At 42.7% G+C, this 144,179-nt stretch overlaps 2 protein-coding genes, 2 non-coding genes and 2 pseudogenes across 14 annotated transcripts; 2 read left to right on the top strand and 4 right to left on the bottom strand.

The window, feature by feature from the left end:
- The first annotated feature begins 10,565 nt into the window (after positions 1 to 10,565).
- LOC128573211 (uncharacterized) lies at positions 10,566 to 10,660 on the top strand (annotated as a pseudogene).
- A 14,920-nt stretch (positions 10,661 to 25,580) lies between these two features.
- On the bottom strand, positions 25,581 to 32,477 carry LOC128572592 (reticulocalbin-1-like; annotated as a pseudogene).
- Positions 32,478 to 37,403: 4,926 nt separating this feature from the next.
- Positions 37,404 to 70,038, top strand: LOC128572853 (zinc finger protein 722-like). Of its 5 annotated transcripts, XM_053572970.1 has the most exons (6): positions 37,404 to 37,555; positions 44,608 to 44,825; positions 46,490 to 46,616; positions 48,310 to 48,399; positions 59,815 to 59,989; positions 66,082 to 66,141. In XM_053572970.1, the coding sequence occupies exons 2-5, from the start codon at positions 44,811 to 44,813 to the stop codon at positions 59,979 to 59,981; spliced, it is 399 nt and encodes a 132-aa protein (XP_053428945.1). In that variant the 5' UTR covers positions 37,404 to 37,555; positions 44,608 to 44,810; the 3' UTR covers positions 59,982 to 59,989; positions 66,082 to 66,141. The 5 variants fall into 5 exon arrangements, with proteins under 5 accessions (XP_053428945.1, XP_053428943.1, XP_053428944.1 ...); XM_053572968.1 differs by lacking the exon at positions 59,815 to 59,989 and having other exon boundaries at positions 44,645 to 44,825; positions 66,082 to 70,038; XM_053572969.1 differs by lacking the exon at positions 59,815 to 59,989 and having other exon boundaries at positions 44,640 to 44,825; positions 66,082 to 70,038.
- Positions 70,039 to 79,035: 8,997 nt separating this feature from the next.
- On the bottom strand, positions 79,036 to 79,142 carry LOC128573152 (U6 spliceosomal RNA). The gene has a single exon (XR_008376322.1). It is a non-coding gene; the product is annotated as a U6 spliceosomal RNA (small nuclear RNA).
- A 14,025-nt stretch (positions 79,143 to 93,167) lies between these two features.
- Positions 93,168 to 128,119, bottom strand: LOC128572855 (zinc finger protein 883-like). Of its 7 annotated transcripts, none has more exons than XM_053572975.1 (6): positions 127,964 to 128,119; positions 125,387 to 125,465; positions 119,998 to 120,209; positions 116,615 to 116,741; positions 115,229 to 115,324; positions 93,168 to 95,645 (listed from the first exon to the last, which is right to left on the bottom strand). In XM_053572975.1, exons 3-6 carry the CDS (start codon positions 120,010 to 120,012, stop codon positions 93,829 to 93,831), a joined length of 2,055 nt encoding a protein of 684 aa, XP_053428950.1. In that variant the 5' UTR covers positions 120,013 to 120,209; positions 125,387 to 125,465; positions 127,964 to 128,119; the 3' UTR covers positions 93,168 to 93,828. The 7 variants fall into 7 exon arrangements, with proteins under 7 accessions (XP_053428950.1, XP_053428948.1, XP_053428949.1 ...); XM_053572973.1 differs by having other exon boundaries at positions 125,387 to 125,449; XM_053572974.1 differs by having other exon boundaries at positions 119,998 to 120,146; positions 125,387 to 125,449.
- Positions 128,120 to 143,780: 15,661 nt separating this feature from the next.
- Positions 143,781 to 143,889, bottom strand: LOC128573166 (U6 spliceosomal RNA). Its single transcript, XR_008376335.1, has one exon. It is a non-coding gene; the product is annotated as a U6 spliceosomal RNA (small nuclear RNA).
- Positions 143,890 to 144,179: the final 290 nt, after the last annotated feature.

Below are 144,179 nucleotides of genomic sequence, written 5' to 3'. Positions count from 1 at the left end.
CTGCGGAGTTATCAGTGACTGGGTGTGACAGAGGTGCAAGGTGGGGAAGGAAGCATCAACCTTCCCAGACTAATCTATTTGCTGGGTGGGTCCTCCTGACCTCACGGAGCACCGAAGCAAGTCACATTTGAGTTGTCAGCAGACTCCTGCAATCTAGTTGCCAGAGAACTTTTAAACTCTTCCACCTGAGATAGGTGCTGACTGGGACAATTAATTTGGACCTTTTGAACTGCGCCAGTTGCCTGAGGACTATCCAAGTGGTGCCCTGAGTGTGTGGTTGTAGGAAGATTTGATTTTCCTTTTCCAATTGTTGCCTGTGGGGGGGCGGGGTGACTTAATTGCTAGTATTTCTCCACAGCTGAGACTTCAACCCAGAGTAACTGTTTCACTAGGGTCAGACAGAGACCAGCTGAAAACAAGACAGAGCCACATAGCCCCACCACACCAAGCAGGTCCCCAGTTTCTCAGGCCATAGCACTGTACTAGTCCTCAACAAAGCTCCAGGGGAAAAGTCAGATGGTGTAAATTAATCATGGGGTCGAATCAGCAGAAAAACTCTGGTATGAATAACCAGAGTAGATCATGAATAACCAGAGTAGATCAACCCCCCCCCCAAGGAAAGATATGGCAGAGGTAACTGAAGATCCCATTCATAAACAGATGGCCAAAATGTCAGAAATCGAATTCAGAATTTGGATTGCAAATAAGATCAATAGAACGGAGGAAAAGTTGGAATTAGAAATTCGAGGAGCAATTCAAAAGTTGGAATTAGAAATTCAAGAAGAAATTCAAAAGTTGTCTCAAGAATTTAAGGAATTTAAAGACAAAACCACCAAAGATTTTGATAAACTGAAGCAAGAATTTGCAGCCCTCAAAGATCTGAAAAATACAGTAGAATCCCCAGTAACAAAGTGGAGGCCAGCAGAAGAAAGGATTTCTGACACTGAAGACAAAGCTTTTGAATGCTCCCAAACTCTCAAAGAGGAAAAGAAATGGAGAGCAAAAACAGACCATTCTCTCAGAGAGCTCTGGGATAATTCAGAGAAGGCTAATATCTGCCTCATTGGAATCCCTGAGAGCAATTAAGTGGCTTCCCAAGGCACAGAGGCCCTTCACCATGAAATTATGAAAGAGAGTTTTCCAGACATGCCAAGAGATTCTGAAATTCAGATAGCAGACAGTTTCAGAACCCCAGCATGACTCAACCCGAATAAGACATCCCCCAGGCAAATCATAACTAACTTCACTGAAGTTAATACAAAGGAGAAAATTCTGTAAGCAGCCAGACATAAGAAAAACATTACCTACAAAGGGAAGAATATTAGAATGACTGCAGATCTCTCTGCTGAAACTTTTCAAGCCAGAAGAGGGTGGTCATCAACTTTTCATCTCCTAAAACAAAATAACTTTAAACCCCGGATCCTGTATCCAGCTAAACTGAGTTTCATTTATGATGGAGAAATTAAATACTTTAATGGCATTAACATGTTGAAGAAATTTGCCATAACCAAACCAGCTCTTCAGGATATTCTCAGACCTATCCTCCATAATGACCAGCCCAATCCTCTACCACAAAAGTAAACTCACTCAGAAACTTTTGATCAAACTCCATCTTCCACCATGGTGAAAGGATTAAAAATGTCCACTGGACTTTTGAAAAACTCGATACCCAAAATTTTACCAGACTTATCAATATTCTCTATTAATGTGAATGGCTTAAACTGTCCTCTAAAGAGGCACAGGTTGGCTGACTGGATATAAAAACTCAGGCCAGATATTTGCTGCATACAAGAATCTCATCTTACCTTAAAAGATAAATATAGACTCAGGGTGAAAGGATGGTCTCCATATTTCAGGCAAATGGAAATCAGAAAAAAGCAGGTGTTGCAATTCTATTTCCAGATACAATAGGCTTTAAACCAACAAGAGTAAGGAAGGATAAGAATGGTCACTTTAGATTTGTTAAGGGTAATACTCAATATGATGAGATTTCAATTATTAATATTTATGCACCCAACCAGAATGTGGCTCAATTTATAAGAGAAATCTAACAGACATGAGCAACTTGATTTCCTCCAGCTACATAAAAGTCAGAGATTTTAACACTTCTTTGGCAGTGTTGGATAGATACTCAAATAAGAAGCTGAGCAAAGAAATTTTAGATTTAAATCTAACCATCCAACAATTGGATTTAACAGACATCTACAGAACATTTCGTCCCAACAAAACTGAATACACATACTTCTCATCAGCCCATGGAACATACTCCAAAATCAATCACATCTTAGGTACAAGTCTAAACTCAGTAACTTTAAAGGAATAGAAATTTTTCCTTGCATCTTCTTGGAACACCTTGGAATAAAAGTCAAACTCAGTAACAACAGGAATCTGCATACTCATACAAAAACATAGAAGTTAAATAACCTTATGCTGAATGATAGCTGGGTCATAGATGAGATTAAGAAGGAAATTGTCAAATTTTTGGAACAAAATGACAATGAAGACATGAATTATCACAACCTCTGGGATACCACAAAGGCAGTCCTAAGAGGGAAATTTATAGCACTGCAAGCCTTCCTCAAGAGAACAGAAAGAGAGGAAGTTAACAACTTAATGGGACATCTCAAGCAACTGGAAAAGGAAGAACATTCCAATCCCAAACCCAGTAGAAGAAAATAAATGACCAAAATTAGAGCATAATTAAATGAAATTAAAAACAAAAAGAATTATACAACAGATCAATAAATCAAAAAGTTGGTTTTTTGAAAAGGTCAATAAAATAGATAAACCTTTGGCTAACCTAACCAGGAAAAAAAGAGTAAAATCTCTAATTTCATCAATCAGAAATGACCAGGAAAAAATAACAACAGACTCCTCAGAAACTCAAAAAATCTTTAATGAATATTACAAGAAACTTTATTCTCAGAAATAGGAAAATCTGAAGGAAATTGACCAGTACTTAGAAGCACATCACCTTCCAAGACTTAGCCAGAATCAAGTGGAAATGTTGAACAGGCCTATATCAAGTTATGAAATAGCATCAATCATACAAAATCTCCCTAAAAAGAAAAGCCTGGGACCAGATGGCTTCACGTCAGAATTCTACCAAACCTTTCAAGAGGAACTAGTACCTATATTACTCAACCTGTTCCAAAATATAGAAAAAGAAAAAAGACTACCCAACATGTTCTATGAAGCAGACATCACCCTGATCCCCAAACCAGGAAAACACCCAACAAGAAAAGAAAATTATAGACCAATATCACTAATGAATATAGATGCAAAAATATTCAATAAGATCCTAACAAACAGAATGCAGGAACACACCAAACAAATTATATATCATGACCAAGTTGGGTTTATCTCAGGGTCTCAAGGCTGGTTCAATATACGTAAATCTATGAATACAATTCAGCACATAAACAAATTAAAAAACAAAGACCATATGACTCTCTCAATTGATGCAGAAAAAGCTTTTGATAATATCCAGCATCCCTTCATGATCAGAACACTTAAGAAAATTGTTATAGAAGGGACATTTCTTAAACTGATAGAGGCCATCTACAGCAAACCCACAGCCAATATCATATTGAATGGAGTTAAATTGAAATCATTTCCACTCAGATGAGGAACAGACAAGTTGCCCATTGTCTCCACTCTCTTTAACATTGTAATGAAAGTTTTAGCCATCACAATTAGGGAAGAAAAGGCTATCAAGGGTATCCATATAGGGTCAGAAGAGATCAAACTTTCGCTCTCTGCAGATGATATAATTGTATATCTGGAAAACACCAGGGATTCTACTAGAAAACTCTTAGAAGTGATCAAGGAATACAGCAGCATCTCAGGTTATAAAATCAACATTCATAAATTAATAGCCTTTATATATACCAACAGTAGTCAAGGTGAAAAAACAGTTAAGGACTCTATTCCATTCACAGTAGTGCCAAAGAAGATGAAATACTTGGGAGTTTATCGTGAAAGATCTCTAGAAAGAGAGATCTCTAAGAAAAGAAATAGCTGAAAATGTGAACAAATGGAAAAACATACCATGCTCATGGCTGGGAAAAATCAACATTGTTGAAATGTCCATACTAACCAAAGCAATATACAATTTTAATGCAATCCCTATTAAAGCTCCACTGTCATATTTTAAAGATCTTAAAAAAAAATAACACTTCATTTTATATGGAATCAGAAAAAACTCAAATAGCCAAGACATTACTCAGAAATAAAAACAAAGCAGGAGGAATCACGCTGCTGGACCTCAGACTATACTGTAAATCAATAGTGATCGAAACAGCATGGTACTGGCACAAAAACAGAAAGGTAGATGTCTGGAACAGAACAGAGAACCAAGAGATGAACCCAGCTACTTACCGTTATTTAATCTTTGACAAGCCAATAAAAACTTTCAGTGGGAAAAAGATTCCCTATTTAACAAACAGTGCTGGGTGAACTGGCTGGCAACCTGTAGAAGACTGAAACTGGACCCACACCTCTCACCGTTAACTAAGATAGACTCTCATGGATTAAAGATTTAAACTGAAGACATGAAACTATAAAAATACTAGAAGAAAGTGCAGGGAAAACTCTTGAAGAAATCAGTCTGGGCGAGTATTTTATGAGGAGAAGCCCTGGGGCAATTGACGCAGCTTCCAAAATACACTACTGGGACCTGATCAAACTAAAAAGCTTCTGCACAGCCAAGAACACAGTAAGTAAAGCAAGCAAACAGCCCTCAGAATTGGAGAAGATATTTGCAGGTTATATCTCTGACAAAGGTTTAATGACCAGAATTCACAGAGAACTCAAACGTATAAGCAAGAAAAGAACAAGTGATCCCATCGCAGGCTGGGCAAGGGACTTGAAGAGAATCTTCTCTGAAGAAGACAGGCGTGTGGCCTATAGACACATGAAAAAAAGCTCATCATCCTTAATCATCAGAGAAATGCAAATCAAAACTACTTTGAGATATCATCTAACCCCAGTAAGATTAGCCCACATCACAAAATCCCAAAACCAGCGATGTTGGCGTGGATATGGAGAAAAGGGAACACTTCTACACTGCTGGTGGGAATGCAAACTAATACATTCCTTTTGGAAAGATGTTTGGAGAACACTTAGAGATCTAATAATAGACCTTCCATTTGATCCTATAATTCCTCTACTAGGTATATACCCAGAAGATCAAAAATCACATTATAACAAAGATATATGTACCAGAATGTTTATTGCAGCCAAATTCATAATTGCTAAGTCATGGAAAAAGCCCAAGTGCCCATCGATCCATAAATGTATTAATAAATTGTGTTATATGTACACCATGGAATGTTATGCAGCCTTAAAGAAAGATGAAGACTTTACCTCTATCATGTTTACATGGATTGAGCTGGAACATATTCTTCTTAGTAAAGTATCTCAAGAATGGAAGAAAAGGTATTCAATGTACTCAGCCCTACTAGAAACTAATTTATGGCTTTCATATGAAAGCTATAACCCAGTTATAACGTAAGAATATGGGAAGGGGGAGAGGGAGGGGAATGAGGGGGGAGGGTGGGTGGAAGGAGGGTGATTGGTGGGATTACACCTATGGTGCATCTTACAAGGGTACATGTGAAACTTAGTAAATGTAGGATATAAATGTCTTAACATAATAACTAAGAAAATGCCAGGAAGGCTATGTTAAAAAAAAAAAAAAAAAGTCTCATTATGTCACTCGGTAGAGTGCTATGGCATCACAGGTCACAGCAACCTCAAACTCTTGGGCTTAAGCAATTCTCTTGCCTCAGCCTCCCAAGTACTGACTACAGGCACCTGTCACAACACCTGGCTATTTATTTATTTATTGGTTGTAGTTGTCATTTTTGTTTGGCGGGCCCAGGCTGAATTTGAACCCACCAGGTCTGGTGTGTGTGGCTGACGCCCTAGCCACTGAGCTATAGGCACCAAGCCAAGAAAAGTATCATCTTTAATTTCTACATTACTGGTGTCCTTTGAAGAGTCACTTTCTTCATCCAAGTAAATTTCATCATCCTCAGTTTTATCCATAGTAGCTGATGCCACTTTTTTTTTTTTTTTTTTTTTTGACAGAGTCTCACTTTGTCACCCTTGGTAGAGTGCTATGGCATCATGGCTCACAGCAACCTCAAACTCTTGGGTTCAAGTGATTCTCTTGCCTCAGCCTCCCGAGTAGCTGGGACTACAAGCATCCAGCACATCACCCACCACCCACCTATTTTTAGAGATGGGATCTCGCTCTGGCTCACATTGGTCTCAAACTCCTGAGCTCAGGCAATCCACCCACCTTGGCCTTCCAGAGTTCTAGGATTATAGGTATGCACCTCTGTGCCCAGCCAGATGCCACATTTTAAAAATGATTTCATAACCATTTTCTTCCTGACACCCTCTTCATACCACTCCACAATCTTAGGATCCAAGAACAGACATAGATAATGAATGCTTTCTTGATCATGACTGTGGGTGTTAAATCATTACCAGCTGACTACATTCATGAAGTACACTCTTCATTAAGGCCTTAAATGGGCTTGTTTACTGATATATCAGTAAAAAGTCCATTTGAAGGTTGCAGCCAACCAGGTATCACACAGCACGTTGGGTTTTCAAGCCCACTGTGATTGCTTTTGTACTTTGTGTGACATGAGCTTTCATTGCAAGTTCATCATTAGTGTAACAAAACTGATTACCATATTCCAGGGTATTATGTTGCATATGGCTATTGTTATTACTTTATGGAATTACACTTTTAATGCATAAGCATAAGTAAAAGAATTTAAAACATTCATATAGACACAGAATCAGTAATGCCATATAAACATAATGTGCATCCTTATTTTTTCCTCAAAAATCTGGGCAAAAGAGTGCACATTATACGAGTGCACATTATACATGGCAAAATATGATCTCTAGGCACATAATAGTCAAACTGCTAAAATCTGATGATAAGAAGCAGATAATCTTGGAAGCAGCCAGAATGGGAAAATATACATCACATCCAGGGGGAAATTTTATGAATGAGGGATATATCATTCACCATAGAGGTGAATCAGCAATAAAATTGCAGGCTCAGCGCCTTTGGCTCAAGCGGCTAAGGCGCCAGCCACATACACCTGAGCTGGCGGGTTTGAATCCAGCCAGGGCCTGCCAAACAACAATGATGGCTACAACAACAACAACAACAAAATAGCCAGGCATTGTTGGCAGGCGCCTATAGTCCCAGCTACTTGGGAGGCGGAGGCAGGAGAATCGCTTGAGCTCAGGAGTTGGAGGTTGCTGTAAGCTGTAATGCCACAGCACTCTAGCCAGGGGGACAGCTTGAGGCTCTGTCTCATAAAAGAAAAATAAATAAATAAAATTGCATGTTTCAAGTGCAGAGAGGAAAATCTAATGTCAACACAGAATTCTATATGCAGAAGCACTCTTTTTTAAAAATGTGGCAAAACCCACAATAAGATATTACACACATGTAGGAATGGCAATAGTGCAAAATAAAATTGCAAATACCAAGTACTACTGAGGATTTTGAGGAAGGAGAACTAGGAACACAATGTTATACTAATTTGGGAAAACAGTTATGAACACATGCTTATTATATTGATTTGTATATCCCAGTCTTGAGTTTCTGCCCAAGCAAATTAAAAGCGTTTTTTTTAATAATCCTGTTTGTGAATGATTATAGTCACTGTATTTATACACACATTTTCTTTTCTTCTTCTTCTTTTTTTTTTTTTTTTGAGACAGGGTCTCAAGCTGTTGCCTTGGGTAGAGTGCTGTGGTGTTACAGCTCACAGCGACCTCAAATTTTTGGGCTCAAGTGATTCTCTTGCCTCAGCCTCCCAGGTAGCTGGGAGTACAGGTGCCTACCACAGTGGCTGGCTATTTTTAGAGATGCGGTTCTCACTCTGGCTCAGGCTGGTCTCGAACTCTTGTTCTCAGGCAATCCACCTGCCTGGGCCTTCCAGAGTGCTAGGATTACTTATGTCAGCCCCCATGCCCAGATATACATACTTTTTTTTTTTTTTTTTTTGAGACAGAGCCTCAGGCTGTCACCCTGGGTAGACTGCCATGGCATCACAGCTCACAGCAACCTCCAACTCCTGGGCTCAAGAGATTCTCTTGCCTCAGCCTCCCAAGTAGCTGGGACTACAGGCACCCACCACAACGCCCAGCTAATTTTTCTATTTTGGGGGGTAAAGATAGGGTCTTGCTATTGCTCTGGCTGGTCGTGAACACCTAAGGTCAGGCAATCCTCCTGCCTCCACCTTCTAGAGTGTTACCTTATTCTCTTAATTTCTTTCTTTTTTCTTTTTTTTTTTTTCAGACAGAGTCTCAGTCACCCTGGGGTTGAGTGCTGTGGCATCATAGCTCACAGCTACTTCAAACTCTTGAGTTCAAATGATTCTCTTGCCTCAGCCTCCCCAGTAGCTGGGACTACAGGCGCCTGCCACTAATCCTGGCTGATTTTTTTTTTCTTTTAGAGACCAGGTCTCATACTTGCTCAGGCTGGTCTTGAACCTGTGAGCTCAGGCACTCGGCACACCTCAGCGTCCCAGAGAGCTAGGATTATAGGCCACTGTGCCTGGTCTTTTTTTTTTTTTTTTTTTTTTTTTTGAGACACAGTCTCATTCTGTTAGCCTGGGTAGAGTGCTGTGGTGTCATCATAGCTCACAGAAACTCAAATTCTTGGGCTCAAGCAATCCCCTTGCTTCAGTTTGTCTATTTTTAGTAGAGTCGGGGATCTTGCTCTTGCTCAGGCTGATCTCACTGGTCTCCTGAGCTCAGGTGATCCACCCCCTTGGCCTCCCAGTGTGTTAGGACTATAGTGTGACCCACCACACCCATCCTCTCTTAATTTCTTAAATAGACCTGTATCTATGTAAAGAAAAAAAATTAGATTGGGGATCATGGGACTTATACCATGCAGTTGTAAAATTTATAATAGCACAAAAAATAGAAGGATATAGTTAAAACTGTTCTGTAGCAAAAAAACTCAACTGTATTTTTCATTTATTAAAATAACATTAAGTCAATATGGGTTATGTTAAAGATTCCCATTTTAATTCCCCACAACCAGTAAACAATGTGAAGTGCAAAAAAGTAACTTATATGCTAATAATAGAATTGAATCAAATATAAAAGTGCATTTGTATAAGAATGTCCATAAATCTTTCAGTAAAAATAGCACAAAGCATTACATTAAAAAGTTTTTTTTTTTTTTATTAAATCATAGCTGTGTACATTAGTGCAATCAAGGGGTACAATGTGCTGGTTTCATATACAATCTGAAATATTCTCATCAAACTGTTCAACGTAGCCTTCATGGCATTAAAGAGTTTTTGAGACAGAGTTAAAAGAGAGAATGGCTTAAAGTTCTCACTGCTTCTTTTAAAAGTAAGCTCACAGTTCTTTATTTTTTTATTTTTATTTTTTAGAGATGGAGTTCACTTTGTCACCCTCGGTAGAGTGCCCTGGCGTCACAGCTCACAGCAACCTCCAGCTCTTGGGCTTAGGTGATTCTCTTGCCTCAGCTCCCGAGTAGCTGGAACTACAGGCACCTCCACAAGGCCCGGCTATTTTTGTTGTTGTTGCAGTTTGGTCAGGGCTGGGTTTGAACCCACCACCCTCGATATATGAGGCCACCACCCTACTCACTGAGCCACAGGCACCGCCCAAGGCTTACAGTTCTTAACCTAGAACAGGGGTTTTAAAATTCATATAGGCTAGTATTGATTGAATTTAAATTCACCCAGCACATTCAGGGTACAGTTTCCCAGATGATGTATTGGTGTGCCATTTTGCAATGTATTTTTGAGATGTTTCTATGTTTACATTGTCTTGAAAGCATACTAAACATAGTATTTAAACATATCAGACAGGAGGAGAATGTTGTCTTTGGTGAACACTAAAGAATATAATGTATGCTGTTAAATTTATCATTTCATGAGTTAGTGATTAGCAAATGGTGTACTATCAGGAAGTCTAACAACTATAAAAAACATATATATTGTTCAATTGTCAGTTCTTTATCAGTAATATAATACTAACAATAATTACTCACTAAAAGGAACACGGCTTGAAAGAGCTCTTATAACTTCCCAAAGTACATTAACTCTGTGTATTCATAAATACATAGATTGTGATATTTTTCAATAAAAATTTTTCTTGATTCTTTTCTACTGAGAAAAAAAATAGCTCAAAGTAGAAAACAACCCATACATCCATCATCAGGAACATGAATTATTAATAGGAAATTGTATGGCATTCATACAACAGAATGCCACTCTGCAAAACAAAGAAACAAACTATTCAATCCCACAATTTGGATGAATCTCATAAACCTAGTAAATAAGAATAACTTGGGCATAAAATTATATGTATTGTTATTATTTCATTCAAAATAAATATTTGGTGGGAAAAATCAGCACAGAGATGGCCTCTGGTTGAGAAAAAAAATGCCTGAAAAAAAACAACGCAAGAAAATTTTTTGAGAATGATAAAAACATATTTTTCTTGAAGGGGGTGAAGGTTATAAGGGTTTATTTATTCATCAGCAATGTGGAATCTGCAAACAGCAGCCTCATGGGTAGTGTATGCAGCCTGTTGCTTGTATAGCTTGTTCTAAGGGACCTTGGAGACATTCCTTTCCAATACATGTTCATGTGTTAGACCTTGTGTGGTCCCCAATGTAGGCTCCAGACAAGTATGTGGTGCATTTGGAAAGCCCCAGGGCACTGTGGCCAGGGTTCACATTGGCCAAGTCATCATGTCCATCCACACCAAAGGAGCATGTGATTGAGTCCCTTCACAGGGCCAAGTTCAAGTTCCCTGCCCACCAGAAGATTCACATCTCCAAGAAATGGGGTTTTACCAAGTTTAACTCAGTTGAATTTGAAGACATGGTGGCTGAGAAGCAGCTCATCCCAGATGGCTGTGGGGTCACATACATCCCCATTTGAGGCCCCTGGACAAGTGGTGGGCCCTGCACTCATGAGGACCTACGCTATGTTGCCCATCATTTGTGCCTGCCAATAATAAATCCTACTTCCTGTCCCCCCAAAAAAATAATGTGGAATCACCTAAAATGTGTACCTTTCAAGATTTGTATATCTTATCTTACAATAAAAAAGTAGATGGCACCGGTGGCTCAAGCGGCTAAGGCGCCAGCCACATACACATGAGCTGATGGGTTCAAATCCAGCCTGGGCCCGCCAAACAACAATGATGGCTCCAACCAAAAAATAGCCAGGGGTTGTGGCGGGCACTTGTAGTCCCAGCTACTTGGGAGGCAGAGGCAAGAGACTCACTTGAGCCCAGGAGTTGGAGGTTGCTGTTAGTTGTGATGCCATGGCACTGTACCCAGGGTGATAGCTTGAGGCTCTATCTCAAAAAAAAAAAAAAAAAAGTAAAGGCCGGACGTGGTGGCTTACACCTGTAAATCCTAGGGCTCTGGGAGGCCAAGGCAGGTGGATTGCCTGAGCTCACAGGTTCGACACCAGCCAGAGCGAGAACTCATCTCTAAAAATAGCTAGGCGTTGTGGTCCTGTAGTCCCAGCTACTTGGGAGGCTGAGGCAAGAGAATGGCTTAAGCCTAAGAGTTTGAGGTTGCTGTGAGCTGTGATGCCACAGCACTCTAGCAAGGGTGACAAAATGAGACTCTGTCTCAAAAAAAAAAAAAAATAGGCTCCACACCTGTAGCTCAGTGGTTTGGGTGCCAGCCACATCCACCAGTGGTTTGAATGCCAGCCACATCCAACCCAGCCAAGGCCTGCTAAACAACAATGACAACTACAGCAACAATAATAAAATAGCTGAGCATTGTGGTGGGTGCCTGTAGTCCCAGCTACTTGGGAGGCTGAGGCAAGAGAATCGCTTAAGCCCAAGAGTTGGAGGTTGCTGTGAGCTGTGACACCACAGCACTCTACCAAGGGTGACAAAGTGAGACTCTGTCTCAAAAAACAAAAACAAGAAACAAGAAAAACATGATTGGTAATACTGGGTGATGCATCTTTTATACTACTTTATTTATTTTGTATGTGTTTAAAATGTTACATACGGCATGCTCTCACCTTATGGGCACAATGTGAGGGTATATGGCACATCTCTTGGGTGAGGGGCACAAATACAATGCAGACCTTACCTAACAAATACAAACATCGTAACCTAATTGTTTGTGCCCTCATGTTAATCTGAAAATAAAACAAAATAAATGTTCCATAATAAATTACTTGTGTAAAAAGAAAAAGTTGACCTACAGTGTTAGATCCTAAAATCTTGGTAATCTTTGGGGAGAAAAAAGGGAGAAAGTGGTTGTAGGGGACATGAGTGAAGCTGGTTTGACTTCTGGTTTATACAATAGTGTTCTCTTACAGCTCATCAAGCCTTCCATGAATGTTTGTATGCATATTATAAATCAATAAATACTTAAATATTATATATCAATAAATCTTTAAATCAATTGGCCAGCTAACCAATAATGACAAAAAATTCTACTTCCGTGTCTCCAGATAGTGGCAGTGTGTTGTTTAAAAATGAAATTTAGGGCAACACCTGCGGCTCAAAGGAGTAGGTGCCGCCCCATATACTAGAGGTGGCTAGTTCAAACTCGGCCCTGGCCAAAAAAAAAAAAAAAGAAAGAAAACTGAAAAACTTAAAATGAAATTGAACTTGGCACCTGTTGCTCAATGAGTAGGGCGCAGTCCACATACACTGAGGCTGGCGGGTTCGAGCCTGGCCCAGGCCTGCTAAACAACGATGACACTGCCATAACAACAACAACAACAACAACAACAACAAAAAGCTGGGCGATATGGAGGGCACCTACTAGGGAGGCTGAGGCAAGAGAATCGCTTAAGCCCAAGAACTTGAGGTTTCTGTGAGCTATGATGCCTCAGCTCTCTACCAAGGGCGACATAGTAAGATTCCTTCTCAAAAAATAAATAAATAAAAATAAATAAAAATGAAATATGATTGAGGCCAGGCATGGTGGCTCACACCTATAATCTTAGCATTCTGGGAGGCCCAGGTGGGTGGATTGCCTGAGCTCACAGGTTCAAGACCAGCCTGAGCTAGAGTGAGACCCCATCACTAAAAATAGCCAGGCGTTGTGGCAGGTGCCTGTAGTCCCAGCTACTTGGGAGACTGAGGCAAGAGAATCGCTTAAGCCCAGAGTCTGAGGTTGCTGTTAGCTATGATGCCACAGCACTCTATCAAGGGCAACATAGTGAGGCTCTGTCTCAAAAAACCAAAAAACAAAAAAACCCCAAACAAACAATAATTTGACCTTGTATATGTTGAAGAAATAGCCCGCAACTCCCAAAAATTAAATAAATAAATAAATGGAATTTACAAACCAGTGGAGTACATTATATATTTTCAAATTTTCCTGTAAAGAGAATTGAATAATATAATGTGTCTTGGTTTTCTAAACTCAGCCCTCAGCTATTTCCCTGAATTATTCCAAGTCTCTCCAAGGTAATTCAGAAGCATTTACCGGGAAGATTATTTCCAGTGGTAAAGAATAGTGTATGGATGAAAATTTCAAATAAATCCTGGTTCCTTTGCAGAAGTGTTACTCTTTAGAACAGCGTTTCTTGGCTTGGCATCCATAGCACAATGGCTATGGTGCCAGCCACATGCACCAAAGCTGGCAGGTTTACAGCCTCGAGCCTGGCCGGGGCCAGCTAACCAATAATGACAACAGCCAGAACAACAACCAAATAGCCAGGCATTGTGGTGGGTGCCTGTAGTCCCAACTACTTGGAAAGCTGAGGCAAAAGAATCACTTAAGCCCAAGAGTTTGAGGTTGCTGTGAGGTATGACGCCATAGCACTCTACCAAGGACGACATAGTGAGACTCTGCCTCAAAAAAACAAAACAAAACAAAACACTGTTTTTCAACCTTTTTTTTTTTTAATCTTATGGCACACTTGAACCTATAGTTAAATTGCCACGGCACACTTAAATTAGTTGATCAAGGAAAAGAGGGCGGTGCCTGTGACTCAGTCAGTAGGGTGCTGGCCCCATATACCGAGGGTGGCGGGTTCGAACCTGACCCCGGGCAAACTGCAATAAAAAAATAGCCAGGCATTGTGGCAGGCGCCTGTAGTCCCAGCTACTTGGGAGGCTGAGGCAAGAGAATTGCCTAAGCCCAGGAGTTGGAGGTTGCTGTGAGCCATGACGCTGCTGTACTCTACTGAGGGCAATAAAGTGAGACTCCTGTCTCTTTAAAAAAAAAAAGAGTTAAAAAAGAATACACGTACTGTACTTTTGATAATAATTTAATTAATCTTTAAAAATTTTCGTGGCACACATTAGATCCTCTCACTGCACAGTGTGCTGTGGCACACTGGTTGAAAATCACTGCTCTAGTAACCTTGAAGGTTTACAAAAGCTACATAAGCAGTGTGGTCCTTGGAGGTGCATAAGCTTTGGAGTTAGGCAGACTTGATCCTGAATCCTTCCCCAGCCACTTAGTAGCTGTGAGGCTGTGAACAAATTCCTTTTCTTGGAAAAATTACATAAACTTCATCTGTAAGAAAAGGCGTAACGGTACTGATTGCAATAGTGGTTGGTGGTAATTCTTTATTTCTCTCTGTATGCATGCCCTTGGCAATGTGCTATAGCCCTTTCTGTAGAGAGGCAGAATCTGCTTTCCCAAACCTTACATCTGGCTGGGCTTATTTGCTCTTATAATAGAATATAGCCTGAAAAAAAATGGCAAAAAATGTTTTCTGCCTCTTTAAAACTTCCCCCCACTGTTTTACGGAACTGAGACCTGTATTCCTGCGTTGAGTCGTTGGGTTGGTGGTCAGGGGCGCTTGTGGCTCAGTCGGTAGAGCGCCGGCCCCATATACCGAGGGTGTCGGGTTCAAACTCGGCCCCAGCCGAACTGCAACAGAAAAATAGCCGGGTGTTGTGGCAGGCGCCTGTAGTCCCAGCTGCTCAGGAGGCTGAGGCAAAAGAATCGCTTAAGCCCAGGAGTTGGAGGTTGCTGTGAGCCGTGTGACGCTACGGCACCACGGCACTCTACCGAGGGCATAAAGTGAGACTCTGTCTCTACAAAAAAAAAAAAAAAGAGGGGCAGAGGAATGCCTTTTGCTCTGGGCCCTGCAGGAGATGGCTCAGCTGAACTGTCAGGTTGGAAGCCTCGCGTCTCACCAGTGGCAATCCAGGTGGCCGGAGGTCATGGCTTTGTCTTCCGTGGAAATGGGGACAGTTAGAATCAGTAATAAGAATTGAACAATAGCTCCAAACTGAGGGCCGGCCCTCCTTTTCAATGTTCTGTATTTCTGTTTATGTACAGAATGATGGAATTATAGACACTAATCTCCATCTTGCCCATTTGTGGACTAATTAATAAAGTCCTCTTTTATTCTCCTCAATCATTTGTCCTTGTTCTGATGTAGCCTCGTGGATAAGTGGCCACAATATGGTAACATATCTTGTGTTCTTTGATTGGACTACTGGTTCCCTAGAGAAACAGCTCCTGAAAGTGCTGGAAGAGACAGGGATTTTCCTGAAGCAGGGAGCAGCCCTGGGAAAGTTATGGGTCTTTTCTGGTAGAAGCAGCTTCTTTTTAAGATGTGAGAATATAGGATGGTCCCAGCAGCTGCTGGAGTGTATTTAAGCTCTGGGGAACTCCTATTGCTCCCTTTCAAAATAGAGGCAGTGCCCTACAACGTGAGCTATGTTAAGGGGAAGGAAATGATTTGAGAAATATCTGGATGCCATGGCAATTTGGTAAGTTCCCTGGTGTACAAGACCCCAATTTCACCCATTTGGGGAGGTTTTCACACCTCTTTTTGGTTGTTTGTTTGGAGGTGTTCCATTTGGGAGGTAAAATCAGGAGATTGAATGGAACTACAGAATCCTTTTTGGATTTGGAGCTCATTTGTGGTTCCCAGGTAATGGGGGGAATAGGCCACCATTTGGAGAGGCTTTTGAACCTTCCAGCCCTGTGGTGGGGCAGTTGTTTGGAGCCCCATAGCAGGGCATTTGTGGGTGGTATCTGTCCCCTTTGGATTCATATTCATTTAATAGGCCTGGCATTTTGTTTTGAGAATCCTGTGTATTTTCTGTGTTTGTTATTTGTGAGTTTTCTTGCAACATAGGAAGTTCCACTTAAAAGTTTCTTGGAAAGAATTTTGGCTGAGTGGTCAACTTGTAGCTGTGAACCTGTCTAAGGAGAATAGTTTTATTGTAATCTAATACATGTGCTGAATGTGAGAAGTGGTTGTTAAATGAAACCTTGAATTATTATACTGTCTTACAACTGGAATTCTTTTGTTAAAGGTGAGGTAAATGGGAAGAGAACCCATATGTAGTGGGTTATTAGGTAGGAAATGTCTAATTATTTGAAGTCCGATATTTAATAACCTAGTATTGCCTTAAAGCAGTGGTTCTGAACCTTCCTAATGCCACAATGCATTTTTATTGTTAAAAAGGGGTCGCACCCCACAGGTTGAGAACTGCTGCCTTAAAGTGCCTGGGATAAAGTTAATGGAAGAGAGAGAGAGACTTCTGTTGGCAGTGAGTGGGATACTCACGATACGTTTTAAACAGTTCGTGCTAGTTCTGAGTCTGATGCTGGGCTCCTCCATCTGGGACAAATCACCATGTGAGACCACAGCCACCATAGCAGACTCAGTTGGGGGAGACCAATAAGCGTGGCCTACCAATGTGTGGCAAGGGGGAATGCTGGGGATGTGCACAGGCCCCTGGGGGGTGGCTGCAGAGCCCACCATAGTTGGGGTGTTAAGGGGCCCTATCAGAGGCTTGCATCTAGCCCCCAAAGTGGAGCCTGGCTCTGGGCAACTGTCACATGCTACTGTTGCTGCTGCCATGAGAGGGTCAGGCAAGGGCATGAATGGACCCACACCCACTAGGTTGTAACTCAGCTTGAAATGGCTTTTCTGGCAGAAGCTCAATATGGCCACAGGATACTCATAAATGGGGGAGAATTTATGTACAACTAGTGTATTTTTTGTAAAAAGGAAAGTTATTGGAAAGAACATTGCCCACAAGTTACAAAAACTTCCAGGTAGCAGAAGCCCTTCAGGAAATAATTTTTGTTTTTAAGTCTAGGAGTCAGCTGGTGGAGAGGGGCTAGAGCTCCCTGCCTCTAAATATCCCCAGAGGAACACTGGGCAAAATTGATTAGAGGGATTCAACTGGTGCTGATCCTCATGGACAGAAACAGGATAGGCTCCTTCTCCTGGCTGCAGCCCAACCCTGGCACCAGCCATGCCTGGAGTTCTGGGAACCAAACAGTAGTGAGACAGCCACTGGCAAGCAAGCAGAGGGAATTGAACAGTATCCGGTTACATTTAAACGGCAGAATCATGGGATGGGGTGGCCTTGTGGTACTGTGTGTTATTATGTCGCCACTCGGTAGAGTGCCCATGGCATCACAGTTCACAGGAATCTCAAACTCTTAGACTTAAGCCATTCTCTTGCCTCAGTCTCCCAAATAGCTGGGGCTACAGGCGCCTGCCACAATGCCTGGCTATTTTGTTGTTGTTGTAATTGTCATTGTTGTTTAGCAGGCCCAGCCCAGGTTCAAACCCACTAGCCTCAGTGTATGTGGCTGGCACCCTAACCACTGAGCTACAAGTGCTGAGCCTATTAAGAGGTTTTGAAAGGGCTCTCCTGCCCTGGATCCTAGACTTCGAACTGATAATTCCCTTACATGGGGCCCTTAAAGGGACAGTTTATGACTGCCTCTACTTTGTATTTGAAATATATTTTTAGGATAGTGCATTCTCATAGTGTATTTTGAAAAGAGGAGGGGGGTCTTCCAATGACAGGAGAAATAATGGCCTTGATACAGGCTGTGACTAAGCACAAATAGGTGGCCAGCAATAAAAAAAAAAAAAAAAAAGACAGGCCATTGGCAGAGGTGTCACTTGAGGTGATCTGCTCTCTGGAGATTTGACCCCGTGGCTAGATTTATTTATTCATTCATTCATTCACTCACTCATTCATTTATTCATTTATTTATTTATTCGTTTATTTTTGAGACAAAGTCTCACTTTGTTCCCCAGGCTAGAGTACCATGGTGTCAGCCTAGCTCACAGCAATATCAAACTCCTGGATTCAAACAGACAAAAAGGAATCATTAGTGTTTCTATTCACTTCTTCACCCTATATCTAAATGATATGATTTATACATAAGTGTTTATTTTATTATTTGTTTGTTTATTTTTGAGACAGAATCTCATTCTGTTGCCCAGGGAGTTCAGAGCAATTTCAAACTTTTAGGCTTGAATAATCCTCTTGGCTCAGCCTCTCAAGTAGCTGGGACTACAGGCCCCTGCCACTACTCTGGGCTATTTTTTAGAGAAGGGGGTCTTGCTCTTCCTCAGGCTGGTCTTGAACTCGTGAACTCAAGCAATTTTCCCACTTCAGCCTCCCAGAATTCTAAAATTATAGGCATGAACCACTGAGCCTGGCCCTTACATGTTCATATTTTTTTTTAAATCAGTGACTCACCATATTTAACAAAATTTGTATTTTTCCTTTACCCAGAGATTTATTTATTTATTTATTTATTTATTTTGTGGTTTTTGGCTGGGGCTAGGCCTCCACCTCTGGCATATGGGGCCAGTGCCCTACTCCTTTGATCCACAGGTGCCACCCTATCCAGAGATTTATTTAGGTTTTTCTCTCCCTCTGAAGGCTGGATCATAACTTTTTTATCTTGTGTAGAAATAGTATCAATATATTAACATAATAAAACATTATTTTGAGTGCCTTTAAAGTGCTTTTGCATAAAAATATTCTCATTAGAGGTTTTTATTATGATTGCAGTATGTTTTCTGTAAAATTATATTTTCAAACACTGCATGCCAATAATTTTTTAAAATTTTATTTTTTATTTTTTTTATTAAATCATAGCTGTGTACATTAATGCAATCATGGGGTACAATGTGCTGGTTTTATATACAATTTGAAATGTTTTCATCAAACTGGTTAACATAGCCTTCCCGGCATTTTCTTAGTTATTGTGTTAAAACATTTATATTCTATAGCCGGGCGTTGTGGCGGGTGCCTGTAGTCCCAGCTACTCGGGAGGCTGAGGCAAGAGAATCGCTTAAACCCAGGAGTTGGAGGTTGCTGTGAGCTGTGTGATGCCATGGCACTCTACTGAGGGCCATAAAGTGAGACTCTGTCTCTACAAAAAAAATAAAAAAAATAAAAACATTTATATTCTACACCTAGTAAATTTCACATGTACCCTTATAAGATGCACCATAGGTGTGGTCCCACCAATTACCCTCCCTTCACCCATCCACTCCCTCCCCTCCCCTCTCTCTCATTTCCCCTTCTTATTGGGCTATAATTGGGTTATAGTAAGTCTTCATAGTAAGACTGAGTACATTGGATACTTTTTCTTCCATTCTTGAGATACTTTGCTAAGAAGAATATGTTCCAGCTCCATCCATGTAAACATGTAAGAGGTAAAGTCTCCATTTTTTCTTTAAGGCTGCATAATATTCCATTGTGTACATATACCACAATTTATTGATCCATTCATGGGTTGATGGGCACTTCGGCTTCTTCCATGACTTAGCAATTGTGAATTGGGCTGCAATAAACATTCTGGTACATATATCTTTGTTATAATGTGATTTTTGGTCTTCTGGATATATACCTAGTAGAGGAATTGTAGGCTCGAATGGCAGGTCTATTTTTAGATCTCTAAGTGTTCTCCAAACATCTTTCCAAAAGGAACATATTAGTTTGCATTCCCACCAGCAGTGTAGAAGTGTTCCCTTTTCTCCACATCCACGCCAGCATCTCTGGTTTGGGGATTTTGTGATGTGGGCTAATCTTACTGGAGTTAGATGATATCTCAAAGTAGTTTTGATTTGCATTTCTCTGATGATTAAGGATGATGAGCTTTTTTTCATGTGTCTATAGGCCACATGCCTGTCTTCTTCAGAGAAGTTTCTCTTTAAGTCCCTTGCCCAGCCTGCGATGGGATCACTTGTTTTTTTCTTGCTAATACTTTTGAGTTCTCTGTAGATTCTGGTTATTAAACCTTTGTCAGAAACATAACCTGCAAATATCTTCTCCAATTCTGAGGGCTGTCTGCTTGCTTTACTTACTGTGTTCTTGGCTGTGCAGAAGCTTTTTAGTTTGATCAGGTCCCAGTAGTGTATTTTTGAAGTTGCTTCAATTGCCCGGGGGGTCCTCCTCATAAAATATTCGCCCAGGCCGATTTCTTCAAGAGTTTTCCCTGTACTTTCTTCTAGTATTTTTATAGTTTCATGTCTTCAGTTTAAATCTTTAATCTAGTGAGAGTCTATCTTAGTTAATGGTGAGAGGTGTGGGTCCAGTTCCAGTCTTCTACAGGTCGCCAGTCAGTTCACCCAGCAACATTTGTTAAATAGGGAATCTTTTCCCCACTGAATGTTTTTAATTGGCTTGTCAAAGATCAAATAATGTAAGTACTTAGGTTCATCTCTTGGTTCTCTATTCTGTTCCATACATCTACCTCTCTGTTTTTGTGCCAGTACCATGCTTTTTTGATCACTATTGATTTATAGTATAGTCTGAGGTCTGGTAGCATAATTCCTCCTGCTTTGTTTTTATTTCTAAGTACTGTCTTGGCTATTCAAGTTTTTTTCTGATTCCATATAAAACGAAGTATTATTTTTTAAATATCTTTAAAGTATGACAGTGGAGCTTTAATAGAATTTGCATTAAAATTGTATATTGCTTTGAGTAGTATGGACATTTTAACAATGTTGATTCTTCCCAGCCATGAGCATGGCATGTTTTTCCATTTGTTAACATCTTCAACTATTTCTTTTCTTAGAGTTTCATAGTTCTCTTTATAGAGATCTTTCACATCCTTTGTTAGGTAAACTGCCAAATATTTCATCTTTTTTGGCACTACTGTGAACGGAATAGAGTCCGTGACTATTTTTTCAGCTTGACTATTATTGGTATATATAAAGCACATGCCAACAATTTAAAATATTTTCTCTTCGTGGATATGTAGTGTAGTTCAGGATTTTATGGGTAAAAGTCCCTATTCTTGGCTCTGTGCCTGTAGCTCAGCAGTTAGGACACCAGCCATATACACGGGAGGTGGGCAGGTGTGAACCCAGCCTGGGCCAGCCAAACAACAATGACAACTACAACCAAAAAATAGCCAGGCGTTGTGGCAGGTGCCTGAAGTCCCAGCTACTTGGGGGGCTGAGGCAAGAGAATCGCTTAAGCCCAGGAGTTTGAGGTTGCTGTGAGCTGTGATGCCACAGCACTCTACCGAAGGTGACACAGTGAGACTCTGCCGCAAAACAAACAAAAAAGTCCCTATTATTCTTGTTCTAAAATGCATATTGCTGTGTCTCTTGTTCCTTAACATCAGTTTATCGTCTGTTTAGTTTTACTTACATGTTATAATATTGTATCATGATTTGTATCCCTATATACACTTTAACTTAATGTGGGATTTAATTAAAATCTTAATGAGATATATATGTATCACAATTAAATTATATTTGTGTGTCTTTGTAATTATGACCCAATCTTTGTATATGGTTAATCTTGTAAATTTTTTTTCTTGGCTAGTTATCTTTCTTTTGTTTTTGGTTTTGGGGGGGGTTTGGTTTTTTTGAGACAGAATCTTACAGCAACCTAAAACTCTCGGGCTTAATACATCCTCTTCCCTCAACCTCCTGAGTAGCTGGGACTACAGGTGCCTGCCACAATACGCAGCTAGTTTTTCTATTTTTAGTAGAGGCAGGGTATCACTCTTGCTCAGTCTGGTCTCCAACTCCTGAGCTCAAGCAATCCACCCGCCTCGTCTTCCAGAGTTCTGGGATTACAGGCCTAAGCTACCCTGCTTGGCCTTTTTCTTGGCTAGTCTTCAATGATTGGGGTTTTATGCTATCTAATTGAATAGTCTTATGAATCTATGTTTTCTTTATGTGAGAGAAACTCTTATAATTTGAAGGTAATTTTTGGAAAGGTTTATAATGTGTATCTCCTTTAGTTAACTTCTAAAAAATTCTCCATTGCTCTCACCTTTTCTCTTGGGAGGTGCTTTAAACTTTCTCTTTGTTCTTCCTAAATAAAATCTCTCTTGGTTATCCTGAAAAAAAAATTTTGTTTCATTATTAAAAAACAAAAATTGGGCCAACGCAGTGACTCATGCCTGTAATCCCAGAACTTGGGGAGGCAGAGGTAGATGCATCATCTGAGCTCAGAAGTTCCAGATCAGCCTGAGCGAAAAGCAAGACCCTGTCTCTACCAAAAATATATTAATTAGCTGCCTGTTGTGGTGCTAACAACAAAACAAAAACAAAAAGTTGACCATTTAAATTTTTTTTTTTTTTTTTAGAGACAGAGTCTCAGTTTGTTGCCCTCGGTAGAGTGCTGTGGCATCACAGCTCACAACAATGTCCAGCTCTTGGGCTTAGGCAATTCTCTTGCCTCAGCCTCCCTGGTAGCTGGGACTACAGGTGCCTGCCACAACGCCTGGCTATTTTTTGGTTGCAGTTTGGCAAGGGCTGGGTTTGAACCCGCCACCCTCGATATATGAGGAGCCACAGGCGCCACCCAATTTTTATTTATTTTATTTATTTATTTTTTGGGGGGACAGAGTCTCACTTTGTCACCCTTGGCAGTGTGCCATGGTGTCACAGCTCACAGCAACCTCAGACTCTTGGGCTTAGGCGATTCTCTTGCCTCAGCCTCCCAAGCTGGGACTACAGGTGCCAGACATAAAGCCCGGGAAATTTTAGAAACAAGGTCTCGCTTTGGCTCAGGCTGGTCTGGAACTTGTGTTCTCAGGCAATCCACCCACCTAGGCTTCCCAGAGTGCGAGGATTACAGGCATGAACCACGGTGCCACTGCCCAGCCCATTTAAAAATTTTTAAGTATACATTTCAGTTGTATTAAGTATATTCACTACTTATTGTTATGCAAAAGATCTCTAGAACTTTTACGTTATTTAAAGGGAAAACTCAGTACCCATTAAGTAATAACTCTCCATTTTCCCTGTCTCCAGCCCTTGATAAACACCATTCGGCTTTCTTTTTTTGAGTTTGATGCTCGAGATAGCTTAGGTAAGTGGAATTATACACTATCCATCACTATTATCAGTTATTTCAGTTAGCATAATATTCTCAAGGTTTATCTGCATTATACAATGAGACAAAATTTGCTTCTTAAGTCAGAATACTAATTCTTTGTAGTATGCATATGTCACGTTTTATTTAACTATTTCTCACTCAATAAATACCTAGACTGACTTTATCTTTTACCTTTTTTTTGAGACACAGTCTCAGGCTGTCACCCTGGGTAGAGTGCTGTGGCATCACAGCTCACAGCAACCTCAAACTCTTGGGATTAACTGATTCTCTTGCTTCAGCCTCCCAAGTAGCTGGGGCTACAGGTGCCCGCCACAAAGCCCAGCTATTTTTTGGTCGTAGTTGTCATTGTTGCTTGGAGGGCTCAGGCTGGATTAGAACCCGCCAGCTCCAGTGTATGTGGCTGGCATCCTAGCTGCTTGAGGTACAGGCTCTGAGACAAGCTATTTAATTTTTATTGTTGAGTTTCAGGAATTGTTTATATATTGTGGATTGTGCTATCAAATATATAATTTGCTAATATTATCCCCCATTTTATCGGTGGCATTTACTCCATTACATGTTTCTCTTGATGTACAGAAAATTTGAAGTTTGATGTCGTGTTCTTTTTCTGTTCTTTTCTTCGCTGCTTATGTATCTTCTTCCCACTTGTAAATTTTGTATTATTATGGATACGTAGTAGTTTCATATCTTTATAGGGTACATGTGATATTTTGATACAGGTATACAATGTTAGTTAATCAAATCAGGGTAATTGAGGGATCTAACACCTTAAGCATCTATGTTGCTTATACATTTGATATCATATCCAAGAAGAGAAGTCCATGATAATTCTATTCCCATTAAGCAGAACTATCCTAAAAGGCAGAGTAACAGTCTTTAGCTTTTTTAAATTTTATTTTATTTTATTTTATTTATTCTGAGACAGAGTCTTGAGCTGTTGCCCTGGGTAGAGTGCTGTGGCATCACAGCTTACAGCAACCTCAAACTCTTGGGCTTAAGCGATTCTCTTGCCTTAGCCTCCCTAGTAGCTGGGATTACAGGCGCCCACCACAACGCCTGGCTATTTTTTTGTTGTTGTTGTTGTTTCAGTTGTCACTGTTTCTTGTTTTTTTTTTTTTTAGCTGGCCCAGGCTGTATTTGAACCTGCCAGCCTCAGTGTATGTGACTGATGTCCTACTCACTGAGCTATGGGTGCCACCCCAGTCTTTAGCTTGAAAGGGTATCTAAATCTAGCCAGGGGTCAGGCATGGTGGTTCCTGCATGTAATACTAGCATGCTGGGAGCCTGAGGTGGGTGGATTGCTTGAGCTCAGGAGTTGGATACCAGCCTGAGCATGACCGAGACCCTTCTCCACTAAAAATAGAAAAAACAGCCATTGTGGTGGGTACCTGCAGTCCCGGTTACTGAGAAGGCTGAGGCAAGAGAATCACTTGAGCCAAAGAATTTGAAATTGCTGTGAGCTATTATGCCATGGCACTCAACCCCAGGGTTACTGAGTGAGACTCTACCAAGAAAGAAAGAAAGAGAGAGAAGAAGTGGAAGGGGAAGGAGGGAGGGAGGGAGAGAGGAAGGAAAGGAGGAAGGAAAGAAAGAAAGAGAGAGAAAAGAAAAGAAAAAGAAAAACCAGCCAGGCATTACAGTGGATATCTGTAGTCTACTCAGGACACTGAGGCAGGAGGATTGCTTGAACCCAGGAATTTGAGGTTGCTGTGACCTAGGCTGACACTATGGCACTCTAGTGTAAGCAATAGAGTGAGACTCTGTCTCCAAAAAATAAAAAAAAAAATTCAAAAAATAAAATAAAATGAACAGGACCGAGTGCAGTGGCTCATAGCAGGTGCGGTAATCCCAGCACTTGGGAGGCCAAGGCAGGTGGATTGTGTGAACTCATAGGTTCGAAACCAGCCTGAGCAAGAGCAAGACCCCACCTCTAAAAATAACTGGGTGGTGTGGCAGGCGCCTGTAGTCCCAGCTACTTGGGAGGCTGAGGCAAGAGAATCCAAGAGTTTGAGGTTGCTGTGAGCTGCGATGCTAGGGCACTCTACCCAGGGCAATGGCTTGAGACTCTGTCTCAAAAAAATAAAAAAAACATAGCAGTCACTCATATACTCCCCCACCAACTTCTGAACAACAGAGCTTTTTCAAGTTTTGTTCTCCTTTAGTTTAAATTTAAGGACAAAAACAAAATTTAAAAAGTCATGTTGTAGCAATGTATCCCCATAGAGAACTCCCATCTACCAGGATTTTAATGTGTTTTGAAAGAAATCTTACTGAAAAAATAGTGATGACCATTTCTCAGTAAATATCGAGCTAAAAATAATTTTATACTCCCAATCTGAGGCATAAACTTGCTTTGGGGGGAACACAACTGCTGTGAATTAGACAACTTCAGTAACCATCCAAGACAATAAAAGAAAGCCTATGACAATCTGCCATGTTATGGTGAGTGTTTATCAAAGTTCATCATGGTTTTTTTGTGAGATCTCCCTCATAACTGGTGGCTTGGCCTCCAACAAACATGTTCCCGTTCTCCAATATCTCCTGTTTAGTTAGTTTCTCATCTTTGTTTTATCTGACTCGTTTCCCAGATGCCTGGCCTCAGCCTGTGCATGGTCATAATCTTGAGGGAGGATCCAGTGGCGAATCTCATTTTTGTTCAACTTCCCATCCTTGTTCAGATCCCGGAATTCATTAAACTGTTCCCATTCTGACATGACCCAGTCTGGCTCAGGACCACTCTCCTCGTGGGAAAACATATCCACAGGATACTCATCCTGATCCACAAACCCATCTCCATTCTTGTCAATGTCCTCTGGAGTTTCCAAAACCACAATTTCCTTTGTATGCTCAAACTCCTCAGGGTGCAGAAAGGCAGTGAACTCCTCCCGAGTGTCTGTCCGGTCACTATCGAGGTTCTCAGCCTTGAACCTTCTCTCATCACGTGGCATCATCTTTTTAAAGGTGTGCTCAGCGGCTAGGGCACCAGCCGCATACACCGGGAGCTGGCAGGTTCAAATGCAGCCCCGGCCTGCCAAACAACAATGATAACTGCAACAAAAAAATAGCCAGGCGTTGTGGCGGGCGCCTGTAGTCCCAGCTACTTGGGAGGCTGAGGCAAGAGAATCGCTTAAGCCCAAGAGTTTGAGTTTGCTGTGAGCTGTGATGCCATGGCACTCTACCCAGGGTGACAAAGTGAGACTCTGTCTCAAAAAATAAATAATAAAATTAAAAATAAAGGTGTGATGATCTGAAGAATCGTGAAACTCTGAGGGATTTCCTAGGTAGTAACCACAGGTGACCTGTTTGTATTCTTTCCAGGAAATTTTATCATCTTTGTCCCTGTCATAATCCTTCCAGACTTTAGCGACATTATCGTGGATGTATCTTTTCTGCACCCGTTTGATCCAAGTTTTTAGCTCCTTAGTGGTAACAAAGCCATCCCTATCATTGTCAATCGATCAACGATCTCCCCCAGCCTCTCCTTGCTCTCCTCTGGGGTGAGCTGATGGAAGGTCTTGGAGTCCTCCTTGCCCGGGAAGGCCTCGTGGTCGTATTGGAAGCTCTGGTTGTCCTCAGGCGGCCGCGCGCCCAGCTCTGAGTCCGGCTGCACCACGCGCTCCTTGCGCTCGGTGGGCTTGGTCCCCAGCGCCTGCGGCGCCAGCTCCAGCAGCACCTCACCGCGCGCCTTGATCCGGAGGAGAGGGCAGCAAGAGTCGCGGCTTGGGAACTGGGGCTCGGAGCAACGCCGCTGGAGCCGACGAGGGGGAGGGGACCGGCCGGCGCCTCCCACTGTGCCCGCCCGGTGCCGGACCACAGGGGCGTGCCCGGGCCTTGGGCTGAGGAGCTCTGGTTGGCTTCACCTCGTGAGTCCATTGGCCGCAGTGCTGCCCCTAATCTTTTTTTTTTTAATTACCACTAATAAAGAAAGCACATAACCTCGAGAAATGGAAAGATAAAAACATCTTGAACATTTTTTTCTATATCTAAAAATCCCAAAGCTTTCATTGAAGGGAAAGATAAGAAACTTGTTTGTGCACAGGTAAAGCAAAAATTCCCACAGAACATTCCATAAAGGAAATAAATAAAATCCTTAGTGGGGACAGGGAATTGTGTATTGAAGTTATATTCACCCAGAGAGACCAGCTTGTTCGAACTAGCTACGAGTTCTCTAACATCGTATCCTATATAAACTCCTCTGAATAGGGTCTTGGTCTGCCCATTGCCCTGGAGAGAATTCTAAGGCCACATTGCTGAATGTCAGTAGTTCTGGATTTAAAATATATATATGTATTTAACCAAGTGGATGTGGACAGCATTCTTACTCAGGCGAAAATACAGAGTGAAGAGAACGGGTTCTGACTAGAATAATTGACTGGAATTATGCAATAAGGTAATTCTGAACACATTAAAATCCTCTAAAGGGTTCTCTAACTTTGAGAAAGAACATGGAATAAGATCTACAAATGCAGTATAAATAGTCTCAAAACACAGCAAACAAACAGAAGTTGTTAAAGAAACAACCAAAAGGTAACCTCAAGGAACTGGAAAAGGAAGAACAGGGCGGCGCCTGTGGCTCACTAGGTAGGGCGCCGGCCCCATATACCGAGGGGGGTGGGTTCAAATCCAGCCCTGGCCAAACTGCAACAAAAAAATAGCTGGGCGTGTGGTGGGCGCCTGTAGTCCCAGCTGCTCGGGAGGCTGAGGCAAGAGAATCGCTTAAGCCCAGGTTGCTGTGAGCTGTGCTCTACCGAGGGTAATAAAGTGAAACTCTGTCTCTACCAAAAAAAAAAAAAAAAAAAAAAGAAGAGGAAGAAGAAAAAGAAAGAAAGAAAAGGAAGAACAAGAACAAACTCAGCCCAAAATTACCAGAAAGAAAGAAAGAAAGAACAAAAATCGGAGAAGGCTCGGCTTCCTTAGCACAGCGGTTACAGAGCCAGCCACATGCACCGAGGCAGGCGGGAACCCGGCCCCCGCCAGCTAAAACAACTGCAATAAAAAAAAAACCAGCTGGGCGTTGTGGGAGGCGCCTGTAGTTCCAGCTACTGGGGAGGCTGAGGCAAAAGAATCACCTAAGCCCAAGAGCTGGAGGTTGCTGTGAGCTGTGACGCCACGGGTGAAGCCACAACACTCTATCCAGGGCAATAGCTTGAGACTTTGTCTCAAAAAAAAAAAAAAAATCTTCAAAGGGTGTTGGTAGGTCTGTCTCCTAGCAGCTAAGAGTGCAATGATGAATGTATTGCTTCTCCCCAGAGCAAAGAAATGCATTTAAAAATGATAGAACTGATACGCCATAAAATTTTAAAGCATAGCTTCGAGTTGAAATATGAGAATATTTAAGAATTCTAAAGATGTAGTGTATCGTGGCTGCACCAGAATTAATTTCTTCCCTTTTTTTTTTGCAGGTTTTTTTTTTTTTTTGCAGTTTTTGGCCGGGGCTGGGTTTGAACCCGCCACCTCCGGCATGTGGGGCCAGCGCCTTACTCCTTTGAGCCACAGGTGCCGCACCAGAATTTCTTTAAACATTTCGACAACTATAGGGAAATCTTACCAGACTTTATGTTACCGAAACTGACATTAAACAAAATAATTAACTTATAACAAGTCGGAGTGGAGGGCAGAGTTACCGAAACCGAAATTAAACAAAATAATTAACTTATAACAAGTCGGACTGGAGGGCAGCCTGCCTGAGCTACCGCCTGCGTACGTCGCGGCCCCTCTTGAGCACCCGGGCCTGCGCCCGAGCTCTCTGCGTGGTGGTGGTTGTGTGCAGCACGGTCTTGGTGCTCCCTGGCACTGAAGGCTTGTCCAGAGAAGAGCAGCAAATTAGGAAGGACTCTGCGGCACAAAGGAGGAGTTGAGGCGCTGAAGGCAGAGGCATTAGAAACGCAATCAGGTGCTTGGTGGGGATGGGTCTCGGGGTGTGGGTGGCACCACGCGGCCAGTGCCACTGTTCCCACTCTCCGAAGATTGCGGCCACAGATGGTGTAGAGATTTGTGTGGCACCTGGAACCACGAGGACACTACCCAAATGCGAGGTCACGGCTGAGAACCAGCGTGCGCTGCTCCTGCCCCTGCTCCGGTTCCAGGTGGTCTTTAGAAGGTGGGTGTGAGTGTCCACAGAAGCCGAAACCTGGCTCTGTTCCCAGAGCCCGGCAAGACGAGATGACGCTCTCTGCTGCCACCGTTGTCCCCTCTCTACTTTCAGCACCTAGTGGGCTTAGGTGTTCTGGCCTTGGTGGTGCGAGGGCAACGCTAGGGCAAGGTTTCAGAGTTGATGTCCCAGGCCGGGCGCGGTGGCTCACGCCTGTAATCCTAGAATTCTGGGAGCCTGAGGAGGGCAGATTGCCTGAGAACACGAGTTTGAGACCAGCCTGAGCCAGAAGGAGACCTCTTCACTAAAAATAAAGTGTTATGGCTGGGCACTGTAGTCCCAGCTACTCAGGAGGCTGAGGCAAGAGCACCGCTTAAGCCCAAGAGTTTGAGGTCGCTGTGAGCTGTAGCATGACTGCACTCTACCGAGGGCAACATAGTGAGACTCTGTCTCCTCCTCCACCACCACCACCACCACCACCACCACCACCCCAAACACACACAAAAGAGAGAGAGAGTTGATCTCCCAGAGATGTGGAGCTGCTGGTGTTCAAGGTCTGGCAAGAAGTGAAGGGTCTAGGAGGGACCACGAGGTCAGACCTACCCCACAGGCCCCACGGTCCTGAAGTGCTGTTCCCATGTTTCCCAGCCAAACCAGGCCAGTACTTTGGGTGTCGCTTGCTGGGCACCTGTGCTGCCAATCTCCCAGTCGCAGATCACAGAGGGTTGACCAGGCAGGTGGCTGCTAAGAGCCTGCCCCCTGTGGACAGCCAGCTTCCAGCCTGGGAGAGGGGGCTTCAGGCATGGAAGCAGTGTGCAGGGAGGCCCTGGCCTTGTGAGCAAGGGGCAGGGGAAGGCCGCCCTGCAGACCTGAGAGGTTTAGGAGAGAGCAAGCGGGGAGTGAGGTGGCCTCTGGTGGGGCTTGGGGGATCTGCCCCATATTCAGGTCTCCAAGCTCTGGGTGTCCTCCCAGAACCTCAGCTTCCTCACCTGAGATGGCCATAATGGCAGTGTTGTTGCCATGATTAGACTGATAATCCTGGTAAGCCCTCAGCCTGCCTGGACTCGGACCTCTCCATCTACATCTCTCTCATTTTTCTGGGGGGTAGGACAAGCAGCTGGGCTTTCCCTGTGCTTCAAGGGTCCTTTCTGGTGTCCCCCTTCCCCTTAAGATCTTCGAAATCTCATATCTGGCACCATGTCTTGGACCCCAGAGGGCTGGGAAGAACTTCATGCTTGTGGAAAACGAAGAGTACAGTTTGTTCTCTGCCCCTGATCTCACCCCAATCACAAATCCCTTATAATAGTGTCTTCAGACAGGAATCTGAATTTGCTTCTTATTCTCTGGGTTGGCCTCAGACTCTCATTACTCCTCCATCCTATTCCTCTGCCTCAACTCTAGTGACTGGAACTGGGAGCAAAGTTCCCCAGGCAGGGGATGTGGGCCTCCCCCGCACTCTGGCCTGACCACGTCCTAATGGACATCAATCTCCAGGCAACAGACCCAAGGAGAGAGTTTCTTTCACTCCACTTTCACATGCTGCACCCATTTAATCTGGTGTGGTGGGCTCTCTGGGTCCCCTGGCTTTCAGGGTGGGATTTGTAACCTGTGCCACTGTGGGGGAGACTGAGGCACAGGGCCAGTAAGTGTCAAAGTCAGAAAGACCCTGTCATTAGGGAATGCCCCCTCCCCAAGGCCTGGTAAGGCCTTTCTAGAACTCTGCACCCTTTCTGCTACACCCGTGGGATGTTCTTGGCATAAGACGCCTGGATGAGGTCAGCACCTTATGGGGAGAGGGGGTGGCGAGGTTCTGGCAGTAGCAGAAGCTTTGGGGAACAAAGGTGGAAAAGGGACATTTTCCACCCCTTTGTACCCTCTCCTGCACTGCAGATGCTCCATCAGGAGGTGAGGAAAAAGGGATAACAGGGCTAAAGAAGCAGGTGAGACCAGGTTCCAGGCATCTGGGGCTTGCCTTGGGTAAGGTCTACTTCCCACCCACCAGACTCTGCCCTCAGTGTCTCTCTGAGGATCAGGGTCCTTTCAGGGTGGAGGAGGAGCTGTGCCATTGAGATGGCTCTGGATGTCTGGGCCTGGAAGCTGGGGCTAGGATGGGGACAATCATACTGCAGATGGGGAGACTGAGGCATATGGCTCTGGGAGTCCCAGAAACATGGAGAAGGACAGGCCTGACCTCTGGGGGCTTTGGTTTTGATCCTGGATGAGATGGCCACTATAGGTGTGAGTACAACAAGGCACAGGGTTCAGGTGGATTCAGTGGGTGAGTGGATGGACTGAAGAGTTAAGGGCACCAGCAGGTGACTGCCCCAGCCCAGTAGAAGGGGAGGTAACTGTGGGGGCTCTAAAGGGGGAGCTGGTAGCACATTTTCTGGCAGATGGGCTATAAGAGTGTGAGAGAGCAGACAGAAGACAATGCCTAGGGGGTTGGCCTGGGACACTGGGAGGTGGACTTTCCCCTGATGTGGGTGTGCCAATCAGGGATGTGTGGCTTCTGGCTTTGGAATAGCTGAACAATTTGTACATGCAGATGAAGGACATTATGGGATGTACTGGAGGGACAGGTACAACTTGGGGGCTGATGGTGTAATGACTGAGGCCCTGTGCCCTCTGGGATGAGCCAGCAAGGAGGTTGGGGAGGGAACCAGACAGGAAGATGGAGCTGGAGGAACCAAGGGGAGCAGATCCCAGGGGAGGATGGATATGCTCCAGCTCAGCTGCCCCACTGAGGATAGCCCCAATGCTATCCTCACGTCCTTGCCTTCAACACTGTCCCTGAGTCCCTGCTTGTCCCTGACTTTCTGGCTGGTCCCTGGCAAAGGTTCGCTATTCCTATGCTGTGTGGGCTTGGGCTGTGAGGGTCACTGGGGCCACTTCTCAGAAGGCACCATCTGGCAGTGGGCAGCTTGAAGTCATAGTGGTGACTAGGAAACAGCCCCTGCTACAGCTGTTTGGCTCTCTCAGTCTCTATCACCCCTGGGTCTCCAACCTACCCCTACCCTAGGAGGCCTGGGAGGGCAGGTCAGAGCGCCAGGAGGTGGCTCTTCCCGGTTTTTGTCCACATCCCTCTCACCTGTACCTCAGTGTCCTCCTCTGAGAGATGAACATTTTCCTGTTGTAGGCTGTCAGGGAGGTCATTGTGGAGTGGGGGCAGCCTCCCTCCTCTCTCCTGGACTTCTGGTGCCTTCCTCCTAGGGGTGGCAGTCCATCCTCCCCAAAAGTCCAGCAGGAACACAGTTCCCATGGCAGTACCCAGGAAGGAGAAAACCAGTTGAGTTGTAAGGGTGGTAGCATCCCAGGAAACATGGATGGGAAGGGAGGGGCCTCCAGAATGCTATCCTCACGGTGTCCACCAGGCTCCGGAGCTCTGCGGAGGCACTAGGTCTCAGACTTTGCCACTGTGTCTCCAGGCTCTGCAGGCAGCTGGGTTCCTCCTCCTATCAAAGTGTTCCCTAGGTCTGTCTGTCCTGACTTGTCTACCTAGCTGGGCTGCCCACTGGATCCTAAGCTTCCCCACTTTTAGGATTTGCCCCAGTGTGCGTCCCTGGGTAGGTGTGGGCACCCTGGTAGACACCTGTATGCCCTGAAGGCCACCAGGCCATGGTAGAGTACCCTGGACCTCTCAGCAGGAGCAGAAGGAAGGGGACATATGGCCCAGCTCTGAGGATGCCTGAGGTGGGGATGTGGGATATGGTGTTGAGGCATCTGTGAGCCTCATCCGGCACAGGGAGGGATCCTAGAAGGGTCATATCTCCCCACACTGAATGGAAAAGGGTCTGGAGTTGGGTGGGAGCCACTTTGGAAAGGTGGTTTGGGGCAGATGGGCATCTACTCCCACCTCTGTCATCACCTTAATGTGTGTCTCAGCGTTTATTGGGCTTTGCCCCTTCTGATAAGAAGCTGCTGGGCATGCTGGTCACCCTCACCATTTGCCCAGTCACCAGCAACCTCTCTTCCTCCATCTCCTGGCTGAAGAACTACTAGGAGTTCCATGGAGGGAATCTCATCCCCTGATGAGATGATCAAGGGTGATCTGTGCAGGGGCCAGGCCTTACAGGGGCTATGCCCTTTTGTAATATTCACCTTATCTTTTTTTTTCTGAGACAGAGTCTTACTGTGTCACCCTCAGTGAGTGCTGTGCTGTCACAGCTCACAGCAACCTCAAACTCTTGAGCTTAAGCGATTCTCTTGACTCAGCCTCCCCAGTAGCTGGGACTACAGGCACCCGCCACAATGCCCTGCTATTTTGTTGTTGTTGTCGTCATTGTTGTTTAGCAGGCCCGTACTGGGTTCAAACCTACCAGCCTCTGGTGTATGTGGCTGGTGCCCTAACCAATGAGCTATGGGCTCCAAGCCATATTCACCTTATTTTACATAAGTATTTTTCTGGGACATTACTAGAATGTAACTATCTTACCTTACTGCCCACCCTCCTTCTCATTTTTTTTTTTTCTTTCTTTCCATATGCCTTATTCTCCTGAAATACTGAAACTCCTCAATTCCACACCAGAAAATGAGCCACAGATTTGTTTGTGGCTTGTGTTTTTCCTGAGTACATTCTTCAACTTGGCTTAATAAACTTCCATTGATTGAGACATTTGCCTTAGTCAGTTACTTTGTGTTGTCAAACTTAACCGGTCTTTTTCAGATCGAAGACGATGTTGGCCATCAATTCCTAGACTATAACATTCTGCTTCTTTCTAACATTTTCAAATTTAAGGCTATTCTTTCTAAAAGGGTCTCACTCCATAAGTGCTTTCTCACTCTCTATCTCCGTTTTTGTTTTTACTCAAATGTCACGTCAAATGGAGCCAAATTTTTTGTTAGATACTGCATTCTCTTCCTCTTCCTCTGAGAACTAAGCGAAATTTTTCCCCCTTCTTTATATACATTATTTTCAACTCTATATCTTTTTTCTATGTTGTGGTTGCCTTTAAAATAAAGGCTTTGGAATATCTGTCCATTCATTTAATATTTTAACCAGTAATCATATTCTATGGCCTTTTATTTATAACGAAGATATTAAATTTTGTCATTTAAAGTAACTAGTTTAAATGTTGTATGTAAAGCATTAAGGTGGGTCATACAATAATCTCTGATGGTAGGCTGGGCAAGGTGGCTCATGCCTATAATCCTAGCACTCTGGGAGCCCAAGGCAGGTGGACTGCCTGAGCTCACAGGTTTGAGACCAGCCTGAGCAAAAGTGAGATCTTGTCTCTAAAAATAGCCAGGTGTTGTGGTGGGGGCCTAGTCCCAGCTACTTGGGAGGCTGAGGCAAGAGAATCACTTGAACCCAAGAGTTTGAGATTGCTGTGAGCTCACGCCACAGCACTCTACTGAGGGCAACAAACTGAGACTCTGTTTCAAAAAAAAAAATCTCAGGTGGTTTTAGACCTCTAGAATGTCAATAGCAAAGATTACTGAAAAGGAGTTTTTATTTGATTTGAAGAAAATATTTGTATTTAGTAGGTATGATAGCAGTATTTGCATTAGATTTTTTCCAGATTAATATGAGGGTATAAATAAACATTGTTTTCGTTTCTACATTAGATTTTTTGATTCCCTAGAAATAGATATTGAAATACTTACGAACTAAATAGTGTGGTCAGTTATACTTGCTTTAACATGCCACCAGGTTCTAATTTATATAGGGGCCAAGGAATAAAAATTAAAAACTATGCCACTAGGACAGCTGGAGTTGGTCACTGAAAATGATGGCAAAATAATGAAAATTACTGAAGCATTTTGGTTGGTACTATTCATGATGGGTTTTATTATGTAATCATCTCTACTATTGTGCAAGCTGTTTCCATTTCTATCACAATATTTAAATAACATATAACTGCCTTACTAAAAATGTCTAACACGGGGCGGCGCCTGTGGCTCAGTGAGTGGGGCGCCGGCCCCATATGCAGAGGGTGGCGGGTTCAAACCCAGCCCTGGCCAAACTGCAACAACAAAAAAAAAAATAGCCGGGCATTGTGGCGGGCGCCTGTAGTCCCAGCTGCTCGGGAGGCTGAGGCAAGAGAATCGCGTAAGCCCAAGAGTTAGAGGTTGCTGTGAGCCGTGTGAGGCCACGGCACTCTACCCGAGGGCGGTACAGTGAGACTCTGTCTTTACAAAAAAAAAAAAAAAAAATGTCTAACACACTGTACATCAACCTCATTCTATAAAGGAAAAAGGCCATCATTTTCCTGCATATTGTAGTGATGGACTTTGAGATTCATCATTGGATCTGAATGTGGTAAATTCAGGTGAATGAACAGAGAACAGTGCAGCATTATAATTGTGAAGAGGCTCTGCACCCGTACTTCAGTGGTTAGGGTGCCGGCCACATACACCCAGGCTGGCAGGTTTGAACCCAGTCCAGGCCTGCTAAACAACAATGACAACAACAACAACAACAAAATGGCCGGGCATTGTGGCAGGCACCTGTAGTTCCAGCTACTTGAGAGGCTAAGGGAAGAGAATTGCTTAAACCCAAGAGTTTAAGGTGGCTGTGATGTCATAGCACTCTACCGAGGGCAATATAGTAAGACTCTGTCTCCAAAAAAAAAAATAGAATTGGGAAGAGAGCACTCTAAATGTCCCTCCAAATAGGGAGAGTGGGGCTACCCAAAATCTTTGTGCAAAATTGTCCCTGTGGGTGTTTCTGAATAGTGTCATTCTTTTCTGATGATGCCTTTACATTTTCCTAACAATCCGTGAGTTAGAGAAGTGTGTTGTCTATAAGTAAATGAGAGCACGCACTCTACAGCCACTGGAACGTCATGTCGTTCCCTGTGTTATATGCCGTGCTAAAGTGCTACTCAGGCTGAGGGCAGAGACCAGCCTGGCCCTTACCGGCTGCTGTTTATTGGCTCCATGTCACTTTCCCCCCAGGCCATCCCTAAGCTCTCTGCTGCTTCATACAAGCCACAGGAGAGAAAATCTTGGTGCTGTGCCCGCCAGTGTCCTTGCAGAGGCTCAAGACCTTGCCATTGGATTGGTAGTGTGGCTGCTGCTAATCCCTGGAAGCTCTGGATACACATCAGATTTCAGGTACCTCTCAGAAGCCTAGCTTCTCACACCCAACCTACCAAGTAACAGAAATCACGTGTTTTAAGAGTATATTCCAAGCTTCATAGTGTATTTGCAGAGTTGTGTAACTACAACATCTGGGGGTTTTCTTCTCCTGAGGCCCCATCCTTTGTTTAGTGTATGATTGCTGGAAGGGGATGGGTCCCCACCAAGCAGCAGGTGTAAATGGTGGTCTACCTATGGACACTTTCTGTTTATATGTCTCTCTTTTTTCTTGAGGCACCATCTCTTTCATCCTTGGGCCTGAGGATGGATAATGGTAGTGAGGGGATTTACCTTGGCTCTGGCAAAAAAAGCATGGTTCAGGCCTGTCACCTCTCTGAGGACAGGGGAGGAAGATCCTTTTGAGCTGCACCTTAATGTGGCAGCCATTGGCCATGAGGGGATACTAAGTCTGTGAATTTGGCTGATCTAAACTGAGATGTGCTACACACTTACAAAATAGAATGAGTTTCAAAGGCATAGTACCAAAAAAATTATATACTTCATTAATACTTTTATATAGATCAAATATAAAAAATTATATTTTAATTCTATTGGTTAAATAAACTATTGCGATCAATTTTGTTTCTTTTTCTTTACGTGGCAACTTAAATATTTTAAATGACACATGTGCCTCACATTTTATTTCTATTGCATTTAGCTGCCTTAGAGAGATGCCTCCATTTTCAAAGCTCTGGCTGCCTGCTCAAAAGACTGGAGACCAGAAAAGTTACAAAATCTCAAACTTCAAGTGCTATTATGTTATTTCCAATTGTGAATAACATATATTTACCATATGTGTGTATGCATATAATACATATATAAGGTCATTAAAATATAATTTATATTCAAGGTTAATACCTATGTAAACCAGGGAGAGCCAGGTCCCATAGCAGGGGCAAAACCTTGTGTAAAAAGAGCTACAGCGAAAACCCTGTTTTTCTGGTTTCATTCAGTCCGATCTCTGATCTCATCTCCTGGCGCTCCTGGCCATAGGAGGAGGGGATTAGAACCTTATCCAATCACGGACGCTGAGGTGAAGCCTGTCCAATCAGGTCCGCAGCCATAAAGAAGTAAGCGGCTTCCGGGTTCTGGAGCGGCCTTTGTCTCTTGGGCTGGGCGTTGAACAGGGTTATTTCTCTCCAGTTCTACCTCGAGGAGGCCCCTGGTGTTTTTGCCGCAGCCTCTGTCACTCTGTGACTTGTAGGTACTGGGAAATCCATAGGGAGGACGCTGGGACACCCCGGAAGCAGGGAAATGGTGAGTTTGCAGGTTGTATGTCCAGAGGGGAGGACGAGAGGACTGGTCAGAGCCGCCAGAAGCGGCTGCGGCGGGACCCGGGCCCCCTAGCGTCAGCTCAGCTCCGAGGTCTTGAGACTGAAGTTCGCCACCGGCACACTTTAGCTCTTAGTTACCTCCGGACACGGAGTCGAGCTGGGCAGGCAGCTGGAACTGTGGGCATCTGAAACTGTCCTGTGTCTTTGGTCGCAGCCGAGAGGCCTCTCTGTGCAGCTCTGTGTTCGCAGCTGCACATTTCCCCCAAATTTTAGGGGAAGAATGAGGTTCCTCAGGGGAGAACCTCCATTCTGTGTGCTGGATTCATGTATGGGAGGAATTGAGGTCTATGAGTTCCCTTACCTCGTTTCTCCTATTAAACATTAACCCGAAGAACTGTGAAAATAATAAGAGTTTATTTGAGCAGATAGTAATTTGTGAATCTGGAAGCCCCCCAAAATGGTTTGTGGTCTTGGTGCCACTGGAAGGGCTTGAAGGAAAGACTTTTATAAGGTAGATGAGGAAGCAAACTCATTCAATAATTGATTGGGCACAGTTAAGTATCCAGGTGACTGTTTTCTGGGTATGTAATTAGAACTTTATTGGCAGTTTGTGGTTGGTTAAGCCTAAGTTTTCTTTTATGTTATAATTTACAGGGAATGCCTCTTGAGTAGCTAGGACTAAGTTGCTTGCAGGCACTCCTGGCTATTTTATTACTTTTATTTTTGTTGTTGTTGTTGAGACAGGGTTCTCACCCTATGCCCCTGAGCAGAGTGCAGTGGGCGTGGTAGCTCACGCATCCTCAAACTCGGGAAGCCGCTGGGATTACAGGCGCTCACCGTGGCTCCCGGCTGGGTTTTTCCATTTTTTTCCTGACTCGGGGTCTCACTGTCGCTCAGGCGAGTGTCGAACTGCTGAGCTCAAGCAATTCTCCCTCCTCAGCCTCCCACAGTGCTACCGCGCCCGGCTATTACAGGCCACCGCGCCCGGCTATTACTTTTATTTTTTTGTAGAGACAAGAGTCTTGCCATGTTGCAAACGCTGGCATCAAACTCCTGGGCTCAACCAATCCTGCCTTGGCCTCTAAAATGCTAGGTTTACAGGTGTGAGCCACTGACCTGGTTAAAATAAGCAATTCTGTTTGTTTATTTATTTATTTATTTATTTATAGACAGTGTCAGTCACCCTGGGGTTGAGTGCTGTGGTGTCATGGTTCACAGCAACCTGAGACTCTTTTGCTCAAGCAATTCCCCTGTTTCAGCCTCCCAAGTGGTTGTGACTACAGGGGCCTCCCACAATGCCCAGCTTTTTTTTTTTTTTTAAATGGTGGGAACAGGAGAAGTAAAGCCATGAAAGACAGGAGACAAAACATAGGATGGCATCGGGAGGACTGACATAGCTTATGGCTGCAGTCAGCCATACCCAGCTATTTTTGTTAGAGATGGGGTCTCCCTCTTGCTCAGGCTGGTCTTGAGCTCCTGAGCTCAGGCAGTCCACCCGCCTTAGCCTCCCAGAGTGCTAGGATTATACGTATGAGGCACCACGCTGAGCAAAATAGGCAATTTTAAATGTTAGTCACGTGGTAACACACTGTTTGTAACACAATTTATGTATGTATGTATTTATTTATGAGACCAGGTCTTGCTCTGTCACCTAGGTTAGAGTGCAGTGGGTACAATTACAGTTCACTACAACCTCAAATATCTGGGCCCAAGCAATTTTCCCATCTCAGCCACTGAAGTAGTCATGACGGCAGGTGCATACTCTAAGGTAGCTAGATGTTTCTGTAGAGACAGGGTGTCACTGTGTTGCTCAGGTTGGTCTTGAACTCCTGGCCTCAAGCTATACTCCTGCCTCAGCATCCCTAAGCGCTGGCATTATAGATGAGAGCCACTGCACCCAGCCAACATTTATAATTTTTTTTAAGAGAGAGGCTTGCTGGGGCGGCACCTGTGGCTCAAGGAGTAGGGCGCCGGTCCCATATGCCAGAGGTGGCGGGTTCAAACCCAGCCCCGGCCAAAAAAAAAAAAAAAGAATATTACTTTGGGTGGTGCCTGTGGCTCAGTCGGTAGGGCGCCAGCCCCATATACCGAGGGTGGCGGGTTCAAGCCCGGCCCCGGCCAAACTGCAACCAAAATATAGCCGGGCGCTGTGGCGGGCACCTGTAGTCCCAGCTACTTGGGAGGCTGAGGCAAGAGAATCGCTTAAGCCCAGGAGTTGGAGGTTGCTGTGAGCTGTGTGAGGCCACGGCACTCTACCGAGGGCCATAAAGTGAGACTCTGTCTCTACAAAAAAAAAAAAAAAAAAGAGAGAGAGAGGCTTGCTGGCCTCTTTTTATAATGTACACTCCCTTCTAGCACACAGTTAGACCAGATTCCTAGAGACCAAATTCCTGCAGATTGTCCCACAGAGTGACAATCAGCAGTTCCAGCCCCATCTTTCAGTGTTTTGTTTTTTTGTATCTTCAGACCTGAAACTGATTCAGAGATTGTAGGGCTCTGCCACCCACCCAGATGGGCATGTGCACACCAAGTCAGCCCAAGAACCTCCAGGTCTGCTGCATCCTTTTGCCCAAATGCCAGGGAATATTCAGCAAGTTCTGCTGCTTCCCTACCTCTCTGGGTCCCTAAATTTGTAGCATCATTCTGAATTCAAGGCCTAGTGTTCCTCAGAATGCCCTAGAGCAGGCTGCAGGAGGGGAACCTCTTTCCCCAGTTTCTCTTCCCCTCTCTGTAAAACCCCAAAATACAAAGCAAGTGCAGTTTGTTCTTGAATATACACTCAAGACATGGCCTCCACCTGGGATTCACAGCACAGGGCCTGAGTTTAGACTGAGGATGTACAAAAATATCCCTAGAGAATACACTTTTTGCTGCGTAAGAGACCAGTGTGGACTTTATGAACCTGAAATGCCTCTCTAGATGGAGTTCATGGAATTTTCCAGATCTGGTCCAGTGACCTGCTTTAGCTCTGCAAGTAGCTCCCGGTGGTCATTGTATAACGTGTAAGTGAAAACAATCATCAGCATTGAATCCAACACTGGCAGGGACACAGACCCTACCTGAATTCAACATGAGAATAAAATCAATACACATCGAAAGGTCAGGACCACAAAATGTCTCTGACTACAAGTAGCCCTGCCTGTAGACTGTGTTACTGGAGTGTGGTGTTCTTCCTCCATCCTCTAACCCACAGTTAGCTGATCGTGGAGCGGTGCTGTCACACCTGGATCCATGGTTGGCTGCTGTATCGGGGCAGGTTCATTCTGTGTCCCACAGAGTCAGCCTGGGTCTTGCCTGCCTGCATCACCATGCAAACCTCAGTGCAGGCTCCATGGGACGCTCTCACCAGCATCTGGGATTCTTTGGAACTTTGGGGATGTCCTGTGCAGCCTGGGGTTGGGCTGACATAGGGTCTAAATCTCCTTCCATCTCAGAGGGAGAGGAATGTGTCATCCGGGTTTTTTCTTCCCACAGAGAATAAATCTCCTTGGCTGGTCTTTACATGGAAGATGCTCCAATTCTCTGGTACTTGAGTGAAGAACAAGGAAGAGGCTTAGAGATTCAAACTGATAAATAAACCAACTGCTTCCATGATGTCAAATATCCTTGAGAAAAACAGTGATGATGCAGGCATGGATAGTACTGTCTTAGGAACTTTCAGTCTAGAGCAAAGGGTTAAATGATTGAGTTCAGCATCATGTAGTTAGTACTAAGAAGAGCTGTACGGGGACTTGGGCTCCATTTGAGCCACTACCCTACGTCGTTGTGAGTTCCAATGTCACCCTACTTGGAAAGAATCATCATTTCTATTGTTTTATCATGTTTGGATGTGTGCTAAATTGGTTGTATATTACGAAATAGACAAAAAAGTACCTTAAATAATTAAAAGCATACAAACTCTGGAAGTAGAATTTATTTTGGCTGGGTGTGGTGGCTCACACCTGTAATCCTAGCACTTTGGGATGGGGAGGCAGGTGGATTGCTTGAGCGCACAAGTTCGAGACCAGCCTGAGCAAAACATGAGACCCTGTCTCTACTAAAAACAGAAAAACTGAGGCAAGAGGATCACTTGAGCCCAAAATTTGGAAGTTGCTGTGAGCTATGACACCATAACACTCTACCCATGGGGACAGCTTGAGACTCTGTCTAAAAAAAAAAAAAAGGTAGAATTTATGTTGAGCAAGCTTAGAAAAGATAAAAAAAATAGGGTGGGGTGTGGTGGCTCATGCCTGTAATCCTAGCATTGTGGGAGGCCTAGGCAGGTGGATTGTCTGAGCTCAGGAGTTGGTGACTAGCCTGAGCAAGACCAAGACCCTGTCTCTACAAACAGAAGAAAAAAAGAACTAGCCAAGCCATGGCTAGGATTACAGGCATGAGCCACCACACCCCAGTGATCCTCTTGCCTAAAGCCAAGAGTAGATTTATATGGGTTCAAAGAATTCTACATTCTGGTGCCTTAATTTCCATCTTTTTAAATTAAAACCCTGTGCTTCTAGAAACATTTAATCATATAACTCACCGATCTGTTTTCTATTCCTTCTGATCTAGTAGGTTCTACAAGATATAAGAAAATAAATATAAACACAATGAAAAATCCCCCTGTATTTACTCCTCCATCCTTCCTTTCCATATCTCTCCCATCCATGTGTATCATCCTATGCAATCTTTCCTTCCTTCCTTCCTTTTTTTTTTGAGACAGAGTGTCACTCTGTCTCCCTCAGTGAGTGCTGTGGCATCACAGCTCACAGCAACCTCAAACTCTTGGGCTTAAGCTATTCTCTTGCCTCAGCCTCCCAAGTAGCTGGGACTATAGGTGCCTGCCACAGTGCCTGGCTATTTTTTTTTTTTTTTTTGGTCGAGACAGAGTTCTACCCTATGCCCTGAGCAGAGTGAAATGGCATAGCTCACTGCAACCTCAGACTCCAGCTGTGGGCATCCTGCTGCCTCAATTTCCAGGCTGGGATTACAGGCCCTCACCTTGGCACCCGGCTGGGTTTTTCAATTTTTTTCATTGAGTTGGGGGTCTCATATTTGCTCAGACAAGCCTCGAAGTCCTGAGCTTAAAATTAAGCAATCTTTCTGCCTCAGCCTCCCACAGTGCTAGGATTACAGGTGTGAGCCACCACGCTTGGCTGGCCATTTTTTTTGTTGTTGTTATAGCAGCCTGGGCTAGGTTCAAACCTGCCAGCCCTGGTGTATGAGCCGCAGGTGCTGAGCTTACAATTTTTATTTCATCACTGACAAAGAAATAGAAGAAAAATTACAATTCTGGGCTCAACATAACAGATCTTGTTATGAACTCTGGGACACTTAGTAACTAACTTTGAGAATTCGCACAGTGTGAGGTTTCCAGCACAGTGCACTGTAACTTATGAGCACACAGTGCCTGGTCAGTGAACATTGCATTAATATGTGTGCGCATGGTTTTTCTTTTTTTCTTTTCTTTTTTGTAGTTTTTGGCCAGGGCTGGGTTTGAACCCGCCACCTCTGGCATATGGGGATGGTGCCCTACTCCTTTGAGCCACAGGCACCACCCTGCATGTTTTTTGCCAAATGACTTCCTCAGATATGTTGCCTTCCCAGCCTCTGTAAACTTTAGAGGACCAGCAGATGATGTTGTTTCAGGGTGGTGATTTTGGTCTTCATTTGGACCAGAGGTATTTATGTTGTGATAGAAGTGTCAAGTGAAAGGGGCTCTGTGCTGTGCCTGTTGTCTCTAGCTGGGTGCTACTGATAATGAGTCTGAGGAAGCAGCACCAGCAATAACAAAGAACTTTTTAATAAAGAATCCATGGTTCAGCACTCGTAGCACAGTAATTAACGGCTCCAGCCACATACAACAAGGCTGGTGGGTTCGAATCCACCTGGGCTAGCTAAACAACAATGACACCTGCAATAAAAAAAAAAAAAGCCGGGCATTGTGGTGGGCGCCTGTAGTCCCAGCTACTTGGGAGTCTGAAGCAAGAGAATCACTTACGCCCAAGAGTTTGAGGTTGCTGTGAGCTGTGAAACCACAGCACTCTACCGAGGGCGACATAATGAGACTGTCTCAAAAAAAAAGTCCATGGACCTCTTCCACACCTGCGGGAGTCACATTACTTAGATGGGGCCTGGATACCAAATAGGCACACTGAAGCTTTTAAAGCTTGAGAGGTGATGCTCAACTAAGTGGCTTTTCCAATTAGGATCACATGATCAGTGAAGAAATGCTATCACCTGTGCCCTCCCCACAGCGTGTCAGGCTGGGTGGGAACATCATATGATTTTATTTTTTATTTATTTATTTTTTTTATTAAATCATAGCTGTGTACATTGATATGATCATGGGGCATCATTCACTAGCTTCGCAGACCGTTTACCAAGTTTCACATATACCCTTGTCATCATGTGATTTTAATTAAGTGCCCCACATGATTCTAAGGTGAGGCCACTTTCAAGAATGTGGGCTCTTAGACCTGTTCATGAGAGTTAAGGCCAGCCTTTTTTTCAAAAGGAGGCCAAAAGTGTAGCAACCTATGTAACAGAATATGTAGCAGTTTATGTAACAGAATATGTAACAATGTATGTAGTGGTCTATGTGGAAACCTATGCAGCAAGATGTGTAGGAAGCGGGATAGCAGGCTTGCAAAGACAAAGTGGTGATTGACTGGGACAGCAGACTTGCAGAGACAGTGACAGTTTTTTGAAACATACAAGCAATCACTAGACTTTAAGGGCAGACGTTGGCAGCTGTGGAATTCCAGTGTGGGGGTCGGGCTGGGGGAGGGGAGCTTATTCTCAATAAACAGCAACTGCAGAGGTTGCTTGGGCCCTTTTCCCCCACACATATGGGGAGGCCCACCTCCTGCAAGCTTCTGTTTCCAGCCTGCTTCCTTGGTGACGGCACCAAACAAAAGGCATGCTCTGCTTGGGTTTAGTGGGTATGGGCTAGTGTACCCCACATTCCCATTGTTGCAGCAGAATTGCTGGTTCCTGTGGCAGCAGAGGGCACCTGAGGGCAAAAAAGAGAAAAATCACATTTTCTTCTTCGTATAGCTCATTGTGCCTTAATCTCTACTGTGACAAAGTACAGATGAGTGTGGCTTCTTCTGCACTTCATGGTTCTTCTGCCTGTGCGTGTGATGGTGGAAGACAAAAGGGTTGTGCTGATGCCTTGAAATGCATATTCTCAAGATGCAGCTGTGATTTGCCTGGAAGGATTTGTCTACTTCCTAGAGAAGCAGGAAAAAGAGGAAGAAATGGCTGGTTCTCAGGTAAGCATCTCCCAGGTTGTTATGAGGCAAGATAAGGACCACGGACTCAAATCAGAATTTCAAAAAGGAGTCTTTTATTAACCACGGGGCTGTCTCATCAAAGTCTAAAGCAGACTAAGTGAGAGAGCATTGAAGGGTCTGAAGTTGGGGGTTTTCCAGTCTGAAAGTTGGCAGAGGGCCAAACAGGTGGGCTGAAAGTTAGCAATTAGAAGCAAAAAGAAAGCACAGGATCACAATGACCTCTTTTACAGAAGCGAACTTTGCAATTTTGCGGTTTAACCAATAGGTGACATAAAGGGCAGTTAGATAACAATAAAGTAACATAATGCAGATCTAGTAACTAATGGATAAGTAAAACAATTTGTCACAGCACTCAGCTCATTAACTCTCGTGATGACAGTTCTTGGCCCATCCGTTCTTATCTTGTCCTGTTCCAGCCTGATCTGGACCGATTTAAGAGTAATGGTACTTAGCATCAGTTCATTTACCTCTTTTTCCCCTTCCTCCTACCCAGGGGTAGGGGTGTCAGGCAGCTGGCACCCATGAGGCTGCTGGGTTGACCCATCTCAAGGTCAGAGGCTGTCTCCTACTTTTACTTCTAGAAGTTTATGTATCAGCATCTCATGCCAATTTTTCCTCAGACAGTGAATGTTTATTTACTTGGTCAAAGTGGTTTTTTTTTTTTTTTTTTTTTTTTTGAGACAGTCTCCCTTCTGGGTAGAGTGCTGTGGTGTCACAGCTCACAGACACTTCAAACTCTTGGACTCAAGTGATCCTCTTGCCTCAGCCTCCCGAGTAGCTGACCACAATGCCTCGCTATTTTTAGAGCTGAGGTCACACTGTGGCTCAGCCTGGTCTCGAACTCGAGCTCAAGCAATATGCCTGCCTGGGCCTCCGAGGGTGCTAGGATTATAGGTGTGAGCCACCACACTCAGCCTGACAAAATATTATTTTTAGGCTAGAAGGGTTGGCAGTGCTAAGATGTTTGTTAGAAATGCAGACACTCATCTTCCACTCCATATCTTATGAATCAAAATCTGGATTTTAGTAAGATCTTTGGTTCACTGTAGTAAATATGTATTAAAATGTTAGTAGTACCTTTCTAACTCAACATGCTTACTATGACTTTTCCATATTAGAAACACATACAGCTTATTGTATACAATGTATATATGTATACCACTCAAAAGCATATATACGTGTGTTGATACTTTTAGTTTTATACATCATCATCTCCAGGGGGCCTCAAACTTTTTAAACAGGGGGCTAGTTCACTGTCCCTCAGACCGTTGGAGGGCTGGACTATAGTTAAAAAAAAAAAAAAAAAAAAACTATGAACAAATTCCTATGCACACTGCACATACCTTATTTTGAAGTAAAAAAAACAAAACAGGAACAAATACAATCATACCGCCTCATGTGGCTCGTGGGCTGTAGTTTGAGGATCCCTGAATATCTGAACTTGTTTTGTGGATTTTTTTGCTATTCTGTGTCCTAGACATTAGATAACACAGTAGAGAGTATTAGTACATTAATTACTGGATAATTCCGATCATTCCTATCTGTTAAAGGCAGATCTCTTCACTCTCATTTTAAATTTACTCAAAATGAGAATGCTGCCCTTGGCTATTTTGTAAATATGTGAGTTTTTCTTTTTTTTACAGGAATTGTTAACATTCAAAGATGTGGCCATAGATTTCTCTGTGGAGGAGTGGACATGCCTGGATTCTGCTCAGCGGAATTTGTATAAGGATGTGATGTCAGAGAACTACAGAAACCTGGTCTCTTTGGGTGAGGAAAAACCTCCTTTTAGTATTCCTAATGCAACTTAGAGTTTTATTTTCTTTCTTTGTGGGATATTTTATGGGAGTTTCTACTTGGCATTAATGAGTTTCAGATCCCTGGTTTCAAGGAAAATTTTGGGGCTTGTTGTTATAGAAAAGAAAATATTCAAGATATTTCATCTTGAAATGAACCTTTCCCTTTTTTGAACTGATCTGTACACTTCACTCTATATGGGTGACAATTCTAAAAATTTGGTGGCATAAAACATTATTGTCCTATTCTTAGCAAAGTAGCTTAAGAATGGAAGAAAAAGTATCCAATGTACTCAGCCCTAGTAAGAAACTAAATTATAGCTTTCTTTTTTTTTTTTTTGTAGAGACAGAGTCTCACTTTATGGCCCTCGGTAGAGTGTCGTGGCCTCACATAGCTCACAGCAACCTCCATCTCCTGGGCTTAAGCGATTCTCTTGCTTCAGCCTCTAGAATAGCTGGGACTACAGGCGCCTGCCACAATGCCCGGCTATTTTTTGGTTGCAGTTTGGCCGGGGCCGGGTTTGAACCCGCCACCCTCGGTATATGGGGCCGGCGCCTTACCAACCGAGCCACAGGCACCACCCTAAATTATAGCTTTCATATGGAGACTATAACCCAACTATAGCACAAGAATATGGGGAAAGGACCAAGGGAGGGAAAGGGAGGGGGGAGGTTGGGGTGGAGGGAGGGTAATGGGTGGGGCCACACCTATGGTGAATCTTAGAATGGGTACAGGTGAAACTTAATAAATGGAGAATACAAATGTCTACATACAATAACTAAGAAAATGCCATGAAGGCTATGTTGAACAGTTTAATGAGAATATTTCAGATTGTATATGAAACCAGCACATTGTACCCCTTGATTGCACTAATGTACACAGCTATGATTTAACAATAAAAAAAAAAAAAGAAAAGAAAAATAAATAAATAAATAAAACATTGTCCGGACCTTAAAATCCAATTTATACCACCAATTTTTTTTTTTTTTTTGTAGAGACAGAGTCCCACCTTATTGCCCTCAGTAGAGTGCTGAGGCTTCACACAGCTCATAGCAACCTCCAACTCCTGGGCCTACCAGAGGTCCTGAAACTATAGTCCGTGGGCCACATGAGGTGTGATTGTATTTGTTCCCATTTTGTTTTTTCACTTCAAAATAAGATATGTGCAATGTACATAGGAATTTGTTCATGGTTTTTTTTTTTTTTAAACTATAGTCCAGCCCTCCAATGGTCTGAGGGACAGTGAACTGACCCCCGGTTTAAAAAGTTTGAGGACCCCTGGTTCTCCTGCCCCCGCCCCCTCCCCCACACCACCCCCCAGTACCTGGGACCACAGGCACCCGCCACAACACCTGGCTACTTTTTGTTACAGTTTGGCCAGGGCCAGGTTTGAACCTGCCACCCTCAGTATATGGGGCCGGCACCCCACCCACTGAGCCACAGGTGCTGCCCTATACCACCAGTTTTTAATTCAGATACTGGATAGTGGAGTTAAGCACCCACAAGTTTAAAATAATTTCTAAATATTCTAATGGTTCTGTTAAGAACCAGTATTTTGGGTTTAATTTTCTAGAAACTTCTATAATGTTCTTCTCTCCTGAGCACAGTACTAGTTTGGTAATTGGAGAATTCTAGCAAGAGTTGTTATTGTTTTCAAATGAAATAGGTCTTGCTGCCTTTAAGCCGGACCTGATCACCTGTCTGGAGCAAAGTCAAGAGCCCTGGAATGTGGGTGAAGCCCTAGCCAGTCACCCAGGTAGGTGGGAGTGAATAAGGTCTAGGAGGAAAATCAACCTTAAAATGTTGTTTGGGAAGTTCTGCTCCAATGGAAGTGGTTTCTGAGAAGCCTGGATTTCTTTCTCTTGTTCTCTCACAGAGACATTTTCTGTCCCAGGCTCTAAAATTCTCTAAGGACTCTACTTCAGTGATATTCTTTCAAGGTTACAGTAAGAGCCAACGTCATGGCTTACAGAGGCTGCATTGTAAACTTTCTGTTCTCTTTTTGAATCATGTCTAAAATGTGTTTATGTTAAGGTGTTATTGGTAATGTCTTCAGAAATCCTAAGAATACCAGTAACAAATGTACATTTTCTACTTTAACATTTCCTATCATATGAAGGTTTCCATTGTTATTTTGCAGAAATTTGTACTTAGTCATTTTATCAGAATACTAAGAACTGGGCTGGTGAGTTGCCATATGCCTATAATCCTAGTACTCTGGGAGGCTGAGGTAGGTAGATCGCTTGAGCTCAGGAGTTGGAGACCAGCCTGAGGAAGAGCAAGACCCTGTCTCTACTAAAAATAGAAAAATCTACTCAGGCATAGTGGTGTACTCCTATAGTCCCAGCCACTCAGGAGGCTGAAGCAAGAAGATGTCTTGAGCTCAAGAGTTTGAGGTTGCTGTGAACTGCGACACTACTAGACTCTTGCCTGGGGCAATAGAGTGAGACTCTGTCTCAAAAAAAAAAAAACCTAAAGAACCTCTCTAAAAAAAAAAAAATCTAATGTTATTTTACTTCAGAATGTAATTTTTTAGTATGGACTGAGATTAACAATTTAATTGGATATTTTCAAATTCCTCTACTGTAATATAATTTAGTATACCTACTCACTATCTAGATTTCTTTTTTGTTGGAGAAAGAGTCTCACTATGTCGCCCTTGGTAGAGTGCTGTAGCATCATAGCTCACAGCAACCTTCAACTCCTGGGCTCAAGCAATTCTCCTGCCTCTGCCTCCCAAGTAGCTGGGACTACAGGTGCCCGCCACAATGCCTGCCTATATTGTTGTGGCAGTTGGCCGGGCCGGGTTCAAACCCACCACCCTCGGTATATGGGGCCAACACCCTACTCACTGAGCCACGGGCACCGCCCTTTTTCTTCCTTTTTTTTTGCAGTTTTGGCCAGGGCCAGGCTTAAACCCGCCATCCCTGGTATATGGGGTTGGCGCCCTACTCCTTGAACCACAGGTGCCACCCTCCCTTTTTCTTCTTATTGTAAAAAATGCCATTGGAATTCTGATACAAGTAATATTACATATGTGTATTTCTTTGGGTAATATGGTACTTTAGCAATATTCTTCTAATACATAAACATGGGATATTTTTACATTTCTTTGTGTCATTTTTATCAGTATCACATTGTTCAATGTAAGGATCTTTCATCTTTTTGGTTAATTGTGTGGATAAGAATGTATTGTTTTGATTATCTTGTAGTTGAGACTGTTTTCTTCCTATTGAAAACAAATTGTTACTAAAGTACAGAAACACAACTCATGTTTCTAGGTTAATTTTGTATTCTGCTATTTTATTCATTAGTTTTAACAGTTTTTTGGTATAATCCATATATTTTTCTCTATATAAAATTATGACATCTACATTTTTTTCTTTTCAATTTGGTTGGCTTTTTTATTCTTGTTGTTAAGCAAGTCCAGGATGGGTTCAAACCTGCCACCCCTGGTGCACAAGGCCAGCACTCCAACCACTGAGCCATGGGTGCCCAGCTGAATTTGGCTGGCCTTTTTTTTTCATTTTCCTGTCAAATTGTTTTGCCTTGGACTTCCAGTATTATGGTAAAATGGAAGCATTGAAAAAAGGCACACTATAACCTTGTGTTTCTGTCTGTAATGTTTATAAACTGGTTTCTGGAGGTAAACATATTTTCTTGGTTTGTCAAGCTGATGGAGTGTCTTTTGGGTTTGCAGTGGAGAGCAGCTGTATCTTGGTCACAAGGCTTCTAAAAGTCTGCAGTGGCATCTCACTTTGGCGAGCTTGGTACCAGGGCCTTGAGTGGCTGTGAATCCTGTCCTTCTTTGTGCAGGCTGGATTGCCTTCCTGACTTTTATTTGTAGGACAGGCACCTGTGGTTCTGCAGTTGGAAGCACAGATGTTGGACCGGATACCAGATGTGTGGACGAGCACAGTTCCCACTGAGTACCTGGGAGAATTTTTTTCAGGTCACTCTATGGATTCCTAGGTGGGCAGGACTAGCCAAGGACTGTGGCTAAGAGGGAGGAACTGAGCTCAGGAGTTCAAGACTAGCCCAAGAGTGAGACCACATCTTTAAAAAAGTAGGCAGGTATTGTGCCAGGTGTGGTGAATCAGAGAACTGCTTTAGAGACCACTGTAAAGACCACAGAGTGCAGGCCTGCTTTCATGGTTGTGAATGGGTGTCTTGTCCCAGGTCTCTGGATGGACAGGACCATTCCCAGACTGGCTGGGAAGAGTTGGAGATGGTTATGGAATTCTTAGTGGGACCACATAGAGTGGGCCAGTTTCTGTTCTGTAGTCAAAAACAGTTCTCATGTTTACCACCTAGGTGAGAATCTGTTTTCTCAAAGTGACCTTTCTTGGTCTTGGCCTTTAATGGGATTCACAACCTTCTCCTTGGCTCCCAAATGTGTCATAATTCACCTCTGACAATGGATGGCTGCCAAATTACAGATTGTAGAGTGTTGCGTGACCCGAGACGCAAACGAGCAGCAGCTTTGCTGTAGGTGTAAACTCACTCCTGTAATTATTAAGTCAAGAAACAGACTACACGCAGTTAGATGAGATGAAATGGCATGTAGCAAAGTTCTTTATTCCAAGTTTAAGTTTTATACTCTTCCCGTCACGTACACACCTAATCTATTATCTATTAGTTCCATCATCTTATCTTCTTTTTACATATCTGTAATTTAACTTGAAATATTTATCATATCAATGCAACCATTTGTGTAGTAAATCCCTTCCTCTAAACAGTGACTAGTTTTCTGAGCAGGGCACAAAGATGAAAGCAGCCATAGGGGAACAGAGTTAATAGAAGAATATTTTCAAGCATTCACTCGGTTTACTCAGTATGAAGTAACGACTGTGTCCTTCCCTCAGGGCAGAGCACCTATAGACCTCTGACAATATGTTGTTAACATTTGTCAACCCTCTGGCCCGTATCTCTGAGGAAGGGCGGCATGCCCTTGGATCTCAGGCTTCACGGGGTGTACTGCTTCAGAGAAAAGGCCTAAGGAATTTTACAACTCCAAAAAAGCCTAACTCTGTGAGTAACCCAGGAGGGTCCAGGTCTCTTTAAGCCTCTGGAAGAAAAGCAAGTCATTTTAAACTCACATTGAATTTACTTTGTGTGTTTGATGTAGGATAAGTTTATTTCTAAATATTATCCTACATAGAGTGAGTATACTAGTGAGTAACCTCTAATTCCTCCATCTTGTGATGGCATTGTCAGAGTATGTTTTCACTTTCTGATTTGTTTGAAATTTGTCCATAACATAGATTAAAGCATTCAAAACAATGTGCTTGAATTTGTACATTATGGGAGAAGTAAAATAATTAGTAGGTACCACGTATTTACTAATATGTCCCCTTGGACGCTTAAATTTACTTCCGTTAAAAGGAATTTTTTTTTTTAAACAGTCTCATCTTTGTCTTGTGTAGAGTGCTATGGTGTCATAGCTCACAGCAACCTCAAACTCTTGGACTCAAGCAATCCTCCTGCCTCAGCCTCTCTTCCAGCTGGGACTATAGGTACCTGTCACACCTGGCTATTTTATTATTTTTTTATTTTGGAGACAGAGTCTTACTTTGTCACACTTGATAGAGTGCTGTGGCATCATAGTTCACAGCAACCTCAAATTCTTGGGCTGAAGAGAGTCTCTTGCCTCAGCCTCCGAAGTAGCTGGGACTACAGGCATCCCCCAGAACATCTCGGTCTTTTTTGGGCTAGTTTCAAACCTGGGAGCTTAGGCAATTCACCCACCTCAGCCTCCCATAGTGCTAGGATTACAGGCATGAGCCACCACGCCTGGCACAGTACCTGCCTACCTTTTTAAAGATGTGGTCTCACTCTTGGGCTGGTCTTGAACTCCTGAGCTCAAGCAATGTACCTGCCTTGGCCTCCCAGACTGTGAGGATTATAGGCGTGAGCCAACCACTTCTGGCCCTAAAAGGAATTAAGATATCCATCTACTTTCCTCAACCTGTATATAAATGATAGTAAGATTTATTATACATACTTGTGTCTCTTATTTTAAAAATTTCTATTTTAGGGTGGCGCCTGTGGCTCAGTCGGTAAGGCGCCGGCCCCATATACCGAGGGTGGCGGGTTCAAACCCAGCCCCAGCCAAACTGCAACCAAAAGATAGCTGGGCGTTGTGGCGGGCGCCTGTAGTCCCAGCTACTCGGGAGGCTGAGGCAAGAGAATCGCTTAAGCCCAGGAGTTGGAGGTTGCTGTGAGCTGTGTGAGGCCACGGCACTCTACCGAGGGCCGTAAAGTGAGACTCTGTCTCTACAAAAAAAAAAAAATTCTATTTTAATTTTATTTATAAAAATAAATCACATCACGGCTCGGCGCCCATAGCTCAGTGAGTAGGTCGCCAGCCAAATACACCAAAGATGTATTGGTGGGTTCGATCCTGGTCTGGGCCTGCTAAACAACAATGAAACTGCAACCAAAAATTAGCCAGGCATTGTGGCGGGCGCCTGTAGTCCCAGCTACTCAGGAGGCTGAGGCAAGAGAATCACTTAAGCTCACGAGTTTGGGGTTGCTATGAGCTGTGATGCCACGGCACTCTACCAAGGGCAACATAGTAAGACTTCTGTCTCAAAAAATGAATAAATAAATAGTCACATCACTTTAAATTAAAAAAGAACTGTAAGGATTTTTTTATTTTTATTTTTATTTTTATTTATTTATTTATTTATTTTTGTAGAGACAGAGTCTCACTTTATGGCCCTCGGTAGAGTGCCATGGCATCACACAGCTCACAGCAACCTCCAACTCCTGGGCTTAAGCGATTCTCTTGCCTCAGCCTCCCGAGTAGCTGGGACTACAGGCGCCTGCCACAACGCCCAGCTATTTTTTGGTTGCAGTTCAGCCGGGGCCGGGTTTGAACCCGCCACCCTCAGTATATGGGGCCAGCGCCTTACCGACTGAGCCACAGGCGCCGCCCCTGTAAGGATTTTTATTGGCTTCTAAAGGCTTAAGTATAGCCTTTGCTTTTTGTATAAGAATAGCATTCAAAATTAAGAACATAATAAAAAATTAGCATTAGTGTATTTTATTTATTTATCATTTTTCTTATTTATTTTATTTTTTTTGGTACAGTCTTACTCTGCTGCCCTGGGTAGAGTGCTGTGGCGTCATAGCTCACAGCAACCTCACACTCCTGAGTTCGAGCAATCTTCTTGCCTCAGCCTCCCAAGAATCTGAGACTATAGGCGCCCATCACAACTCCTGGCTAGTTTTTCTATTTTTAGTAGAGATTGGGTCTTGTTCTTGCTGAGGCTGTCAAAAATCCTCTTGCATTAGTCTCCCAAGTAGCTGGCACTATAGGTCCCTGCTATTTTGACTGGCTAGTTTTTACTACTTTTAGTAGAGTTGTTTTTACTACTTTTAGTAGAGTCGGGGTTTCACTATTGCTCAGGCTGGTCTCAAACTCTGAGCTCCAGCAATCCACCTGCTTCTTCCTCCCAGATTGCTATGATTTCAAGTGTGAGCTACCACACTTGGCCTTGGATTTTGACATTTTAATTATAATGTATCCTGGTACAAAATTGTTAAGGTTTTTCTAGCTTTAATTACTTTGACATTTGTGAAGCTGGATATCAGTATTCTTTTTCTAGATTTGGAGAGTGTTGAGCTGTTATATATATATATTGAGCGCCTCACTTTGGTTGCCCTAGGGTTGAGGGCCCTTGCATCATCATAACCCATAGTAACCTCAAACTCTTGGGTTCATGCAATCCTCATGCCTCAGGCTCCCAAGTAGCTGAGACTACAAGAACCTGCCTCAACACCCAGCTAATTTTTCTGTTTTGGTAGAGATAGGGTCTCACTCTTGCTCAGGCTGATCTTGAACTCCTGAACTCAAGCAATCATCCGGCCTCGGCCTCCCGGAGTTAATTAGGATTACCAGTGTGAGCCACTGGGCCTGGCCAGGGCTGTTAAATCTTTATCATTTATTTTTATTTTTATATTCTCTGTTTTGGAAAATCCTAGAATGCATATATATCTTTTCAGTTTATAGTGTGTTATAGGGCTCATATGCTTTCTTCACTTTTTTTCCCTTCTAATTGGCTATTTTGAAATGACCTATCTTTGGGTTTACTGTGTTTTTTTCTGTATGATCAAGTCTCTTAAATCTTTCAATTACAGTTTTTAGTTCTATGGTTGTATACTTTATCATGAGAATTTCATAATATTTGGTTTTTTTATCATGAGGATTTTTTTATGTTTTATTACTTTATCATATTTGGTTTTTTAATAGTCTTTATTTCTCTATCAAAATTGTCATTTTGTCCATGCATTGTTAACATAAATTGTTTTTTGTGATCTGTGTTCTTTTTTTATCTCATTGAGATTCTTTGTCAGGTAGTTTTTAATTTCTCCATTTCTTTGCAGATAGTATTTAAACTTCATTATAGTTATCTTAGGTGATGATCATGCTTGCCTGATCCTTCATGATTTGTGTTTTTTTTTTCTGAGACAGAGTCTCAAGCTGTTGCCCTGGGTAGAGTGCCAGGGCACTGTGGTATCACAACTCACAGCAACCTCAAACTCTTGGGCTGAAGTGATTCTCTTGCCTCAGCCTCCCAAGTAGCTGGGACTACAGGCATCTGCCATAACATCTGGCTATTTTTTGGTTGTAATTGTCATTGTTTTTTGGCAGGCCCTGGCTGGATTCAAACCCACCAGCTCTGATGTATATGGCTAGCGCCCTAGCTGCTGTGCTACAGATGCCGAGCAGATTTGTGTATTCTTGTTAACTCCTTCAGATTCAAAAGGAATCTTCCAATAATCACAGACTAGTTTTAGAAGTTAAAAATCTCCTATTTGGTCCCTGGTCTAATGTGACTTTAACTGAGATTGAAGTTGACTGAGTTTGGAGTCAGGTCCCATGACTGGTGTTGGGTCTTCAGTGAACTACATGATTGGCAGAACATTGGGCAGTCATTGATTCTGTCTGTTCCCTGGGAATACTGAAATTTCTTTAGGATCTTAATCAGTAGAACTAGTGCTGAGACAAGGAATCACAGTTGTTTCTGCAGATGGGATGCTGATGAAATGGGTGGGGACAGGTTTGACTCCTGATGGATCCCTGGGAATGTTCTCATCCATTATGGACAGTTCTCTGGTGGGTAGGTCTGATCCCTGATAGCAGCTGGTCATGGGCCTTCTGTAGCTGAAACCAAAGCCTTTAGATTTGTCTCTGCATCTATGGCATGTCTCCTAGCTTTTCAGGTGGGCAGGACTGCTCCTAGAATCTAGAATCTGAAGCTGAGTTATAGGGCTGCTTAAGATCAAACAGGAGACTAATATTAGCACGCCTGCTTATAGGGACACAGATACATGTGCTTCCAGACAGCTACCAGTTTAGCCAACCTGCTTCTGGAACTGTGGCTACCTGCAGCTAGAGCCAGCCAGTTTACAATACCGTTTCAAGATCTACATTCAGGGTTCAAGTTGGTTGTCTTGCATCCACGGTCACAACTGTATGTTTCTCTCTGAAGAGTTCTGTGTTTGTAGGATTTTTCCCAGAGCATTGGTGAGAGGCGAGGAAGATTGGTCATCAGTCCTCTTACCTGAGACATAAGTGAGTGTGAATCTTCCTAAATATCTTGGCAGATGGTGCTAATGGAAAGACAAGAGAAAATGGGATATAGGTAGTGCTACAGAGGTATCTGGCCACCTTTTGTTTTGAAGTTGGGACTGTGTTTGGCAACTCTGTCCTCTCTAAACGGTCCTATTCAGTCTTGGGCTGCTCCAGGGCATCACATGCTCAGACCTGGATCCTAAAACTCTCAGAGGAGCAGTTTTGTTTGGGCGTGGATTCCACATTATCCTGTGTGATTTACAAGTAGGGAACTTTCTAGTCTGTCATCTTGGTTATGTTCTTCTCCTGTATGATTCACTTTTGGAAATGTCTGTGATTTTTAGACTCAAAAGATCCAAAATAAAATTGTTACAGAGTGTGAGATTTTAAAGGACCACCAGAGACATCAATTAATTAAAACCAATTTTAGGAGTGTTTATTAGGTTGGCTAACCGTCTGTCTCCTTACGTGGATACAGAGGGAACAGCCCAGACCATGAGAAGAGAAGGGTTTATAGAGGGTAAATTATCTGTACTATCAGAGGGATACGTGCAGTCCAGCCAGCAAGCAAGCAGCCCACTTTCATCATCAGTTTGTTACAGAAGCAAAAAACATTACAGCACTTAGAGTTACAGCAGTCACAGGTCACAGGTCTGGGTAGGGAGATCACAAGTCTGGGTAAGGAAACAATTTTACTCTGAACAATGGGTCAAGCAATAATTGCAGGGCCACACTGGCGGCTACTCTTGTTTCTTAATTTTTATTTTAGCTACGCTACTTCCTTCTTTCAAGCAAGGGTAAGGGGTTTTGGGGCTTTCCTATCCCACCTCAAAATGCCTAAATTTACATGGTATTTAAGAATTGAATTAGATTACATGTAGGCATGGCATTTATTTAAATGTTTTGAAGTAACTTTAAGTTTACTGAATGTAATAAGGAATCATTAAAATTCGTATCTATTTTTCTCCAGCCTATATCTAAATTATGGTATAACTTAATCTAAAGTGTCTTTATGTGTTTTTCAAGTAAGGAAGTTTTTCTAGATTTTTAAAATGTTCATTATTTAAATTTTGTCATAAGAGCATTTTATTAATAATTATAGTGCAGGCCAGGCCTGGTGGCTCACACCTGTAATCCTAGCTCTTGGGAGGCTGGGTGGGCGGATTCACAGATGGGTGGAGTTGGAGACCAGCCTGAGCAAGAGCTAGGCCCCATCCCTACTAAAAATAGAAAAAAAAAAAAAAAAAACAAGCTGAGCACTATGTCAGGCAGCCTGTAGTACAGGCTATTTGGGAGGCTGAGGCAAGAGTATCACTTGAGCCCAGGAATTTGAGGTTGCTGTGAGCTCTGACACGATAGCATTCTAGCCTGGGGCAATAGAGTGAGACTCTCAAAAAAAAGAAAGAAAGAAAATTAGTTAACTTTGGGTACATGACTTTATTGCTGAGCTCATTTGGCTCATTGGTCCATGTATCTGTTTTTATGGCAGTACCATACTCTTATGGTTGCTATGCCTTTGTAGAAAATGTTAACATCAAATTGTGTGAAGCTTCCAGGTTTTTGCTGTTTGCTCAGACATGTGTTGGCTATTTGGGATCTTTTGTGGTTTCATATAAATTTTAGAATTTTTTTCTTTGTGAACAATGTCATTGGTATTTTGATAAGAATTGTATTAAATGTTTTGTGTATTCTATCCATTTTAACAATAACCTATAAACAAAAGATATTTTTCCATTTATTCATGTTTATTTCAGTTTTTTGAAGGTTTTTTTGTGTAATACATCTGAAAAGAATGCATATACAAAGAATTGAGACATGAGAAAGCATTGGTTCAAAACTAATGAATCTACAAGAATTAAGAAGATTTGGAGAAAATAGAAAAGATTACCTAAACATTTAAAAAATTAGAGACTGCAACCAAAATAAGCTGATAAAAATCTCTATTCAATACTTATGAAAAGTCTTTTCTTTTCTTTTTTTTTTTTTTCAGACATGGTCTCACTTTATTGCCCTCAGTAGAGTGCTCTGGCATCATAGCTTACAGCAACCTCAAACTCTTGGGGTCAAGCAATTCTCTTGCCTCAGCCTCCTGAGTAGCTGGGACTACAGGCGTTCACCATGCCTGGCTATTTTTTTTTTTTTTTTTTTTTTATGCCTGGCTATTTTTAAGACAGGATCTCACTCTTGTTCAGGCTGGTCTCAAACCTGTGAGCTCAGGCAATCCACCTACCTTGACATCCCAGAGTGCTGGGATTACAGGCGTGAGCCACCACATCTGGCCTCAGGCACCCATTTTTCTTTCACATTTTCAAATGAAGATGGAAAGACTGCTGAAAAACAGATTAGAAATATATATGTTTCTTAATAATTCAGCTGTTATAATCCATCACAGTCTTCTTGCTCTGCCATATCAAAATACTGAGAATATATGGCTCTCCACCAATCACAAATGTGACTGCATCGTTGTTGAAAACAGTTGGAACATATTCAGATGGAAATTTGTTTGTCGTGTAGGATATTAGGAGACATTTTACCTGCAGCACCATCTCCTACAACAACACACTAGATTGTCTGCATTGCTGAAATAGCTTTATATCCACGTTAAATATTTCAAATCTGATGTTGACCTTAGCGTCTCCACTGGGGCGTTGGTAGCACTGTGCAGGGTCTCCTCAGCTGCCAGAGAGGGGTACGTACCTTCTTTCAATGTTTTAATTAATGTTTTATATTTTTCAGATTGAGATCTTTTATGTTTTTAGTTAAATTTATCACTATGTCCCTTAACATTTTTTAGCTATTATAGGTGCAAGGGAAACATTTGACACAATTCAAAATTTTTTAATGATAAACACTCAATAAATTAGACATAAAATGTGTAAATAAAAACTATATATGAAAAAGCTAACATTATACTAAACAGAAAACTGAAAGATTTTTTCTATGAAATCAGGAACAAGACAAGGACAACCATTTTTACCACTTCTATTTAACGTAGTACTAGAAATTCTAGCCAAAGCATTTAAGCAAAAGAAAGAATTAAAAAGCATCTAAATTAAAAAATAGGAAGGGAATTTGTCCCTGTTTGTAGACAAAGTGATCTTTATATATAATAAAGATCCCTAAAGAGTAAACCAAACATGGATAGAAGTAATAAATTCATTGAAGTTGCAGAATAAAAATCAGTATCATTTCTGTAGTCTTTTTTTTTTTTGAATACAGAGTCTCACTTTGTCACCCTGGATAGAGTGTAGTGGCGTCACAGCTCACAGCAACCTCAAACTCTTGGGCTTAAGCGACACTCTTGCCTCAGCCTCCCTAGTAGCTGGGACTACAGTCGTGCACCACAACACCCAGCTATTTTTTTGTTGCATTTGTCACAGTTGTTTAGCAGGCCCAGGCTGGATTCGAACCCGCCAGCTCAGGTGTATGTGGCTGATGCCTTAGTCACTTGAGCCACAGGCACCGAGCCTTTTCTATGCGTGGCCTCCAAACTCCTGGGCTCAAGTGATCGTTCTGCCTCAGCCTCCCCACTAGCTGGGACTACAGGTGCCTGTCACAATACCCAGCTAGTTTTTCTGTGTTTGGCAGAGATGGGATCTCTTGCTCAGACTGGTCTGGAACTCTTGAGGTCAGAGAATCCACCTGCCTCAGCCTTCCAGAAAACTAGGATTACAGGCGTAAATCACTGCTCCTGGCCTGCCAATCTGCAATTAATGGAATCTACCAATCCTTCTGCCTCAGCCTTTTGTGAGTAGCTAGGACTGTAAGTATCTACACCATGTTTGTTTAAAAAAATATATACTGTATGGGCGGCGCCTGTGGCTCAGTCAGTAGGGCACTGGCCCCATATACCGAGGGTGGCGGGTTCAAACCCGGCCTTGGCTTAACTGCAACCAAAAAATAGCTGGGCGTTGTGGCGGGCGCCTGTAGTCCCAGCTACTCGGGAGGCTGAGGCAAGAGAATCGCTTAAGCCCAGGAGTTGGAGGTTGCTGTGAGCTGTGTGATGCCACGGCACTCTACCGAGGGCCATAAAGTGAGACTCTTGTCTCTACAAAAAAAAAAAAAAAAAAAATATATATATATATATATGTACTGTAAAGATGAGGTCTTGCTATGTTGCCCAGATTGATCTTAAAGTTTTGGCTTCAAGTAATTCTCCCACCTCACCCTTTCAAAGCACTGGGATTATAGGTGTGAGCCACTGTGCCTGGCCTTGTGACAATTTTTCATATATATTTTGTTTGTGACAGTATTTGACATGTTTTTTTCTATTCTTCCACTTGTATCACCTGTGTTCTTAGATTTATAGTGATATTTTTGTAGAAAGCATAGAATTGGTTCTTATGTCTTGAATTTACTCAGTTATATTTTCTTTTAATTTATTTGACTTATTTATATATGAAGTGGTTCCTGAACGGGATGACTATTTTATGTTTGTTTTTCTAGGTCTTATAGCATTTTATTTTCTTCTCCTACTGTTTTTCTTTGTGTTTTATCAATTTGTGTAGTAGTGTATTTTAATTTCTTTCTTTCTTTTTTATTTTTTTTCTTAAGACAGAGTCATACTTTTTTGCAGTTAGTACTTGATAGAATGTCATGGTGTCATAGCTCAAAGCTACCTCAAACTCTTGGGCTCAACTGATCCTCTTGCTTCAGCCTCTGGAGTAGCTGGGACTACAGCTACCTGCCATAACATCTACCTGTTTTTAGAGATGGGGTCTCGCTGTAGCTCAGGCTGGTCTTGAACCCCTTAGCTTAGGCAATCCACCTACCTTGCCCTTCCTGAGTTGCTGGGATTACAGGCAGAAGCCACCACGACTGGCCTGTGTTTTGATTTCTTACTGCCTTTTGAGTGTCAACATACTATAGGTGTATTCATTATGTTTACCATAGATACTATATAAACCATCTTAAAGTTATAACAATCTATACTAAGTTAATAACATCCATTGCATACAATGCCGTGCCTCTGTTTACGTTCCCCATTGTCTTTTACTGATGTCTAAAATTATATTTTTCTTGCTGTATATTCATCAACAGGTTTATAGTTTTTGTTTTTGAAGCAGAGTCTTACTTTGTCACCCTAGGTAGAGTGCTGTGGGCAACCTCGAAGTCAGCTTGAGCAATCCTCTTGCCTCAATCTCTTAAGTAGGTAGGACTGCAGGCACCTGCCACAATGCCCAGCTAGTTTTTCTGTTTTTAGTAGAGATGGGATCTTGCTCTTGCTCAGGCTGGTCTGGAACTCCCAAGCTCAAGCATTCGGCCTGTCTCTGCCTCCCATGGTGTCAGGATTACAGTTATGAGCCACTGCACCCAGCAGGTTTATGGTTATTTTTAAATGTTTGCCTTTTAAAAATCTATATCAGAATTACTATGTACTAGTATTTTGTACTAGTATTATGATATCATCATATGTACTAGTATTATGATAGTACAGAATGCTCTGTATAATTATCTTCACTAGAAAACTTTTACATTTTCACAGATTTTATTGCTATCTACCATTATTTTTTTCATTTTGAAGAACTCTCTTTAGCATTTCTTGTACATCAGGTTTATTGAATATGAAATCATTAAGCTTTTGTTACTCTTGGATATTCTTTATTTGAATTCATTTTGACAGTTTGTCAGAAGTAGTGTTCTTGCTACCAAGAACATACACATCATTTTTCTCAACACTTTGAACATATTATCTTATATCTTTCTGACCTGCAAGATTGTTTGGTGCAGCACTGTTGTTCATCAGTTAGGAATGTGCTGATACATACCCAGGTATTCTTTCTTGCTAATGTTAAAATTCCCCTTGTAACTTTTAAATTTCTGAGTATAGTGTGCTTTGCTGTGTTTCTCTTTGTGTTAGTCCTAGTTAGAGTTTGCTAAGTTTTTTCATAGTTTATACCTCTTTTCACCTCAAATTTAGAAAGTTCTCAGCCCATATTTCTTATCTCTTTTTTTTTCTTTTGAGACAGAGTCTCACTCAGTAACCCCGGGTAGAGTGTCATGGTGTTATCATGGCTCACAGCAACCTCAGATTCTTAGGCTCAAGCAATCTTTTTGCCTCAGCCTCCTGAGTGGCTAGGAGTACAGGTGCCTGCCATAACACTTGACTAATTTTTATTTTTAGTAGAGACAGGGAGTTGCTCTTGTTCAGATTGGTCTTGAACTCTTGAGCTCAAAGGATTCTCTGAGCTTGGCCATTTAGAGTGCTAGGTTCACAGGCGTGAACTACTATGCCTGGCCTCAGCTCCTATTTCTTCATGGAATCTCCCTGCATTTTTTCTTACTTTTCTCATTCTAGATCTCATTATCAGTGTAATTGTCCACTTAATGATATCCCATAAGTCCCTTAGGCTGACTTTACCTTTTCTCATTTTCTTTTATTGTTTTGTTTCCCTGACTCTATGACTTTAAATGACCTATTACCAAGTTTGTTGGCCTTTTCTTCTACTAGATCAGATCTGCTCTTGACCCACTCCACTGAACCTTTATTGAGTTATTTTATTTATGAATATCATACTTTATCTTTGTATCTTAATTTTCTCTTTGTTAGTAATCAAATTTTTTCTTTTTTTTTTTTTTTGAGACAGAGCCTCAAGCTATCACCCTGGGTAGAGTGCTGTGGCATCACAGCTCACAGCGGCCTTCAACTCCTGGGCTCAAGCGATTCTCCTGCCTCTACTGCCCAAGTAGCTGGGACTACAGGCCCGCCACAACGCCTGGCTATTTTTTGGTTGCAGCCGTCATTGTTGTTTGGCGGGCCCAGTCTGGATTCGAACCTGCCAGCTCAGACGTATGCGGCTGGTGCCTTAGCCGCTTGAGCCACGGGTGCTGAGCCAGTAATCAGATTTTCTTAATGTATTGTTTTCTTCCTTTAGGTTTTGTCTATGTTCCCATTTAGGTACTTGAACATTGTTTTTTTTTTTTTTTCTTCTTTTTTTTTTTTATTGTTGGGGATTCATTGAGGGTACAATAAGCCAGTTACACTGATTGCAATTGCTAGGTAAAGTCCCTCTTGCAATCATGTCCTGCCCCCATAAAGTGTGACACACACTAAGGCCCCACCCCACTCCCTCCCTCTCTCTTTCTGCTTCCCCCCCCCATAACCTTAATTGTCATTAATTGTCCTCATATCAAGATTGAGTACATAGGATTCATGCTTCTCCATTCTTGTGATGCTTTACTAAGAATAATGTCTTCCACTTCCATCCAGGTTAATACGAAGGATGTAAAGTCTCCATTTTTTTTAATGGCTGAATAGTATTCCATGGTATACATATACCACAGCTTGTTAATCCATTCCTGGGTTGGTGGGCATTTAGGCTGTTTCCACATTTTGGCGATTGTAAATTGAGCTGCAATAAACAGTCTAGTACAAGTGTCCTTATGATAAAAGGATTTTTTTCCTTCTGGGTAGATGCCCAGTAATGGGATTGCAGGATCGAATGGGAGGTCTAGGTTGAGTGCTTTGAGGTTTCTCCATACTTCCTTCCAGAAAGGTTGTACTAGTTTGCAGTCCCACCAGCAGTGTAAAAGTGGTACTTGAACATTGTTAAAGTAGATATTTTAAATTCTTTTAAAAATAATTCATAGATCTTCATTTCTTCAGAGTCACTTGAGGATTTATTTATTTATTTAGACGCTGTCTCACTATGTCGCCCTCGGTAGAGTGCCGTGGTGTCACATCTCACAGTGACCTCAAACTCTTGGGCTTAAGTGATTCTCTTGCCTCAGCCTCCCAAGTAGCTGGGACTACAGGCACCCATCACAATGCCCAGCTGTTTTTTGTTGTAGTTGTCATTGTTGTTTAGCAGGCCCGGGCTGGATTCAAACCCATCACCCTCCATGCATGTGGCTGGTGCCATAACTACTGTGCTATGGGTGCTGAACCTATTTTGACTTTTGATTGGGCCATATTTCTTTGATGCCTTGTAATTTTTGTTGAGATTTTGGTCATTTAAAGGACAGCTACCAGGTTTTGTGCTATGGCTCATGCCTGTAATCCTAGCACTCTGGGAGGCCAAGGCAGCAGGATTGTTTGTGCTCAGGAGTTTTCAGACCAGCCCAAGCAAGAGCAAGACCCTATTTCTAGTAAAAACAGAAAAACTAGCTGGGTATTGTGGCGCTTGTAGTTCCAGCTACTTAAGGATTGCTTAAGCCCTAAGCATTTGAGGTTGCTGTAAGCTATGATGCTATAACACTATAACCTGGGCGGTGAGTGAGACTTTAATCTCAAAAGAAAAAACAAAAAGGCCAGGCACTGTGGCTCACACCTGTAATCCTAGCATTCTGGGAGGCTGAGGTGGATGGATTACTTGAGCTCAGGATTTGAAACCAGCCTGAGCCAGAGCAAGTACCAGACTCTAAAAATAGTCAGGAGTTATGGCAGACACCTGTCTTCTCAATTACTCTGGGGGCTGAGACAAGGGAGAATCATTTGAGTGCAAGAGTTTCAGTTGCTGTGAGCTATGACATTATGGCACTCTCCCAAGGGTGAGAAAGGTAAAAAAAAAAAAAAACAAAAAACCAAGAACCCAGCAACCTGTTTTATCCTTTGTGGAGTGGCTTTGTATGGGAAAAACTGACATCATTCACCCAAACTAGACATTCCAGGAGTCTCTTCAGCCTAATATTAGTATGTCTTCTATCCAGACTGCTTTTGATTTTTCTATTAAAAAGTGGTTTCAGGGCGGTGCCTGTGGCTCAGTCGCTAAGGCGCCGGCCCCATATACCGAGGGTGGCGGGTTCAAACCCAGCCCCCGCTGAATTGCAACCAAAAAATAGCTGGGTGTTGTGGCGGGCGCCTGTAGTGCCAGCTGCTCCGGAGGCTGAGGCAGGAGAATCGCTTGGGCCCAGGAGTTGGAGGTTGCTGTGAGCACTCTACCGAGGGCCATGAGGTGAGACTCTGTCTCTACAAAAAAAAAGTGATTGCAGCTCAGCGCCTGTAGCTCAAGCGGCTAAGGCACTAGCCACATACACCAGAGCAGGTGGGTTTGAATCCAGCCCAGGCCTGCCTAACAATGACAACTACAACTAAAAAATAGCCGGGCACGACCCACAGGTTGAGAACCGCTGTTGAATGACAACCATAACAAAAAATAGCTGGGCTCTGTGGTGGGCGCCTGTAGTCCCAGCTACTCAGGACGTTGAGGCAAGGGAATCGCTTAAGCCCACAGGAGTGGAAGGTTGCTGTGAGCTGTGACACTACGGCACTCTACCCAGGGCGATAGCTTGAGGCTTTGTCTTCAAAAAAAAAAAAAAATTTCAATAAAAAGTGGTTCCTCTTTTTTTTTCACGAAAGCATTTAATCTCTTGCTTCCCTTAAGCAAGAGGGAGTGTGGTATCATTGGGAATGCAGTCTATAACAGGCAGTTGTCTTTGTTCTCAGTGGACCTATCCTGTCATCTGAACTATATCTGTTTCCCTTCAACACTCCATATTAAAGGAAGCAATAACCAGTCTTTAGAGTGTCTTAGAAAAACTCAGACCTTTGGATACATGTTCCACTCTATCCTTTGTTTCCTCAAGCAAACAGATTTGTATTTTTTATTTTTTTTTTCAAAAAACAGGTTTTTATTTTTTCCCGATTCCTGTGCTGTGTATTGAACTTTTTCTTATTTAATTTGTCTTTTCTTGCATTTGCACCCAATGTGAGTACTGTAAGCTCAACTGGTTTTTTATTAGCATATTTTTGTTAAGTTCATACATTAGTGTAGATACTAGGGCCTCAGATTTTTGTTTACGCCATCATGATGATATACTCAGGTTGGTATTAATTGGCATGTTTTTGTTGTAAAGTACATTCACCCAAATGTATTAATACTAATTAGAATTCAATAAATTTTTGATATCTTTCAGGTGTATTTTCTCATTACACCCAAGGTCTCCAGAAGAAGCAGTACATAGAATCTCCATCCCAAAAAGTAACATTAGGAGTACTTGGGAGTTTGGGCCTTGAAAATAAACATTTAGAGAAAAACTGGGAACTCCAAATTAAGCTTGAAGAACAGAATGCATATTGCCACAGACATAAAAAATGTAATACAACTACATGTAATGAAAACGTCACTGATAGAAAAGGTCAGAAATATAGAACATTTTGGAAAAAGTCTTCATTTACTTCAGTTACTTTTGCTGAACCACATGTTTCTGTAAGTAAATGTCAACACCAACTTTTGGAAGATAAATTTTATGTGAAAGAAAATTCGGAAAATTTAAATAGTGACCTAAGCCAGATTCAGAATAATGATTTGGATCAATTAAAATGTAGAAATGGGTTAAAAATTCAGTCAAATATTCCTGAAGATCTGAGATTTAAAAATGGAGGGAAATTTTCTGTAGGTGACCAATTTGATGAGTTACCCGTTAAAGGTTCATTATTCTTCCACCAAAAATATGCCAAAATCTACAACTTTGATCAGCATGGGAAGAACTTTTCCCATTCTTCATTGCTTAAGCAAGATCAGGGAATAGATAATTGGAGAAGACATCACACCTGTAACAAAACTTTAATGTCCCTTAACCAGGGCTCTACCCCAAATTATTACCAGGATATTAATATTGGAGACAAAAATTATCAGTGCCATAAATCTGATAAAACCTGTAGCCAAGGCTCTAGCCCTACAAAACAGCAGAAAGCTTATTTTCTAGAGAACCATCACAAATGTACAAAATGTAAGAAAGTATTTCATCAATATTCAGAGCTTATTTTACATCAATGTATAGAAATTCAAGAGAAGTCTCATGAATGTAACAAATGTTTAGAAGCTTTTACCCAGTCATCAGATCATATTCAGCATCAAGAAATCCATTTTGGAGTAAACTCATCCAGATATGATAAATGTGAGAAAGCCTTTAGTCAATCATCAGATCCAAAAAAACATGATATAATCCCCACTGAAGAGAAACTCTACAAGTGCAATGAGTATGGCAGAATTGGTAACCATGTTTCAAGTCAAGAGAAACCCTACGGATGTAGTGAATGTGGCAAAGCCTTTAACCGTAGTTCACATCTTACTCGTCATTGGAGAATTCATACCAGGGAGAAACCCTACAAATGTGAAGAATGTGGCAAAGCATTTAACTGTACTTCACATCTCACTGGGCATCAGAGAATTCATACTGGAGAAAAACCATACAAATGTCAAGCATGCAGTAAATCTTTTACTCATTATTTTAGTCTTACTCGTCATCAGAAAATTCATACTGAAGGCAAACCCTACAATTGTAGTGAATGTGGCAAAGCCTTTAACCATAGTGCACAACTTACTCGTCATCAGAGAATTCATACTGGAGAGAAACCTTACAAATGTAAAGAATGTGGCAAAGCTTTTAACTATAATTCAGGTCTCACGGAGCACCAGAGAATTCATACTGGAGAAAAACCATACAAATGTAAAGTGTGCGATAAAGCTTTTAGTCATTATTCAGGTGTTATTCAGCATTGGAAAATTCATACTGAAGAGAAACCCTACAAATGTAGTGAATGTGGCAAAGCCTTTAACCGCAGTTACCGTCTTACTCAACATCAGAGAATTCATACTGGAGAGAAACCATACAGATGTAAAGCATGCAGTAAATCTTTTTTTTATTCTTCAAGTCTTGTCACGCATCAGAAAACTCATACTGGAGAGAAACCGTACAAGTGTAAAGGTAGTGGCAAAGCATTTAACTGTAATTCACATCTTAGGGGGCATCAGAGCATCCATACTGGAGAAAAAACTTTAAGAAGTATGCAGTAAATCTTTTACTAGTCCCTCAAGTCTTATTTGGCATCAGAAAATCCATCCTGGAGAGTAACCCTACAAATGTAAAGAATGTACCAAAGCCTTTATCTGTAATTCATGTCTTACTGAGCACCAGAAAATTCATACTGAAATAAAACTCTACAAATGTAAAGTGTGTAGTAAATCTTTTACTCATTGTTTAGGTCATATTCACCATCGGAGAATTCATACCAGAGGAAAAGCTTACAAATATGAAGAGTGTGGTAAAGCCTTTTACCATAGTTCAAGTTTTAGTCAACATCTAAGAGTTCATAGTAGAAAAACTCTGTAGATGTAATTAATGTGGGAAGCACTTTAACAAAAATATAAAACATGGGGCCAGGTGTGGTGGCTCACGCCTATAATCCCAACACTCTGGGAAGCTGAGGCAGGTGGATTGTGAGCTCACTGATTTGACACCAACCCGAACAAGAACGAGACCCAATCTCTACAAATAGCTCAGCATTGAGGATGGTGCCTGTAGTCCCAGCTACTCAGGAGGCTGAGGCAAGAGAGTTTGAGGTTTCTGTGAGCTGTGATGCTATGGCATTCTACTGAGGGTGACTAAGACTAAAACATGAGGGCAGCACCTATGGCTCAAAGGGTTGGGTGCTGACTCCATATGCCGGAGGTAGTGGGTTCAAGCCCAGCCCCGGCCAAAAACTAAAAAACAAAAAAACAAAAAAAAAAAAGACTGAAACATGAATCACAAGAAAGACCATAGAGAAAGTTTTCAGCTGCAATAAGTAAGGGAAGTATTAATTAAAACTCATCTAATTGTATCAATTGTTTCCCAGAAGAAAGGACTAAAATATATTGATATACTTTCTCAGGCTTAGATCAGTTTTTGTGGAAAGTAGGTGGAGTGGTGGATGAATCAAACTTTGTAGGCACAGCTTTAAAATATTTTGTTGCCAGAAGTAAATGTTTTATGTACAGATGCTTGTGGGAGAATATGCTAGGCAGAAATCAGCATGATGTGTGTTGTGGTTAAACACGAAATCCACTTCCCAAGTTCTAAATGTAAAGTATTAACTCCAACTCTAGATAGGTGACCTTCCAAAGAAAGCCAGTCCACAAGTGGCAAGAACAATCCTCATTTAAAGTCAGATGGTCATGCTCATGTTGACCATTGATTACTGGGGGTAGGGGAATCCTGACATGATTGTGGGCCACTCAGACCTAGAGTCCAGATGTTTGTAGGACCCAACTTGTGTTTAAGTATGTATTTTAAAAGAACCTTGTCTCTTATTTGTACTTAAGCACTAGCTCCTCTTTTGCACAGCAAGCACTTGTGATGATCTGTGAGGCATTCCACTGTGGAACAATAAACACAGCACACCCAGGGAAAATAAAAGTCAGACCATCAGTAAAGTATCAAAGGAATGGAAAACCGAAGTGTCCAACGTGCCCACTACTATTGTGAAGCCAGTAGATGAACTAACACATGCCCACACAAAAGAAAAACAATTCAAGTTGAGGGAAAGAGGGGGGTTTGCTGTTTTCTGACCTACTGGGCACAGTGTAAGGTTGTATGGCACACCTCCTGAGTGCCAGACAACCACAACAGGGACCTTAGCGGATGCAAATGTTGTAACCTAATTGTTTATACCATCATATTAATCTGAGGTTACAAAAAAAGTTACATCATGGGGTGGTGCCTGTGGCTCAAAGTGGTAGGGCGCCAGCCCCATATGCTGGAGGTGGCGGGTTCAAACCCGGCCCCAGCCAGAAACTGAAAAAAAAAAAAAAGTTACATCATCAGTCTAGTTATGCCCACTCTTAACTGTGTTTGGGGTACTAGGAAGTAGATGGTCAGTCCATTGCTTAGAGCATTTTAACCTAAAACATTTATTTCACCCAGTTTTTAGGCTTGAATTCCCCCATGATCTTTTACAGCCCATGTTATCCTTTCACCCACCCTGTCTAGAGTTGAAAGGGGATTGTGAGTTTTGGAAATAGATACAACAAAGTTGGGTTTCAAGTTATATTCACACAGTTAATGTTGGCACAATTGAAATATATTTCCTTCAAAAGATGTTAATTTCTGTTCAGGTATATGAATAAAAAACTTGTGTATGAATAAAACGTGTGCTTTGTATTTTGTACATGGCGAGTAGGTAGCAGTCGGACTGAAAACAGTGCAGAGTCCGGGGCACTACTTTTGTTTCCCTTTATCCTCTCTGATGTTGTGCACAGTTACTTGGTGTGCTCATGCTCACTCAGGTTGGCTGGTCTACCTTCCACTATCAAACCACATTTCAAACAGCAACAAAAGTAAATGCAAATCTCATAGATCACAGGAATATAGGGAACCTTTACCATGAAATTTACAAAAGGCTATTCTCCCTTAGCATTTCTCTATCACATTGACTAAAATTATATGTTTGCTCTGGAACATGTGAGGACAAATGAGAATATACTTGGGAATGACTGTTTTTACTTGCATCATTACTTAGTCCATTTTTGTTGTTATGAAGAAATACCTGAGGCTGGGTAATTTATTAAAAAGTTTATTTAGGGCGGTGCCTGTGGCTCAGTGAGTAGGGCATCAGCCCCCTATACCAAGGGTAGCAGGTTTGAACCCGGCCCTGGCCAAACTGCAACAAAAAAATAGCCCGGCATTGTGGCCGGCGCCTGTAGTCCCAGCTGCTCAGGAGGCTGAGGCAAGAGAATCACCTAAGCCCAGGAGCTGGAGGCTGCTGTGAGCTGTGACGTCACTGCATTCTACTGAGGCGACAAAATGAGACTATCTCAAAAAAATAAAAATAAAAGTTTATTTAGCTCCCAGTTCTGTAGGCTGTGCAAAAAGGATGGCAACTTCTACTTCTCAAGACAGCTTCAGGAAATTTCCCCTCAGAAGAAAAGGGGGAATAGATGCCACATGGGATGAGAGAAAGAGGAGGGAGGTGCCAACCCTCTTTAACCAGATTTCCTGGGAACTGAGAACTGCAAGGATGGCATGAAGCCATTTATGTGGAATCCCTTTCCCCATCACCTAACCACATTCCATTCGGCCTCATGACTAACAATGTGGAGCAAATTTCAAAATGAGGTTTAGAGGGGACAAAGATGAAGGGTATTAACAAAAAGTGATATAAAGGCCATTACACTGACAGGTTTTGTAAGAAAGAATCCCCTAAATTTGAGAATGCATATTGCATATGTACAAGATTCAATTGTGTGTTGAAGTGATGTGCTGATTATTGTGCTTATTTTATGACATGCTTGAAGAGGTTTAATTATTTGATTGTGACTAATGACTGTGAGGAATATGATAGTGTGAATGTTCTATTCAACTCCATTATCAAATATGTCTGATAATCCTTTACTACATGTGTTTTATATCTTATGATGAAAAAAATAATTTAGAATTTGTTTTAAATTGGGTTACCCTCATGCAAGACATGAATACAATTAGCTTATTTGGGAGGTGATTCCAGAAAGCATAAGGAAGGCAGTGAGCGAAATGCAACAGGGAAGAAAAGGAGACCGGTAAAAGGTATGCTTTCAGTCAGATTTATTTTTCATAATTTTTTAAGTTTTGAGCTAAGGCATGGTTCTTATATTACCATACATACACCTTTGGCATATTCCTAGAATAATTTCTAACTCAGGGGTAAGCTATGACTTGCACACTGCTACCAGTGTTAAAATCAGCGTGCATTCAGATCACCTGGAAGACTCGTGCTATGTTGGACTGCTGGGCCCTTCGTACAGGTGAATTATTCTGTGGTTGGTCTGCAGTGAAAGAATATGCTCTTCTTACAAGTTCTTAGGTTTTTCTCATGCTTCCTGTCCAGTGAACCCACCTAGAAAACCCATCTCTAGGTGCACTTTATAATTACAATTGTATTCTTCACTAAGGATGTTTGTTTGTAGGCAGTGTGGTTAGACAGGCTGGTGAGCATGAATTGTTTTAAGTATTTGTAGTCTTGGTTATCCAGATGTGCAGGGAGGCTCATATGTGGGGTTTCCTCTATGGCTTCAGCTTGGGATTTTTTTTTTTTTTTTTTGAGACAGAGTCTTGCTTGTCACCCTCAGTAGAGTGCCATCACAGCAACCTCAAACTCTTAGGCTCAAGCGATTCTCTTGTCTCAGCCTCCCGAGTAGCTGTGACTACAGGCACCCACCACAACACTCTGCTATTTTTAGAGTCAGGGTCTCACTCTTACTCAGACTGGTCTCAAACCTGAGGGTGAGCTCAAGCAATCCACCCTTCTTGGCTTCCCAGAGTGCTAGGATTATTGGCATGAGCCACTGCGCCCAGCCCTCTTGAGTGCTATTCCTGCTGCACAAGGGTCAATGAATGTTCAGTCAGTGTATAAGTTTGTGGCCTGGGCTAGAGTATAAACTCTGAAGTCTCAGACCAAAGGTACGGTCTGTGTGAACACACTAGATGAAACTTTGATAGTTTGAGAGGGGAAAGAATTCCACAATTACTTTGGGAGGTGTTTTATCATAATTTGCTCTGTTACTTTCAGGGCTATATGGGGGAGATACAGGAAAGAGAGTGATGGTGGCACTGGAGGTTTGGGGATGTGGGGTTTCAGCCAGAGCTGCAAGACAGGCCTTATTTCTCTGAACTCTGTACATCTCACACAAAATTCCTTTTCAGTTGACACCCTCACTAATATAGTATGAAGGATTTTACTGCGTATGCATTAGTGAAATTACCTAAATGGACTTTTAATTACATATTTAATCACAAATTTTAGATAATAAATGGGTTTGATAACAATTTTAGGCAACATTTGTTTCTGTTTTAAATAATTGGAGCATTTTGTGAGTTTTCCTTTGTCGAAGTATTGTTTAGAATGAATTATGTTCTTCCAAAATTAATTATAATTCATTATTTAGGCTCTAAATGATTTTAACGTTGTTTCTATTTAACCTTTATGGAAAAAAAATAACAGTCATGTGTACCATTTATGTCCTAAATGACTCTTCTGGTTTTTGTTTTTTTTTGTAGAGACAGAGTCTCACTTTATGGCCCTCGGTAGAGTGCCCTGGCCTCACACAGCTCACAGCAACCTCCAACTCCTGGGCTTAAGCGATTCTCTTGCCTCAGCCTCCCAAGCAGCTGGGACTACAGGCGCCCGCCACAACGCCCGGCTATTTTTTTTTGGTTGTAGTTTGGCAGGCGCTGGGTTTGAACCCGCCACCCTCGGTATATAGGGCCAGTGCCCCACCGACTGAGCCACAGGCGCCACCGACTCTGCTGTTTTATAAAAGTCTTTTGGCTCAGCGCCTGTGGCTCAAGCAGCTAAGGTGCCAGCCACATACACCTGAGCTGACAGGTTCAAATCCAGCCCAGGCCCACCAATCAATGATGACAGCTGCAACCAAATAATAGCTGGGCGTTGTGGCGGGCACCTGTAATCTCAGCTACTTGGGAGGTGGAGGCAGGAGAATCGCTTGAGCCCAGGAGGTTGCTGTGAGCTGTGACACCACAACACTCTACCCAGGGCAAGTTTGAGGGTGTGTCTCAAAAAAAAAAGAAAAAGAACAATGACAGCTGCAACTAAAAAATAGGCATTGTGGCGGGTCCCTGTGGTCTCAGCTACTTGGGAGGGAGAGGCAGGAAACTCACTTGAGCCCAGGAATTGGAGGTTGCTGTGAGCTTTGATGCCACTGCACTCTACCCAGGGCAACAGCTTGAGGCTCTGTTTCAAAAAAAAAAAAAAAAAAAAAAAGTCTTTTAAGGCCAGGTACAGTGGCTTATGCCTGGGAGGCCAAGGTGGTAGAATGATTGAGTGCAGGCATTTGAGACTAGCCTGAGCAAAAGTGAGATTTTTCTGTACTAAAAATGAAAAAAAAAAATTAGCTGTGCATTGTGGTGGGCACCTGCAGTCACAGCTTCTGGGGAGACTGATGCAGGAAGATCACTTGAGCCGAGGAGTTTAAGGTTGCTGTGAACTATGATGCCATGGCACTCTACCCAGGGTGTAGAATATCTAACAAGAAAAAAAATATGCTCTTTAAAGGCATAACAAGACTTGGTCTCTATTTTTTTCACTTATAATTTTATGTAACAATTTTAAAATTCATAAAACCTGTTAATAAATATTAAAGTGCATTCCTACACAAGATAAAAATAAAGCAGGAAAGGTGTTCCCAAGATGTCCAAAGTGTTACAATTTTCAGAAAAAAATTGAAAGCAGCTATTATATATTTATCAGGATAAATTAGACAAATATTCTCATAATGTTCTTATATGTACTCACACAAAGAAATGGGAAATTATAAAATTATCCACATATAAAGATGATAATATAAAAATTACTTTTGAACTTGTCAGCAGGAGTAGAAGAAATTGAAATACAGAAATATAAATTATTTAACCTAATGGAAAGAGTTTAAAAAGTGTGAAGAAGGCTCGGCGCCTGTGGCTCAAGCAGCTAAGGTGCCAGACACATACACCTGAGCTAGTGGGTTCGAATCCAGCCCGGGCCCACCAAACAACAATGATGGCTGCAACCAAAAAATAGCCGGGCGTTGTGGCAGGTGTCTGTAGTCCCAGCTGCATGGGAGGCGGAGACAGGAGACTCGCTTGAGCCCAGGAGTTGGAGGTTGCTGTGAGCTGTGATGCTACAGCACTCTACCCAGGGCAACAGCCTGAGGCTCTTATCTCAAAAAATAAATAAATAAATAAAGTTAAAAAAAAATTATGAAGAAAAATGAATAGACCCTTAGAGACCTCTTACATGACTGAGTCCCAGAAGTAGAGAGGAAAGACAGAAAAAGTGGTGTAAAAAAGAAAATTAAAAACTAATAGCTGAGGCTGGGAACAGTGGCTTGTGCCTATAATCCTAGTACTCAAGGGAGGATCCCTTAAGCTCAGAAGTTTGAGACCAGCCAGAGCAAGAATGAGACCCTGTCTCTACTAAAAATAGAAAAAGTAGCTGGGCATTGTGGTGGATGCCTGTAGTCCCAGCTACTCTGGAGGCTGGGGCAAAAGGAGCACTTGACCCCAGGAGTTCCATGTTGCTGTGACTTGGCTGACGCCATAGCACTCTGGCTTGCGCCACAGAGTGAGACTGTCTAAAAAAAATACTAATAACTGAAAATTTACAGGCATTTATATAAAAACCTAAATTTTTAGACTTAAGTAAGTCACAAAACCCCAAATAGGTAAAGAATACTATTTTTTATCATGCAAATGTGCTTCCACACATGTATAATGCACGCCATATTTTTGGCTCAAAAAAATCTTTTATTTTAGTGTTTATTATTTTATTTTATTTATTTTTATTTATTTATTTATTTGGAGACAGAGTCTCACTGTGTCACCCTGGGTCGAGTGCTGTAGCATCACAGCTCACAGCTACCTCAAACACTTGGGCTTAAGCAATTCTTTTGTCTCAGCCTCCCTTGTAGCTGGGACTACAGGCACCCAGCTATTTGTTTGTTTGTTTTTAGCAGACTCGGGCAGTGCATGTGGCCAGTGCTGTTTAATTCAAATTTTATTTGTTTATATTTAGGTACTTTTTGTATTATAAATAAATTTTACTATTTACATTGTAGTATGGTACGGAAAGTTCGTATAGCAAACAATTACAAAACACAAGAATAGGTACAAGGTACAAGAAATTTTATATACTGGTGACAAATTTATGATATTTACACATCATAGAAGGGTAAGAGCTCTATCACTGTTTTTTTTTTGTGTGTGTGTGTGTTTTTCCTTTAACTTTTTATTGACATTGGCAAATTAAAATAGAATAAATTAACAAGTATTTTCTCAAAAACAAGTATTTCTCAATACTTGTACAAATATTGTACAAGTCATGTACAAGTATGTTTTGTACAAAAATACTGTCAAAATTTCCTAAAAAGCTTTCAACACAGTAGTATCTTTTCATGTACTGAATATAACTATTAGCATAGTGTCAAAAATGTTGAAGACAGAAAAAAAAAATCTGTGAAATGTTTGCCGCTGAGAGCTCTGTCATTGTTGATGTGAGAAGTAACATCTTTAATTTCTACATTACTGGTGTCCTCTGAAGAGACACGTTCCTTATCCCAGTAAATGTCATCATCAATTCCATTGCTGATGCCACGGTTTGGGGTTTTTTTGCAGTTTTTGGCCAGGGCTGGATTTGAACCCGCCACCTCTGGCATATGGGGCTGGCGTCCTACTCCTTTGAGCCACAGGCGCTGCCCGCATTTTTTTTAGAGTTTCACTTTGTTGCCCTGGGTAGAGTCCCATGGCATCATAGCTCACAGCAACCTCACACTCTTGGGCTCAAGTGATTCTCTTCCCTCAGCCTCTTGAGTAGCTGGGACCACAGGCACCCAGCACAACACCCACCTATTTTTAGAGACAAGGTCTTGCTCAGGCTGGTCTGGAACTCCTTAGAACAGGCAATCCAACCGCCTTAGCCTCCCAGGATGGTATGATTACAGGTATGCACCACTGTGCCCAGCCTGATGCCACATTTTAAAAATGATTTCACAGCCACTTTCTTCTTTTTCTTCTTCTTTTTGTTAAGACAGAATCTTATTATGTTGCCCTCAGTAGAGTGCTATAGTGTCACAGCTCACAGTAACCTCAGACTCTTGGGCTTAAGTGATTTTCTTGCCTTAGCCTCCCCAGTAGCTGGGACTATAGGCACCCTCCACAATGTGCAGCTATTTTGTTGTGGCAGTTGTCATTGTTGTTTAGCAGTCCTGGGCCGGGCTGGAACCTGCCTGCATCAGTGTATGTGGCCGGCGCCCTAACCACTGAACTACAGGCGCCAAACCCACTTTCTTCTTAATACCTTGATACCTCTCCACAATCTTAGGGTCCAATCACAAATACGGGCAATGGATGCTTTCTTGATTCTACCAGTAGGTGTCAAATCATTACCAGCTGCCTACATTCATTCATGAAGTACACTTGTTTTATTTCGTTTGAGACAGAGTCTCACTTTGTCACCCCTGGTAGAGTGCCGTGGCATCATAGCTCACAGCACCCTCAAACTCTTGGGCTCAAGTGATTCTCTTGCCTCAGCCTCCCAAGTAGCTGGGACTACAGGTACCGCCACAACATCCAGCTATTTTTTTACAGACAGGGTCTTGCTGTTGCTCTGGCTGGTCTCAAACTCCTGAGATCAAGCAATTCACCTACCTTGGCCTCCCAGACTGCTGAGATTACAGTCACGAGCCACCCTACCCAGTGAAGTACACTCTTTATTAAAGCCCTTAAATGGGCTTGTTTACTGACCTGTCAGTAAGTAAGCCCTTTTGCAGGTTGCAGATGGCTGGTTAGCCCACCAGGTATCACACAGCAAGGTGGGTTTTCAAAGCCACTGAGCAAGAGTGAGACCCCGGGTCTCTACTAAAAACAGAAAACCTGGCTGGGTCTTGTGGGGCATCGGAGGCTGAGGCAAGAGGATTGCTTAAGCCCAAGAGTTTGAGGTTGCTCTGAGCTATGAGGCCACAGCACTCTACCCAGGGTAGAAAGTGAGACTCTGCCTCCCTGGGGTTAGCTCCAGAGTCTTCAGTGAAAGGTTCTGGACTCAAAGATAAAAGATTATTCCGAGGTGCAAAACAAAAGGATTACGGAGTCCTTGGTTGTGCAATTAAAATGGCTTTTATCCTACCTGGGAGCAGGTGACCTGAGATTCCTGACCAGGAGGAAATCCAACACGGGCTACAGCAGATGGGGATTTAAAGGTTAGGGAGGCTGGGGTTGGTCTGTCCACCACTTCCTGGGAGGGACATACACTCGATTCTTCCTTGGCAGGTTAGCTTTACACGGGCATGTGGGTGGGAAAGGGTTAGGAGATCGGCATTGGTCCGTTCACTATTTCCTGGGAGGGACATGGTTCCTATGAAAGGGATCCTTCCTGGGCGGGTTAGTTCTACCTAGGCAGGTTGGTTACCTGATTCTATCAGTGGTAACACCTGTCCCCACTGATGCAGCCCTAAGTTTGCTCCAGCCATTGGGGTGGGGCGGGTGGGAGCCAGGACTGGATGTTTTGTTTAGTCCCTTTGTGGTAACTTCGCCCCAGCCCAGAGCCTTCTCTGGGCCCCTCTGTACATGCAGTCCATCTCCAGATTATGCGGGGATATCAAGAGGGTCCTCAAGGATGAATCCTCACTAGGTGTGCAGGGTTTCTACAAGGGAAGAGCTGTGGACTGTGGGGACTCTGTTTCTCCTCTCTCCTGTTAAAAATTAATCTGAAGAAGCTGGGTGTGGTTGCTCATGCTTGTAATTCTAGCATTCTGGGAGGTGGTGGTGGTAGGATTGCTTGAACCCAGGAGTTCCAGACCAGCCTGGGCAAGAGTGAGACCTGTGTCTACTAAAAATAGAAAAACTAGCTGCGGGTTATGGCGGGCACCTATGGACCCAGTTACCTGGCAGGCTAGACAGGAGGATCACTTTTACCCAGAAATTGAGCTGTGAGTTCAAATTTTCTGTGAGCTATGATGATGCCCTGGCACTCTATGCAGGGTGACAGAGTGAGTCTCTGTCTCAAAAAAAGAAAAGAAAAAATATGAGGGAGCTAAAACTTAAGCAAGCAGCAACTCATGAATGGGGGAAATAGCCAGGCATTGTGGCGGGCACCTGTAGTCCCAGCTACTTGGGAGGCTGAGGCAAGAGGATCGCTTGAGCCCAAGAGTTTGAGGTTGCTGTTGAGCTATGACTCCACAGAACTCTACCGAGGGCGAGAAAGTGAAACTCTGTCTTAAAAACAAAAACAAAAACAACAACAAAAAACCCCTCATGAATAGGAAAGCCCTCAGCCATGATTGGCAGTTTGGGGGTTCACTGCAGTGGCAAAGTACATGAGGAAGCAAACCAAATTAAGTAATTGGTACAGTTATTTCCTTGTGTTATTTGGGAAACTTCCTGGTTGAGTAATCAGAAGTTAATTGCAAGTTTGTAGTTCAGTAATACTGAATTTTGTTTCCACTTAAGTGAGTAATAAATTCAATTAAGATTTTTTATTTATTTATTTATTTTTGTTATATAGAAACCCAGGGCACTAAAACCACTTCAGTCTAATCGCCTTTCATTTATTTTGATTTTTTTTTTTTTTTTTGGATTTCACTAAAAAATATGGAACGCTTCACAAATTTGCATGTCATCCTTGCACAGGGGCCATGTTAATCTTCTCTGTATCGTTCTAATTTTAGTATATGTGCTGCCGAAGTAAGCACTATTTATTTTGTTTTTAACATTCCAAAAGTGGACTCCCCTGCCCCCCCGCATTTTCCTAAAGCAAGGCAAGCAGGGCGTCAAATTCACCACACTGTTCTCCTCACCAAACGCCTAAAAAGTCTTGCATTTTGTTTTCCATTTGGACCTTCCTGAATACCAGTTTCCTTCTCTGATTCACAACATTATGAGCCACTTGTTCTTCATCATATGTTGTAGACACAGTATTTAAATAAACTTTTTTTCTCAGAACAGCTGATCATAATTTTTCAAAGACCTGGGCTTTTACTTATTTTTTTGAGACAGAGTCTCACTTTGACACTCTTGGTAGAGTGCCATGATGTCATAGTTCACAGCAACCTCAAACTTTTGGGCTCAAGTGATCCTCAAGTGACTACAGGCACCAGCCACAAAGCCCAGCTATTTTTAGAGATGGGATCTGGCTCTTGCTCAGGCTAGTCTCCAACTCCCAAGCTCAAGCAATCCATCCGCCTTGGCCTCCCAGAGTGCTAGGCTTACAGGTGTGAGCCCCCTCACTTGACCAAAGGTCTGTTTTTTGTTTTATAAATATTTCACATGAGAAGATAGCATAGAGTACATAGTCTACAAGTTTAAGTGGCACTTCAAGGTTGCATTTACAGCCACTTTTCCTCACCCTCCAGCATGTATGTTGGATTACAGTAAAACCATTCTCCTTAGAGATAGGTTCATAGCTATAAGTTGATCATTCAGTATCAATTCCTTGATACTCAACTATAAAAAAATATTTGTGGAATGCCTCTCCTTTTATCTTCACTAGGCACAGACAGCTTGTCAGTGTTCTTCAGGTTGAAGTTTCACATTAGAAACTTTATAGTGTGATATGACCTCAGCCACTCTCCAGTTTTTTTCTGGTCTTGAATTGCAGGACTGTCTGAGAGATGACAATGGCAGGCATGTCTCTTTGAGAGTCTAGTAAGTATCAGCCCTGTGTCATCTTCTTACAGAGAACAACCTGAGATATGGGGGATGGAACTACTCAGGTGAGCAGCTGGATGCCCTGGAACTTAGAGAAGTCTCCTGGTACATACTTCATTTAACAAACTATCTCCTCGGGATGTTAATGTTTTCTTCTATCACCCTCAGTTTTTATTCTTTGGAGACACACTGAGTGGTCAGCCAATTGGATGCTGATATTGAGGGCAAAAGGCAGAAATGATTCCTGCTCTCTGGATTTTCTCACTCTTGTGAAGAGAGAACAACTATCTCAAATAGAAAAGAAAACCCACTCAGTGAGGCAGTGCAGAAACCTGCAAAGCAAAATGTAGTTTAGGCACACTGAAGGGAACAGTGCGTGTCTCCTGGGAGGGTGGTCATTGAGCACTTCTTTGCGTAGGATGGGGGTGGGAGGATGTTCCAAGTGGCCTGACTTGACACTGAGTGTTCTGTGTTCCAGTCAGCACTACAACTCCCTTAATTTGTCAGCTTGTAAGGATTTATTCAATTATTTCAATTTTAATTTTTCATTAACTATAATCAGCAGAATTAGATGGTTTGTTTCAGGATTGTATTGGTACACCTATGTTTCTTTTCTTTTAATTTGCATAGATTTTCCTTTAGAACTCTAGCCGTGAAATAGTCTACAAGTTCAAGTTGCACTTCAAGGTTGCATTTACAGCCACTTTTCCTCACCCTCCAGCACGTATATTGGATTACAGTAAAACCATTCTCCTTAGAGATAGGTTCATAGCTATAAGTTGATCATTCAGACAAAATTCTTCCCAAGGGACTTTTTTTTTTTTTGTAGAGACAGAGTCTCACTGTACCGCCCTCGGGTAGAGTGCCGTGGCATGACACGGCTCACAGCAACCTCTAACTCTTGGGCTTACGCGATTCTCTTGCCTCAGCCTCCCGAGCAGCTGGCACTACGGGCGCCCGCCACAACGCCCGGCTATTTTTTGGTTGCAGTTTGGCCGGGGCTGGGTTTGAACCTCCACCCTTGGCATATGGGGCCGGTGCCCTACTCACTGAGCCACAGGCGCCGCCCCCAAGGGACTTTTATTATTTTTTTTTTATTTTTTATTTTTTTTTGAGACGGAGTCTCACTATGTCAGCCTGGATAGAGTGCTGTAGCATCACAGCTCACAGCAACCTCAAGCTCTTAGGCTTAAACACAATTCTCTTGCCTCAGCCTTCCAAGTAGCTGGGACTATAGGCGCCTGCCATAACGCCTGGCTTTTTGGTTGGAGTTGTCATTGTTGTTTGGCAGGCCCCAGCTGGATTTGAACCTGCCAGCTCCAGTGTATATGGCTGGTGCCCTAGCCGCTGAGCTATAGTGACTTTTAGATGGAATTTTTCTTTTCTTTTCTTTTCTTTCTTTCTTTTTTCTTTTTTTTTTTTTTTTGAGACAGACTCTTAGTATGTGGCCTTTGGTAGAGTGCTGTTGGCATCACAGCTCAAAGCCTCCCAAGTAGCTAGGACTACAGGCGCCCAACACAACACCCAGCTATTTTGTTGTTATTTTTGTTGCAGTTGTCGTTGTTTAGCAGGCCCTGACCAGGCTCTAACCGCCAGCCTCAGTGTACATGGCCATCGTCCTACTCACTGAACTACAGACACCAAGCCAGGAATCCCCTCACCCTCTCCTCTCCCTCCCCTCTCCCTCTCCTCCCCTCTCCTCTTCTTTTCTTTCCTTCCCTTCCTTCCCTTCCTTCTCTTTCTTCCTTCCTTCCTCCCTCTCCTTCCTTCTTTCTCTCTTTCGTGTGTGTGTGTGTGTGTGTGAGTGTGAGAGAGTTTCAATCTGTCACCCTGGGTATAGTGCTGTGGCATCATCATAAACTTACAGCACTCTCAAACTCTTGGGATCAAGCAATCCTCTTGCCTCAGGAGTAGCTGGGTCTACAGGCGTGCTGCCACCACCACTAGGCAGGTTTTTTTTTTTTATTTTTAGTAGAGACAGGGTCTCAAATTTGCTCAGGCTGGTGTCAAACTTGTAAGCTCAAGCAACACCACCGCTTGGCCTCCCTTAATACTAGGATTACAGGTATGAGCCACCAGGGCCAGCCTCTTTTTAAAACAATTTAGAGTCTTACTTTGTTATCCAGGCAAGAGTGCTGTGATGTCGGCCTAGCTCACAGCAACCTCACACTCCTGCGTTCAAGGAATCCTCCTGCCTCAGCCTCTCAAGTAGCTGGGACTACAGGTGCCTGCCATAAAGCCTAGTTGATCTTTCTATTTTTAGTAGAGACAGGGTCTCACTCTCTCTCAGTCTGGTCTCAACCTCCTGAGTTCAAGGGGTCAACCTGCCTCAGCCTCCCAGAGTGTTAGGATTACAAGTGGTGAGCCACCATGCTCATTTTTTTCCCACCATGCTCATTTTTTTCCCACCATGCTCATTAATTGATATTTTAAATAACTTCTTCTATTACAAGCAGTTCTTCATCTTCTGGAATTTTGTAAATCCTACTTTTAATAATTCTTATGTTCTGGCTTGGTGCCTGTAGCACAGTAGTTACAGCACCAGCCACATACACCGAGGCTGGCAGGTTTGAAACCTGCCCGGGCCAGCTAAACAACAATGACAACTGCAACAAAAAATAGTTGGATGTTGTGGCAGGGACCTGTAGTCCCAGCTACTTGGGAGGCTGAGGCAAGAGATCACTTAAGCCCAAGAGTTGGAGGTTCCTGTGAGCTGTGATGCTATGGCACTCTACCAAGGGTGACATAATGAGACTCTGTCACACACAAAAAAGATAATAATTCCTACGTTCCAATGAAGGGGCATAATTTGATTACTCATCTCAGCCCCTATTATTGAACAGTTCTGTTTTCTCAATTTCTTTCTTTCTTTTTTTTTTTCTTTAGAGACAGAATCTTACTTTATTGCCCTCAGTAGAGTGCCATGCAGTCACAGGTCACAGCAACCTCCACCTCCTGGGCTAGGCGATTCTCTTGCCTCAGCCTCCTGAGTAGCTGGGACTACAGGCGCCCACCACAATGCCTGGCTATTTTTTCAGAGATGGGGCATTAAGTCCACCAGGTTTTATTATCAGAAGGCCACAGATTCTGCAGAACAGTAAGAATAGCCTCTCCAAGACTATTCTGCCTCAGTTACAATTTTAATAGTTTTTTATAATGGGACACAAAGAAATGAACCCAGAAAATTTTAACTTTATCTAAAAGAATAATCAAAGAAAACATTGTAGGGAGGCACCCATAGTTCAGTTGGTAGGGCGCCGGCCACATACACCAGGGCTGACCTTGGTCTCCCAGAGTGCTAGGGGGCATGAGCCACAGTGCCTAGTTTTTGAAAGAGAATTTTAAAGCTGGCTAAATAAGAGGGCTATAGGAAGTTTCAAGAACATGTGAAGCCAACACTTTAAACCACATCTTTTATGAAATGGCTAAAAACAAACAAAAACCAAGACCAGTCATCTGGATACACTTCTGCTAACTATAGAAAATACCCTGAATACGTTCACCTGTGTATGATAAACAGTGTTCAGAAAAATGGCACTGGTCTTGCAGGTCTGGGTATAACCCCATGTACCCAAACCTCCAAAGTACCAACTTTCCTATATCTCCCCTACATAGCACTAAAAGCAACAGGACAAGTTATGGTAAAACCCTCCCACTAAAAGACTCTATTCTGGAATATCTGCCCTTTCAGACTCAAGGTGTGTTCACATAGACCATGTATTTGCTCTGAGACTTCAGAGTTCATACTTCAGCCCAGGCCACACACTTATACTGAGTGAACATTTAACTAGATCTTGTGGATGAGGAACTATGATCAGGCTTCCAAGTTGAAACTATAGGGAAAAAAACCACATGACCCTTCATTCATAGCTGGATAACCAAGACCAAAATCTACTTAAAACTATTCGTGAAAAACAAACAAAAGAACCATTCATGGTCACCAGTGTATCTGACTGCACTGCCTATAAACCAATATCCTTACCAGAGGAGACAATCCTATGTGTGCACCCAGACATTGGTCTTCCAGGTGGGTTTGAGAAGACATGTAGTGAGAATAAGATGGAGTTAGCCAGGGCAGGGCTGAGATGACACAGTTGGTCTGGTTGGTTTAGGTCCTACATCACCTCATGTCTTCCATTCTTGTTTTGTAAATTTAATCTCCAACCTAAAGATGTATATCTTGAGTAGTTTAGGATGATCAATTTAGGAGTTTAACTTTTGAATTGGAAATGTTTTGTTTTTTTTTTTTTTTAGCAGTTTTTGGCTGGGGCTGGGTTTGAACCCGCCACCTCTGGCATGTGGGGCTGGCACCCTATTCCTTTGAGCCACAGGCACCGCCCGAATTGGAAATGTTTTAATAGGTCATGGGTTATGCTGATTATTGTTTATTATTGTTTAAGATAAGGGTTAGTATGATATTTGCTCTGAACTTTTATGTATAAAGCTGTGGTTTTGGAAATGAAAGGGAAGGACAGATTTGGAAAGATTACTCTTGCTCTTCTCCAGATTGTTGGCTCACTGACAAAAAAGCATATTGGACTTAATCCCTGTCTCTGCATTTGGCTGAATGGCAGGTGGTTCGACCCTCTTTAGTAACATTTCCAGACAAAGAGCACTGGAAAAACTTAAGAACTTGCCAAAAAAAAAAAAAAAAAAGCATATTCATTGTCTGTTGATCAGAACTATGGAATAATTCACATGAAGGAGGGGCTCAGCAATCCAAGATAGCACAAGCCTTCTAAGTGATTCAGATGCATGCTGAATTTAAAAACCGTAGGAGCATCCAAGTCATACCTTAGCCCTGAATTAGCAGATAAATCATTCTAGGAATATACCAAAGACATATGGTAATATAAAATTTTTCACTCAAAACTTAAGGCAATTTGTAAAAATAATGAATCTGACCGAAAACATAGCCTTTCATGGCTTCTTTATCTTACCTATTGCCCCTCTTTCACTGCCTTCCTTGTGAATCACCTTCTAAATAAGTCACTTGTATGCTCATGTCTTGCAGCAGGATAATACAATTTAAAACAAATTATAACTTACTTAGCATTTCATCAAATAAGATATGAAACACATACAGTAAAAGATTATCAATTATATTTGATAATGAGATAAAGAAATTAAGACATTTGGGGAGGAGAGGACTAGGGAATCATTGGGATAACTGGGCTGGAAAGAACTTCAGACTATATATATAGCACCTCATTTGACCTCAGAGTTAATTCTAAATACTTCTGAATTACACTCACTGTTTTAGTAAGGTTGAGTGGTTTGGGATCATATGACGCCTAGATCGTGTCTGCCTGGCATTTATGTGAAAGTCTTAAGTTCTTTACTATTCTAGGAGGTCCCCACTTTGATGATGCCTGTGAGATATCACTCCTGTGGACCACTGTACCCAGTCAGTGGGGGACTTGGCTGCTACAGCCTTCCCTATGCACACAGGTAGCATTTAGATGAATGTCCCAGCTAATCACTAGCCACTAGTAATGTGGCTGAGTAGTGGATAGTTTGATGATTTTGGAGTACCAAATATGCTTATTCTTCATTTGGGGAGGCTGGTGCATTAACACAAAAGCTTGTCCAGGCCTTGCATCTGTTTTTGATCATCAATAAAGCCTTGTTAAAGAAAAAGGTCTAGTCTTAGTCCTTGGCAATTAGTTTAGGAAAGATGTTGGATAGATAGTTAAGGCCACCTGTATTCATTCATGTATGTCTGGGCACTTTGGGGTGTACCCCAGTTCATCTGGGAGGGACGATCCCCATGCATTGTATGAACAACCAGGGAACTGCAACATATGGTTCATGCTTAGGGAAAGTCTGTAATAGTGACAGGAAAGTAGTTTCTCTGGAGCTGGCCATAAAGGCCTCATAAATAGTTTCAGATGGGCAGCTTGTGTAGCGATGATGAGCTACACATTTTATTATTCAGTGAACAATAAAAGCTTGCTTGGTTGTCTCAGATGGACTGTGGTACACTGTGGTACACCCCACAGTGGAAAATAGCCAAAGAATATACTTTTCATTAGCAGGAAAGTCATACCTAGGAAATGAGTTTTTGATGGTGAAACAATTAGATAACTCCATTTTGATTCTACTATTCCATTTCATGTAAGAATTATATTAGAAAATCTTGATGAACTAGATATGCCCTGATAATAAAAAATTAATAAATAGTAAAACTTTTTAAAAATTATTTTGATTTATTTTTTTTTTTGTAGAGACAGAGTCTCACTTTACCGCCCTCGGTAGAGTGCCGTGGTGTCACACAGCTCACAGCAACCTCCACCTCTTGGGCTTAGGTGATTCTCTTGCCTCAGCCTCCCGAAGAGCTGGGACTACAGGCGCCCGCCACAACGCCCGGCTATTTTTTTGTTGCAGTTTGGCTGGGGCGGGTTTGAACCCGCCACCCTCGGTATATGGGGCCGGCGCCCTACTCACTGAGCCACAGGCGCAGCCCTAAATTAATTTTTTTTGAGACAGAGTCTCACTTTGTTGCCCTCATTAGAGTGCTGTGATGTCACAGCTCACAGCAACCTCAAACTCTTGGGCTTAAGTGATTCTCTTGCTTCAGCCTCCCGAGTAGCTGGGACTCCAGGCGCCCACCACAGCACCCAGCTATTTTTTGTTATAGTTGTCATTTAACAGTGGTTCTCAACCTGTGGGTCGTGACCCCTTTTAACAATGAAAGTACATTGTGGCATTAGGAAGGAGGCCCGGGCTGGGCTGGAACCCACCAGCCTTGTTATTTGTGGCAGGCACCATATTCACTGAGCTACCAGTGAATATGGTATTCACTGGTAGCTCAGTGAATCCATTTTTTCTTCATAGCAGATAGTTATAAATTACTTGCACAAATTTAGTAAATTATTACTGTTGACACCAGAGTTGTAGATTTTTGGTGTTGTTGAATGTAATAGATCAAGATACTACATTGCCTGTAAGTTTAATAAACGTAATTGGAAAATAAATATAAACCCTAAAACAAAACAAAACAAAAAAAGAGTATCACCTGTGTGGAACCTAGGGGTAGTTTTGAGATATCTTTGGGGTTCTGCATTCCAGTGATAGACTCACCCAGACAGGGGAACTAACTCAATTAGTCTTGGACACTCCACCCAAGGTCCAGCATTCCAGTACCAGAACCATGTAAGATAGCAACCCATACCAAAGGACTGATGGCTTAGCCCTGAAACCAGCCAATTAGCAGACCCCTATCTAATCTCTTGCCAATCAAACTGTCTTTAAAAACCCTATCCCCCTAATTATTGGAGAGGCGGATTTGAGAAATTTCTTCCATTCGTCACTAATCACTATGTGGAATAAACTCTCTGCTATAAACCCCGCTGTCTCTGAACATTAACTTTTCTCTTGGGCAGTGGGCAGACGAACCTGGGTGGGCTGCAACGATAAGTAACACCTCTTAATAATAATTAATACAGGCTTGGCGCCTGTGGCTCAAGCGGCTAAGGTGCCAGCCACATACACCTGAGGTGGTGGGTTCGCATCTAGCCCAGGCCCGTTAAACAACGACAGCTGCAACCAAAAAATGGCCGGGTGTTGTGGCAGGTGCTGGTAGTCCCAGCTACTTGGGAGGCTGAGACAAGACAATCGCTTAAGTCCAAGAGTTTGAGGTTGCTGTGAGCCGTGATGCCACAGTGCTCTAGTGAGGGCGAAATAGTGAGACTCTGTCTCAAATAAATAAATAGTCATTCCCCAGTCATATTCTGATGTGTCCTCTTGGGTTTCAGAGAAATTTTTTTTTATTATTAAATCATAGCTGTGTACATTAATGGGATCATGGGGCACCATACACTGGTTTTATAGACCATTTGACATATTTTCATCACACTGGTTAACATAGCCTTCCTGGCATTTTCTTTTTTTTGTAGAGACAGAGTCTCACTTTATGGCCCTCTGTAGAGTGCCGTGGCCTCACACAGCTCACAGCAACCTCCAACTCCTGGGCTTAAGCGATTCTCTTGCCTCAGCCTCCCGAGCAGCTGGGACTACAGGCGCCCGTCACAACGCCCGGCTAGTTTTTGGTTGCAGTTTGGCCGGGGCCGGGTTTGAACCCACCACCCTCGGTATATGGGGCCGGCGCCTTACCCACTGAGCCACAGGCGCCGCCCTCCTGGCATTTTCTTAGTTACTGTGTTAAGACATTTATATTCTACATTTACTAAGTTTCACATGTGCCCTTGTAAGATGCACCGCAGGTGTAATACCACCAATCACCCTCCCTCCGCCCATCCTCCCCACTCCCCAGAGAAATTTTTTCTGCATAGAGTGAACATTATCATGATTTTAGTCAGTAAAGGTAGTGGGAGAAATGCTAAGGGAGAATGGCCTTTTCTAAATTTAAAAGTAATGGTTTCCAAGAAAATTACCCATGATCAGATTCACATTTACTCTTTGTTACTCTAAAATTCATAAGGGGGGTGCGGCACCTGTGGCTCAGTGGGTAGAGCGCTGCTGTTTGGAAAGTTGTTTGATACTGGAAGGTGGAGCAGCCCACCTGAGTAGCAGAAGAGTGGAAACAAACTAGTGCCACACAAAGTCATTGGACTATTTCATCAGCCCTGGACTGCTACCCATTCATCATGTACAAAATACAAAATAGACATATTTTACTCATCTACAACAGCCTCTTCTTCATATATCTGAATAAAAATTAATACCTACAGAAGGAAATATATTATATTTCAAATGGGTCAATATTAAATGTGTGAATACAACCCAAAACCCAACTGTGTTGTACTTTATTTTTTTAAGTTTTAATTTTTATTTCAGATTAATAGGAAGTTACAATGGTTACATTTGTTATGTAAAGTCCCTGCTGTAGTTGTGTCCCCTAGTCAGGAAGTGTGCCAAATACTCTTACACTGTGCCCATTAGTTGGGAGCACACCAATCCTCCTCCCACCTCCCCTCTCCACAACTTGATTGAATTGAGTTTTTGTTGTACTTATTTCTAAAATTCACAGTACACTTTCCACCCAAGACAAGCTGGGTGAAGGAAGAAAATGGGCTGGAAAAAAGGGATAGAAAATTGTAGCCTAAAAACTGGGTGAAATGTTCCAAGTTAAAATGATCTCCATCTTTCCCAGTGCCTCAAACACAGCAAGGATGGCATGTGTTGACTGACTGATGGACTGAGTTAAAACAAGGGTGGTCCCTGACACCTGTGGATCAGCAGGCCTGCAAGATCACCTACCCACAGTGGATCTAACCTAAGGTTATACATTATATTTAGGCCTTGGGAAACTGGGACTCTGTGTTTAACCACAAGACACACCCTGCTGATTCTGCCTAGCAGTTTCCCACAGGCATCTTTATCACCAACATTTATTCTGGCAACATAACATTTTAAAGCTGTACCCACAAAGTTTGACTCATCCACCACTCCACCTACTTTCCACGAAAACTGATCTAAGCCCAAAAAAGTACAATGATCTCTGGCTTTCAGCTGTATTTGCTGTGGACTATTTGTCCAACACTATCTTATAGGAACAGACTCTCACTATCTTGATAATGGAAAACTTATATTGCCAAAGGCCCGTTCCATCTGTGTCACATTTGTCCATTAGATAATACCACCACTGTAGCTACCCTAAGACAGTAGGGTAGCAGTAATTAAAGTGAGCTCATTTGCAACATTCTCTCCACATTTTCAAGGTGTTTTCTGTACTTTCAATAAATCATTTCTTTTTTTGTCACCCTCGGTAGAGTGCTATAGCATCATAGCTCACAGCAACCTCAAACTCTTAGGTTCAAGCAATCCTCTTGCCTCAGCCTCCCTAGTAGCTGGGACTACAGGTGCCCACCACAACGCCCGGCTATTTTTAGAGACAGGGTCTCACTCTTGCTCAGGCTGTTCTCAATCTTGTGAGCTCAATCAATTCACCCACCTCAGCCTCCCGGAGTGCTAGGATTACAGACTTGAGCCACCATGACCAGCCCCTCACCTACATCTTGAGAAATGTACCATAATTATGTTTTATCCTCTCTGCATCTACCACAGTGCTGTTTGCCTGATTTAATCCTGAGCTATTGGCACTACTTTCCCTTTATTTCAATGAAGTGGTCAGAATTTTGGGTTTAAAAACAATAAATACCACCAAATTATCCAGCTAAAAACAATTTATCATTGCGTTACAAAAATTTTAAAACTGTTGGCTCGGCACCTGTAGCAGTGGTTACAGTGCCAGCCACATACACCGAGGCAGGTGGAGTCACACCCGTCCTCGGCCAGCTAAATGACAACTGCAACAACAAAATAGCTGGGAGTTGTGGCGGGCGCCTGTAGTCCCAGCTACTTGGGAGGCTAAGGCAAGAGAATCTCTTAAACCCAGGAGTTTGAGGTGGTTGTGAGCTATGATGCCACAGCACTCTACCCAGGGCAACATAGTGAGACTGTCTCAAAAAAAAATTTTTTTTTAAACCGTTTTTTAGAACCAACCAGTTCCTATGTGAGATTTCACAAAGAAGGGAGAGAAATAGAAAATTGTAGTCACAATACAGGCAAAGAAAGAGAAGAGGCTTGGCGCCTATAGCTCAGTGGTTAGTGCGCTGGCCACATGCACCCAACCGGGGCCTGCTGAACAATGACAGCAAGAAAAAAGCCGGGTGTTGTGGTGGGCACCTGTAATCCCAGCTACTTGGGAGGCTGAGACGAGAGAATTGGTTGAGGCCAAGAGTTTGAAGTTGCTGTGAGCTGTGACACCACTGCACTCCACCGAGGGTGACATAGTGAGACTGTCTTGAGGGGGAAAAAAGGGGGAGGGGGAAGAGGTGTGTATACTGGGCATAAAAATAAGAGCAAAACTGGAAATGATGAGCAAATGAAACAAGCAGAAATCCTTCTGCTAAATCCACAAAAGGTCAGTTGTGCAGCCTGAGAACAGGTGTCCTCTCTCCACATCAGGAACTGATGCAACTCTCCAATTGGGATGTTTCAGTCTCTGACCTACGTCTGTAAACACAACCCAATAGGAACACTGTTCTTCTCACTTTGAAGTATTTATGAAACCCACAGCATTGTTCTTTGTGTTTATCCCTTTCACATAAATGTCAAAACAGCTGCATAATATATAAAACTTCCATTTCCACCCAGGAAAGTCAGCCTAGGAAATCAATAAATTTTACATTAAAGTAGAAACAATGACAAAACAGTTTGATAAGTTTCGGTCTCAACTGAATATGGAAAAAAGAATATGTATTAAATATAATGTAACAAAATGTCACTAAAGGAATATTAATGTCTTCAAATTCATTTCTGAGCACCATTAGCTTACATAAAGTATGAGCTATGAGCATAATATGTGTAATTGCATTCAACATAAAACAAAGAGGAAAGTTTTACCTATTTATTTGGTCCTGGCCGTAGTGGTTCATGCCTATAATCTTAGCCCTCCTTGAGGTCAAGGAGGGTGTATTGTTTGAATTCAGTTCAAAACCAGTTTGAGCAAGAGCAGACCCCATTCTACGTAAAACTAGCCAGTAGGATGGGCATGGTCGCTCACGCCTGTAACCCTAGCATTCTGGGAGGCTGTGGTGTGTGGACTGCTTGAGCTCAGGAGTTTGAGACAAGCCCGAGCAAAAAGCAAGACCTTGTCTCTACTGAAAACAGAAAAACTAGCCGGGCATTGTGGTGGGTGCCAGTAGTCTCAGCTACTTGGGAAGCTGAGGCAAAAAGATCTCCCAAGCCCAGAGTTTGAGGTTGCTGTGAGCTATGATGCCACCCACGGCACTCTACCCAGGGTGACAGAGTGAGACTGTCTCAAAACAAAAAAATACTGTCCAAGTGTGACAGCATAAGCCTGTAGACCCAGCTACTTGGGAGTCTGAGGCAAGAAGCTCACTTGAGCTGAAGAGTTTGACGTTGCTGTGAGCTATGATGATGTCAAGGCATTTTACCCAGGGTGACAGAATGAGAGACTGTCCATATAAAAAAAAAGTAGCACATGTTTTGTTTAAAAAGAAAAAAAGAAAAATATTTATTCACCTAGAAAGGGAGCATGTGCCAAAAAAAAGGTGGTGGTGGGAATTATATGATTTAGAATTTCAAAAGTATGTGTTTAATTATACTCTCATATAATTTTTATTATTACCATTATAATATCCCAACAGTTACAAAAATCAGAAATAATACAAGATAGCAACTGTGAGAAACATTCTCCAAAATATATGAATTTTAATTCCTTGGGAAAAGAAAAAAGAAATTACTAGAAAGATTATTCCACTATTGTTATCCAATAAAATATTTTTTTATATCTGTTAACCATGATTTTGGATGTGATGAGATAGTTTAAGACGGATAAAATAACATGCCATTCCTTGCACATCAGTGTTAAAACATTAAAAAAGTTAGTTTTATTAATTCAAATTATTTTCATACACTGTCTTCAAAATATTTGAAAATCCATTATAACCTTATTGGTTTTAAAATACAGTTACAAGAACTACAGAAGTATTATGATTTCTCCATTTTTAAGAGTGAAGCTAATTGGGTGGCACCTGTGGCTCAGTGAGTAGGGTGCTGGTCCCATATACTGAGGTTGGTGGGTTCAAACCTGGCCTGGGTCAAACTGCAACCAAAAAATAGCCGGGCGTCGTGGGGGGCACCTGTAGTCCCGGCTTCTCGGGAGGCTGAGGCAAGAGAATTACCTAAGCCAGCAGTTCTCAACCTGCAGGTCGCGACCCCTTTTTAATAATGAAAATACATTGCGGCATTAGGAAGGTTGAGAACCACAGGCCTAAGCCCAACAGCTGAAGGTTGCTGTGAGCCGTGACCCTACAGCACTCTACTGAGGGTGACAGAGTGAGACTCTGCCTCTAAAAAAAAATTAAAGAAAAAAAAAAAAGTGAGGCTATTTAGTAAATATTGATCTGAAATACATTTACAACATTTCAGACAAGAATTATCTTTTTTTCTGATACCTGTGAAAATGTATTTATTTTTACCACATTAAATAATATTCAACTCATCTACTATGTCTTCCAATCACATAAAATACTACTCAAGTATTCTACTTTATTCTATTATAAAGACGTATATTGAAGAACAATTGGTAAAATAATTTATTTATAAAATTCAGAATGTTCCTTTTACTTTGATACAGAAAAGTAACACACTGGACATACACCATATGCTTAGATGCATTGCTGTTTTATAATTCAAACACAACATCACAATCCTTTAGATTTTCTTCACATATATTACATTTGTCATTATCTATCCATAACAAAATTCATATTAATAATGTCCACCTAATATAGAATGGTGCCTAGTTCTGATGCAGAAACAACAGACTGCCTATTTCTATATGAACACAAGAGATTAAGGCATAGCTTCACCTGACTTGAGAATTGAAGTACATTAAAAATACTTGTTTTACAAACACTGCCAATACAAGTAAAGTATTGACTGATTATAATTACATCTGTCCAAATATCAATGTTCTTGATCTTTTGAAACACATGAATCAATTATATGATTGCTTCTGTCTTTGGATTATTCTCTGTAATAAATACTCTGGTTTGGTGTAAAGCCTGAAAGCGTCTGCTTTAGTTTTTTTTTTTCTTTTTTTGTGACTCATTTCATACAATTAGATGAGTTTTAATTAACTACTTCTCTTACTTATATCCATAAACTTTCTCTAACATCTTTCTTGTGTTTCTAAGTTTCATATTTTTGATAAAATGCTTTACTTGTTTATTATACCTATAGAGTCTTTCTACTATGAATTCTTTTATGTCGACTAAGAATTGAACTAAGGTAAAAAGATTTGCCACATTCTTCACATTTGTAAGGTTTCTCTCCAGTATGAATTCTTTGATGCTGAATAAGACTTGAATAATGAGTGTAAGATTTACTGCAAGCTTTACATTTGTAGGGTTTTTCTCCAGTATGAATCCGCTGGTGTTCTGTAAGATTTGAACAGTAGATGAAGGCTTTGCCACATTCTTTACATATGTAGGGTTTCTCTCCAGTATGAATTTTCTGATGATGACTAAGACTTGAATAACGAGTAAAAGATTTATTGCATGTTTTACATTTGTAGGGTTTTTCTCCAGTATGAATTATCTGGTGCTCAGTAAGATCTGAACTACGGTTAAAGGCTTTGCCACATTCTATACATTTGTACGGTTTCTCTCCAGTATGAATTCTCTGATGTTGAGTAAGATTTGAACTATGATTAAAGGCTTTGCCACATTCATTACATTTGTAAGGTTTCTCTCCAGTGTGAATTCTCTGATGCTGAATAAGAGTTGAAGAATGCGTGTAAGATTTACTGCATGCTTTACATTTGTAAGGTTTCTCTCCAGTATGAATTCTGTGATGTTCAGTAAGATGTGAACTATGATTAAAGGCCTTACCACATTCATTACATTTGTAGGGTTTCTCTTCATTATGAATTTTCTGATGTTGACTAAGGTGTGAAATATGGTTATAAGCTTTCCCGTATTCATTACATTTGTAGAGTTTCTCTTCAGTATGGATTATCTCTTGCTTTTTAAAATTTGATGATTGACTAAAGTCTTTCTCACATTTACTGTATGTGTATACGTTTACTCCAAAATTGATTTCTTGATGTTGATTATGATTTGATGACTGAGAAGAAGCTTCTGAGCCTTTGTTACATTCATAAGACTTCTCTTGAATTTGAATACACTGAGGGAAGATAAGCTTTGAGTGTTGATGAAAGACTATCTCATGTGTTGCACACTTGCAATGCTTCTCTGAAAAATGCGTTTTCTGCCATTTCCTAGGGCTAGCGCCTTGGTTGGAGGTTTTCTCAGATTTATGGCACTGAAAATTTTTGTCTTCAATATAAATATCCTGGTAATCATTTACAGTAGAGGACATTGTGTCCTGGTTAAAGGACATTAAAGATTTGTCATAGGTGGAATGTCTTCTCCAATAATCTATTCCCTGATATTGCTTAAGCAATGATGAATGGGTAAAGATTGTCCCATACTGATCAAAATCATAGATTTTTGCATGTTTTGGGTGTAAATATAATAAACTTTTTAAAAATGACCCATCAAATTGATCATATATAGAAATGTTCCCTTCATTTTGAAGTCTCAGATCTTCAGAAATATCTGACTGACCATTTAACTCAATTCTACATTTTAATTGATCCCAATCACCATTTTTAACATGGCCTAGGTCACTATTTAAGTTTTCCAAATTTCGTTTCAGATGAAATTTATGTTCCAAGAGGTGATATTGATACTTATTTTTAGAACCATGTGGTTCAGAAAGATTAGCTGAAATAAATGGAGATTTTTTCCAAAATATTTTACATTTCTGACTTTTTCTATCATTGATGTTTGTATGACAGGTAGTTGTACATATTTTATGTCCATCATAACATGATTTCTGTTCTTCAAACTTACTTTCACTTTCCCAGTCTTTCCGTAAATGTATTTTTTCAAGGCCACAACTCCCAAATATTCCCAATAAAACTTTTTGGAATGGATCTTCTATGCACTGTTTTTCCCACAGACTTTGGTTGTATTGAGAAAATGTATCTGAAAGATAGCAAAAAAATTTTTAAATTTCAATTACTGTATTGGAATGAATATACTTTACAATAAAAACTGCAGACTCAGCACCCATAGCACAGTGGTTATAGCACATACACCGAGGCTGGTAGGTTTGAACCTGGCCCAGGCCAGCTAAAACAACAATGACAACTGTAACAAAAATAGCCGGGTGTTGTGGTGGGCACCTGTAGCCCCAGCTACTTGGGAGGCTGAGGCAAGAGAATTGCTTAAGCCCAAGAGTTTGAGGTTGCTGTGAGCTGTGATGCCATGGCACCGTACTGAGGGCAACATAACGAGACTCTGTCTCAAAATAAATAAAAAAATAAAAAATAAAATGAGAAAAACTAGCTGGGGTTTGTGATGGGCACCTGTAGTCCCAGCCACTAGGGAGGCAAGAGGATTGCTTGAACCCAAAAGTTTGAGGTTGCAGTCCTCTATGAAGCCATGTCACCCAACTGAGGAGAACAAAGTGAGAGAAAGAAAGAAAACCCACAAAGTATGGTGGTGAAAAATAAATACCTGAACAGAAATTCACTAGAGGAGGTCAATAGTAGACTTCATCTAACAGAAAAAAAAAAAAAAAAAAAGCCAGCAAGCTTGATAATGGCTCATTTAAAAGTATCAGGGGAGCACTAAGAAAAATAAGGAAATGGGAAGATAGCATAAGGCACGTCCAGGGTACCAGCAAGCAGTCCACGATATTGATAATGGGAGATCCAGAGTAAGGAAAGCAAGAAAAAAAGGTGGGGAGATTATTTAAAGATAAGTTTCTAAATTTGAAGGAAAAAACAGCTGGCCTACATCTATGGGCTAGGCACAGTAGCTCACACCTGTAATCCTAGCACTCTGGAATGCCGTGGATTGCCTGAATTCAGGAGTTTGAGACAAGCCTGACCATTAGTGAGACCCTATCTCTACTAAAAAATAGAAAAACTAGCCACAGAATGGTGATGCTTGCCTCTAGTCTCAGCTACTCAGGAGGGTGAAGTAATAGGATCTCTTGAGACCAAGAGTTTGAGGTTGCTCTTAGCTCTGATGCCAGGGCACTCTATCCAGGACAACAGAGTGAACCATCTAAAATTAAAAAGAAAAAAAAAAAAAAGAAAAGAAAGGCCAGTCATAGTGGCTCACACCTGTAATCCTAGCACTCTGGGAGGCCGAGGCAGGTAGACTGCCGGAGCTCACAGGTTTGAGACCAGCCTGAGACACAGCTAGACCTCGTTTCTAAAAAACAGTTGGGTGGTCTGGCGGGTACCTGTAGTCCCAGCTAATTGGGAAGCTGAGGCAAGAGAATAGCATGAGTCCAAGATTTTGAGGTTGTTGTGAGCGATTATGCCATGCACGCTAGTGAGGGTGACAAAGTGAGACTCTGTCCCTTCCTCCAAAAAAGAAGGGGGTGCCTGTGGCTCAATGGGTAGGGGGCAGACCCCATAAACCGAGGGTGGTGGGTTCAAACCCAGCCCAGGCCAAACTGCCACAAAAAAATAGCCAGGCATTGTGGCAGGCGCCTATAGTCCCAGCTACTTAGGAGGCAGAGGCAAGAGAATCACCTAAGCCCAAGAGTTGGAGATTGCTGTGAGCTGTGATGCCAGGGCACTCTACCAAGGGCAATAAAGTGAGACTCTGTCTCAAAATAAAAGAAAGAAATGAAAGAGAGATCTTAAGTAAATCAATTTAACTTAAAAACCCAAGGAACGGGCAGTGCCTGTGCCTCAGTGAGTAGGGCACTGGCCCCATATACCGAGGGTGGCAGGTTCAAACACAGCCCCGGCCAAACTGCAAAAAAAAATAGCCAGGCATTCTGGCGGGCGCCTATAGTACCAGCTACTCGGGAGGCTGAGGCAAGAGAATACCCTAAGCCCAAGAGCTGGAGGTTACTGTGAGCTGTAATGCCACAGCACTCTACAGAGGGTGACAAAGTAAAAACAAACAAATAAACAACCCCCCAAGGATCATGAACAAAAAGAACAAAATAATCCCAATGATAGCAGAATGAAGGCAATAAAGATTAGAGCAAAAAAAAAAAAAAAAGTTTAGACAGACAATAAAAAAGATTTTAAAAATTATTGTAGCATTTTCAAATAGAAACAAAATTCATTACAAACGACCCAAAAGATTACAAATGAAAAATAAGTTATTACAACTCATACCACAGAAATAAAAAAGGATATCAACAGACTACTATCAACAATTATATAAAAACACATCAGATAAATGAGAATAAATAAATTTCTATAATTGAACATCCCACCAATATTAAATAATGAAGAAACAGAAATAATGAACTGACCAATGAAAAAGTAAATTGAAGTCATAAATAAAAATCTCTTTAGGAAATTCTGATGCTGGGTAAAATCCCAAAGCAGCTGAGAAAAAATTAAGGTCAATCCTTCTGAAACATAAAATTAAAGAGAGAAAACTTTCAGAGGGACTCTACCTAACAAATACAATCAGTGTAACCTGATTTCTTGCACCCTCAATTAATCCCCAACAATAAAAAAAAGTAAGAAAACTTTCAAACTCCATTTACAAGGTCATTATTACCCTTATACTAAAGCCAGATAAAAACATTACCAAAACACCAAACAACAACAAGAAAAAATATCTACAAGCCAATATTCTGATGAAGATACAAGCACAAGTTCTAAATAAGATTCTAGAAACAAACTTTTAAAGAATCACACACCATGATCAAATGGGATTTATCTTTGAACTGCAAGGATGTTTCAACATATACAAATCAATAAATGACTGCTTGAGCAAAAGCGAGACGCCATCTCTACTAAAAAATAGAAGAATTAGGCCAGGCTTGGTGGCTCACACCTTTAATCCTAACACTCTGGGAGGTTGAGGCAGGAGGATTACTTGAACTCAAGATTGTGACACCAGCCACAGCAAAAGCCAAGACTCTGCTTCTACTAAAAATAGAAAAACTGAGACAGGCGGTGTCTGTGGCTCAGTGGATAGGGTGCCGGCCCCATACACCAAGGGTGGCGGGTTCAAACCTGGCCCCAGCCAAACTGCAATAAAAAATAGCCGGGCGTTGTGGCAGGTGCCTGCAGTCCCAATTACTCGGGAGGCTGAGGCAAGAGGATCACCTAAGCCCAAGAGCTGGAGGTTGCTAGTGAGCTAAGATGCCACAGCACCTCTACCCAGGGCAACAGATGAGATTCTGTCTCAAAAAAAAAAATGAACATGCAAAATTTCTAATTTTCTTGTTCTAGAATTTTTTGATTAGCATTAGTGGATATCTCCATCCCTGCTAATCAAAAAAATCTCTAATTTTCTTTCTTTTCTTTCAACTAACAATGAACTATTTCAGAAAAAAGTTAAAGAATCAATCTCATTTACAAAGGCAACATTTTTTTTTTAAGAGACAGAGTCTCACTCTGTCACCCTTGGTAGAGTACCATGGCATCACAGCTCACAGCAACCTCCAATTCCTGGGCTTAGGCGATTCTCCTGCCTCAGCCTCCCAAGTAGCTGGGACTACAGGCGCCCGCCAGAATGCCTGGCTATTTTTTTGTTGCAGTTTGGCAGGGGCTGAGTTTGAACCCACTACCCTGGGAATATGGGGCCAGTGCCCTACCCACTGAACCACAGGCACCGCCTTACAAAAGCATCATTAAATAAATAATTATTATGACTCAATTTGGTAAAGAAGACAAAAGATTTCTCCAATAAAATCTATAACATATTGATATAAGTAATGAAAGAAACAAATAATAACCCTTGTTCATGAAAAGGAAAAATGAACATTGACAAAATGTTCATAATATACAAAGCAAAATTTATCCGATGCAATTTCCCTTAAATTTTCTTTTTTTTATTATTAAATCATAGCTGTGTACATTAATGCGATCATGGGGCACCATACACTGGTTTTATAGACCGTTTGACACATTTTCATCACACTGGTTAACATAGCCTTCTTGGAGTTTTCTTAGTTATTGTGTTAAGACATTTACATTCTACATTTACTAAGTTTCAGATGTACCCTTGTAAGATGCACTGCAGGTGTATCCATTAAATTTTCAATGGCATTTTTCAAGAAATAGAAAAAAAAATTCTAGTTTGGCGCCTGTGGCTCAGTGGGTAGGGCTGGCCCCGGGTTTGAACCTGGCCCTGGCACAACTGCAACAAAAAAATAGCCGGGTGTTCTGGCAGGTGTCTGTGGTCCCAGCTACTCAGGAGGCTGAGGCAAGAGAATCACCTAAGCCCAGGAGGTGGAGGTTGCTGTGAGCTGTGATGCCACAGCATTCTACTGAAGATGATAAAGTGAGACTCTATCTCTAAAAAAATTATAAAATTATAAAATTTCTTTGAAACCACAAATGACCCCAAATAGCCAACATGATCTGTGAAAGAAGAACAGGGATGGAGATATCCCACTAATGCTAATCAAAAGTATGACACTGATAAACAGATATATAGAACAATGAAATAGAAAAAGCAGAAACAAACCCATATATATACAGTTAACTAATCTTTGACAAGAGTGCCAAGATACACAAAATAGAAAGTAGTCTATCCAAGCCTGAGCAAGAGTGAGACCCTGTCTCTAAAAAATAGCAAGGGATTGTGGCAGGTACCCATAGTCCCAAGCACTAGGGAAGCTGAGGCAAAAGAATTGCTTAAGTCCAAAAATTTGAGGTTGCTGTGAGGTATGAGGCCACTGCACTCTACCCAGGGCAACAAAGTGAGACTCTGTCTCAAAAAAAAAAAAAGAAAAGAAAATAGTCTATTCAATAAATGATGCTAATAAAGTGGCTATCCACGTGAAAAAGAATAAAATTGAACACCTTTACAAAAATTAACTCAAAATGGATTAACACCAATTGTCAGACCATAAAGTGAATAATTTAGGGACTAGCTTCTTGTCAGTAATGTTTTAGTAATCACACTAAAAAAAAGCACATGCAACAAAAGCAAAAAACAAAAACTAAGATTTTCACGCAGCAAAGGAAACAACATGAAAAAGCAACCCGAAGACTAGAAAAAAAAACGTATCTGATAAAAGTTTAATAGAATAGCATTAAAAAAAAGCTAGAGTTGGGCACGTTGGCTCATGCCAGTAATCCCAACACTCTGGGAAGCTAAGGCGGGTGGATCACCTGAGCTCACACGTTTGAGACCCTCCTGAGACAGAGTGAGACCTTGTCTCTAAAAATAGCTGGGCATTGTGGTAGGCACCTGTAGTCCCAGTTACTTGGGAAGCTGAGGCAAGAGAATCGCTTAAGCCCAAGAGTTTGAGTTTGCTGTGAGGTATGATGCCATAGCACTCTACCAGGGGTGACAAAGAGACTCTGTCTCAAAAACAAAAACAAAAAAAGCTAAAGAGATTGCTTGGCACCTGTGGCTCAAGCGGCTAAGGCGCCAGCCACATACACCTGAGCTGGCAGGTTCCTAGTCCACCAAACAACGACGGCTACAATAAATAAATAAATAAATAAATAACCAGGCGTTGTGGTGGGTGCCTGTAGTCCCAGCTACTAGGAAAGCTGAGGCAAGAGAATCTCTTGAGCCCAAGAGGTGGAGTTTGCTGAGAACTATAAGGCCATGGCACTCTACCAAGGGGTGACAAGTGAGACTTTAGTCTAAATAAAAAATAAAAAATAAAAAAAGAGTTTGGGCGGCGCCTGTGGCTCAGTGAGTAGGGCACCGGCCCCATATGCCGAAGGTGGCGGGTTCAAACCCAGCCCTGGCCAAACTGCAACAAAAAAATAGCCAGGCGTTGTGGCGGGCGCCTGCAGTCCCAGCTGCTCGGGAGGCTGAGGCAAGAGAATCGCTGAAGCCCAAGAGCTAGAGGTTGCTGTGAGCCGTGTGACGCCACGGCACTCTACCCGAGTGAGACTCTGTCTCTACAAAAAAAGAGTGAGACAGTGAGACTCTGTCTCTACAAAAAAAAAAAAAAAAAAAGAGTTTGAGGTTGCTGTGAGCTATGACAACATGACATTCTATCCAGGGCAATAGACAACAACAAAAAGAACTTACAATCTGTGACACTGGTGAAATGTAAAAAAAAATGGCTTTTTGTATTCAATACAAGTGAAGTCGTCATGAAATAACAATATAGTTATAACTTTAAGATGCTTTATGTAATTTCCATTTTTCATAGTGATCAAAATTTAAGAAGTATACAAAAGGAAATGAGAAAAGAATGAAAGCTTATCACTACAAAATTAACAAATCAAAACAAAGGCACTAAGAGTGGACATGGTGGGCAGTGCCCGTAGCTCAGTGGATAGGGCACCGGCCACGTACACTGGGCCTGCCAAACCAACGATGACAACTGCAACAATAACAACAACAACAAAATAACTGGGCATTGTGGCAGGGGCCTGCAGTCCCAGCTACTTGGGAGGCTAAGGCAAGAGAATTGCTTAAGCCCAAGAGATGCAGGTTGGTATGAGTTGTGATGCCATGGCACTCTACCCAGGGCAACAGCTTGAGACTCAACAACAAAAAAAAAGAGTGGACATGGTGGAAAATATAACTTATAAGAAACACAGAAAATAATTAAAAAATGTTAATACTACATAGTAACTTTATTTTTTTAGCAACTGCTTTAAAAATAAATGGATTCTGGGGCGGCGCCTGTGGTTCAGTGAGTGGGGCGCCGGCCCCATATGCCGAGGGTAGTGGGTTCAAACCCAGCCCCGTCCGAACTGCAACAAAAAAATAGCCGGGTGCTGTGGCGGGTGCCTGTAGTCCCAGCTACTCGGGAGGCTGAGGCAAGAGAATCGCTTAAGCCCGGGAGCTGGAGGTTGCTGTGAGCTGTGTGATGCCACGGCACTCTACCGAGGGCCATAAAGTGAGACTCTGTCTCTACAAAAAAAAAAAATAAATAAATAAAATAAATAAAAATAAATGGATTCTATTCCCTAGTAGAAAGAATTAAATGGTTGTATGGATTAACAACAAAAAAGATAATATGCTACCTTCAGAAGATTAACTTTACCTGTAAGAAGTAAAATAGGCTAAAAATAAAAGGGTGAGGGTGGCGCCTGTGGCTCAGTGGGTAGGGCGCCGGCCCCATATACCAAGGGTGGGGGGTTAGAACCCAGCCCTGGCCAAACTGCAACAAAAAATAGCCGGGCATTGTGGCAGGCGCCTGTAGTCCCAGCTACTCGGAGGCTGAGGCAAGAGAATCGCCTAAGCCCAGGAGCTGGAGGTTGCTGTGAGCTGTGATGCTACAGCCCTCTACCAAGGGCGATAGAGTGAGACTGTCTCTAAAAATCAATCAATCAATCAATCAATAAAATAAATAAAAGGGTGAAAAAAATAAATTCCAGGATGGCACCTGTAGCTCAGTGGGGTAGAGTGCCAGCCACATACACCGAGGCTGCAGGTTCAAACCCAACCCAGGCCAGCTAAAACAATAATACCAACTGCAACAAAAAAAATAGCCAAGTGTTATGGCGGGCGCCTGTAGTCCCAGCTACTTGGGAGGCTGAGGCAAGAGAATCACTTGAGCTCAAGAGTTTGAGGTTGCTGTGAGCTGTGACGCTATGGCACTCTACCCAGGGCAACAGCTTGAGACTCTGTCTCAATAAGCAAATAAATAAACAAACAAATAAATTCCATGTAAATAGTAACTACAAGAGTGTAAGGTGGTCATAATTAGACAAAATACACTTTAAGTAAATAAACTGCCACAAAAACAAATATTGATATTATATGATGGTAGTATGTGTACATTTTCTGTAAATCTATAACAACCCCCCCCCGCAAATATATGAAGCAAATATGGACAGCAGTGTAGCAAGCAATACACAGCAATACAATAATGGTAAGAGACTTCTACCCACACTTTAAATAATAAACAGAAAAATCACAAAGAACATAAATAAGAAAACAGAAAATTTAAACATTATGGCCAATTAGACCCAATAGCCACATAAAGAACTCTCTGGTCAAAAGCAGCAAAATACATAATATTCGCAATTATTCTCTGAGGAAGCACAAAAAGTTATTAAATTTAAGAAGACGGAAAGCATACTATGTATCTTTTTGATAAAAATAAAATAAAACTACGAGACTCTGTCTCTAAAAAATAGCCGGGCATCGTGATAGGCGCCTGCAGTCCCAGCTACTTGGGAGGCTGAAGCAAGAGAATCACTTAAGCCCCAAAGTTTGAGGTTGCTGTGAGCTGTGATGCCCAGCCTCTACCCAGGGCAACAAAATGAGAGTGTCTCAAAAAATAAAATAAAATGTGGCCAGGCATGGTGACCAAGGCAGATGGATTGCTGGAGTGCACAGGTTTGAGACCAGCCTGAGTCAGAGTGAGACCTCATCTCTAAAAAAGAAAAACAAACCAATCAGGCATTGTGGTGTACGCCTGTAGTCCCAGCTACCTGGGAGGCTGAGGCAAGAAAATCACTTAAGCCCAACAGTATGAGGTTGCTGTGAGGTGTGATGCCACAGCACTCTACCAAGGGCCACATAGTGAGACTGTCTCCAAGAAAAAAACTATATATAGAGAGAGTCAGGTGCTTTAATATTGCTAAGATGGCAATATGACACACAGGCACAAATTTAATGTAATCGCTATCAAAATCCCAGTGATGCTGGCCACTGTCAAATTTTGTGGAAGCTTAGGTGTGTTCAAGATTCAGCTTCACTCATAACCCAGCACCATGGCCAAGGAAGATATTGCTGATGGAAGTGTAACGAACATTAGCTCTACTTTACAAGAGGTTCTGAAGGCTGTGGTCATCTTCAGTGACCTGGAACATGGAAGTCAAGAAGCTGCCGAGCCTTAGATAAGCACAAGCCCATGTCTGTGTACTTATATCCCATTGTGATGATTTATGTTAAGTTGGTGGAGGCCCTTTGTGCTAAATACCAGATCAACCTTGGTGTTGATGACAAGACACTAGGTGAATCAGTAGGCCTCAGTACAACTAACAGAGAGGGAATGCCCCATAAAGTGCAAGATTATGGCAAAAAATCCTAGATTAAGAATGGCATCCATGAATACTTCAAATGCAAGAAATTAACAAAAAATATTGGCCCATATTACTCAAAAAAATCTCAATTGTAATTTTTTTTACAGAAATACAAAAAACTTCATTCAGGGCGGGGTGCAGTGGCTCACACCTGCAATCCTAGCACTCTAGGAGGCCAAGGTGGGTAGATGGCCTGAGATGAGGAGTTCGAGACCAGGCTGAGCAAGAGTGAGACTCTCCATCTCTAAAAAAATTAAAAAATAGGGTGGCGCTTGTGGCTCAATGGAGTAGGGCACTGGCCCCATATGCCGGAGGTGGCAGGTTCAAACCCAGCCCTGGCCAAAAACTGCAAAAAAATAAATTAAAAACAATAACAACAAAAAAAAAAACAAACAGGCATTATGGTGGACGCTTATAGTCCCACCTACTTGGGAGGCTGAGACAAGAGGATCACTTCAGCCTCCTGAAGAGTTTGAAGTTGCTGTGAGCTATGATACCATGGCCCCAGAGTGACTAAGACTGTCTCAAAAAAAAAAAAAAAAAAAGAAAAAGAAAAGAAATACAAAAAACTTCCTAAAACTTTTTTTCATGACTGTGACTAGCTAGCCAAACATTGTTAAGACAAAGAAATAGACAAAGTAACAGAAGATATAGCCCAAAAATACACCTCTGCATATGACCAAATTACCTTTCACAAGATTGCCCTACCTGTACAATGGGAAAGGAGAATAATTTCAACAAATGGTATTGAAAACTACATCTCTATATGGAAAAAAATTTGAATTCTTACCATGTACCATACACTGGGGGGGGGGGGGGGAGACAGAAAAAGAAAACCCAAGAATTTGAAGTTGCTGTGAGCTATGTCCCAGGGTGACAGAGTGAGCCTCTGTCTCAAAAAAGAAAAAAAGGCTCGGCGCCTGTAGCTCAGTGGCTAGGGAGCTGAGTTCACATACACCAAAGCTGGAGGGTTCAAATCCAGCCTAGGCCTGCCAAACAACCATGACAACTACAACCAAAAAAAAAAAAAAAAATAGATATATAGCCAGGCATTGTGGCTGGTGCCTATAGTCCCAGCTACTCAGGAGAGTAAGGCAAGAGAATTGCTTAAACCCAAGAGTTTGAGGTTGCTGTGAGCTGTGACACCACAGTACTCTACCCAGGGCAACAGCTTGAGACTCTGTCTCAAACAAACAAACAAAAAAACAGAATTTAATACAAAAACTTGAGTAAGGATTGGAATGACATTTCTCCACAGAAAATACAAAAAAGGGCAACAAACATTTGAAAAAATGCTCAAAATTACTAACTTTTAGAAAAACAAAAAAAGAATTGCAGTAAGATATCACCTGGCACCTATTAATATGGCCACAACAAAACAGAAAATAGACCAGGCGCAGTTGCTCACACCTGTTGCTAGCATTCTGGGAGGCTGAGGCCAGTGATCTCCTGAGCTCATGAGTTCGAGACCAGCCTAAGCCAGCGTGAGATTCCCCCTCACCCACTCCCTCTCTAAAAATACCCAGGTGTTGTGGCAGGCGCCTGTAGTTCTAGGTACTTGGGAGACTGAGGCAAGAGAATCATTTGAGCCTCAAAGTTTGAGATTGTGAGCTATGATGCTGTGGCACTCTACACAGGGCAACAAAGTGAGACTCTGTCTCAAAACAAAATAAACAAACAAAAAAGTAAAGCTGTCAAGGATATGGAAAAATTGATACCTTTGAGGAGAATAATGATGCAGCCACTATAAAAAGCAGTATGGAGGTACCTCAAAAACTTAAAAAATGTATGTATTTTTTCTCACTTTTGAGTATATATCCAAATTTTGCAACATAGGTCTTTAATTGATACTTATATACCCATGTTAATTGTGGCATTATTCACAAAAGCCAAAAAGTAAAAGCAACCCAGATGTTCCTCAAGTGGCAAACAGCTAAAGAAAATGTGACATATGCATACAGTGGAATACTATTCAGACTTAAGAAAAAAAAATGTAGTCACAGGGTATGATAACCAAAAACTTTAAGAATATTATGTCTAGCCCTACTATGAAGCTAATTTATAGCTTTCAGATGAAAGCTAAACCCAATTATAACCTAAGAATATGGGGAAAGGGGAAAGGGGGGGAAGAGAGGAGGGAGGATGGATGGAGGGAGGGTAATTGGTGGGACCACACCTATGGTACATCTTACAAGGGTACATGTGAAACTTACTGAATGTAAAATATAAATGTCTTAACACAACAACTAAGAAAATGCCAGGAAGGCTATGTTAACCAGTTTGATAAAAATATTTCAAATTGTATATAAAACCAGTGCATGGTGCCCCATGATTGCATTAATGTACACAGCTATGATTTAATAAAAAAAAGAAAAAAGAATATTATGTCTACTGTAATAAGCCAGTAACAAAGTGATAGATAGTGTATGATTCTTTCTACTTCTATGAGAAAATGGTGTTTTTAAGAGCTGGAAAAAGGGTGAAATGGGCAGTTGTACTTTAACAGATAAATTGGTTCTGCAAGACATAAAAATTGTAGCTCTTGGCATAAAAATGTGATTGTATTTTACTAAATTTTAAAACTGAAAAACTTAAGTTAGCAAACTTTATGTGTTTTATTGCAATTATGGTTTTTAAAAAAGATAATTAAAAGAGATACAGTATTTATAAACCTTTCCAAAAATTAACTTCCAATCACAAGTGTTTCTCTCACACAAAGAAAATACAGACTCATCAATAAACACATGGTGAGGCTCACTGCCTGAGATCAGTGGGTAGGGCACTGGCCACGTATGCCAAGGCAGGCAGGTTCAAACCCTGCCCGGGCCTGCTAAACAACAATCACAACTGCAACAAAACAACAGCCAGGCGTTGTGGAGAGCACCTGTAGTTGCAGGGACATGGGAGGCTGAGGCAAGAGAATCACTTGAAGCCCAAGAGTTGGGGTTGCTGTGCGCTGTGACACCAGGGCACTCTAGTGAGGGCAACAAAGTGAGACTCTGTCTCAAAAACTAAAATAAAATAAACACATGGTGAATTTAAGACCATTTCTGTGACTACTCATTTAGACAAGATGAAACAATCACTGGCAGGCGGTACCTGTGGCTCAAAGGAGTAGGGCACCGGCCCCATATGCCGGAGGGGTTGGTTCAAACCCAGCCCTGGCCAAAAAACTGCAAAAAAAAAACATAAAAATTAAAAAAAAGAAAGAAAGAAAGAAACAATCACTGGTAAGCAAGCCAAAAGAATAAATATACAAGATAAGAAGATAAGCCAGGAACAATTTGGAGTCACATTTATAGACACAAACAAATATACTAAGTACATATAATTTAAATGTGATATACCCATGCCTTATTTATACTTAAATTAAGTATCGCCATTAACTTAAAATGTATAAAGTTGCAAAATTTTATTGGAGATTATAATAATAGGTAAAATAAAAAACAATCTGATTTCAAGGATCTTATCCCCCCAAACACAGTAATACAGTACTGCAAAACAAAAATAAAAGAAACATTTATCTAGGCTGGGCACGGTGGCTCATGCTATAATCCTAACACTTGGGAGGTTGAGGCGGGTGGACTGCCTGGCAGGGGCAAGAAATCGCTTGGGCCCAAGAGTTTGAGGTTGCTGTGAGCTATGAAGCCACAGCACTCTACCAAGGGGGACAAAATGAGACTGTCTCAAAAAAAAAAAAAAAAAAGAAAAAGAAAATGCATTATGATCATTAGTAAAAGGTTCTAATGAGATTTTAATGAATAAGCATTTAAAAGACACTAAATATGTTTTATTATATTATTAGTATATGATGCTATTCCTATATAAAATAAAAAGGCTGTAATCCAGCCTTTAGAAGCCAGTAAGTCTTACTTTTTTTTTTTATTCTAAAAGGACAAGATTAGATGGGTGCCTGTAGCTCAAGCAGCTAGAGCGCCAGCCACATACACCAGAGCTGGCGGGTTCGAATCCAGCCCTGGCCCACCAAACAACAATGACAACTACAACCAAAAAATAGCCAGGAGTTGTGGCGGGCACCTATAGTCCCAGCTACTTGGGAGGCTGAGGAAAGAGAATCGCTTAAGCCCAAGAGTTTGAGGTTGCTGTGAGCTGTGACACTACAGCACTCTACCCAGGGTGACAGCTGTGAGACTCTATCTCAAAAAACAAACAAACAAATAAATAAATAAAAGGATATGATTTACTTTTCAAAACAAAATAAAGATAAAAATCATACAAAAAATCAGTCACTGGCATGTAAAATGAACATTTGGGAATAAACTGTATTACCATGTACATTTAGGTGGAAGAAAGTGGAAATCTCTTCCTTTTACATACGGTAACCTTTTAACTCACAAGTGGGCATATTAATAAATATTAGCCGCCTACTAATTATCTAACTTCTCCTATGCTGTGTAAGTTCAAGCACATTGCCTTAAATGTGTGAATCTGTATTACATACAAATTTGAAGTAAAACAGTAAAAGTAAAAACAAATATGGACAGTGACGATCAGCATAAAGGAGAAAGAAAATCTCTCATTTGTATTTGCCCCCAGTGTCTATAACTTGGCAGCCATCCACTGACAAAAGTGCATTATGACACATTTGGGAAAGGGATGTTAATCCCACTAAAGCCCGAGATCAAGAAAGGTCATTTTAAGAAAGCAGACTCTGATCTAGATGGCAAACTTTCCCTTATTCTTGACTATAAAACAAGAATTGGCCTACCCACTATGGTTCCACTGAGATTCTGTAACCATATCCAACTCCTCCCAGCCTAAGTCTGGGAGTGGCCTTGCCCATCCAGAGATCAGGCATAAGAGAACCTATTCATGCCCATAGGCAGCCTGCAGACTTTAGTCTTTACTGTGATCCCTAAAGCAGGTTAGTGACTCAATTCCAGCCCCCTTTGCCACAGTCTTTGGCCAGTCCTACCCACCCAGAGACCCATGAAGTGAACTGAAAAAAATCACCCAGGTCCAAAATATGTGGATACAACTGCAGAACCCTGCTCAAGGGTCTGCCCTACAGATCAAAGTCATGAAAACAATCCAGCCTGCCCCAAATAAGATAGGCTTCCAAAAAAAAAGAGACAGCCTTCCACCACCATCCAAACCTCTAGTAACAAGCTCAACAAAGCTAGATGCTACTACAGACTTGAAGCAGCCTTGTGACCAACCTCCAAATTTTCTCCACTGCAAACCCAAAGAGATCCCATTAGCTTCAGGAAACAAGAGAGTATCTTTATTTATTATTTTTTTTGAGACAGAGTCTCACTATGTCTCCCTGGGTAGAGTGCTATGGCATCACAGCTCACAGCAACCTCCAACTCTCGGGCTTAAGTGATTCTCTTGCCTCAGCCTCCCAAGTGGCTGGGACTATAGGTGCACGCCACAACACACAGCTATTTTTTATTTTTTATTTTTTTAGAGACAGAGTTTCACTTTGTTGCCGTTGATAGAATGCCATGGCATCACAGCTCACAGCAACCTCCAGCTCTTGGGCTTAGGCGATTCTCTTGCCCCAGTCTCCTGAGTAGCTGGGACCACAGGCACCTGCCACAACACCCGGCTATTTTTTGTTGCAGTTTGTCCAGGGCCTGGTTTGAACCTGTCACCCTCGGTACATGGGGCTGGCGCCCTACTTACTGAGCCACAGGTGCCGCCCAAGAGAATATCTTTACTTGCAGAAAACAGTTTATAAAAATTGCAGACAGTAATGCAAGGTTATATTGTGCCTTATTTCAGTGCTCCTATTGTAACCTAATAATGGATGTCCTAGGCAAAATAATTTGGCAGGAAAATTTTAAAAAGCCAAGCAAGTGTCAGGTGTGGTGGCCAGCCTGTAATTCTGGCACTCTGGGAGGCTGAGATGGGTGGATTATTTAAGCTCCTGAGTTCAAGGCAAGCGTGATTAAGAGCAAGACCCCTGTCTCTACTAAAAATGAAAAACTGAGGCAAGAGGATCACTTCCGCCGAAGAGTTCAAGGTTGTTGTGAGCTTTGATGCCACAGCACTCTACCCAGGACAACAGAGTGAAATTCTATCTCAAAAAGAAAAAAAAAAAAGTCAACCAAACTGAAAAGAAAAAAAGTAAAAATGTCACTGTAAATGAGATAATTGTATATATAGAAAAACACGAATGTTATATAAAACAATGTTAAAACTAATGAATAACTTCAGTAAATTAGGAGAAGAGAAAATTAACCTAGAAACATGAGTTGTGTTTCCATACACCAGCAACAATCTGATTTTAAAAAGGGAAGAAAACAAGCTTGGCGCCCATAGCTCAGTGAGTAGGGTACCAGCCAGATCCACCCAGGCTGGCAGGTTCGAGCCTGGCCCAGGCCTGGTAAACAACAATGATAACTGCAACCAAAAAATAGCCAGGTGTTGTGGCAGGTGCCTGTAGTCCCAGCTACTCTGGAGGCTGAGGCAAGAGAATCACTTAAGTCCAAGAGTTTGAGGTTGCTGTGAGCAGTGACACCACAGCACACATAGTGAGACTCTGTCTCAAAACAAAAAAAAAAGAAAGAAAACAATCTCACCTACAATATCATCAAAATAGATAGTATGTTCTTAAGCTTATTATTAAACCCAAAAAGGTAAAATGTATTTACCCTGAACTAATACGATACTGATCTAAAAGAAACAAATAAATGTAAAAATATTCCATGTTTATGTATTGGAAGAATTAACATTGTTAAAATATCACATTATATAAACTAATCTATATATTTAATGTGATTTCTATAAAAATTCCAATGGCACCTGGGCGTGTTGCCTCACGCCTCTAATCCTAGCACTCTGGGAGGCTAAGGTGGGTGGATTGTTTGAGTTCAGAAGGTTGAGACCAGCCTGAGCAAGAGCAAGACCCTGTCTCTATTAAAAATAGAAAAACCATCCAAACCTTTTGACAGGTAATCCCAGGTACTTGAGAGGCTTAGGCAAGAGGATCGCTTGAGCCCAAGAGTTTGAGGTTGCTGTGAGCTATGATGATGCCACAGCTCTCTACCCAGGGTGACAGAGTGAGAGACTCTGTCTCAAAAAAAAGTATTCCAACAGAGGCACGTGCAGTGGCTCACGCCTGTAATCCTAGCACTCTGGGAGAACAAGGCAGGTGGATTGCTTGAGCTCACGAGTTCGAGACCAGCCTGAGCAAAAGGGAGATCTCATCTCTACTAAAAATAGAAAAACTGAGGCAAGAGGATGGCTTGAGCCCAAGAGTTTGAGGTTGCTGTGAGCTATCACACCACAGCCCTCTACCCAGGGCAACAGTTTGAGACTCTGTCTCAAAAAAAAAAAAAAAAAATTTCCAACAGCATTTTTCACAATAGGATAAACAATCCAAAATGTATATAAATTTACAAGAGTCTTTGACTACAGCAATGTTGAGAAAGAAAAGCAAAGCTGGAGGCTCAGTGCCTGTAGCTCCGCGGGCTAGGGTGCCGGCCACATATCTGAGGCTGGCAGGTTGGAACCGGCCAGGGGCCTGCCAAACAACAATGACAACTACAACCAAAAAATAGCTGGGCGTTGTGATGGGCGCCTGTAGTCCCAGCTACTTGGGAGGCTAAGGCAAGAGAATCACTTAAGCCCAAGAGTTTTGAGGTTGCTGTGAGCTGTGCAGCACTCTACTGAGTGTGACATACTGAGACTTTGTCTCAAAAAAAAAAAAGATCAACTAATCAGGGGCACCGAGAATACAAAATACAGAGAGAATAGTTTCTTCAGTACTGGATGCTAGGAAAACTGGATACCCACCAGCAAAAGAATGAAATGAGACCATTTTTCTCACATCATACTTAGAAATTAACTCAAAATAAAAACAAATGGAATACATGAATCCTTACACATCATAAAAGAGGGTGGCGCCTGTGGCTCAGTGAGTAGGGCACCAGCCTCATATACCGAGGGTAGTGGGTTCAAACCCAGCCCCAGCCAAACTGCAAAAAAAAAAAGCCAGGCGTTGTGGCACACACCTGCAGTCCCAGCTACTTGGAAGGCTGAGGCAAGAGAATCACCTAAGCCCAGGAGTTAGAGGTTGCTGTGAGCTGTGACACAATGGCACTCTACCGAGGGCGATAAAGTGAGACTCTGTCTCTTTAAAAAAAAAAAAATCATAAAAGAAACATATGGAGTATCTTATCCTCTGATATTGGTCTTGGTAATAATTTTTTGGATGTGACACAAAAAGTACAGCAACCAGCAAATATAAGCCAGGTGCAGTGGCTGACGCCTGTAATCCTAGCACTCTGGGAGGCCGAGGCAGGTGGATTGCTTGAGCGTTAGTGCTCAAGACCAGCCTGAGCAACAGTAAGACCCTTTCTCTACTAGAAACAGAAAAACTAGCCAGGCGTTGTGGCAGGCACCTATAGTCCCAGCTATTTGGGAGGGTGAGGCAAGAAGATCTTCTGAGTCCAGGAGTTTGAGCTGCTATGAGCTATGACACCATGGCTCTCTACACACAATAAAATATTATCAGCCATAAAAAAAAGTCATAAAATCCTGCCATTTACATAACACGATAGACCTAAAGGACATTATGACAACTGAAATAAGTCAGAAACAGGCTAATTACTTCATGTTCGCACCTATATGGGGACTCTAAAAAGGTTAACCTCAGAATCAAAGAGTAAAAAGGTAGCTGCCGGAGCCTGGAGGTAGAGAAAATAGAAAAATGCTTTCCAAAAAGTACAAACTTTTCATTATAGGATGAATAAGTTTTCAGGATTTAATGCATTAACATCATGACTATAAATAATATTTAGTTCCCCAAAATTTGATGACAGTAGACCTTAAGTGTTCTCAGTATAAAAAAAGTAACCACGTGAGGTGATATGTTAATTAACTTGATATTATTTATTTTACAATTTATAAAAAAATCACTACACTGTATAAAATATATATTCATACAAATCTACATGTCACATACACATACATATATACAACACATACCTACTCAGTTATATATATGAATGATACAGTCAAGGTAAGCTTCATACTAAACAGGAGAAACTTATGACTTATCAAAAATATAAAGTCACTATTCTTTTAAAGCATCACAAGAATGGAGACGTATGAATCCTATGTATTCAATTTTGATATGAGGATAATTAATCACCTAGTATTAATCACCTGGGGAAGGGGAGAGCAGAGAGAGAGGAGGAGGGAGGGGGTGGGGGAAAGGAAGAGCAGAGAGAGGGAAGGGGGTGGGGTCTCAGTGTGTGACACACCTTTTGGGGGCAAGACACAATTGTAAGAGGGACTCTACCTAACAAATGCCATCAGTGTAACCTGGTTGCTTGTACCTTTAATAAATCCCCAACAATAAAAAAATAAATAGGGCAGTGCCTATGGCTCAATGACTAAGGCACCGGCCCCATATACTGAGGGTGGCGGGTTTGAACCCAGCCCCAGCCAAACTGCAACAAAAAAATAGCTGGGCGTTGTGCTGGGTGCCTATAGTACCAGCTATTTGGGAGGCTGAGGCAAGAGAATCGCCTAAGCCCAAGAGCTGGAGGTTGCTGTGAGCTGTGATGCCACAGCCCTCTACCGAGGGTGACAAAGTGAGACTCTGTCTCTAAAATATAAATGAATAAATAAATAAATAAATAAATAAATAAGGGTGGTGCCTGTGGCTCAGTGAGTAGGGCGCCAGCCCCATATACTGAGGGTGGCAGGTTCGAACCTAGCCCCGGCCAAACTGTAACAAAAAAATAGCCAGATGTTGTGGCGGGTGCCTGTGGTCCCAGCTACTCAGCAGGCTGAGGCAAGAGAATTGCCTAAGCCCAAAAGCTGGAGGTTGCTGTGAGCTGTGACGCCACAGCACCCTACCGAGTGCAACAAAGCGAGACCCTGTCTCTAAATAAATAAATAAAATGAAGTCACAAGTGAGAGTTTAATATATGCTCAGCAATGTTCTTTGATCTCTAATGACATAGCATATCTAAGAAATTTAGGAAATGACTAAGTAAACTATATTACAATTGAGGAAAATGAATACACAGAATTTAAATTACTAATCTCAGTTCATATTAAAAACTACAATTTATAGTAAAATAGCATTAGACTTTCTTTACATTTAGAGAGTATTAGTGTTCTGATAAAATTACTAAGTAAAAATTTCTGCAAAATAACAATAGGAACCTCCATAGGACAGAAAATAATAAAGCAGAAAACGTACATCCGTTATTGGTGTTTCTGGGATTTCTGAGATAATTCCAATGTCACGACTACTCTCACACATCTCTGACACAATGTAAAAAGGGAACTTAAAAAAAATAGTTTAACATAGATTTCCTCAAAAATACCCAGACATTCCTGTGTCCCCAAAACCAATGGAAGAGTATTCAGATCATGTAATACCTATAAGCCAGCGAGAGGATTTTGGCTCCCACTATAACCTTGAGGGAAGATCTCTGAAGCGGAATTAGAGCCCTCAGAGAAAGTGAGAATGAGATAGAAGATGTCGCTACGTGAGAGCAAGAGAAAGACATCCAGGCTTCTCCAAAAGCATTTCCACTGGAGCACGCCTTCCCAAACCACATTTTAAGGTCTGAGACGAGGTCTTTGGCCCCCTCATCTGTGTTTTCTGCTCAATTTACTCCCACTTACCTGAGTGTCTGGCCGCTATCTCATGCCTCTTCACATTCCAAGGCTCTTTCCTTTGTTCCAGGAAGATGATCAGGTCCGGCTTAGAGGCAGCAAGACCTATTTTATTAGAAAAAGTTAAGAATTCTTGGTAACATTTTTCCAATTACCAATGTAGTAGTGTCCTCAGTTGAGCAGAGATAACATTACAGGAAATCGCAAAAAATTAAACTCAAAATCCTGTTTCCTGACAGAACCATTAGAATATTTAGGGAATATTTAAATGTGTGGGTTATTAGCTCTCCTGTCCTGTACTAATGAAATCAAAAATTGGATTTTATGCTCTCACTAATTAATGTTTTATACCACTGAATTTCTAGACTTGTCATAACTATAGAGTCAAGTATACAGATCAGTTCAAGAAAAGGAAAAGTTCATGTCAAGACAAAACAACTTTTTTTTTTGAGACACAGTCTCAAGCTGTCACCCTGGGTAGAGTGCCATGGTGTCACAGCTCATAGCAACCTCAAACTCTTGGGCTTAAGTGATTCTCTTGCCTCAGCCTCCCAAGTAGCTGCAACTACAGGCGCCCATCAGAACACCTATTTTTTGGTTGTAGTTGTCATTATTGTTCTGCAGGCAAGGGCTAGATTCGAATCTGCCAGCTCTGGTGCATGTGACTGACTCCCTAGCTGCTGAGCTATAGGCGCCAAGCCATCTTTTATTTTTTGAGACAGAGTTTCACTATGTCGCAGTCAGTAGAGTACGGTGGTATCATAGCTCACAGCAACCTCAAACTCTTGGGCTTATGTGATTCTCTTGCCTCAGCTTCCCAAGTAGCTGAGACTATAGACACCTACCACAATGCCCAGCTATTTCTTGTTGCAGTTGTCATTGTTGTTTGGCAGGCCCGGGCTGAATTTGAACCTGCCAGCTGTGTGGCTAATGTCCTAACCACTGAGCTACAAGCGCCGAGCCCAACTTTTTTTTTTTTTTTGGAGACAAAAGTCTCACTCTGTCACCCTGGATAGGGCATCATAGCTCATAGCAACCTAAAAGTCGTGGGCTCAAGTGATCCTCTCAAGTGATAGGTGTGCACCACTAGCCCGGCTAATTTTTTTCTATTTCTAGTAGAGATGGGGGTCTCACTCTTGCTCAGGCTGGTCTTGAACTCCTGAGCTCAAGCAATCCACCCACTTCGGCCTTCCAGAGTGCTAGGATTACAGGTGTGAGCCGCCATGCCTGGAAAGTTAAACTATATTGATTTTTTTTTTCTACACCAACAAGGTCCCAAGTTTTCCTTGAAAACATTTACATATATACAGCAGAAACCCCGAAAGAACTTTTCACAAAGAAAGAAAATGAAAACCTAAGAGTACATTAGGAATCTTAAAGAGAAATTCTCCTCACCCAGGAAGACAAGGTTTCTGTAGTTCTCTAACATCACATCCCTATACAAATTCCATTGAGCAGGATCCAGGCATGCCCACTCTTCCACAGAGAATTCTATGGCCACATCTCTGAATGTTAGCATTCCCTGGAAAAAAAAAACATATTTATCCAGTAGTCACAGGTAGTATTCTTAATTTGACTAAATGTTAAATGAGAGTAAAGAGAACTGCCTCTGACACATATGATCGACTGCAAGTATCCAATAAAATTAATACACTAATACTCTCTAATGTATTCTCTAACTCCAAGAATAGAGGACGGTAAAAAGATCCACACAGCAAGTATAGATACTACACTTTTCTGATTAATAAAGTATAAAATTAAGGGCATTAAAAGTCACACATTTTGAGTTTTTCTTTTTTTTTTATAAAGACAGAGTCTTACTTTATCGCCCTCGGTAGAGTGCCGTGGCGTCGCACAGCTCACAGCAACCTCCAACTCTTGGGCTTAGGCGATTCTCATGCCTCAGCCTCCCAAGTACCTGGGACTACCGGCGCCCACCACAACGCCCAGCTAACATTTTGAGTTCTTTACATGTATACATCATATATAATAGAAGCTGGTTTCTTTTTCTTTTTTTTTGAGACAGAGCCTCAAGCTGTCACCCTGGGCAGAGGGCCGTGGCATCGCAGCTCACAGCGACCTCCAACTCCTGGGCCTAAGGGATTCTCCTGCCTCAGCCTCCCAAGCAGCTGGGAGTACAGGCGCCTGCCACACCACCTGGCTATTTATTGGTTGTAGTTGTCATTGCTGTTTGGCAGGCCCAGGTTGGGTTCAAACCCGCCAGCTCTGGTGTATGTGACTGGCACCTTAGCCGTTTGAGCTACAGGCGCCGAGCCTATAAGCTGGTTTCTTATACGGAAACATCATAGTGAGTTAGAAGGGCAGTCCTAAAAAAAGTTTTTTTTTTTCTTTCAGACAGAGTCTCACTTTGTCACCCTTGGTAAAATGTTGTGGTTTCACAGCTCACAGAAACTCTTGTGGTTAGGTGATCGTCTTCCCCCAGCCTCCCAAGGAGCTGGGACTATAGGCGCCCACCACAATGCCCAGCTATTTTTAGAGATAGGGTTTCACTCTTGCTCAGGCTAGTCCTGTACTCCTGAGCTCAGGCAATCCACCTGCCTCAGTCTCCCAGAGTGCTAGGAGTACAGGTGTGAGCCACAGTGCCTGGCCCTAACAGTACTAAAATTTTAATGTGTGCTATAGTGAAGTGGAGAGCTTATTAAAATGTGGATTCTGATTCAGGAGATCTGGAGTAGAACTTGAGTTCCAGCATTTCTAACAATCTTCTCAGCAATGCCAATACTTCTGGCCCAAAAAGAATATTTGTCAAACATACAGTATGTGGTAAAACTTGAGTCCTATCCTAATTCATCTGACCAGTAAACAAAAACGAAAACCTTAATTTCTCAAAGCAAGCAATAAGCAAAGAGAAACTAAGAAAGGGGAGGTTCTAGATTAAATGTGATGATTTATGTATATTAGTCAGTAGAACTCCCCAATATGCTTAGTAATTTTTTGTCAAATAGCACCTTAACCGAGTGAATAAGTATCAACTGTAGGAGGACAAACTGGTATGAGGTGCTGATGCATACAGGATATATCGCTGCTGTGAGATTTATTGGCCAAAGAAAGCAAATCATAATTTAAATACATCAGTTTTTTTTTGAGACAGAGCCTCAAGCTGTTGCCCTGGGTAGAGTGCTGTGGCATCACAGCTCACAGCAACCTCCAACTCCTGGACTTAAGTGATTCTTTTGCCTCTGCCTCCCAAGTAGCTGGGACTACAGGCGCCTCCCACAACACCTGGCTATTTTTTGGTTGCAATTGTCATTGATGTTTGGCAGGCCTGGGCTGGATTCAAACCTGCCAGCTCTGGTGTATGTGGCTGGCACCTTAGCTGCTTGAGCTACAGGCACTGAGCCTAAACACACCAGTTTTATGCAAAGTTCAAACCACATATATTTTTCATGTTCTGTAATCTCTAGTTGAGTATTGATATAGTTTTTCTTCATCATCCTAGAGAGTATATCTCTTCCAGTCAATCTTTTTCAGAACTTTCTGAGTTACCTTGGGCAATTAACGTCATTCTCTTTAAATGCACATCTTTGGCCAGGTGTGGTGGCTCATGCCTATAATCCTAGCACTTGGGAAACTGAGGCAGGTGGACTGCCTGAACTCACGGGTTCGAGACCAGCCTGAGCCAGAGCAAGACCTCATCTCTAAAAATAGCTGGGCATTGTGGCAGGTGTTTATAGTCCCAGCTACTCAGGAGGCTGAGGCAAGAGAAATCCCTTAAGCCCAAGAGTATGAGGTTACTATAAGATGACTCCACAGCACTCTACAAACGGCAACAAAGTGAGGCTAGGTGTCAAAAAAAAAAGTGCATTTTTTTGGAGACAGAGCATCTCTCTTTTGCCCAGGCTGGAGTGCACTATGGCATCATCATAGCTCATTGCACCCTCAAACTCCTGGGCTCAAGTAATCTTCCTGACTCAGCTTCCCAAGTAGCTGGGATGATGGGCATGTGCTACCATGTCCAGCTGATTTCTCACTCTTGCTCAGGCTGGTCTCAAACTTCTGACCTCAGCCAATCTTCCTGCCTTGGACTTTGTAAGTGCTAGGATTTCAGGCCTGAGCCACTGTGCCCAGGCTTAAGTGTGCATTTTAAACTTCTGTTTGGCATAGACATGACAGGGCATACAGATTTTTCTTCTTCACTGATACTTGAGGGCCCAACCCCATGCCCATGAGGAATCTTGGGTATCCATGTTCATCTGACAAAAGGGAACATTTCCAATTTTACAGATCATAATTTCATGGTAAGAACTGTTCTAAGTATGTAAAAAGCTTGGATGGAGAGAATGGAGAGAAGATCCTGGTTTGCAGGGGAGAAGGATTTTAAAGAGCCCCTTAGGCTCAGCGCCCGTAGCTCAGTTGTTTGTTAGGGCGCTGGCCATATGCACCGGGGCTCGTGGGTTTGAACCCTGCAGGAGCCTACTAAGCACCAATAACAACAAGAAAATAGCCAGGTGTTGTGGTGGGCACCTAAAGTCCCATCTACTTGGGAGGCTGAGGCAAGAGAATTGCTTAAGCCCAAGAGTTTGAGGTTGCTGTGAGCTGTGACACCAGGGCACACTGCCCAGGGTGACAGCTTGAGACTGTCTCAAAAAAAAAAAAATAAATAAATAAATAAAGAGTCCCTTGAAAAACATAAGAAAAAAGGGGAAAAAGGAGTTGAGACAATCTTGTTAGTAGTGAAAGAATAGTTTGCAAGTCCTAAATACATACCATTCTAGGAGTAAAAGTAGGACACAGCCCCTAACCTGGGAGCCTCTTACCTGAGAACCAGCCATTTCTTCCTCTACTTCCTCCTCCTCCAGGATTCCTTGTCAGGTGGGATTATCCAGACAAATCACAGTAGAATCTTGAGAACACGCATTTCAAGGCATCAGCACAACCCTTGCATCACACCCACAGGCAAAAGGACCTTGAAGTGCAGAAGAGGCTACACTCATTTGTGCTTTGTCACAATCGATTGTGGAACGAGCTCCTACACAAAAATGAAAATGTTGAGTTTCTCCTTTCCTGCCCCTACCGTAGGCATGAGCAATTTCTGCTACAGCAATGGGGATGTGGCCATACGGATCTGACCTGCCTTCATTAAACCCAAGCAGAGCAGGTCTGGTGATCTCCCTTTGGAAAAAAGACTGAATTCAACTCTTGGAAACAAATCTGGGAGCCTACATACTTGAACCAGCCTCACCTTAGAATCACATGGGACACCAATAAAAACCACATGGGTGCTCCCACCCAGACCAATAAATAATATCAATAAGGAGGGCATAGTTTGCTTACAAACTGGTCGTGGGATTATAGTTGGAAGGCTGGGCTAAGAGCCACTTAGCTGAGTATTGACTCTCAAGCTTCGAAGTGCATAGGAATCATTTGGTACCCAAGCCCCGTTCTAAGTAATGTGACTCTGCAAGTGTGGAAGGTTCCATAGACTGTGTTTATTAACAAATTCTGTTACTGCCAATGCTGCTTCCCCAGACCCATTATCAGTAGCACCCAGCAAGAAACAGCAGGCACAGCACAGAGCCCCTTACAGTTGACACTTCTTTCGCAACAAAAGTACTTCCGGTTCAAGTGAAGACCAAAAATCAGCATGCTGAAACAACATTTTCTGCTGGCCCTTTAAAGTTTGCAGAGGCCAGGAGGTGCCTGTAGCTCAGTGGGTAGGGTGCTAGCCACATACACTGAGGCTGATGGGTTGGAACCTGGCCCAGGCCTGCTAAAACAATGACAACTGCAACAACAACAGAAAAAAATAGCCGGGCATTGTGGTGGGTGCCTGTAGGCCTAGCTACTTGGGAGGCTGAGGCAAGAGAATTACTTAAGCCCAAGAGTTTGAGGTTGCTGTGAGCTGTGACACCATGGCACTTTACCCAGGGTGACAGCTTGAGACTTTGTCTCAAAAATAAATGAATACAAAGTTTACAGAGGCCAGAAAGTCTGAATTCAAGTCTGAATTCGGAAAACCACATGCACACATACATTACTGCAATGTTAACTGACCAGGCACTTTGTGCTTACAAGTACGCTACAGTGCACTGTGCTGGGAACCTCACACTGTGAGTTAATCCTCACAGCACCCTGGGAGTCAGGTACTAAGTGTCCTGGAATTCATAGCAAGATCTATCTGTTGAGCCAGATTTGTAATTTTTCTTCTGTTTGTCACTGATGAAATAAAAATTCAGAATAAATACAGAATAAAAGATACACATGGGGGCGGCGCCTGTGGCTCAGTGAGTAGGGCGCAGGCCCCATATGCCGAGGGTGGCGGGGTCAAACACAGCCCCGGCCAAACTGCAACAAAAAAATAGCCGGGCGTTGTGGCGGACGCCTGTAGTCCCAGCTACTCGGGAGGCTGAGGCAGGAGAATCGCCTAAGCCCAGGAGTTGGAGGTTGCTGTGAGCCGTGTGACGCCATGGCACTCTACCGAGGGCAATAAAGTGAAACTCTGTCTCTACAAAAAAAAAAAAAAAAAGATACACATGGATGGGAGAGATATGGACAGGAAAGGTGGAGGAGTAATACAGAAGGATTGTTTATTTTTGTCTTTGTGTTTACTTTCTTGTAACTGTAGGACCTCCACTGGATCTGAAGGAATGGAAAACAGGTTGGTAAGTAAAATGTGTCTAGATGCACAGGTCTTAATAAAAAAGATAAAATTAAGGCACCAAAATAATACAATTCTTTGCACCCATTTATTCACTTTATTCTGAGGGGCAATCCAAAGGTAGGGACAGACCAGGCAGGGTTCAGAAGAGGTAGGGATTGGGGAGGGAGCAGGGCCTAGCCTCTGATCTCTATGCTGCTCATTTATTTTTTGTCTTTTCTAAGCTTGCTGAATACAAATCCTACTTCCAGACTTTGTATGCTTTTCATTATTTCAGGCACTTTCTTTCTTTTTCTTTTTTTTTGAGACAGAGTATTAAGCTGTTGCCCTGGGTAGAGTGCCATGACGTCATAGCTCACAGCAACCTCCAATTCTTGGGCTCAAGCAGTACTTTTGCCTCAGTTTTTCTATTTTTAGTAGATACCAGGTCTCGCGTTTTTTTGCTCGGGCTGGTCTCGAACTTTTAAACTCAAGCCATCTACTCACCTCGGCCACCCAGATACACATGGATGGGAGAGATATGGAAAAGAAAGGAGAAACAGAAGGATTGTTTATTTTAGTCTTTTTTTTTTTTTTGAGACAGAGCCTCAAGCTGTTGCCCTGGGTAGAGTGCCATGGCAGCATCACAGCTCACAGCAACCTCCAACTCCTAGGCTCAAGCGATTCTCCTGCCTCCGCCTCCCAAGTAGCTGGGACTACAGGCGCCTGCCACAACGCCCGGCTATTTTTTGGTTGTAATTGTCATTGTCTGGCAGGCCTGAGCTGGATTCGAAACCGCCAGCTCCAGTGTATGTGGCAAAAAATAAACTTTTATTGAGGCATGTAAGTCTCCTTTAAATTATGAGGAACAGAAATTATCCAGCAGTCAAGTAGTACTCCCCACCATGACCTCTGAGCTAAGAAATCATCTCTAAAATCTGTCTGCTATGTGGACTTGACAATGACTGACATCACAACTAACAATGCCACATACTAAACAACATAACTCATACCCTATAGTTGAACAATGTATAGCCAATGACAATAATCAATGTCATTTCCCTCAAACAATGTTCTTGACAAATAATTTTTCAGATTTGCTCACTTCTCCTTTTTGCTTTAAAAATCTCCTTATAACAAACACTGAACAGAGATCATACCTAAGGTTACTTCGGTCTGAGTTTTCTACACAACTGTTCTCACATTGGCTTAAGTAAACTCCTTAAAATTATATTTTTTGCCTCAGTATTTTTCAATTGTACAATATGAGTACTTGGAGACAAAAGAAGAATGACATTGTCAACATCATCAAAAAATACATTTGAAACTCAAGTCCCAGTATCAGTTGAATGGGTAAGTAAAATGGGTGACCTACAGCTGCAGACAGCAGTATGTGGGCCACACACTGAGGCATAGAAACAAAAAAAGAATTTTAACATAATTTTTTTTTTTTTTGATACATAGTCTTACTATGTCACCCTCGGTAGAGTGCCATGGCATCACTGCTCATAGCAACTTCAAACTCTTGGGCTTAAGCAATTCTCTTGCCTCAGCCTCCCAAGTAGCTGGGACTACAGGTGCTTGCCACAACGCCCAGCTATTTTCTTGTTGCAGCTGTCATGGTTGTTTAGCTGGCCTGGGCTAGGCTTGAGCCCGCCAGTCTCGATGCAAGTGGCTGCTACCATAACCACTGTGCTATGAGTGCCAAGCCACAGTTTTCTCTTAAGTGATTAGAACAAAATACTTGTTTAACTAAAACTATCTTAGGTTTATCTCCTCCTACGCTGCTGCACTTTGCCCACCCACCGCCTAAGCCAACACACAACCGTCTCTTTGCTCCACCTAACTTTAGGTGAAATATTCTCACCTAAAGGCTGACTTTAGGGTGAAATATTCTCTGATCTAGGACCTGATTTTGCCACCCTCTGTGCTGTTTTCTCCTTGCCTTCTTCTTAATCTTCCTTCTTCCCTATGAAAAAAAAGCCCTTGTCTGTCTAAACTTTGAGATGTTTAGAGATGCAGATCTTATAGTTGGTGCTTTTACACTGCAATACTTCTTAAGAACAAAATTATTTTTAACCTAAACTACAACAACAATTATATGTTTATTTATTTATTTACTAGAGTCTCACTTTGTCACCCTCGGTAGAATGCCATGGCGTCGCAGCTCACAGAAACCTCCAACTCTCGGGCTTAAGTGATTCTCTTGCCTCAGCCTCCCAAGTAGCTGGGACTACATGGGCCTGCCACAATGCCTGGCTAGTTTTTGGTTACAGTTGTCATTGTTGTTTGGCAGATCCAGGCTGGATTCAAACCCTCCAGCTGGCTCAGTGCCTGTGGCTCAAGCGGCTAAGGCGCCAGCCACATACACCTGAGCTGGCGGGTTCAAATCCAGCCCGGCCCCGAAAAACAACAATGACGGCTGCAACCAAAAAATAGCAGGGGGTTGTGGCGGGCGCCTGTAGTCCCAGCTACTTGGGAGGCGGAGACAGGAGACTCGCTTGAGCCCAGGAGTTGGAGGTTGCTGTGAGCTGTGATGCCATAGCACTCTACCCAGGGAGACAGCTTGAGGCTCTGTCTCAAAAAATAAAAAAAAAAAAACAACTCTTCAGCTCTGGTGTACGTGGCTGGAGCAGTTGTCACTGCTAGTTTACCTGGCTGGGGCTTTTGAACCCACCACCTTTGGTATATGGGGCTAGCGTCCTACCCACTGAGCCACAGGCACTGCCCAACAATTATATCTTTAAAAGGGGCATCACACCCCCACTTTCATCCCAACCCTGACCTGAGCATCTGCCTATGGATCCCCAGCTTTCTAAGCCTCTGTGGCTTCTCTCAGTAAAAAGTGCTCCTTCCATGAATGGTGTAAACACACCAGGGCACTTGGGAGAAAGCTCTCCAGGAAGAACTAACTGGGCCTTCCATGTTACATCTCATACACTCATTTTACATCTCCTTTTGCTAGATCAAGATTTTTTTTCTTTTTTTTTTGAGACAGAGTCTTATTTTGTAACCCTCGGTAGAGTGGAGTGGCTTCAGAGCTCACAGTAACCTCAAACTCTTGGGCTCAAGCAATTCTCTAGCCTTAGCCTCCTGAGTAGCTGGGACCACAGGCACCTGCCACAATGCTGGGCTATTTTTAGAGACGAGGTCTCGCTCTGGCTCAGGCTGTTCTCCAACCTATGAACTCAGGCCTCAGTCTCCCACGTGCTAGGATTACAGGTGTGAGCCACCATGCCTGGCCCTGCTAGATCAAGACTGATCTTTGCTTTTGAGTCTCTAAGCCCAGGTCCATGCTTCCCAGTGAAGGTTATTAACCTAGTTCTAACTGAAAAGCAGGCAGTGTTGGAAGAATCCAGCAAAATCACTCCAACTCAGTGCTTATGTTTACTGAAGGGAAGAAAATTATAAAGGCTTACATTTTACACCTCAATAAGAAAAGCAAAAATATCCCTTTCAACAACAAATGTGATTTAATTATTATTTCTATTATAACAAATCATTTAGCAAACAAAGAACTATATATAAACACTTCCAGTAACTGCCAAGTCCTGTCACATAAAATTTACCTATCAACTGATATCCAGATCACAGGACACAGAACAGAGCTGTCCACTGTCAAAATCTCCACTCTGCAAAAGAGAGAAACTAATGTCTTAGTGAATATTTACAATTCAACAATTAATCTACAACACTTCCTTATGGAAATGTATTCATTTTTCTGCAGACATAATGATACAGATATTTTTCCTATTTCTTCTCCCTGGCAGCACTCCCAAAACTAAGCTCTGGGATTCTGTTTCAAATCATCTCAAAATACAACAGCCCACAGAACCTTACAACTGTGTAAGAAAAAAGGTATATAAGATTTATTAACAAATAGAAGACTTTTTCCCCCCTAAAATGCACCTCTTTCTTGCCTCATTAGAAATACTTTATTATTTTTTCAGGTTTTACTGATAAAATCTACTTTACAGTTTACAAATAAATCTTTTCAAGGTAGTAAGTCCAGGGAAAGGGTGATGTTGAATGCAAGCAGACACACAGGTGACTGCAGTGTCAAGGCAGACTGTCCCATCACTTGGAAAATCTTTCAAACCACATTCTGCTCATTGGAGGACTCAGTGGCCAACACCATGGAGATACTACTCTGTGCCTGTGTGTGCCCGAAGTGAAAACAGCTTTGCAGTTTTTGCACTGCCTCACTTGGGTGGGTTTTCCTTGTCTTTTGGGATAGTTTTTGTCTCCCTTCAAAGTCTCAAAGAGGGGACAGGTGGGATCACACCTGCAGTGCATCTTACAAGGATATACATGAAACTTAGTAAATGTAGAATGTAAATGTCTTAGCACAATAACTAAAAAAAAATGCCAGGAAGGCTATGTCAACCAGTGTGATGAAAATGTGTCAAACGGTTTACCAAGCTAGTGTATGATGCCCCATGATCATATCAATGTACACAGCTATGATTTAATAAAAAAAAAGTCTCAAGGAATCCATAGAACACTAGTCCTTCTGCCCTTTTCTCTCAAGACCAGCATTTATTGGCTGAGCACCAAAGTGTCCACATGGAATTGAAGCTCAAATTAGGGAAAGAAAAGCTTCATGTTCTGGGCAGCTCCTGTGGCTCAGTGGGTAGGGTGCTGGCCCCATATTCCAAGGGTGGTGGGTTCAAACCCGAGGCCCCAGCCAAACGGCAACAAAAAAAAATAGCCGGGTGTTGTGGCGGGCACCTGTAGTTCTACTTGGGTGGCTGAGGCAAGAGAATTGCCTAAGCCCAGGAGTTGGAGGTTGCTGCGAGCTGTGATGCCACTGCACTCTACCAAGGGCGATAAAATGTGACTCTCTCAAGAAAAAAAAAAAAAGAAAGAAAACCTTCATGTCCCAAGGGGTTAGCTTTTTAGGTGAGAGGTTCTGCACAAGATTCCTCTCCCCACCAGGGCACACAGTTGTTACCCCAAGAGGCTCCAGCCCCACTCCTCAGTCTGTCCTCTGTGAGGTAACACAGGGCTGACATGGACACTCCAAGAGACATGGCTGCTATGGGCATCCTGGCCAACCCCAAACAGTTGTAAAACCAGGACCAGGAAAATACAGGAGGATACATCACCCTGTAAAGGTTCCAAAGGGTAATCAAAATGCAAAAATAGTTGGGTGTGCATGCCTAGGAAAAATAAAAGAGAATCAGAGATTTTTTTATAAGGAGTGTCAGGTGATTATTCTCTGCTTTCCTTTCTTTTTTCTTTTTTTTTGAGTCAAGAGTTCCACTTTGTCACCGTCTGTAGAGTGCCATGGCAGTGTGCCATTGCCCACAGCAACCTCAAACTCCTGGGCTCAAGCAATTCTCTTCCTTCAACCTCCCAAGTAGCTGCGACTAGTTCAAGACATGAGATGAAAGGAAAACAGGATCAGGGCTCTGTATGGGCAACCACTGCCTTTATTCCACCCTGGTGAGGGTGAGCTGAGTTCGAGAAGGAAGTCAGCACATGGGCTAAGATGGAGGGGAATTTTAAAGGTTAGGAAGGTGGGGGACGGGACATTCCTTTCCTGGGTTGGACATCTGGTGGAAGGGTAGGGGTTGGCCCATTTACCTTTCCCAGGTGGGATATCCGGTGGAGTAGGACAGGGGGTCGACCCATTCACCTATCTTAGATGGGACATCGGTGGGGGAGAGTAGGGGCTTGATTCTTTTAGGCGGGGCCACCCTATTTGGGGTGGGGTTTGATCTTTCAGACAAGGGTCTCGCTCTTGCTTTAAGGCATAAGCCACCACCGCACCCGACTGCCTCAGGTTAATTTTTAGTAGGAGAAAGGAGGTATGGAAAATTTCCGGACTCCAGCTTCTCCCGCAAATGAACCCCCGGGATGCTTCCCTGAGGACTCTCCAGCCTCCTTGCATAATCTGGGGGGAGACGCTGGGCTGCAGGCGCAGAGATACACAGAGAAGGCTCCAGGCTGAGGCCAAAGTAAACACGCAGAAACGACTGTGGTTGCCCAGTACGACCCTGTGGGCTAAGGTTTGTCAGTGGAGAACTTCAGTCTCAAGGATCTCCAACTGATTGAAGCGAGCTCAGGGCCCGCCCCGGCCGCTTCCGGCGGCTCCCACCAGCCCCCCGCCCCCACTCCGGACACATGTCCCGCACACTCACCATTTCCCAGCTTCTGGGGTGTCCCAGTGTCCTTCCTATGGATCGTCCAGTACCTACAGGTCACAGGGTGACAGTAGCTGTGACACAGACACCTGGGCCCTACTGGAAATGGAACAGTGGCTAGGAGACCCCAGCTCCCTCCCTGGTACTAGAGACAAAGACCCGGAAGCCACCGCCTCCTCTCTGACTGTGGACCTAATTGGACAATTCTCACCACCGCACATGATTGGATAAGGCCCTAGCCCTACCTCTCTGGCCGTGAGCGACTGCAGATGCGATCAGCCACGGTGCTCAACGAGGCAGATTAACAGGTTTTTGACAGTAGCTCCTTTTTTTTTGTAGAGACAGTTCCCCTTTGTCACCCTCGGTAGAGCGCCGTGGCGTCACAGCTCACAGCAACCTCCAACTCCTGGGCCTACGCGATTCTCCTGCCTCAGCCTCCCGAGTAGCCGGGACTACCGGCGTCCACCAGAACGCCCGGCTATTTTTTGTTGCAGTTTGGGCCAGGTTTGAACCCTCCACCCTCCGTATATGGGGCCAGCGCCCTAGCACTGAGCCACAGGTGCCTTCCGGCAGTAGATCTTTTTGGATAGGGCTTTGCCCCTGCTCTGGTATCTGGCCCTGCCTGGCGGGGAGAGGGGCACATTTGTATTCAACCTTGAATATAAATTATATCTCTTATAAATTTTGTATAATATATAGGCATAATTTTGTATAATATATAGGCATAGGCTCGGCGCCTGTGGCTCAAGTGGCTAAGGCGCCAGCCACATACACCTGAGCTGGCGGGTTCGAATCCAGCCTGGGCCCGCCAAACAACCATGAGGGCTGCAACCAAAAAATAGCTGGGCGTTGTGACAGGTGCCTGTAATCCCAGCTACTTGGAGGACGGAGGTAGGAGAATCGCTTGAGCCCAGGAGTTGCAGGTTGCTGTGAGCTGTGATGCCACAGAGCTCTACCCAGGGTGACAGCTCAAGGCTCTGTCTCAAAAAAAAAAAAAAAAATCAAAAACACATAGGTATACACACATACAGTAAGTATGTTATTCACAAATGGAAATAATATTTTTAAGGAATGAGTTTTTTTTTCAATTCCCATACATTTTTGGCTCTTGGGGCAATGTCACCTTTTCAATATGAAAAAAAGCAGCGAGTTTAACACAAAATAGAAATCTGAAGTGTAGGATACAACAAATTGAAGGATACAGAGAGAAAAGGCAATAGGAAAAGGAAGAGAGGAGCTGTTGAAAAAAAAGGGGGGGCGGTGCCTGTGGCTCAAAGGAGTAGGGAACTGGCCCCATATGCCGGAGAGGCAGGTTCAAACCCAGCCCTGGCCAAAAACTGCAAAAAAAAAAAAAAAGGAGGGGGGTCGTAGGTGGCAGTATACACCTTCCCACATAAGTCAGGGATGTTATTACTTTTTTGTGGCTAAGAAAAGGTGGGCATGGGGAGGACATTTCTGGAAGCTTAGGGACCAAGGTTGGTCTCTTTCCCCTCTTGATCTCCTCTCCTATCAGGGGAAAGGAAGGAATCTAATGTATGAGTCAGGTGAAGTGTAAGAGGGGCGCATCCCACTTGACTGGAGCAGAGCTTGGAGGGAAATTGAAAACGAAGATAATACTGTTCACACATCCCTTGAAGCTGAGAGATGGAACCTGCAAATACCTGGAAGTTATCACTAAACATTCTGGATTATTCTCTCCAAAACTAGTCTAGGATGGAAAAATTCCACCCCCTTCCTTGGAGTTACTTCTGTTACCTTCTACTACTCCCCCCCTCACTACTTGGGCTTAGGATGATGGTCATCATCTGCGTTTTCTGCACCTCGTTGGTTCTAATGGCATTGGATAAGAACCAGCTTCTTAGAGAATTATTTCATACACAAAGGAAATATTAACTGGACAGATGAGAGGGATGGGCTCCAGAAGGAAATACAGGGTTACCCAGAATGCAGAAACCTAGGTTTCCCAGAGACAGAGAGGAGACATTCAACAAACAAGTATTTATTGAGCACCTACTATGTGCCAGGCACTGTTTTAGACACTCCCCCCCCCAAAAAGGATAAAGGCAGCAAACACAAATTCTGAGGGAGAGGAAAGAGGAGTTGAGGAAGAAGGCTAAGGGGATTCAGAAGCCCGATAGGGACTGTGCCTTACACCTCCTTCTCTTCTGTGGTGGCATCTGAGTACTGCTGATTCTCAGAGATGAGGTTGTTCATGTTGCTCTCAGGTGAACTCCATCTTGTCCATAACTTTGCCTATATACCACTGGAGGAAGGCTTTCTGGAGGAATATGGCAGTGAACTACTCTGAGATGCACTTGAAGAGCTTCTGGATGGCCATGTTGTTGCCAATGAAAGTGACCACCATCTTGAGGCCTCAAGGAGGGATGTTGCAGACAGCTGTCTTGACATTGTTGGCGATCCATTCCACAAAGTAGCTGCTATTCTTGTTCTGTACATTGAGCATCTGCTTATCTGCCTATTTCATGAACATCTATCCATAGAAGACGGGACAGATCGGCCATGGCTGGGATTATAGGCAGCCATCATGTTCTTGGCATCAAAGACCTGCTGGTTGGGTGGCACCTATGGCTCAGTGGGCAGGGCGCTGGCCCCATATACCGAGGGTGGTGGGTTCAAACCCAGCCCGGGCCAAACTGCAACAAAAAAATAGCCAGGCATTGTGGGGGGCATTTGTAGTCCCAGCTACTCGGGAGGCTGAGGCAAGGTAATCGCCTAAACCCAGCAGTTTGAGGTTGCTGTGAGCTCTGTGATGCCATGGCACTCTACCGTGGGCAATAAAGTGAAACTCTGTCTCTACCAAAAAAAAAAGACCTGCTGGTTGAGTTCTGGCACAGTGAGAGCCTGATACTGCTGGCTTCTACGGCATGAATAAGTGGAGATGCAGGAAAGGCATGGCACCATGTTTCAGAGGTCAGCGCTGAGCTGGCCAGGGAAGCAGAGGTGGGTGGTGACAGCAGTTATGGTGGCTAACATGAGGTGAATCATATCCCTGTAAGTTGGCATGGTCAGTTTTAGGGTACGGAAGCAGATGTCATAAAGGGCCTCCTTGTCAACGTATTAGGTCTCATCAGTGTTGTCTATCAACTGATGGATGGAGAAAGTGGCAATTGCAGAGCTTGACCATGGTATCAGACACTTTGGGTGAGGGCACCACGATGAAGGTATTCATGATGAGGTCAGGATACTCTTCTAGGATCTTGCTCACAAGAAGGGTGCCCATTCCAGAGTCTGTGCCCCTGCCCAGCCAGTGGGTCAGCTGGAAGCTCTGCAGGCAGTCACAGCTCTCTGTCCTGAACCACATCCAGGACTGAATCAACCAACTTGGCCCTTTCTGTACAGTGGCCCTTGGCCCAGGTGTTGCCTACACCAGACTGACCAGGAACAAAATTGTCTGGTCTAAAGATTTGGCCAAAAGGACCTGAGCAAACAGAGTCCATGGTCCTAGGTTCTAGATCCACCAGGATAGCATGAGAAACATATTTGCCACCTGTGGCTTCATCATAATACACAGAGATTCAGTCCAGCTGCAGATGGGTGTCCCCATGGTAGGTACCTATGGGCTCAGTACTGTCTTCATTGCTGATCACTTCCCAGAACTTGGCACTGATCTGGTTGCCACACTGACTGGCCTGAATGTGCATGATTTTCCCTCATGTTCAAAATTTATCTATTTAGAGACCAAGGTGGTGGATTGCCTGAGCTCACAGATTTGAAACAAGCCCGAGCTAGAGAGAGACTCCCATCTCTAAAAATAGCCGGGCATTATGGTGGGTGCCTGTAGTCCCAGCTACTTGGGAGGCTGAGGCAAGAGAATTGCTTAAGCCCAAGAGTTGGTTGAGCTATGATGCCAGGGCACTCTTCCAAGAGTGACGAAGCGAAACTCTGTCTCAAAAAAAAATTATTATTTATTTATTTAGAGACAGAGTCTCACTTTGTTGTCCTTAGTAGAGTGCTATGAAATCACAGCTCATAGCAACCTCAAACTCCTGAACTCAAGTGACTCTCTTGCCACCACAATGCCTGGTTATTTTTATAGACGAGGTCTTGCTCTTGCTCAGGCCGGTCTCAAACCTGTGAGCTCAGGCAATCCACCAGCCTCAGCCTCCCAGAGTGCTAGGATTACAGGTATGAGCCACTGTGCCTGGCTTAAAATTTAATTTTTTTGCTTGCTTCAAGGTGTGTATGGAGCAAAAAAAAACAACAAACTTTTCTTTTTTTCTGCTGGTCGCAGGCTAAAAGAATGAAATGTGCCCCAGAAGCTGGAGCAGCAAGGTCTGAACATACTGACAAGAAGGTTCTGCGAGCAGGAATGAGATTTTTTTTTTTTTTTTTTTTTTGTAGAGACAGAGTCTCACTTTATGGCCCTTGGTAGAGTGCCGTGGCCTCACACAGCTCACAGCAACCTCCAACTCCTGGGCTTAAGCGATTCTCTTGCCTCAGCCTCCCGAGTAGCTGGGACTACAGGCGCCCGCCACAACGCCCAGCTATTTTTTTTTGGTTGCAGTTTGGCTGGGGCCGGGTTTGAACCCGCCACCCTCGGTATATGGGGCTGGCGCCCTATGGACTGAGCCACAGGCGCCGCCCCAGGAATGAGATTTTGTAATCTTCCTGGCCTCTGGTCATTTGAGCATGTAGCCTGAGCTTTGAAAATGGAGGCACTCCTCTAAGGCAGCTGAGTGGTTAAGGATCAAAAGATGAAAGATTATTCCGAGGTGCAAAAGGAAAGGAAAACAGAGTCTTGGTTCTATGTGCGCAATGTGGTCTTTATTCCACCTGGGTGCAGGTGCGGTGAAATCCCTGACGGGGAAAGAATTCCACAGGTGGGCTATGGCGGATGGAGATGTACACTTGATCTTAGCCAAAAGGCTGAGAAGCAATGCAGATGGGGACTTAAAGGGTCAGAGGGCAGGGATTGGTAAATTCATTATTTCCTGGGTAGGACATGCACTTGATCCTTCCTGGGGGGCGGTCAGTACATTTGACCCTATCAGCAGCTATGTTCAACGGAAATAAAATGTGAGGCACATGTGTCATTTAAAATTTTCTGGCTGGGAGCAGTGGCTCATGCCTGTAATCCTAGTACTCTGGGAGGCTAAGGCAGGAGGATCCCTTGAGCTCAAAAGTTCCTGACCAGCCTGAGAAAAAGCAACCATTATTTTCTTGTTTTTAATTGTTATTTTAGATTAGTATGAGGGTATGGACATTTGTTAGGTAGAGTCCAAGTTGTAGTTGTGCCCCTCACCTCGGAGTTGTCCCATATGCCCTTACATTGTGCCTATTAGGTGAGAGCACCCAAATCCCCAAATTGTATAATGGTGCTTTTACCATTTGAGAGCACCCAAATCCCCAAATTGTATAATGGTGCTTTTACCAAAAGCACCATTAGGTGAGAAACATAAGGCTATTAAAAATCAACTATTCAAAATTTACAAAAATAAGTAAAAGCTGAAGAGTTTTGACCTGTTGACTATATTTGCATGCCTCATCTTTTCTATAGGTCCTAATTTATTTTTAAGTACAATAGAACAGCTGTATTTTTAAATGCTTACATACACAAAAGCAAAATCAGGAGATGAATGTCTAAGTAGAGAGCCTGTAGTTTTGTTTTGTTTGATACAGAGTCTCACTTTGTCACCATTGGTAGGGTGCCTTAGCATCACAGCTCACAGCAACCTCAAACTCCTGAGCTTATGCCATTCTCTTGCCTCAGCTTCACAAGTAGCTGAGACTACAGGAGCCCGCCACGATGTCCAATTATTTTTAGAGACAGGGTCTTGCTCTGGCTCAGGCTGGTCTCGAACCTGTGAGCTCAGGCAATCCACCTGCTTCCACCTCCCAAGTGCTGGGATTATAGCTGTAAGCCACGGCACTCAGCCTAGCCTGTAGATTTAGATGCATGGCATTTTAAGAAATAGCTTCACAGGGTGGCACCTGTGGCTCAGTGAGTAGGCTGCTAGCCCCATATTCCAAGGGTGGCAGTTTTGAACCCGGCCCCAGCCAGACTGCAACAACAGTTGGACATTGTGGCGGGCGCCTGTAGTCCCAGCTACTTGGGGGGCTGAGGCAAGAGAATCGCCTAAGCCCAAGAGCTGGAGGTTGCTGTGAGCTGTGATGCTACAGCACTCTACCAAGGGCGACAAAGTGAGACTCTGTCTCTAAAAAAATAAAAAAAAAAAAAAAGAAGTGGCTTCATGGTGGCACCTGTGGCTCAGTGGGTAGGGCGCAGGCCACACACACTGAGGCTGGTGCATTCGAACCCAGCCTGGGTCCAGCTAAAAGAACAATGGCAACTACAACCAAAAAATAGCCAGGCGTTGTGGCGGGTGCCTGTAATCCCAGCTACTTGGGAGGTAGAGGCAGGAGAATTGCTTGAGCCCAGGAGTTGGAGGTTGCTGTGAACTGTGATGCCATGGCATTCTTCCCAGGGTAACAGCTTGAGGCTCTGTCTAAAAAGAAAAAGAAAGAAAGGAAGGAAGGGAAGGAGCAAGGGAGGAAAGGGAGAGGGGAGGAGGAGAGGAGAGGAGAGAAAAGAAAGAGCTTCACATCACAAGAATGGAGAAACAAGAATCCAATGTACTCAATTCTTATATGAAGACAGTTGATGACCTAATGGGGGATGGGGGAATGGAGGAGAGAGAGGGAAGGAGGGAGAGGGTTACACTGATTGCATTTATTAGGTAAAGTTCCTTTTTTTTTTTTTTGAGACAGAGTCTTAAGGGTAGTACCTGTGGCTTAGTGGGTAGGGGGCCGGCCCCATATACTGTGGGTGGCTGGCTCACACCCGGCCCCGGCCCAGCTGTAACAAAAAAATAGCGGGCATTGTGGTGGGCACCTGTAGCCCCAGCTGCTCTGGAGGCTGAGGCAAGAGAATCGCCTGGGCCCAGGAGTTGGAGGTTACTGTGAGCTGTGTGACACCGTGGCACTCCACGGAGGGCAATAAAGTGTGACTCTGTCTCTACAAAAAAAAAAGAGAGACAGAGTCTTATTATGTTGTCCTTGGTAGAGTGTCATAGTGTCACAGCTCACAGCAACCTCAAACTCTTGGGCCTAAGCGATTCTCTTGCTTCAGCCTCCTAAGTAGCTGGGACTACAGGCACCTGCCACAAGGCCCGGCTGTTTTTTTTTTTTTGCAGTTGTCATTGTTTAGCTAGCCCAGGCAGGGCTCCAAGCCACCAGCCTCAGTGTATGTGGCTGGCACCATAACCACTGTGCTATGGGTGCCAAGCAGGTAAAGTCTCTCTCTCTCTTTTTTTGTTTTGTTTAGAGACATAGTCTCATTTTATTACCCTCGGTAGAGTGCTATGGTATCACAGCTCACAGCAACCTCTGACTCCTGGGCTTGGGTGATTCTCTTGTGTCAGCCTCCCGAGAAGCTGGGACTACAGGCGCCCAACACAACACCCAGCTATTTTTGTTGCAGTTTGGCCAGGGCCGGATTTGAGCCTGCCATCCACAGTATATGGGGCTGGCCCCCTACCCACTAAGCCACAGGCACTGCCCAGGTAAATAAAGTCCCTCTTATAATTATGTCCCACCTCCAAGAGGTTCAGTCAGTGTAACCTCGTTCTCTATACCCTCAATGAATCCCCAACAATAAAAAATGAAACAATTTTTTTAAAAAAGGTCCCCTTCAAAAATGGCTTCAATATATAAACCCTTTTATAATTACATGACAGTTTATTCACTACATGAAGTTGGAACAGTTTAAAATAGTATTTACATGGAATTAAAATAACACGTTTTACCCAAGGAGTTTTTGTTAAATTTTACAAATCTCTTATCTTGTTTGTTAACGTAAAATTATAATAGAAATATACAAAAATAACACAAATTTTTACTATGAATATGGGGAAATAATCTTCCTTCCTTCTTTTTTTTTTTTTGAGACAGAGACTCATTCTGTTGCCCTGGGTAGAGTACTGTGGTGTCATAGATAGCTCACAGTAATGTCAAACTCTTGGGCTTAAACAATCCTCCCGCCTCAGCCTCCTGTGTAGCTGGCACTACAGGTGCTAGTTTTTCCGTTTTTTTGTTTTTTTAGACAGTCTCAAGCTGTTGCCTTGGGTAGAGTGCCATGGTGTCACAGCTCACAGCAACCTCAAACTCTTGGGCTTATGTGATTCTCTTGCCTCACAGGCACCTGCCACAACGTCTAGCTATTTTTTGGTTGTAGCTGTCATTGTTGTTTGGCAGCCGAGGCTGGATTCGAACCCAGCCAGCTCCGGTGTATGTGGCTGGCGTGCTGGCCACTGAGCTACAGGCACCAAGCCAGTTTTTTTTTTTTTTTTTTTTTTTTAAGACAGAGTCTCAAGCTGTCGTCCTGGGTGGAATACCGTGGCGTCAAAGCTCACAGCTCACAGCAACCTCCAACTCTTGGGCTTAAGCGATTCTCTTGCCTCAGCCTCCCAAGTAGCTGGGACTACAGGCGCCCACCACAATGCACGGCTATTTTTTGGTTGTAGTTGTCATTGTTGTTTGGTGGGCCCAGGCTGGATTCGAACCCGCCAGCTCTGGTGTATGTGGCTGGCCCCTTAGCCACTTGAGCTACAGGCGCCGAGCCCGGATTTTCTGCTTTTACTAGAGATGGGGTCACACTCTTGTTCAGGTTGGTCTCAAACTCCTAGCTCAAGGGATTCTCCATCTCTGTCTCCCAGAGTGCTAAGATTACCAGTGTTAGTCACCACATGCTCTAGGAAAATAATCTTAATGACAACATTTTACATTTAATTATTCAAATATCCACATCAATATTTGTATATAAATTTGGGGCCTGGTTAGTTTTTCTATTTTTAGTAGAGAATGAGTCTCACTCTTGGTTAGGCTGGTCTCAACTCAGGCAATCCACCTACCTCAGCCTCCCAGAGTGTTAGGATTACAGGAGTGAGCCACCTGTTTTGTTTTTTTATTTAATTTTTTTCTTTATTTACATTAATTAATTTATTTTTTTTTTGTAGAGACAGAGTCTCACTGTACCGCCCTCGGGTAGAGTGCCATGATGTCACACGGCTCACAGCCACCTCCAACTCCTGGGCTTACGCGATTCTCTTGCCTCAGCCTCCCAAACAGCTGGGACTACAGGTGCCTGCCACAACGCCCGGCTATTTTTTTGTTGCAGTTTGGCCAGGGCTGGGTTTGAACCCGCCACCCACGGTATCTGGGGCCAGCGCCCTACCCACTAAGCCACAGGCGCTGCCCAGGTAAAGTCCCTCTTATAACTGTGTCCCACCTCCAAGAGTTACAATCAGTGTAACCTGGTTCTCTATACCCTCAATGAATCCTAAACAATAAAAACAAATAAAAATGTTTTTAAAAAAGGTCGCCCTAAAAATGGCTTCAATATACAAACCCTTTTCTTTTAAGGGATTTTGGAGTTCATTTATTTTTTATTTTATTTTTTTTGCTGATTTTGGCCGGGGCTGGGTTTGAACCCGCCACCTCCAGCATATGGGGCTGGCACCCTACTCCTTTGAGCCACAGGCACTGCCTCACAAACCCTTTTATAACTACATGACAGTTTATTCACTATATGAAGTTGGAACACTTTAAAATAGTATTTAACATGGAATTAAAATAACACACATTTTACCCAAGGAGTTTTTGTTAAATTTTACAAATCTCTTATCTTGTTTTGTTAATGTAAATTTATAATAGAAATATACAAAAATAACACAAATTTTTACTATGAATATGGGGAAATAATCTTCCTTTCTTCCTTCTTTTTTTTTTTTTTTTTTGAGACAGAGACTAACTCTGTTGCCCTGGGTATAGTGCCATTGAGACACAGCTCACAGCAACCTCAAACTCGTGGGCTTACGTGATTCTCTTGCCTCAGGCTCCCAAGTAGCTGGGACTACAGGCACCTGCCACAACATCCAGCTAGTTTTTGGTTGGAGTTGTCATTGTTGTTTGGCAGTCGAGGCTGGATTCGAACCCAGCCAGCTCCGGTGTATGTGGCTGGCGCCCTGAACACTGAGCTACAGGCACCAAGCCAGTTTTTCTGTTTTTTTTTTTTTTTTTTTTTTGAGACAGAGTCTCAAGCTGCTGTCCTGGGTGGAGTACCGTGGCATCACAGCTCACAGCAACCTCCAACTCTTTGGCTTAAGTGATTCTCTTGCCTTAGCCTACCAAGTAGCTGGGACTACAGACACCCACCACAACACCTGGCTATTTTTTGGTTGTAGTTGTCATCATTGTTTGGCAGGCCCTGGGTGGATTCAAACCCACCAGCTCTGATGTATGTGGCTGGTGCCTTAGCCACTTAAGCTATAGGCACCAAGCCCAGTTTTTCTGTTTTTACTGGAGATGGGGTCATACTCTTGCTCAAGTTGGTCTCAAACTCCTGAGCTCAAGGGATCCTCCATCTCTGCCTCCCAGAGTGCTAAGATTACCAGTGTTAGTCACCACACGCTGTCGGAAAATAATCTTAATGACAACATTTTACATTTAATTATTGAAATATCGGGCGGCGCCTGTGGCTCAGTCGGTAAGGCGCTGGCCCCATATACCGAGGGCGGCGGGTTCAAACCCCGCCCCGGCCCAACTGCAACCAAAAAAATAGCTGGATGTTGTGGCGGGCGCCTGTAGTCCCAGCTACTCGGGAGGCTGAGGCAAGAGAATCGCTTAAGCCCAGGAGTTGGAGGTTGCTGTGAGCTGTGTGAGACCACAGCACTCTACCGAGGGCCATAAAGTGAGACTCTGTCTCTACAAAAAAAAGAAAGAGATTCAAATATCCACATCATTTTTGTATATAAATTTATAAATTTGGGGCCCTGGCTAGTTTTTCTATTTGTAGTAGAGAGAGAGTCTCACTTTTGGCTAGGCTGGTCTCAACTCAGGCAATCCACCTACCTCAGCCTCCCAGAGTGTTAGGATTATAGGAGTGAGCCACCACACCCAGCTGACAGTTTTGTTTTAAAAGAAATAATAAAAAATGATTGAATTAGTTTCAAATGGAAAAAAAGAAAAAAGTATAACTAAAAGATAAGATGAAAAAGGGAATAGAAATAGAAAATAGAATTATTTACACTCCCTGACATGTCTGTCCTGTCTCAAAAGGCCCCACTGCCTTGGATCTTGTATAACAAAATATGTTCTCTCTTCTTTCTTTCTTCAACAGATCACCTGGGGAGTCCACCTTACATGTTCAGAGATGGGAAGGAGGCCAGACAGAAAAGAAGCCTTTACTTATTTCTTGCACTTGGCATTGTCTCTAATTTTTTCCTCCTCACTATTTACCTTGACAATATCTTTGACTGGAACCTCGTTCTTCTCATTTGTTTACCTCAGGCCAGTGTCTATATACCCATATCCCATAAATCAAAGAACAGGAATCACCTTAAGAAGTAATATTTGTAGAGAATATTAATGCCCTCAGAAATTATGAATGGGGAATCATAATTAACCCATTTTCAGTGGAGGAAATTGAGGCTCACAAATGAGGCCCAGATCTTTGAGGTCGAAAGTGGTAAAATCCAGGATATAAATCTAGGCCCCATAATTCCAGAGCCTTTAATAAACCTACAGTTATATTGGCCTTGATTCTAACCCGACAAAAAAAACTGTGTCCTTTGCTTCATTCAGTCCCACCTGCCTGAGTATTTGGCTACTGTCTTCTCTCTTTCCATATTTCAGACCTCTTTCCTTCGCTTCAGAGAATTCTGGCTTAGTGATAGAAAGTCCTATTTTATTAGAAAAATATACTATGACTCTTGCTGAGATTCTCCAATTTTCAACCTAGTACTTAATTCTTCAATTTTCAACCTAGACTCAGTAAGAAAAGAGAAATTATTGAAGATTCAAAAAAACTCAAAATTATATTTTGTGAAAGAACTTTTAGAATATTTAGAAAGTGGCCAGGCACAGTGGCTCACGCCTGTAATCCTAGCACTCTGGGAGGCAGAGGCGGGTGGATTGCTTGAGCTCACGAGTTCAAAACCAGCCTGAGCAGGTGGTGCCTGTGGCTCAGTGAGTAGGGCGCCGGCACTCTTTTACCAAGGATGGCGGGTTTGAACCAGGTTCCAGCCAAACTGCTACGACAACAAAAAAATAGCCAGGTGTTGTGGTGGGGGCCTATAGTCCCAGCTACTAGGGAGGCTGAGGCAAGAGAATCGCCTAAGCCCAGGAGCTGGAGTTTGCTGTGAGCTGTGACACCACAGCACTCTACCGAGGATGACAAAGTGAGACTCTGTCTCTTAAAAAAAAAACAAAAATGTATCCCATGATTGCATTAATGTACACAGCTATGATTTAATAAAAACAAACAAACAAAAAAAACCCAGCCTGAGCAAGAGCAAAAACCCATCTCTACGAAAAATGGGGCAAGAGGATCACTTGAGCCCAAGTTGGAGGTTGCTGTGAGCTGTGACGCCATAGCACTCTACCCAGGGCAACAGCTTGAGACTCTGTCTCAAAAAAAAAAAAATATTTAGGAAATATTTTAAATTTGTAGATTTTTAACTACACTACCCAGTAGCACTCTGGGAGGCCCAGGTGGGTGGATTGTCTGAGTTCACTAGTTGGAGACCAGTCTGAGCCAGAGGGTGATCTCACCTCTAAAAATAGACGGGCATTGCAGCTGGCGCCTATAGTCCTAGCTACTTTGGAGGCTGAGGCAAGAGAATCGATTAAGCCCAAGAGTTTGAGGTTGCTGAGAGCTCTGATGTCATGGCATTCTACCCAGGGTGACAAAGTGAGACTCTGTCCCAGAAAAAAAAGGTGGAGGAGGACTCAGTGCCTGTAGCTCAGCAGCTAGACATACACCAGAGGTAGCGGGTTCAAACCCAGCCACGGCCTGCCAAACAAGGACAACTACAACCAAAAAAAAAAAAAAAAAGGCCAGGCGTTGTGGCAGGCACCTGTAGTCCCAGCTACTTGGGAGGCTGAGGCAAGAGAATAGCTTAAGCCCAAGAGTTTGAGGTTGCTGTGAGCTGTGACGCCACAGCACTCTACAGAGGGCAACATAGTAAGACCCTGTCTCCAAAAAAAAAAAAAAAAAAAAGAAGATATTGCTAGTAGAAGTGTTTCTAGATAGCTCCTTTGTCTAGACAAAAACATCAAAGAGAACAGCCCCAGGACTTCTGACTACTGTCAGTGATGAGCTTTGCATCCAAAGCATAGATATAAAACCTGACAGATTTCAAATGTCCCTCCAATGGTCCATACCCTGAAAGTTGTTTCCCCAAAGCTGAAAGACCATCTGTTCTGAGGGATCAGGTCACCATCTATGTCTCTGAGATACCAACCTGAGTTGAATGTGATCACTTCCAAGTGTAAAACACCTAAACTATAATTTAGGTGTTTGATTGATTGATTCTGGGGAGCCTGTCCACCTAAAGGCCTCGTGAAAGTGGCCCACCACACATGCCTGGGAATTGGAACTTTGTTTTTGAGACAGGGTCTCACTTTGTCGCCCTCGCGTCCAGCCTGTAATTGGAATTTTCCCTTCAGCTTTTACCAGATCCTAGGCAATCCAATAATTAATTACCCTCCCTCATGCCTCACCTTCCACATTCGCAAAGAAAGCGTCAGCGAGAATGACATTTCCACAGAGGCATAGCCCATATCACCTTCTACAAAATTCTGAAGTCGTTAATAGGTGGCCAGATAATTGATTTCTCCTAAAAGTGGCCGAATGGTGCTCTGGCTGTAGAAAGCAGAGGTCAGAACACAATGGACAGTTTCTCAGGCATCAGCCAGTTCCCATAGCTGTTTAGGAAAGCAGGTGGCTGCCTTTGCTGGATGCTCTGGAAAAAAACCCAGGTGCAGGCGGGAGAAGAAAAGGAGCTGCACAGAAGACCCTCCAGATTAAGGCAAAAGTGAAGCAGACTTTTCCACCTCACATCCTCCTCACTGCTCCGCCTGAACCAGCCCCTCCTGTCCCGGACCCCAGGCAGTTGCAAAGAAAAGGCAGACAGCGAGCAGCCATTGGAAAGGAGGGGTGCCTCCCTCCAGAACTGTGCACCATCCCTGAGCCTGGTGTATGCTGGCATTGTAGTCCTGCATCCCTGCAACCAAAGGGCTCCGAGTGGTGAACAAACTACAACTCCCAGAGAGCCAGGCAAGGACCCCTCCTTAGGCCTCCCCCAGGGCTGCTCACCATCCACGGGCCCAGTGTATTCTGGGATTGTAGTCCTGCAGACCTGCCACCAAAGGGCTGAGAGCTGTTAAGGGAATGCAACACCCTGAGCTGGTAAGGGAAATACAACACCCTGGATGCCTTGCAATGGCCCCGCCTTCTGCCCTCTCCTATGTGAAGGACTATGGCAGTTTCACCTAGCTGACCGGAACCTGATTGTTCTGAAACCTCTCCTGCCTGGGGAGAATGATTGTGGTCCAGGCGACTGATCTTACCCTGTAATTTGACCCCACATTTTCAGGAGATGCCAGCATTTGGCCTGTCTTGCCTGAAATTTGATTCCTCACAGACCAGCTAGCTTTCTTAGTTGACTCAAGGTTGCCTGATTGTAGTTCCCCTCCTCGCCCCATCTATCCACCCTCCATCACCTCTTTTCCTCCACCCTTTTCCGTATTCCATTTCATCTGCTCTACCCCTTTCTTGCCCCTCCCCTACCTTGCACTTTTGGACATGGGCATGTTGCTCCTCCATAGGAATAGAGCAAAAGGCCTATGGGCCTGGAAGTTCTCAAGCTTCTTGAGAACCCAGACAGGAAGTTCCCTGGTGTCTGTTACTCTTGGTTCCTTGTCTAAAGTGAAAAATACCCACTCCCTGGAAACCTTGCACTTCACAAGTTTCTCTCAGCACCTCAGGAACACCCCCACATGCCTAGGTTGGCAATATGGCTCACACCTGGGTCAGGCCTCTTAGAGGGATGCTCCTGTCTCTGTTAGAGAAAACAGCACAAATGAAAGGCCCCATCCCAGCTTCATACAGTAAGGAAACTCAGCCACACAGAGGTGGCTACATCCACCACTTCTCATACTCCCATTCACGCTGGTTCCCGGAACTTTAGTGTCCTACTGTGGATACCTTGGCCATAATTGACAGAGGCCAACAAGACCCACAGTGCCCGATGGTCCTTCTTAAAGCATTAGGAAAGTAGCTGCTGAAGTAATAATACACAGGCTACATTTCTGATCTGAATAAGGCTTCTTTGGAAATTCTTTTGACTTTTTTTTGTTGTTGTTTTGAGACAGAGTCTCACTCTGTGCCCTGGGTAGAGTGCTGTGGCATCACAGCTCAGAGCAACCTCAAACTCTTGGGCTCAAGCTATCCCCTTGCCTCAGCCTCCCAAGTAGCTGGGACTACAGGTGCCTGCCACAAAGCCCGGCTAGTTTTTCTATTTTTAGCAGTAGAGATGGGGTTTTGTCCTTGCTCAAGCTGATCTTGCACTTCTGAGCTCAGGCAATCCACCCACCCTGCCTTCCAAAGTGCTAGGATTACAGGTGGGAGCTACCATGTCCAGGTTTGATATCCATTTTTAAATATCCAGTTAGAAACACTTTTAATAATTTGCTGTTAAAACTTAACTGTGATAATTCTCTTAATTCATTTAGCTTCTCAGATTGAGCACTACACTACTACATGCTTCTGAAATAGGAGATGGCACAGCCTCAATTCTGTTCAGGGAGGCTGCACAAGACCAGAATATCCATTGCATGTCTTTCTGGAGTGTTAGATGTCAAAAGGTGGAGAGATGCCACAAGGAACTGGCCAAGTAGAGTTAATAGCAGAAACTTATTAGGAGCATCTGCAAACAGTTGAGATGACACCAAAGATGGAAAATGATAACCACACAGAGTTGGGTTGAGGGGCCTCTTTTATTTATTTATTTTTTTTAATATGGAACGCTTCACGAATTTGCGTGTCATCCTTGCACAGGGGCCATGCTAATCTTCTCTGTATCATTCCAATTTTTTAGTATATGTGCTGCCAAAGCAAGCACAGGGGCCTCTTTTAAAGCAGTTCAGGGTGTGGCATAAGTGTAGCTCAGGAGGTGGCAGGGCATGCCATGATAGAGATTAAAGATCATCTGCTGGCTGAGCACCTGCAGCTCAACAGTTAGGGTGCTGGCCGCGTACACCAAGGCAGGCGGGTTTGCACCCAGCCCAGGCCCAGGCCAGCTAAACAACAATGATAACTGCAGCAAAAAATAGCCAAGCATTGTGGTGGGCTCTTGTAGTCCCAGCTGTTTGGGAGGCTGAGGCAAGAAAATCGCTAAGGAGTTTGAGATTG

This window comes from Nycticebus coucang, chromosome 20 (assembly GCF_027406575.1).
Source record: "Nycticebus coucang isolate mNycCou1 chromosome 20, mNycCou1.pri, whole genome shotgun sequence".
In the NCBI taxonomy this organism is placed as follows: Eukaryota; Metazoa; Chordata; class Mammalia; order Primates; family Lorisidae; genus Nycticebus; species Nycticebus coucang.
Note: the sequence above shows the minus strand (reverse complement) of the source record. Positions and strands in the feature narration are given on the sequence as shown.

What these genes read in the sequence shown, in the direction of transcription:
- LOC128572853 (XM_053572968.1), top strand. An exon ending in CAGAAACCTGGTCTCTTTGG is followed by an intron (nt 46,617 to 48,309) that starts GTGAGGAAAAAC and finishes CAAATGAAATAG; the next exon opens with GTCTTGCTGCCTTTAAGCCG. An exon ending in AGCCCTAGCCAGTCACCCAG is followed by an intron (nt 48,400 to 66,081) that starts GTAGGTGGGAGT and finishes GATATCTTTCAG; the next exon opens with GTGTATTTTCTCATTACACC.
- LOC128572855 (XM_053572975.1), bottom strand. An exon ending in CAGAAACCTTGTCTTCCTGG is followed by an intron (nt 115,325 to 116,614) that starts GTGAGGAGAATT and finishes CTAATAAAATAG; the next exon opens with GTCTTGCTGCCTCTAAGCCG. An exon ending in GATAGCGGCCAGACACTCAG is followed by an intron (nt 95,646 to 115,228) that starts GTAAGTGGGAGT and finishes GCTATCTTTCAG; the next exon opens with ATACATTTTCTCAATACAAC.